Source organism: Pseudonaja textilis, chromosome 13 (assembly GCF_049901715.1).
Source record: "Pseudonaja textilis isolate UNSWEBS1 chromosome 13, rPseTex1.2, whole genome shotgun sequence".
In the NCBI taxonomy this organism is placed as follows: Eukaryota; Metazoa; Chordata; class Lepidosauria; order Squamata; family Elapidae; genus Pseudonaja; species Pseudonaja textilis.
In genome coordinates, this window is record NC_142002.1 from 9,836,800 (window position 1) to 9,942,675 (window position 105,876).

At 42.4% G+C, this 105,876-nt stretch overlaps 3 protein-coding genes and 1 long non-coding RNA gene across 7 annotated transcripts; 1 reads left to right on the forward strand and 3 right to left on the reverse strand.

The window, feature by feature from the left end:
• Nucleotides 1-24,379: 24,379 nt before the first annotated feature.
• On the reverse strand, nucleotides 24,380-36,484 carry MRPL46 (mitochondrial ribosomal protein L46). The gene is made up of 4 exons (XM_026709374.2): nucleotides 36,227-36,484; nucleotides 33,479-33,659; nucleotides 31,470-31,643; nucleotides 24,380-24,818 (listed from the first exon to the last, which is right to left on the reverse strand). Exons 1-4 carry the CDS (start codon nucleotides 36,446-36,448, stop codon nucleotides 24,568-24,570), a joined length of 828 nt encoding a protein of 275 aa, XP_026565159.1. The 5' UTR covers nucleotides 36,449-36,484; the 3' UTR covers nucleotides 24,380-24,567.
• Nucleotides 27,230-29,735, reverse strand: LOC148124722 (uncharacterized). The gene is made up of 3 exons (XR_015745104.1): nucleotides 29,600-29,735; nucleotides 27,407-27,485; nucleotides 27,230-27,318 (listed from the first exon to the last, which is right to left on the reverse strand). It is a non-coding gene; the product is annotated as an uncharacterized LOC148124722 (long non-coding RNA).
• Nucleotides 36,485-38,854: 2,370 nt separating the features above from the next.
• MRPS11 (mitochondrial ribosomal protein S11) lies at nucleotides 38,855-49,472 on the forward strand. Its single transcript, XM_026709373.2, has 6 exons — nucleotides 38,855-39,008; nucleotides 40,210-40,323; nucleotides 42,044-42,142; nucleotides 44,103-44,232; nucleotides 46,876-46,941; nucleotides 49,177-49,472. The coding sequence occupies exons 1-6, from the start codon at nucleotides 38,956-38,958 to the stop codon at nucleotides 49,282-49,284; spliced, it is 570 nt and encodes a 189-aa protein (XP_026565158.1). The 5' UTR covers nucleotides 38,855-38,955; the 3' UTR covers nucleotides 49,285-49,472.
• Nucleotides 49,473-55,675: 6,203 nt separating this feature from the next.
• Nucleotides 55,676-85,131, reverse strand: DET1 (DET1 partner of COP1 E3 ubiquitin ligase). Of its 4 annotated transcripts, none has more exons than XM_087941343.1 (5): nucleotides 85,037-85,131; nucleotides 81,905-83,095; nucleotides 77,155-77,345; nucleotides 72,943-73,134; nucleotides 55,676-56,587 (listed from the first exon to the last, which is right to left on the reverse strand). In XM_087941343.1, the coding sequence occupies exons 2-5, from the start codon at nucleotides 82,985-82,987 to the stop codon at nucleotides 56,530-56,532; spliced, it is 1,524 nt and encodes a 507-aa protein (XP_087797469.1). In that variant the 5' UTR covers nucleotides 82,988-83,095; nucleotides 85,037-85,131; the 3' UTR covers nucleotides 55,676-56,529. The 4 variants fall into 4 exon arrangements, with proteins under 4 accessions (XP_087797469.1, XP_087797470.1, XP_026565151.1 ...); XM_087941344.1 differs by lacking the exon at nucleotides 55,676-56,587 and adding an exon at nucleotides 64,009-64,522; XM_026709366.2 differs by lacking the exon at nucleotides 55,676-56,587 and adding an exon at nucleotides 67,911-68,359.
• Between the last annotated feature and the right edge of the window lie 20,745 nt (nucleotides 85,132-105,876).

Sequence of the window (105,876 nt, forward strand, 5' to 3'; positions counted from 1 at the left end):
TGTTGTGTCTCAGCACCTCTGTCTGATTGTGGGCACATTCCTCCCCCCCCCCCATTTCCAGACTACATTGTTAAAAACACAACTGGATCTCAGTGGCCCAACATACCTTGCAGCTGGAAATTCCTCCAGGAAGCCAAAGTATGTTTGCATTTGCAAATGCTAAAAATATACAAGCAAAGTTCATTGTTGTCATTGTGGAAAAGATTGTAAAGATTGTAAAGATTGTAACAAAGACCACAATGGACCAAGTTTGGTGTGCCTAGGATCAAAATTAAAGTATCACATGGTCCTATAGCAACTCCCTTACTCACACAAGACTTTAAAGCTGCAATGCAAGACAAACTCTGGTTTATTCTATAAATCATTGTTAAGTCATAAGTTTAAAATAACAATGTGTAAAGTCAGCGTAGCTCTCTTAAATGAGGCAGAATATCCTCCCTTGAATATGACTGTTGTATCCGTCATCAGACACCGGATCACATAATGACCAGCTGCCATTTGGGAGCTTAAACAAGAGGAGAAGTAGCCTTTTTCCAATTAACAAATACTGCATTTAATTAAATAAACAGCCTAGATGTTAATATATAGAACACTTATTCTATTCTTATGAATCAATGTATTTTAAAATGTAATTGGAATAATAGAATTAGTAGGGACCTTGGAGGTCTTCTAGTCCAGCCCCCTTCTCAAGCAGGAAATCCTACACCATTTTGGACAAATGGTTGTCCAGTCTCTTCTTAAAAACTTCCCATGTTGGAACACCCACACTTTCTGGAGGCTATACAACTTCTGAACCTAAAACTTATAGTTTTTTTAATTGACTACATATTTCCCTCAAATGCTGTGCTTCTCCTTTATCATTTTATTATTATTTGTGTGCTCTAACCATACGCTAAATAAACAAACCAATAACTCCCTCTCCCATTATCTTACACTGCAATATTGTTGTGAAAACAACATTGGGAAACATTGGGGAATTCCTGGGGGGGGGGGGAAGGTAAACTCCACACACGCCTAAAAAGGCATAAAACAAACCTTAACAGTTGGTTATTTCCAGTTTACTCCTTTGAGTATTGTTGGTTGGCATTTTGCTCATGCTGAAGGACCAAATTCCTCACGGTTTCACACCACTGAGAGATGTCAGTTGGCATTACACGCTAGCAACAATTCCATTTGTCACTTCATCCCCCTCCCCAATATGAGTGCCGGCTTTCCATGCTGAACCCCAACCACCCTTGACAGTTTCAGATTAATATTTATGAGGAAAAGGCGAGTTTACTTACCTTGTTTCGCCTCAGCTTCTTCCAGCAGGCCCAGGGCTGCCACCTTTCCAAAGCCCTAGCAAGCAATCATTTCAAATCTCATTAGTGCTTCGGGAGCAGCTGTTGCTTCCCACCAGGAGCTCAGTCAGACTGGGCAAATCAGCTCCCACCTGCGAATGTCCACTATATACAAAGTCTCCTCCAAAAAGCCTATACAAATACAGGTAGTCTTAGACTCACAACCAAAGCTGAGCCCCACATTTCAGCTGCTAAGTGAGGTGTTTGTTATATGCCCCCATTTTATGACCTTTCTTGGCCTGGTTATTAAGAGAATTGTGGTGGTGGATGAGTGAGCAACAAGGTTGTGAAGTGAATCTGGCTTCCCTGTGGATTTTGCTTGTCCAAAGGTTGCAACAGGGGATCAAAAGGTCACAAAAGGGGACATAAGTAGGTGTCATGCCCCTGTTGGAGTCTGAATCTGAAGAGGAAGGTGAACAGCTGACAGGGAATAGGACTGTGGCTCTGTTGGCTGTGGAGGAAACTGGGGAAGGGCAAAGTCCAGCTGGGCAGAGCAGGGAAGAGGTAGAACAAGGGAGAGTGAGTTCAGAGGAAGACCCAGCCCCCCCCCCCTTTTCATCCTAGGGCACGCAAGGAGGAATAGAAAAGAGAGCATCGTGGGTTGTGTGGGTTATGGGGGAGGAAAGGGCTCTGATTCCCGTCATTAGCCACACCTGGGAAGAGAGTTTAAAAGAGATGCATGCTGAGTGCAGCATCTGCTGGGAACAAACGTGAGTTTATCTTGTGTTGACTTTGCTTATCTGTGTTCCTGGCATCCTCCCGACCATGTTGAGTTATTGCTGTGGACTTACGGCCCTAATGGACCCTGGCATTTCTATTGATCAGTGAGACAGTTGTTAAGTGAATTTTTTCAAGTGAATTTTTTCTCCATTTTAGGACCTTTCTTGACTCATTTTTTAAGTGAGGTCAAAAAGACCTCTGCTGATTACAAACATCCCATTTTAAGAGCTGGGAGTTTATTTTATTTTCATATTACTTGGAAATCCGGGATGAAGCTGACAGAAGAAGGCAGTTCATTTGATTTATGGAGGGGGGCAAAGACTACTGGAGGAAAGCAAGACCTTGTTAGCTTATTAAAGGAGATCCCAAACTATAATATTAATAGGTAGTCCCAAATTGAGCCCCAAATTCCTGTTGCTAAGCAAGATATTCACTATGTGAATTTTGCTCCGTTTTATGTTGTTAAGTGGATCTGGCTTCCCCATTGACTTTGCTTGTCAGAAGGTCACAAAAGGAGAACACATGACCCCGGGACACTGCAACTGTCATAAATATGAGTCAGTTGCCAAGTGACTGAATTTTGATCATGTGGTCATGGGGATGGTGCAACAGTCATAAGCAGGGGTGGGATTCTACCGGTTCTGTCTGGCTCTGTAGAACCGGTAGCTCTGAAGAGCAGCAGACACAGAACCAGTTCTATGCCTGCTGCTGTTTTGGCCCACCTGCCTGCCTGGGCTCTTACCTGACCTTTATTTCCTGCTTTTCCAACCTCAGCTGCCATGCGAGGCACAGCTGCAGTTGAAAAAGCAGGGGGAAAAGTACTTTTTCAAATGCTGCTTCCCTGCACGCAGCGCTGCTCAGCTGTCCAGGCAGCAAGTTGACGAAGATTTATACACGCGCACAGCATGCAGGGAAGCACATTGTAAATCACCGAACCTCGTAAATCACCGAACCGGTAGTTAACCCTGTCAAATCCCACCCCTCATCATCTGTGCGAAAAAGAGTCATGTCACTTTTTTCAGTGACATTGTAACTTGGAATGGTCACTAAATGAACTGTTGTAAGTCAATGACTACCTGTATAGAGAAGTGTATCTTAGAACTGAATGAGCTCGAAGGGACCTTGGAGGTCTTCTAGTGCAGCCCGCTGATAAAGCAGAAGATCCTATACCATTTCAGATAAGTGGCTGTCCAATCTCTTCTTAAAAACCTCCAGTGATGGAGCTCCCACGATTTCTGGAGGCAAAGCTGTTCCACTGGTTAATTGTCCTCACTGTTAGGATGTTTCTCCTTAATTCCTGGTTGCTTCTCTCCTCGATTAGTTTCTAACCTTGTTTGTGTAATAAACTGTAGCCCATTAATTTGCTTTAATTCCACTTTAGGAGGTCATCCCTGTTACAGCCAGAGCAGAAATAAATAATAAATGGGTTCTTCAGCTCACTAAAGTGAGGTGCTCATGAAGTGATCAGTTAGCTTAGAAAGACTCAGATAATTGTGGTGAATCAATCATGGTTTATGCCTTGGAGATTGGAAGAAATCCAAATCACGGCTTTTCCTACAAACTACAATCAAGCACACTAAGTGTTTCAGCAATTAAGCATGCCAAAGCTTACTTAGCATGATGAGGAACACCTAACTACATAATTTTCTAGTATTAAATATTATGGATAATACTTTTGACATGTGCAGTTTAGTCAATTTTATTGCATTCGTCTGAACCTCCCCACAAACACCATGTTAATCTCTTTGAACAAGCCCTTGGTCCAAAAAAAAACTGGACAATGTATGGACTTCTCTGGGCAAAAGACTGAAATTGCAGCATTGGAAAAATAAATGTAGTGTCCTTTTCACCTACTGGATTGGAGACCTGATTGCAATTGTCTCCTATGAACAAATTGCCAATGGACAGAGACTTTGTAGAACAGTATAATGAAATATGGGATTCATTTATAAAGAGTCCTGGAGGTTAAAACGATAGTTGCAGAAATGTATCAGAAATATATTCATTTTGACTAATATTTGCATTAAACATAACGTTGTAACTGTTGGTTGTTATAAGGAGACATCATATGTTTCTCTTTTTGTTATTTTTTTCACTGTTGTTGTTATTGAACGTTGCACATTTTGGAGAGATTCTCAGTCCATCCAGGTCATGGTTGTCCCAAAGGAGCTTTTTTTCCCAAGAGGCAACTGGAATTCCTTGCTTTTCTTTGAAGACATTTTGCTTCTCATCCAAAAAGCTTCTTCAGCTCTGACTGATGACCCCACCATCCAATCAGAGCTGAAGAAGCTTCTTGGATGAGAAGCGGTACCTTTTCAAAAAGAAACAAGAAAGTCTAGTTGTTTCTGTTAGACAATGTAACAGATCGCTATTATTTTTATATTTTGCTCTTTGTTTCCTTTTTTTTCTTTTGGTTCATTGAAAAACAATTAAAATAATAAAATAAAATAAAATCTTCTAAAAATACAACTGGCGACCTGAATCTTCAGATATGTAGAGGAATTCTTTTCAGTTCTCTTCTGTTCAGCCAATAAGCAAATGATTTAATATGATGTATAAAGCTGTTAGGATTATCTCGAGCAGAAAGGAAGCATCTCTCTCTTTGCACAACTGACACCAGGTAATAGATTCACTGTTCGACAGAAGTCCTACACCATTTTATCCTAATCTGTCTTCTACCTGTATATATTTGCAAATAAGCACATGTTTCCAAATACCTATTGGGCCTCACTCTTTCAAAGGAGATGAATATTCATAACGCATTAGAAGACTGGCAATACCTAGAACCATGTGGAAAGGTGGGGAGTGAGGGGAAATGACTGAGAATGAAAGCAGCTTAAAGCAACTTCTAAATGTGTTATTCCTACTCCCACTCCTCTTCAGAGCCATTTGACTTGGGCAGGTTCAAAATTCTAAATAAAGAGACAATTTCCATATGCACTAGCAACTGGCCAAAAGAAGGGGACAAAGAAGCAAATCAGAGCAATTAAAACAGACGGGCTTTAGAAGTCATGCCACTTCTGCACTCACGTACCACAGTGGGCCTGGGGATAAGCCATCTTTTTTAAAAGGCAAAGGAAATTTAGAAAGGAGGCTCAGCTTTGACCCCTAGCTGATTCACATTCTTCTTTTTTATAGAATAAATTGGAGTGGTTTGGTTTGGACCTCTAGCCAAAAAGCCTTATGCTGGCAAATTGCTTGGCACCTCGCCCTTGAAAAAAGGTTAGCTGGCAGCAGTCTGGTTAGAGATGCCAGATAGCAGAGATTACAGGAAATTTCATTTTGGAATAATCCATAAACCTGGCTGGGGGCAACCCTGTTCCATATGCATTATCGTGTAATCCCACAGAAGAGAACATTTCTGAGCCATGAGACTAATTCCCCCTTTCCCCAAAAAAACCTCTGACAAGTTCCTGATAATCCCCTTTTTTGCTGAAAAATACTTACAAGAAGTTAGTAAAGGCAAAAGGGAATGTCTGCCAATACCACAGTTGTGAGGCTGTTTTGTGAGTTGGAGGCTCTGTGGATCCTCGGGTAAAAAGGAATAGGCCACATAAGATTCACCCAACTGTGAGCAGAACTCAGATCCTGGTTATATTGAGTTTTAAGAATGCTTATTAAATAAGCTGCAATTGGTTGGCTCCACATAGCACTCCAAGCCTTGCAAAATAGCTTGTCCCCTTCCTCTCTGTGGCAGCCCCTCAAATATTGCAACCCTGCTATGGGGTATAAATAAATGGGGACAATAGGACAGGGACAGTAGGCACGATGATGCACTTATGCACGCCCCTTACAGACCTCTTAGGAATGGGGTGAGGTCAATAGTGGTTAGTTTGAGGTTAAAGGAGTGGGAGTTAGAAGATGTAACAACAGAGTCAGGTAGTGCATTCCAGGCATTGACCACTCTGTTGCTGAAGTCGTACTTTCTGCAATCCAGTTTGAAGCAGTTTACATTGAATTTGTATCTGTTGTGTGCTCTTGTATTGTTGTGGTTGAAGCTGAAGTAGTCATTGACTGGTAGGACATTGTAGCATTGTAGCTATCCTGTCTCCCCTGGTCTTCACTAGACTAGCCATGCCCAGTTCTTGCAACCATTCATCCATTCATGTTTTAGCCGCCAGTCCCCTAATCATCCTGGTTGCTCTTCTCTGCACTTTTTCTGGAGTCTCAACATCTTTTTATAGTGTGGTGACCAAAACTGAATGCAGTATTCTAGGTGTAATTTTACTAAGGCTTTATAGAGTGGTATTAGTACCTCCCTTGATCTTGATTGCAATTGAGCCATAGCTTTTGAACTACAGTTTAGGAAAAGCCACAATTTGCATAGTGTACAAAACCACTGTGGACCTTTTTCTTCTGGTTCATAAATCCAATGTTCCTTAGCATCAGGTCACATTAACAAAAGGGCTGAAAAGCTAGTAGTTTAAAACCTCCAGTCTAAGTCATATTGGCTAGATCCCATTAGATCCCTTCTGCAGCTGTTGCCTTCTCATAAGGAACCTCTTTCCTTGTCTCTTGTTCAAGAGAAGGATTGTATTTCCATAACATGTTGAACCCAGTCACCAGAATTGTGCAATTATTGAATCCTCAGTTAAATAAACAAGCTGAATTTACACAATACACCAAGGAAACTAATGAGGGTGAATATTTAACAAGTTGTACACATGAAATTGCTAGAGTTTTGACTTCACTAGATTAAATATGATATATGAATGTTGTTTTGTAGGGATGGTGTTTGAGCTTCCAATTATGCTGTGAGCTATATGATTGGAAGTATACATTTTCAAAAGGTGCATCCCTGATTAGCAAATCAGTAGATGGGGAATAAGATTTCTTCAGTTCACTGAAGAAAGAAATGGAAACTCACGCAGGGATTTTGGCCAAAGAATTCCAGATAGATATTCACACTTGAAAATGACAAAATGTAACTCTGAGCACCCTTCCCTCAGTCATAAGGTATCTAACAAGCAGTGAGCAAGCATGAATAACAGTAATGGTTTATGATGTGGCTAGACTTAAGCTGAAAAGATGTCTAGCTGCTGATATCCCCACTGGCAAAATGAAAATTTGATGCAGCAAAGAAATATACACCACTGGAATGTCATGACCATAAACCAAGAAAAAACTTGAGGTTGTCTAAGCATGACTCTCAAGATTGAACACAAACTTTCTGGGATTCAGCAAACTAAAATGGACTAGAATGAATCACTTCATTTTGATGAAAATCAGATATTTTACTATGGACTAGAAAAACAGAAGAAATGAATTAGCCATCACATACAAAAGAATATCAATGTCAGTGCTCAGATGCAATCTCTTCCAAAATTGAACCGATCTTGGTTCAAGTCCAAGATAAGCCCATCAATATTATGATGACCTAAAATATGATTCAGTCCCAATACAACAGTTCTACAGTGACTTGTGGTGCCTTATTGATACAATTAAAAAAAGATGTCAAAGTAATCATAGGCAACTGGAATGCTGAAGTTGGAACATCTGGAACAAGGGGGAAATTTGCTTACAGTGCACAAAATGAAAAAAAGAGGCAAGACTAAAGGAGCTCAGCCAAGAACATTCAATGTTTATAGCAAATGTTTTCTTCCATAGGCCTAGGAGATGGCTGTACACAAGGATGCCATTGGAGGAATACAGGGATGAAATTGAGTATATGAAGGGCAAGTGAAATTGGAGAATTTCTGTTCTGTCATCACAAGCAAAACCTGATGCTCGTTATAGTTCATATCACATAATTGCAAAATTGCTATTTAAATTAAAAGGGGGGGGGAATGAAATCATCAGGCCAACCAGATTGGGCCTCAGGAATATTTCCATGATTAGGCAGTAAAGGTAAATAATAGACATGACGGATTTGATCTCAAAACTTTGTGACAGTCTTTAAAAAGCAAAAGGAGGCATCGTGGCTGTCTGCGGACATATTGAAAATAGCTCAAGAAAGCAAAAGGCAATTTGCCAATGCAAACAACGTTCAAGAGAGAAGCAGGAAGACAAAAATGGATCTAATAAAAAATAAAGAAGGTAAACATCTATCAGAACAAGAACAAAGGTAGGTAGGAACAATACAAAAAGATCCCAAAGAAATAGCACACATAAAAGTTTGATCGGGGAATTAAACCTGAACATCCTGGAAAGAGAAGTGAAGGGGCTCTAGAAAAGATTGCTTCAACAAAGTTGTAGGAATTGATGAAGTAGATACTAGCAAAAGTATTCTTAGTCTTACAGAATGATGCAGATGAAGCATCAGTTTGTTTGTTTTAAATATAGTTTTTTTTTAAATTACAATTGCAAAGGGTAAAAACTAAAGCAAAAAAATAAAAAGGAAGGAAGGAAGGAGGGAGGACCATGCAAGTATGAACAATTTTAGTAACTTACCAACTTTTTAAAAAATACAACAAATGATCTCTTCTTCCCATATCCCATTACTACTTGCAGTTTATAAGCAGGTTTGGAAAGCCCAGAAATGAGCTTAGAGGTGTAGACACTAGCCTCCCACTCGGAAGTTTGAGAGTTCAATCCCAGGCAGTGACATATGTTTCTCTGTCAGGATACAAAGAGAAAATACCTGCTGTGCACTCTGCCTAGGCATCAGGAAAGGCATTCAGCCAGTAAATGCTCAGCTCCATTCAGTTGCCCCAACTCCACCCTGAATAAAGGGATTACAGGGTCATAGAAAGATTAAAAGCCCAGAAATGACTAAGGGATCAGAAGGGAGAGGAGCAAGGACACCTAATAAATGTTGAAAAGGCAAGCTCTAAAAGAGTTTATGGTGCTGGAAAAAATTATTGAGAGAATGATGGACTGTAAAAAGAACTAATCTTTCAAAAGATGTAAAACCAGCCAGCGAATGATAAGCAGCAATAATGAAGTTAAAACTTAGATATTTTAGACACATCATGTGAAGGCAAAAGTAATTGGGGAAGATCCTGATGCTGGAAAAAAATCGAAGGCAATCAAAAAAAGAGACCAACAGAAGATAAAGCAGCTAGATACTGTCACAAACTTGATCTTAAAAGAACTCAAAGAAGCTGCCCCTGATAACAATAGACTAAAAGACAATCCTGACAAAATTTGTCGGGTCAGAAAGTGTTGGAAATGGCTAAGCAACAATGAACACAGATAACTCCAGGCAAAATTTTACTTCCCACCTTAAGTCTACAATGCAGAGTTGGTGAGATAAATACAACATTCTTTTCAATTCTGGAGTCAGCTGTTTTTAATCCCATTCGTTCAAGTTGTCTGTTTTGAATGAATCTTGCCAGATGATATTTTATCATTGTTTTGTTTACCTCAATGACTCTAGGACAGACTTTGGAAAGAAAGTTGATGCCAGATGCTAACACTTGGCTTTCAAATAAATACAATAAGTAAATAAATACATTTTATTTACAAGAATCTTTAAAACTGTATGAGGAATCAGGTAGATAAGTGGGCATCATACTGGAGGTTCCAAGGCTAAAGAGTTAATCACAAGCCTGGCAAAGCTATACAAGATTGCTTGGCCTGTTTAATTCATCATCCCTTCCTTTCCTAGCTCTGTGGCCTGCTTGCTTGCTTTTTATCTGGGCCACCTATTTCACAGCAGTAGATGGTCCAGAGGTTTCCAGTTATTTGTAGCTGAGTTCCTGGAGGAACACGAACAGCAACTCAATCTCGCTTGTTTAAATAGTACAAACAAACAAAGCAGAAGAGATGGAGAACATGCACGTGGTAGACTCCAACCCATTCTTACATCTGTCACATGAGATGCTCAACCTGAATTATTCTTCCGCCGGTTGGGCTGCCTAAATGTAAAACCAATTCACTCAATTGGAGGCTCTTAGTAGATAACAACATGCTGTGTGAATGTGGAGAGACACAGAGGTTGGCCCATCTGCTGATATGTCAGCTACTAACAGAAACATGTACTGATAATGGCTTATTTTTGCTCAATGACAAAACCAAGAAGGTGTCTTCATTCTGGCAGTTTAATGTTTGAGAGGAAGGGATGAAAGGAAGGGAGGGAGAAAGGGAGGGAAGGAGGAGGAAAAGAAGGAAAAGGAGGAAGAGGAGAACTTTGATCACAGATATTTCTGGCTTGGATAATGTACAAGATCCAGGGGTGGGCTTCAAATTTTTTAGCAACGGGTTCTCTGTCCGATTGCTGGGTGGGTGTGGCCATGGCCTAATCAGCCTCCTGCACCATGGTGGGAGGAGGGTGTTTTTGCCCTCCCCAAGCTCCAGAGGCTTTCCTTGAGCCTCCGGGAGGGCAAAAATGCCCACCCCCGGGGGCTCTGGAGGCCAGAAATGGGCCCATCCGAACTTCCAGGAAGCTCATTTTTCACTCTCCCTGAGCCTCCACGTGGGCCCTGCATTTACCTGCATCCAAAATGGGTCATGTGGGGACTCCTGGGAGGGGCAGGGGGGCCACCCAGGAGTGGGATTTGGGGGTTCTCCAAACTGCACAGAATCTTAGCTAGGGGCTCTCCCGAACCCCTGCGAACCCCCAGCAGCCCAGCACTGACAAGATTCATTTCATGGTTGGTTCCCCAAAAGACTGTGATCTATGTAAACCAGCTCTTGGATTCCACAGATGAATTCATAGCACGTCATGTCAATCCAGGAATTGCTCATTATAATAATGGATATGGATTAGTCAATATGAACCATGCAAATTATGGCACAGTGAACAAGTCAGGAGTTCCTTTTAAAAAAAAAGATGACTTAGTGTGTCTCATAGATGAAAGCAGCCCTTATTTATATGCTAACAAATTTATTCCTTTCTGAATTTTTCCCTGGTGTAGAATTACCAGAACTTTATCTTTGTAAAAATAAAAAAAACACAGAGCACACACAATATCACACAGCTTTCTGTTCGTGTCTTGTTTTCCTTCCTTGCAAGTCACCGATGCCCAGGAGCTCACACAAAAGAGCAATTATACAGAGATGGCTCCACAGCCTCTAGATTTCTCTTGGGTGCCATGTGCTTGTACTTGAACAAAAGTAACTTGTCAGGGAAAAGTTGCTTAGTAAGCACTGTGGGAAACTATCCATGTGTTGGTGCTGAAATTAATTTTGGAAAGTGTCCATATTTTACCAGAAAAGCAAGAGGAGTAGAATGAGAAATAGGAAGAAGATAAAATGTAGGGTACTGGCTGGCTGGTTTATACTCCATTATCTAACTGACAGCCAATTGCTGTCTGTCTCATGTCAAATGCTGTAGACACACTAGCTTTGCTATGTGTGGGGTTTTCTAAGCTGGGAAACTTGATAATGGCACACTCGTTTGAGGCATATGCTCTTAATCCAGCAATCATTGAGAATGGGACCAAAACTTGTCTAAACATTTACAATTGGTAGCACTGGTAGTATTTAAGCATTACAGATGAGGTTATGGAGATTGACCAGTTGATTCTTGTCACCACATAGAGGCATAGAGTTGGTGCACATATCTTAGTTATAACCTTCAACAGAACACTGGGTCAAACTCAGGGGCCCTTCTCAAATAAGAGAGAAATGACAATGAATGCAACTAAATTTAAACTAAACTAATTTTAAAATAAAGAGCCATGGTGGCACGGTGGTTAGAAATGCACTACTGCAGGCTACTTCTGCTGACTACCAGCTGCCTGCAATTTGGCCGTTCGCTCCTGATCGGCTCAAGGTTGACTCAGCCTTCCATCTTTTCAAGGTGGGTAAAATGAGGACCCAGATTGTTGGGGGCAAGAGGCTGACTCTGTAAACCACTTAGAGAGGGCTGTAAAGTACTGTGAAGAGGTATAGAAGTCTAAGTGCTATTGCTAAATCTATCAAATAATGGCATAAAATAAAGGTACAATTCAGCTTATTTTTCCTATGGTGATCAATCATTTTATACACCAGCCAACTTAATACAATTTGTTGATCTGCTCTTCTTTGAACTGCACATTTTCCCACCCCTGTATTCACTGCTTTGCTTTGTTTTTCTTTTGTGTAACTGTAGTCTGAGTTGCAAAAACGTTCTTGTTGGCATTCTTCTTTCCTTGTTGGCTTCCAAAACACATGCCAAGGGGATGCTAAAATTTGGAGCTGTCTGAGCTTGACAAGATCAAGTGCTCCTTTCCTTTTCAGAGTTTCAATTCGAGAGACCCAGGCAATGAAATCACAACTTGCAAAAAAATAGCTCTTGCGACAGATGTACATTTAAAAGGCATCCCCAAGGCAAAAAATAGGAATAAAGGAAGAGGAGCGGTATTTTTCATGGAAAAATATCTGGAATGTGGAACTCTCCCCGACAATTGGAACATATGGCCTAGTCTGAAAGATTATATTTGTTTTAAACTATTTTTACATTGCAGTTCGCATGAAAAAAAAATGTTCCCAGGGTGACTGATAAAGATCAATAACAAGACTGTCTTTGTTCTCAGGTGTACAATCCGAAAGAAATGTGACATAAAGAAAAAGAGGAGGAGGAAAAAGTAAATTCAACCGGAACAAGTGGCTTGTTTGAGACTGGCAGTCTTATACATCAAATAAAGCAACCCGTCTGAGTGGAAATCAACCAAAGCAAACCTTGCTGCTTTCACAACAGAATAAGGAGCTCTTGCTTCCTTCTCACTTTCCCACAGATCCCCATAATCATTTTCCCCCAATTTTTCCAGTAAGCTGCCTCTTTCTGTCTAATGACTGAGCTACCTCTGAAGCAGTGGTGGGATTTGAATTTTTTTACTACCGGTTCTGTGGGCGTGGCGGGGGAAGAATACTGTAAAATCTCCATTCCCTCCCCACTCCAGGGAGAAGGTTACTGCAAAATCCCCCTTTCCTCCCCACCCCACTAACCTGCTTTCCAGCTCCGTTCTCCTGTGCAGGGCAACCAAAGATCTAGCCGATCAGCTGGGACTCAGAAGGCAGCGAATAGATGGAGTTGGCAGGGCCAGTCAGAGGTGGTATTTGCCGGTTCTATTCAAAATTTCTGCTACCGGTTCTCCAGAACTGGTCAGAACCTGATGAATACCAGCTCTGCTCTGAAGCATAAGTTAGAGAGCCAGTTTGGTCTAGTGGTTAAGTTGCTGGCCTAGACACTAGGAGACAGTGAATTCTAGTCCCACCTTAGGCATGAAATGAGATGGGTCTCTTTGGCCAATAATCAGGAGAAAGTGAGTCCTACTCCCACTTTAGGCATAAAAGTGGTTGATTTTGGGCCAATCACCAGGAGATGGTGAGTTCCAGTCCTGCCTTAGGCACCAAAGGTATCCTGGAGACTTTGAGCCAATCCCTCTCCCTCAGCCCAACCCATCTCACAGGGTTGTTGTTGTAGGGAAAATAGGAGGAGGAAGGAATATTAGGGACACTCACCACCTTGAATTATTTATAAGCAATAATAAAGGCAGGGTACAAATCAAATAAATAAATAAGATACAACCAGCCATTGGTCAGAGTTCAATTTTAAAATCAGGATTTTACTCTGTTTCCTCCTAAGTGCTTCCAACAACCCCAATCCCAGGATTACTAACAAATCAAGCACAATTTGTTGGGGCGGGGGGGTTAGTGGTTTCTGTTTACTAATTTGGGTCAATGATGGAGATAAAGGATCTATGGCTGTTTGAACCCAAAGCAAGGAAGATGCTTCCGATCCACATGGGTACTTGACAGCGGCTCTTTTAGAGAAACCTCATCTTTTTAGATATGTACTTGCATAGAAAATAACTCTTTAACCCAAATGTGTATTTTCCTGGAACCATACAGCTAATATATCGAGCAGTGCAGTGGCCTAGAGGTGGAGCTCTTGCCTCACAATCAGGAGACTGTGAGTTCAATCCTAGGTAGAGGCAGATATTTCTCTCTCTGGGCACAATGAGAATGTATCTGCTGAACAAAACTCCGCATTGGCAACAGGAAAGGCATCCGGCCAGTAAACATTCAGCTCCATTCAGTTGCCCAGACTCCACCCCACAAGGGATTATGGGGTCATTAAAGAAGATGATGACGATACAGCTACTATATGATCCCAGAAAAAAATGCAGAATCATTAAGGAACTGTTAGTAGCCACAATGATCATGCCTGTCAGCCTTCAAGATCTCTTCTACTGCTATGCATCTTTCTCACTGCTCTGCATCTTTCGGCTGTCATTAGCAACAGGGGGAGGGGGATTGGAAGGGAAGAAAGCTGGAGGTGTTACATTCCTGTGCTGTAAATGAAAAGGAGGAGGGGAAGTATAAAATTCTTGTTCTTAAGTTTCTGTTTCCTTGCTCAACTGTCTTTCTACTGCGCAACTGCTAAATTTTATCAAAATATGTCAAGGTCAATGGACAGAAGCCTCATCACCACCTGCAGATGCCCACATGATCACATTCAGAACTTTTAATTGGAGGAAGATCTTGGACTTTGAGGGGTAGAATCAATTTCACCCCTTTGTATATGTGATCTGAGTGCCTAATTTCTTAGATTCAGAATTCTACCTGTAGCTACCACTTTAAAATTCAGTAAAAGTTTCTTTACCCTAATTTATGGAGTTGAAGTATTTCTTTCTTGGATTTTGAATGGAGCTCGGACTGACTTTGCTAGATTCAGGGTACCTTTCCCATTTCAGACCTAAAGAGCCTAGCATTCCTGGTTGGAGAAATTCAGAGAAGGAAGGCATTTCACAGCATACCTCCACTAATTATTTGGAATTGACAAATCATTGTTGGCAAAAGAAAGCTCTCATGTAACACGTTTAACAAGATAGGGAAGGTTTCAATATGGGTGCAAACTTCAGTAGCACTGGTTTTGGGGACATGGAGGGATTCCCAAAGGGAAGAGGACTGGTAGGGGACTGGAGGTTAAAACACATGAAGAATGGTTGGAGGAATTGGTATGTCTACTTTAATGATAAGAAGGGCAAGAAGCAATGGATGGAAACTAATCAAGGAGGGAAGCAACCTAGAACTAAGGAGAAATTTGTTAACAGTGAGAACAATTTATCAGTGGAACAGCCTGCCTTCATAAGTTGTGGGTGCTCCAACACTGGAGGTTTTTAAGAAGATTGGACAACCGTTTGTCTGAAATGGTATAGGGTTTCCTGCTTGAGCAAGGGGTTGGACTAGAAGACCTCCAAGGTCCCTTCCAACTCTGTTTTCTGTTATTTTTGGCCAGAAATCCAACTCAAGCTTCTTTTTTCTTTTTTCTTTTGCAAAGTGGGATCTGGGCACAAAAGACTATCTTGCAAGTCAATATATCGTTACGCCCACCTCCCGCCAACCAGGAAGCCCATATAGTGTGCTCACACACACTCTGGATAAATGCACCAGAAGAAGTCTTCTTTTATTGAGAAGCAAAGGACAGTGGATGCCCGATCTGGCCTATTAAATGAGAATTATACTTAGTTATTTTTCCGGAGATTTTGCTCCTGGCCTGATAAATATGATGTGTCATTACTTTGATAGATGAAAGTAAGGAAGCACACCCAGCAACAAGGAGATAAATGAAAGGGAGAAAAAGCAGGCAGCAAATCTGAAGCGTATCTGATGTTGGAAAGCCCACAAGCACTTGTCTTCAGAAAGCTAGGATCTCTGCTGGACTCCCACAATTTAATGAAAGGGGGGTGGTGGTCTTATTGAATCTCCAAGGTGGAACATAAGAAGGAGAATGAGCATATTAAGGGCTGGGGTACCATCTCTCTAAATAGCCTGGGAGCAGAAAATTTGAGGAACAACATTCTTCTTTCTCCGTTTGATGAAACCCGATGTGAAGGACTCACTTTCCCCTGTAAAAAAGAAAAGAGATGTGACTCTGGCAGATGATTTTTCAGCATTTCTCCAACAGAGTGTCAAAAATCTGTCACTCTCAAATAAACAGTCCAGCTCCATGGGTAAATTTTACCAGTCAGAATTGGCAGACAAGCTGTCAACTATCCCGTTGGCATGCACAGCAAAAGAAACTCGTGGGGCATTTTTATTACCAGGAGTAAAACTTTACTGACAAATCCATACAGGCCCAGAAGAAGCGAAGCCAGTTGTGAGGTTTTGGAGCAAAGAGCAGCCATAATGAAACCCCCTTTTCCTTCACCAGTCCACCGATCCAGGTTCAGCATATATATTTTTGTGGGAGGGCGGGGTGGGGGGGGGGGACACAATCTGCACCTTTTGAAAATCTTCAGCTTTTCACTTCGGGTTTGCGAGATTTTCTCAGGCTGCAAATGGCTCACATAGATTCCTTTTCTGCCTCCCACCTTCCCACACATTCCAATTATGACCATTCCCCCTCTCTTAGCTTCTTTGTCAAGTTGTGAGCAGAAAGAGGGGCTTTGCAAGTCAACCTCGGTCCAAGCATTATAAGAAGCTCAGCTACCTCCAGGGTCTCTGGATCCTATGCCCATCTGTATAAGGTATAGAGGAACAACTGCTACTACAACCACATCACCGAGAGCTTTTTTTAGGGTGCTAGTTAAGTATTCTAGCAACTGCAGTCCCAATGTAACAGTAGGACATCAGACTGAGGATTCAGGTCCTGGATAGAAAAAAAATTGGCTCTTTAGAATGTGTACCAAAAAAATCCAAAGATTCCTCAGATATTCTGCAGATAATCTCAACAAAAAGAGTTCAGTCAGGTAACATATATTCCACATAATCACATCTGCTAAATATCTAATGGGTACATTTGCACAGTTTGCTAACCTTTTTTTAATAATAATTTTTTATTTTATTTTTACAAACAGTCCATCTTTCATTTAAACAGTGTGTCATCTGGGTACAAATATCTTGTGCAGTAATATTTATAATTACTACAGATTCTTATTGTATTAACAATAACTATAATCTTATTTCAAACTCCTGTACATAACATCTTGTGCAGTTACATTTATAATTACTACAAATTTCTTACCATGTCAACAATAACTACATTTTTATATCAAATTACTATACATAATATATGTTATTGTTATAAGCATCCCCTTCTTAACTCTTTTCACTCTATATTCACATTCTCTTCTATCAGAATTTTTTCACTTTTCCAGTTTTGAGCAAATACTATTCTAGCTGCAGTTAATGCATGAATAATAAGTATGTCTTTTCTTTACTATAGCTTTCAGGTATGCTAATCTTGATTATCTTTAGTTCATTGCACAAATCCAGTCCATTTGATTAGTTTACGATTTAGCATCTCTTACCCATCCTGGGTTGTATAAACAGAGGCATAGAATCACGATCACGTAAAATATTACTACTGCTTTATAAAACCCTACTGAGATCACGCCTGGAATACTGCAACCAATTTTGATCATCATACTACTTAAAAAATGTTGAGACTTTGGAAAAAGGTCAGAGAAGAGCAACTAAGATGATCAAAGGCCTGGAGACTAAAACATATGAAGAATGGCTGCAGGACTTGGGTTTGGCTAGTCTAAAGAAAAGAAGAATTAAAGGTGGCATGATAGCAGTATTCCAGTATTTGAGGGGCTGCCACAAAGAAGAGGGGGTCAAATTATTCTGCAAAGACGAGAGGGCAGGATAAGAAACAATGGATAGAAACTAATCAAAGAGAGAAGAACCTGAAATTAAGGAGAAACTTCCTAACAGTGAGGACAATTAACCAGTGGAACAGCTGGACTCCAGAAATAGTGGGCGCTCCATCGCTGAATGTTTTTAAGAAGAGTCTAAACGCTAGACAATCACATCTGAAATAGTATAAGTTCTCCTGCTTGATCAGGGGGCTGAATTAGAAGACCTCCAAGACCTTCCAGCTCATTCATTCTATAATCTAGCAAATTGATTAGGACAGAAACTAAGTGTCAGGTTTCCAAGTGATGAAATCCATTTTAAAAAGGAAAGCACAAAGTCCATCTTCCAAGACAATTTCTTTTATTTAGGAAAGCATCAAATTGGCAAAGTCCATGGTAATTCCGGATCTGACCCAACCTGGAATTACCCCACAATATTAGAAGTTAGACATAACCCCTAAAGGTCACATTCTCCAATAGAAGTAATTCAACGTTGCTTGATGTCATAAACCTCCACCCCCAGTGCCTAGGCATGGACAGCTCAGGTTCCCACGGGAAGAATGATCACCTAGCCTAAACAACTCTCTCTATCCTTTAGGAATGTGGCAAGCCCGAAACCCTTCCTCCATGACTGCCAAAGAGAAAGTAAGGAAAAGTATATATATTAAGCCTAACTAAAATGGCTACAGATATGTCAATACCGGGCTTGACACTAAGTTAAACATGGTTTGTAAACTGAGTCATGCCCCTTCTCTTTATATTAAACTGCTAAACAGATCAACCTTTCCCCTACTTGATGTTCTTCAAAAGAATTAGAATTTTAAAAACTCGTAGTATTTGGATGCTATTGCTGAATAGCCTAGGATATGGCAGCATGGGCAAGTGATGGCATGCTGAAATAGGTTGCTTTGTCATCATTGATGCAATGGTTCTCAGTTGGCTTCCAAGTGCAAATCAAGATGCTGGTTATTATCCATAAAGCCCTTCACAGCATAGGATGGTTATATGACGGACCGCTTATGTCCAATCCTCATTTCTATCCTTCCAGTAAGTTCAGGAAGAGTGAATGTGCTTCACTATGCTCAATTAATGCCATCTATTGGGACCCAAGAAGATGCTATCATCGTCACAGAATCTCTCCAAAGAGCCATATGGCTCCCACCCTGATGATGTTCTGAAAATATTGAGGTCCCATTGATTTTTCTTTTGTGTCTTATCTATGGTTTTATTTTGGATATACATGGATATTTTATTCCTCCTTTTGGAGAAATCTGGCAGCCTTTGAATTAGATATAGATAGATGATGGATCGATAGATCAATTGACAGATAGATAATATATATTGGGGGTGGGGGTGGGCAGGCAGACAGATGGAATAAGAGACAGACAGAAGGCAGACAATAATCCTGGATGGGGAATTCAAGGAGTTATTGTGTTTGGAGGGCATCAAATTTGGAAAAGGCTAATGTTTCCCATGGATGGATGGATGGATGGATGGATGGATGGATGGATGGATGGATGGACAGACAGAGAGACAAACAGGTAGGTAGGTAGATAGGTATGTAGGTAGAGATAGGTAGATAGGGATAGATAGATAATAGATAGATAGATAGATAGATAGATAGATAGATAGATAGATAGATAGATAGATAGATAGATGTAGGTAGGTGGGCGGGCAGGCGGGTGGGCAAGCACGCAGGCAGGCAGGCAATGGACGGATGGACAACAGATGGACAGACGTTAATCATGGATGGGGAATTCTAAGAATTATTGTGTCTGGAGGGCATTATATTTAGGCTAATGTTCCCATGGATAATTGAAGATCAACCCACCTGGACCAAGCTTTCCACGAACAGAATGGAATGTGAACACTTCTCACAATCCTTTTCAATACGAAAGAGCTCCTTGGCAGCCAACCCTGGTATTCCTCATTAGGCATATTTAATCTGGGAAAGAGATGTTTGAAAGCTTTGAGCATCCCTGACTTGAACGGCTGCGCCATCTGGCCCCCGTGAATGGAATTCCTTTTTCCATTGTTGGCCCCTTTCTGGTCGCAGATGCCAACTCGTAGAAAGGAAAGAAAACAAGCTCCAGTTCTCAGAAATGGCCAGCAGCAACAACAATAAAAACCCCGCCTCATCCAAAAGCCTGCAGGCTTCCGATAGGGAAGAATTTATAACATAAACTTTCTTTTAAAGAGCCTCGGTGGAGAAGGCTGCCAAGAAAATTAGAAGCTCAGTCTCCCACTTCCTTCAATCCTGCAGGAGATTTGAACAAGCCTTGCTTTTTATAAGTAGATAAGGCAAGGGGAGGAAATGCAAGAGATCCAGCTAAAATGTGTCTTGGAAAGCTGGAGAAAAGGCAGACATTTTTGAAACAGAAGGTAAAGCTTTGCAGGCAGCTAAGTACCTAAAACTTGGGTATTAGACATACATAATCCTGAACATAGACAGGTAAAAGTCTCCCTCCCTCCCTTTCTCTTATCTAAATCTATCTAATCTAATCTATCTATCTATCTATCTCTAATCTCTTTCTCTCTACCTACCTATATCTATTTATCTCTCTATATATCTACCTCTATCTCATCTCTCCCTCCCTCTTTCCCTTCCCCCGCCACCTCTCATCCACCCACCCACCCATCCATCTATGCATGCGGTCACCCAGCCTGCTTTCATGCCTAGGGCAAGATTACAATTCACTACCTAGCGCAGTGGGTGCCAACCAGTGGGCCGGGGACCACTGGTGGTCCGCAAGAAGATTTTGGTGGTCCGCAGAGAAATGTCACCCTCAAAGCACCCCCCAAAGCAATTAATCCAGGCTGTGTGGAAACACAAGCCTGCACCGCCCACATGGCCCACGGGAACACAAGGCTTGCGTTGCGAACAACACGAGGTAGTGAGGGGAGCGGGGAGAGGGCAGAGAGGGGAACTTGCCAGGCTTTTTCTTTCTGCTTCTTCTTCTGCTTTTGGAAAGCAGCAAAAGTCTTTCTTTCTCTCCCCCCAAACCCCACCAGAAATGAGTCTTTGGGACCCTGCAAGGCCTCCTGCTCCAAGAGGCTGCGCCAGCAAAGACTCATTTCTGGTGGAGTTTGGGGGACAGAAAGAAAGACTTCTGCTGCTTCTGCTGCTTTCCTTGCATGAAGTCAAAAGTCTCTCTCTCCCTCTCCTCAAGAATGGAACTGGAGAAGGTATCCTGCGATCCCAAATAATGATTGATCGGTAGGAAGACGGGGTGGGGAATTTTCCTGCAGACTTTTTGGGGGGATTTTCCCAGGGTTTCTGGTCTGCAGGATTTAAAATTATGAGTTTAGTAGTCCCCGAGGTCCAAAAGGTTGGCAACCCTTGATCTAGAGATACAGATGTAGAGAGAAATAGAGACAGTCAGAAACCGTGAGTTCTAGTCTCACTGCAGATCTGAAAGCTGGCTAGGTTTCTTTGGACCAGTAGAAGAGGGGCACAAATTGTTCAATCCTCAACAGTCATTTTTATTTTACCTCTCTCCAGATCTGGTAAACCAATTTTGCAGGCCTCACATTCTGCATCAACACTCAACCCAAGCCAGTGGGGGATGCACACAAATAAACTTTGTCAGGCCCTGCCCTTAGCAATAGTCTGCTGCTTTTAACCTCTTTCTCCTCACCCGCCCATCATGAGAGGCTTAGTTATGCGAGACCTTGGGAAACTAATTTATAGTTCTTTGGCTCAGATCCATCCTTACTTCTTTTTATTATTTTTTTCCCCTCCACAGTCTGCAATTGCTCTGCCTGTCCAAGTCTCAGCAGCTGAGCCGAGTCCCTAAGGATTCTCCCAGGGTGTTTTCAGAACACGGGAAGGTTGGAGGGAGCCTCATGCTGTAGAAGTCTATTTTATTTATTGCAACCCTACAGCTTGGCAACAGCAGCCTGGTTTTTACAAAAATAAAAAGCTGACATACTGCACTTTAGACAGCTTGAAGCATGGTGGGATGGGTTAAAGTCCCCCCTCCCCCCTTTTCTTCTTTTAAAATTTGGGAGCACTAGCAAGAGAAACTCCCAAGTGGGTGATCTAATATCTCTGCCAATTACTCCATTATTTTTGGAGTCTCTGCAATGGTACTTAAGTAATTGAAACAGGGATATTTTTATTTGTCTGTGTGTGTCCGAGCTTATGTATTGGTGATGGGAGAAAAAAGGGGCAAAAAAGATCTCTATTGATTACAAATGTCCTATTTTAAGAGCTGGGAGTTTATTTCGTATTGCTTGAAAATCTGAGATAAAGCTGACACTAAAAGGCAGTTTATTTGATTTGTAGGGGGCCAAAGACTACCGGAGGAAGACAAGATATTGTTTCCTGATTAAAGCAGACCCCAAACTATACTACTAATTAAACTACGTATAAACATCTTCTGCTCTGAATCCAATTTAGGAGACTCATCACCTCATCACTTTCTGCACCGCTGTCCAGAGGAACCAATTAGCCTAGAGTTTCAGTATTATTACAACAGGACTTTAGACAACCTTGATTCAGTGGTGGGATTCAAATTTTTTTACTGTTGGTTCTGTGGGCATGGCTTGGTGGGCATGGCGTGGTTTGGTGGTCATGGCAGGGGAAAGATACTGCAAAATCTTCATTCCCTCCCCCACTCCTGGGAGGTTACTGCAAAAATCCCCAATCCCTCCCCACTCCACTAACCTGCTTTCCAGCTCCGTTCTCCTGTGCAGAGCAGCAAAAGGAGACCCAGACGATCAGCTGGGACTCGGGAGGCAGAGGATTGGGGGTGGGGGGTAGTCAGAGGTGGTATTTGCCAGTTCTCCAAATTACTCAAAATTTCTGCTACCGATTCTCCAGAACTGGTCAGAACCTGCTGAATACCACCTCTGCCTTGATTGCATAAATAAACTTGGTCAGGTCTCCCTCTGGTCAGTTCCCGATGGTATCTTCTATCTCAAGACCAGATCTTCTAACTACAGAGATACTTAGAGCTGTAAAGCACTGTGAAGCTGCATATAGTCTTAGTGCTATTACTGTTGCTACTTTATATATATATATATATATATATATATATATATATATATATATATATATATATATATATATATATATATATATATATTTTAAAGTAGCAACAGTAATAGCACTTAAGACTTATATGCAGCTTCACAGTGCTTTACAGCTCTAAGTGGTTCAGAGTCAGCATACTACCTCCAATAATCCAGGTCCTCATTTTACCAACCCTGGAAGGATGGAAGGATGAGTCAACCTTGAGTTGGTCAGGGGTTGAGGGAATTGAACTCCTGGCAATGTGAGCAGAGTTAGCCTGCAATACTGCATTTTAACCATTGAGCAACCATGGCTCTTAGTAGGAACAAAACAGACTACCGTATTTTTCAGAGTATAAGACGCTCCAAAGTATGACACACCTAGCTTTTGGGGAGGAAAACAGGAAAAAAAAATGTGTCTCTGCCTCCCAGCAATTTGCCTCCTTACAGAAAGAGCCTGTTTCAGCTTTAGCACAGCTTGATCAGCATAAGCAGCTGATTGTGGGTTGGATCAGCCTCCTGATGATCAGCTGTTTCAGGCTGCAGGGATTGCCAGCTTATTGCTGCCTCAGCGCACCCCATTTTCAGCCTCCGCATCCTATTTTCAGTCTCCATACGCCCCAGTTTTCAGCCCGTTCCGGGCAGCAGGGATCAGAACGAGTGGAAAATGGGGCACACAGAGGCCAAAAAAGAGTAGGGGCCAGAAGGTGGGCAGGGCTTCATCAACATTCACTGTATGAGATGTACAGACATTTCCACCCACTTTTGGGGATGGAAAAAGTGCATCTTATACTCCGAAAAAATACAATTCTCTCAGGTTACAAGAATGTTATTGAAGTGATTTCTTTGCAAGTCTGCAATATTGATGACAAACCTATCAGAGATTGGCTCCTTCCTAACCAATAAGACCAAACATGCCTCCACTAATGTTCTCAATTCCTAGCTAGAGAAGAGCCAAAACACACCCCACTCCCTTGTAAAGAACAAAACTCAACCTCGAGTTTGCCTTTTGTTCAACCAAGTGGATGCCTTATAGCCACAGTCCGCAATGTGGCAGGGGAGAATGTGACAGACACGCCCATTCTTCCCTTGGCACAATGGTGTATTAGGAAAAGGGAGACAAGGAGAGACAAGTCTCCTCCAATGATCACCCAGCCTTGCTGATGCAAACCCATGTTGTATGCTACTCCCATTGTGGTACAAAACCTGGTTCAAAACAAGAATTGCCCATCTGCCAACAACCTGGCAAGTACAGGATCCAAAAAGACAGAAAACATCCTGAATGAGCATCATTCGATCAAGTGTTATAGTTTACGATTCAGACTCAGTTGTGAAACCAAAGAATTGAGAGTTTTGTTCAAGGTAACAAGGGTGTGTGAATGCAGCAATAGTTTCTTTCACTACTCATTTATGGAGGGAATGGCTTCAAAGGCCACTATGAGCTCCACAAGGGTGCATAAAGCAAATAATACAGCTCTCAATTGAAAACAGGTGGCCTACTATTAAATCCAGCAAATTATGGTGGAAGAAGGCATGCTGCCCATTCCATCTCTCCATCTGCTTGATTATTGCAATCAATCTGCCTCGTGGCATTGCTTGTCCTCTTGACTCACAGCAGCATGTTTTGCGGGCCCTCTTACTTGGTTTTTCTCTTACATCCCCTAGGAAAGGCTGATGTCCCAGTAACAAAGAAGCTGCTTCACTTAGGTGGTACACAGGAGCAGACATCAGACAGGTCATTGGGCTATCCAGAGAAAAGATTTTTATTAGTCCAGTCTTAGTCTGCATTCTTACCTGCTATGCTCCTTGGGCAGTTGTTTGCACTGTGAGGAAATGAAGACACCAGACAGCTTAAACATAGATGTTGCTGTTTCTTGGCACGCTTATATTTAGTATTTATTTTATTATCCTTATCCTGGACCCAATATAGCATCTACACATGCAAAGGACGCATGGTGCCATCTCCACCATCCATGTGAAGTCACTCTACTCTTACTTTCCACACTGATAGTGACAAAAGAGAAACATAGTTGTAGGATTCAGATATCCACTAAGAACCGAAAAACCTGAGAATGATAGGCAGGTTTCAAGTAGTCCCCCAGCTCCCCTTTGCTGACCCACAAGCAGTCCGCTTTCTCCTTGGATGGAAGCTGGGGGCTGCCCTCCAAGAAGGCTTTGAAGAAGAACACTTTCCCTCCAATGTCGGTCTCAGTGCGGATTGCCTTAGGGAACTTGAACTTGTAAAAGCCACAGGGCGCATTTCCTAGGAACTTGGCCTGCGTCTGGATTCCTTGGGAGTTTCAGAAGGTGGAAAGAAAAAGAAAAAGGCAGCAACCTGGTGAGCAACATGAGAACAAATAATGCCATCCTTGTCCCCAGCCCCAACCCCCTCCCCTTTTTTAAAAAACACTTTCCTTCAATTCCAACATGCTTTCTAATATTGACTATAGAGATTCACAATCATCCAGGTCATGGTTGTCCCAAAGGTGTTTTTCCGTCATATTGTTCCATAAACCATGGTTCATGATGTATAACAGCTGGGTTCTCAATTTATTAATGCACAAATAACAAACCGCAAGAATGGAAGGGGCGTTGGTACTTACCTGATACGCCCGTTCTCTTTGAGCTGCGAAGAGCATCCAGTAGTGGGAGGTGCTTCAGTCTCCGCTTCTTAGGCTGAGCTTGAATTGAGGAACGCTCCTCCTCCTCCACATGACATCTCCATAGCGTTCCCCAGTTTTGCAAAGACGAGAGAAACAAATGTTCTCATCCCTACTCTCTAAAAAGGTTCATTGGCCAAAACAAGACCTCACCAGACGGAAAAAAAGGGTGGGGCTGGATGCTCTTCGCAGCTCAAAGAGAACGGGCGTATCAGGTAAGTACCAACGCCCCTTCTCCTATGAGCTGCTCCGAGCATCCAGTAGTGGTACATACCAAAGCTTGGCTTGTCCTACGGGAGGGACTCCGTCTGGTCCGGAATCTCCTCAGGGTCCCTAAGAACCCGTAGCAGAATCCGTCTGCCAAATGAGGCCTCCGCAGAGGCAAACACATCAATTTTATAGTGTCTGATGAAAGGCGATGGGGAAGACCAAGTCGCCACCCGGCAGATTTCAGTTACTGGTGTCTGAGTGGCCCAAGCTGCCGAAGTTGCAGCACTCCTAGTTGAATGAGCAGTTATGCCTCTGGGCACCTGCAGGGCTTGAGACTGATATGACTTAGCTATTGCTGCTCTTATCCAACGGCCTATGGTGGACGGAGACACCTTGTGACCTTGTGTTTTGGGCTGAAAGGAAACAAATAAGGCCTCCAATTTTCTGAAAGGCTCTGTGCGCTTGATGTAGATTCACAGAGCGCGCCTTACATCAAGCGTGTGCCATTGCCTTTCCCTTTCCTGCGAGGGCCTTGGAGAAAAATTTGGAAGGATGAGCTCCTGTGCTCTGTGGAAAACTGAATTGACCTTGGGCATAAAAGTGGGATTAGGATGGAGGACCACTCGATCGGTATGAAAAACGCAGAGATCTTGTCTGACAGACAAGGCTGCGATTTCCGATATGTGACGAGCAGAGGAGATGGCTACAAGGAAAACAACCTTATATGTCAAAAATTGGAGACCTGACTCCCTCAAAGGTTTGAAAGTTTTTTTGGGTGAGAGAAAGAAGGACCTTGTTAAGGTCCCAGGTGGGATAACGGTGCACTGCTGGGGGGCGTAAATTGGTGGCCCCTTGAAGAAAAGCCCATATACGCGGGTAATGAGAGAGTGAACTGAGACCCTCATAGGAAAGAACTGATGTCAGTGCAGCTACCTGTCGTTTCAATGTATTAGGAGACAGCCCCTTGTCAAGTCCCTCCTGAAGAAACTCCAAAATCTGAGCGACAGAAGGTGAAACGGGGTTAATTTGAAACTTGCTACACCATCTACAGAAAATGGACCATGTGGCATTGTAAATTCGAATGGTTGATGGCCGTCTGGCAGCTAGAATAGTGCTAATGACCCTGTTGGAGAGCTTTTCACTCCTCAAAGTGTTCCACTCAACCTCCAGACGGTCAATTGAAACCATTGAGGGTCTGGGTGCAGGAGGGGCCCCTGAGATAGTGAGATCCTGTCTGGTGGAATCCTCCAGGGAGGGGCTACCAAGAGACTTTGAAGGTCCGCAAACCATGGCCTTCTGGGCCAATAAGGTGTCACTAGGAGCAGTTCTGTTTTCTCGTGTAGCAACTTCTGGATGACCCTGGGCACCACTGCTAGTGGTGAGAAGGCATATAAGAGCCCCGTGGGCTGTGGGCAGCGGAGCGCGTTGTAATTCTCTGCCCCTTGGGATGGGTACCTTGAGAAGAATCTCGGGAGCTGAGCATTGAGGGGGAAAGCAAATAGATCCACTTCCGGTTGTCCAAATATCCTTGTTGCCTCTTTGAACAGGGATGGGTGGAGGCGCCACTCTGACTGGTCTATGGTGGCCCTGCTTAACCATTCTGCTTGTGTATTTGATAGGCCTGAAATGTGCTCCACCTTGATGGACAGAAGATTGTTCTCTGCCCAGCGACACAGGCGCTCGGCTTCCCTCATTAATTGTATTGTGTGCCCCCTTGTTTGTTGATGTGCGCTTTGGCTGTCACATTGTCTGTTAGAATGAGAATGTGTTGACCGCGTACCTTGGGAAGGAAGCTGCGAAGGGCCAGGTGCACAGCGCGAAGTTCCAACCAGTTTATACTGCAGGACCGTTCTATTGCGGACCATCTGCCCTGGGATGTGAGTGACTGGATGTGGGCGCCCCATCCAAACAGACTGGCATCTGCAGTGGGAGTGAGCCTTTGAGGCTCCTTGAAGAGGCAGCCTTTGTTGATGACCGGTTTGGCCCACCAGAGAAGGGACATGCGGACCTTGGGAGGTACCCTGACCATGAGTTTGGAGTTGCTTCTGCCGGATCTTTGGTACGGAAGCAGGAACCACTGGAGGGATCTGGTGTGTAGACGGGCCCAGGGAACAATAGAAATGCATATCATTTTTTCCAATAATTTTGACAGATCCAGATGTCACCCTCCTAAGCCGCCTCATCTCCCTAACGGATTTTTGGATACTAAGCAGTCTATCTGAGGACAGATAGACCTTGTCTTCCACTGTATCAATAACTGCCCCTAAATGAGTTATTCGAGTTGAAGGCGATAATTGGCTCTTCTTCCAATTTATCAGAAACCCATGCTCTTGGAGAGATGTTAAAGTGACCTGGGTGTCCCTAACTGCTTGGTGGATAGAGGGAGACAGGATTAAAATGTTGTCCAGATAGCACTGAAGACGAACAGGGATGTTCCTAAGATGGGCAGCTAGCACTGCAAGGACCTTGGTAAAGGTTCTGGGGGCAGAGGCTAATCCAAAGGGAAGGGCCAGGTATTCAAAGTGATAATTATTGTAACAGAACCATAAAAATTTATAGTGGGAAGGCCGAATGGCGATATGTAAATGCGCCTCTGTCAAGTCTATGGACGTGAGCACGTCTCCTTGCCTGATGCCCATCAATATCGATTGGAGGGTATGCATTTTGAATTTGCGATATATCAGGAAATGGTTGAGTCTTTTTAAATCTAAAATCGCTCTCCACCCCCCCGACTGTTTTGGTACAACAAAAAGATAAGAGTAAAAACCCCGTCCTCGTTGTTCGGTCGGTATTGGTTGTATGGCTCTTATGTTTAGGAGATGTTGGATAGCAGAATCCATTAGATTACGCTTAATCAGGTCTCTGGAAGGGGGGCGTGACATAAAGAAATCTGGGGGAGTGGAATGAAACTCGGGAGCAAGTCCAAATCTAATGGTGTCTCTGACCCAAGGGTCAGAGGTAGAGGAGTCCCATCGGTTGGCGAACAACATGAAGCGTCCGCCAAAGGGAAGAGTGTCCCTTGATCTATCTTGGGTGTCAGAAGGGCCTAATTCCTGCTCCCCGAAAGGGTTGTTTGTATTGACTGCCCCTTCTGTTCCTGTCTCCCGAATCGGCTCTATCCTGGGGTTGTCCAGGTCTAAACAAAGGGGGCCTCTGATATCTGGGGGAGAAGGGAGCCTGATAGAAAGGCCGAAAGGAGCCTCTCCGAAAGGGCTGGGGACCTCTGAAGTCTGACCTTCGTGAAAGGGAGGGGAGGAATTTTTTCTTATTGCGGGTCTCCATTAGTAAGGGATCCAGGGAAGGGCCGAACAATTTGTCTCCCACGATGGGGGAGGAGGCGAGCTTGGCTTTATTCTTAAAGTCAGCTTGCCAATGTCTCAGCCAGAGTAAACAACGGGTTGTGACATGTGATGTGATTGCTCTTGTAGAAAACTTAACTGAGTGGTATGTGGCATCAGCCGAAAACTCGGCTGCAGCAGTGAGCTTTGCAATGTCCTGGTGCACCCTGATGTTGGATGTAGGGACGTGTTGCTTCAGCTGGCGCAGCCATCGAATAGATGACCTTGTGAAAAAAGATGCAGCCATAGCCGATCTGATGGCCCATGCGTCCGATTGATGTGCCCTGTGCAAGGCCAGCTCGGCCCGCTTTTCCTCTGACTTTAGAGCCTCCAGCGCATCTGTCGGGGTCAAGGAGGACGCTAAGCCCACTACGGGCTCGTCTACCTCAGGGGTACTCAGTAATTTTGAAAATTCTGGATCCAAATTAAAATATTTTTTGTCATGACCAGATGGGGCTGGGTGTACCACCGCTGAAGCTAGCTGTTTTTGCACCAGATCGGAGAAGATGGGTGGAACCGGGATAACCTTGGCCTCAACAACGGGCTGGTTAAAGATTAGGTCCTCTGGACCTTCCCTTAATGGTGCAGGGTTGTCAGTTGGTGATTGTTTGCTTAGGCCTGAAATGTTCTTGGCCTTGAATAACATTTGAACAGGTGTGGCCTGAATAACCTGCAAAGGCGGGCTGATCAGGGATAAGCCCCTCGTCCTCAGACATTTCCCCTTCTAAGGGGTCTGCCTCTGATAGGGGTTCGCTATACTGTATAGATCCCAAATCAAACTCATCTGCTTCCATGATCTGATCCAGTTCCCCCTCTTCCTCCTCCTCCCGCTCCTGAGTGGGGCTCTCCCTCTGCGAGTATACCTGGACTTGATGTTGATCCGGCCTGGGCAAGGATCTTAATGGCTAGGTCTGGTTGCTTGTTGGGAGTCCAGCTGCGATCCCTTGGCGGATAGCCAGCTCCATCCAGGTTCTTCCTCTTTCTGGAACCTCCTCAATGAGGGAATCCTCTTGGCGGAGGCCAGCAGCTGTTGGGATGAAGGTGGCTTCTGGAGCCCTTCTAGCTGGTGTTCCGGGAGCCTGAGTCTGTTGTCCTTGCAAAGACAAGCTGCGCCTGGATGAGAGGGAAAGATCTGGGGGGTGGGGGGTTGAGCAGAGGTAGAAGGACTGGAGGATAGTGAAGCCTGAGGCACCGTGAGGGCTTCCTTGGTGCGCTTATTAATTTCCTTTTCCAAGGCCTTGTGGCGCCTTAAGGCGTCCCTCTGAGAAGCTTTGGAGGTCTCTTTAGCCTGCTTGTGCAAATGATGAGTCTTGGCTTTAGCCTTCAATGAAGGGCCTTTAGAGGTGTTACCAACTGCCATTTTGATAATTTATATATTATAGCAATAGGCTAGAGAATCAAGCTGAGGCGGTTGGCACGCCCAGGGTCCGATCTGAGGCAAGAACGGTTGCCCTGATAAGTATTTCACGTCCCCCTCCCCTTTTTTACCAATATGTATGTATGTATGTATGTATGTATGTATGTATATAATTGAAACAAATGAATCGTACCTCAGTGATGATATTTTAGTGAATTAAAATATTATACTATCAAGAAGGTAATATGCTATTATGTTTGTAATTCAAATAGTATTGCTGGTACAGCTGTTGTATCTTAGGATGGTATCAATAAGATAACGGACAAACCAATTAGGCAAATTTTGAAGCGCCTAGGGCCCAGTTAGAAGAGGAAAAAAAGAAATGGGGCCTTCAGCAGCCTACCTGCACAGGCGGACACAAGGCCTGGGTGCTTGCTGCTGTGCCGCTGAGAATTAAGCTGTGAGGGTTAGCCAACAAGTCTCAATGAGGAGGAAATAACCTCAAATGCAATCTAGCCAGAAAATTAAATGGCTTTGGGAGTCCAGGCGGGAACCTGCTGCTTTGAGTTCAGAATTCCACTCACAGCACAGAATTACTAGAAACAAAATGGTGCGCAGCCACGAGGTGGCACCCAAAATGGCGTCTGCCAACAGTGGGATAGATCGTGCCTCTCAGCAGCGGTTTCCCGCCAAGCAAAATCAAGCCGAAGCTCTGAGAAACAGAGTCAGCCAAGGGAAGAGAGGGAAAGGCCCTTCTCCCTCGAAACAGCATTCGAAGGGGGGGGGGGGAACAGCGGTACGACTCAAAACTTAAAATAACATAAGCTGCTAACGTAAACGAAATGAAAAAAATGGCAAACGAGGCAGAGGAAAGGGTCAATTTTTCTGGCTTTGGGAGGTAGTGCGAAGCCGCTACTGAGCCTCCCTCACCTTCCTCGAGGGCGCAACTGCACTTCCTCTTAAACTGAGAGACTCACAAACAATATAATTGCGCAGAGGCTAAAGAGAGAGGAATTATCAAACCTGAATAGAGAGCACAATACAATGAAATCCTGAATCTGCCAAGGAGCTATGAAAAGCACTGCCTGTCTCGCACGAGGCTGAGCAAAAACTGGGGAATGCTATGGAGATGTCACGTGGAGGAGGAGGAGCGTTCCTCAATTCAAGCTCAGCCTAAGAAGCGGAGACTGAAGCACCTCCCACTACTGGATGCTCAGAGAAGCTCATAGGAGAATTTACTGCTTCAAAAGCAACAAGCCATAAACACAAATGTATTATTGTTCAGATAGCACTATATACAAGATACTTCTAAGTGAAAGGATAGTTTTCTGTCCCAAAAGCAGAGACGTTTTAAAGAATATAAATATGTCACCGACCTGGAAGGGTAACCAAAACTCGTTCTACTGTGTTTCGTAAAGTCTCTCCTTGTTGCCATTCTGTCTGGGGCAACAGCCATATATCTTCATCTCCAAATTTCTGCTTAACCAAAAGCAGCAAATTCTGGTCCAACTTCCTGTTCAAAGAGGTCCGGTCATTCTTTTGGTCAGCCTCTGGCTCAGAAAGAAATTTAGCATAAGAAGTATTCAGCTACTCAACAATCCAAAGAGGCTACACTAAGAACAAATGACAAGAGAACTTGCCACCAAGAAGACAGATGTAATTTGCAAATGGAACTGACTGCAAAATTCTTTCCTACTTCTGGTGATAGTAAACAGCCATCTATACTCTATTCTTCTTTAGAAAACAGTAATGCAAATAAACGCAATAGCCAATTTCCACCCACTGACTTGGCTTAAAATTGGTTTTGATTTCGCAATGCTCTTGACAAAAGTCACATCTAAGCCACAGCAGCATTGTGAAATCAGCCATTTTTAAGCAGCACAAAATAATAAAATTACAGAAAGTCTCTCCTTCAGTTTAACTTGGCCATTATCTAGATTCAGCCAGGCTTAATCATACCTATTCCTGACAGCTGAAACAGTGAAAGCAGTTTGGTTTTAGCTGGCCTGGAGAATCAGCCAGGCAGATGCTTTACAGAAGCTAGAGACAGCCATTTAGTGGGTTGCCAATGGTAAGTGGGAAATGCCTCCAGGGGAAAAAGCAGAAAAATTATACACAAGTTCATTCTTTCAAATCAGAAAGGACAGCCAGTACCTGATTGTACTTACTGGAAGTAAGGGAAAGAGATTCTTCTGAAGATATTTAATATTTAAAAATGTGAAATTTAAAACCACATATTGCAGTTAATTGCCATGCATATTTTTTCATCCTATTAATATTCAGCATCCTTAATGTTGCTAGCTTGTGGCTAACTGAACTAGTGTAACAAAGGTCATTTGAAATTGATTGGCCTTGGATGGAATTAATCACGTGCTCTTCCACATAAGGAGTCCCAATGTGGATTTTACTCCACTAGTTGTTGCTGATTATAGGGGGCAGTGCTCATCTCCATTTCAAGGCCATTGAGTCAGGGCTGTCTGAAGACATTTCCGTAGTCATGTGGCCAGCATGACCTCACAGAGCGCTGTTACCTTCCCACGGAAATGGTATCTATTTATCTACTTGCATGCTTTTGAACTGCTAGGTGGGCAGGAGCTGGAGCAAGGACAGGAGCTCAGCCCGTTGTGTGACGCTCAGGTCTTGAACCCGGGCTGCCAGCTTTAGAACCAACAAGCCTTAACCACTGAGCTGCTACTCTTCCACATAAGGGGAAAATGAAATGACTTCTTCTAGTGTGAAACTTGAAGCAAGAATGTACACATCATGACCAGATTTTGGTATTTACGTTTGGCAGAATAAACCATAAATCATGTTTTCTCATGATATATGTACATGTGCATATTTTTTCATTATTCTTTGGAAATCATGAGGTCTCTTCTTTTCCTATATATAATCAGTTCCGCTTTGGTCTAGATACTGTTTTTCCTCTCTCACCCCACCTCCCTCCCAATTAACTGAAAGTCACTCTTTTCTGCAAACTGTCTGTGTCCTGCTTTCACCAGCTTTACAAAAGCAAAGAAAAAATATGGGATGAGGCCTCTGTCTTCAGTGCAGGAACTGAGAGCAAAGAATTTCTGAGACTTTCACATAAAAAGAAAGAAACCACCACCTCTCTTTGTAACTTTGCTTTCAGACGACCCAAGAAGTTTCTTACAAAATTCTTAAACCAGAATCTTTGTGTAATTTAAGTTATAGAAATGATGTATTCTGAAATGATAAAAAAAAAACATATAGTAGTCTTTGCAACCTGAGTTGAAAAATGCTGATTTCTCTCTCAGTGGTCTTCTCAAGCATCTAGTTCTCCAAATTCAGTAGAATTCATCTGAATTCAGCTATAACCAAACATATGCAACAAAGTTAGTATGAAAAAAGCATGGATTTGAACCTGTTATCCGTAGGGCAGGTTTGAATTTCTGAAATTTCTGTTCCCAGGCATCTTCAATATCTTGGACCAGGACAATCTTCTCAGGAATATCGTATTTTTCTTTACTCCTTTGACGCAGAAACTCATCCTCTGCAAAACATCTGAGTTCATGGTCTGAATACAAGCTTTTATCTACCTCTATCTAAAAAAGAAAAACAAGTTGCCAAGCTGTAGAAACTAGCTTGCTTTGTACACACACCCTAGAGTAATATTTACAAACCTGGATCAATCCAAAATCAGTCATTCACTTATAATGCAGCCTGTCATGAGATCCTAGTTCAGTAAATCCCAATTAAATGAAGTACTGCTTAGCACTATATAGGCCATTGGTCCATCTAGTTTGAGATTCTGCACAGCAGTAATCATCATGCTTTCATATTTTAAGTCCCACTCGTCACTCATTCAAAAAGCTTATTAGAAGGTCCTTTCTTCAGAGAAATACATGTTTACAGGTATTATTGTATTTTCCAGTCATGGAAAGCTTTAGAACATAATGTTGACAATACTGCTGTAGCTTAGATCAGAGCTTCTTAAACCTTTTGCTCTCAGGACCCCTTTCCACTTTTAAAAACTATGGAGGAACCTAAAAAGTTTACTTTACTTTATTGTCACTGCACCTTGTACAACAAAATGAAACGCTATTTTCAGTGCACATCATGACCATGACCATGAAAGTAAACACAAACACACATAAAAAGGCTTGTTTGTATGGATTATATTTATCAACATTTACCATATCAAAAATTAAACTTGACATATTCACAGACTCCTATAAAAATAACAATATTAAACCTGTTAGGTATCTACCATATTTTTCATGAAAAATTCCTGTATTTTTATCAAATACAAAATAATGAGAAGAGGGACATTGTTTCAAGTTTTTGAAAATATCTTCAATGTCTGACAAATAATTTTGATTTGAGACTCCCAGGGGTTCTTGAACCACACTTTCAGAAACCCTACTTTACAGCAATGAATGACAGCTAATTGGGTTTCAAGCCACATAGGCCTCTGTGGGATCAGCCTCCCCCAATTCCTTCCCCCAAACATCAGTCAGTCAACAAGGATGAAATGCAACATTAACCTGGGAAACGTATATTTGCCTTCATTCGTGATGAAATAATTAATTTGATCTGGGCTCTTAAAGCCAATCCTGTTCCAAATCCCCATATACCAGGAAACGCTCTTACTAAGATGCCCAATTACTTAGCCTCTGCACTGGGGATCCCGCACTCTTGAGCTTCTTCCAGATGGATGAAGGGAAGTGATTTTGGGGTATCACCAGATGCAATGAGCCATTGAGACCCAGTTTGGTGTAGTAGTTAACACATCAGACTAGAAACTTAGTTCTAGTCCTCATTTAGGTCTGAATCTAGCAGGATGACCTTGATTCTGTAACAGCTTTGTTCCCTATGCCGTCTGGTAAACTCTCAAGATTCATTTTTCTAGCCATGTCCATGTATGCATCCCAGCTAGACTGTACTGCTTCTCGGTGTCATATATGAGGGTATATGCATATCTTTGTGCTTATTTATTCTGTCGTGGCTATGTAGTGTATATTGGAGGGGGTGACTGTTTGAGAAGTATATGCAACAAAATTTCATTTTAATGTATGCCGATTAGTGTACACTACCGTATATATTGTGCATGAGCCGTGGTGGCACAGTTGGTTAGAGTGCAGTACTGCAGGCTACTTCTTCTAGCTGCTGGCTGCCTGCAATTTGGCAGTTTGAATCTCACCAATCTCAAAGTTGACTCAGCCTTCCATCCTTCTGAAGTGGGTAAAATGAGGACCCAGATTGTTGGGAGCAAATAGGCTGAGTCTGTAAACCGCTTAGAGAGGGCTGCAAAAGCACTGTGAAGTGGTATATAAGTCTAAGTGCTATTGCTGTTCCAGTTTTGGATCTTGTGTAAATTTCTATTGAATTTAATACATCATGCAAACCAGATTAAGGTTTAATTTAATAATTAGGAAGCATGTAGGTCATGAAGTGTGGGAGACAGTGTAGCATGGGGGTTAAAAAGTTGCATTGGGATTGGAGATCCAGGTTTAGGTTTCAAGACACATGGTGGCCCAGTGGTTAGAATGCAGTACTGCAGGCTACTTCTGCTGGCTGCAGGCAGTTTGGCAGTTCAATCCTTCCCAAGCCTTCCATCCTTCCGAGGTGGGTAAAAGGAGGACCCAGATTTTGGGGGGCAAGAGACTGACTCTATAAACCACTTAGAGAGGCCTGTAAAGCACTGTAAAGTGGTATAGAAGTCTAAGTGCTAGTGCTACATTCAAAGTGACAATAAAGTTATTGTAAGTCCTTTCTAAGTTCTAAGCCAGTCGCTTTCACTCAGCCCTAACAAGAAGGCAATGGCAAGCTCCTTCTGAAATCTCGCCAAGAGATTTCTCCACAGTCACCAGGTGTCAAAACTGCCTCGAAGGTGCCAAAGAAACCCAAAATCGAACCCTTGCTCGAGGCTGCCAGGACCTGCTGGTGGGTCCAGATAGCCACAGAAGGACCCCAAAGCCTCATCGCTTTGGGCCCCATCTTTCCCTCCTTTCTAGGGCGGCTTCTGGAAGGGCAGGGACGGCCCAGTCTCCCGAACAAAGCGGGTCTCTCCCCACCCCTCGAAGGCCTCGTCTCCAAGAAAGCCTCGCAGTTGCTTACCACCCCTCCCACCACCCCACCCCGGGCAGCTCCAGCCCGTGCGGCGCCCCACCTGCTGCGTGAGCTCGGCCATTTCCTCCTCCTCCGGGCTCAGGGGTTGAGCGAGGAGAGGCCTCCGCTGCAAGCAAAGCGCCCCGTACAGTTTCCATCCCGACGCAGCTCCGGGGCTGTCGGAAAACGCCCTCCGGCCGGCGCAAAAACGGCTCCAAGTGCGGACGGAGAGTAGCATCCTGCCGAGGGGAGCCATTTTACCGCCAAAGGCCCACCATGCCATGCGGGGCCGGCCGCTTCCGCCGGGAGCGCGACTTCCGCTTCCGGTAAAACTTCCCTTCCAGGAAAGGGAGCAGTCCGGCCAAGCTGTTGGTGGCTTTGCTCAAAGTATCGTTTCGCTTTAAGGCAGCCGCCAAGGCAGGAAGTCTCCAAACGTGATCACTTTGAGACTTGTGAACTTTAACTCCCAGAATTCCTCAGGAAGTCCACAAATCTCAAAGTGACCACGTTTGGAGATCCCTGCTCCCAGGGTTTCCACCTGATTGACAGGCTGAGAAGTCAAGCTTTCTGGGGTCAGCCAAGACCCCTAGATCCGTGGGGGGGGGGACTCTTCTGGTCCACGTGTTGAGAGAATGGCTGGGACCCCGAACTGCCCTAATGTGCTATGTGCCGAGTCCCAGAGGTGCTTTTCTTTTTCTGGAGGCAACTAGTCTTTCTTGTTTTTTTTTCTTTGAAGATGTTTTGCTTCTCATCCAAAAAGCTTCTTCTGCTCTGACAGGATGGTGGGGAATGGAAGGATTTGTGTTCCTTGCAGACAGCTGGTCATTTGCATCCTTTTAGAGGGTAGTTGAAGCACTTGGAGGTTTATCTGTGTCTTCAGGGTCAACTGAGTTGTGCAAATGGTTCCTGTAGTCTGCGATTTTTCCTCTGGAAATCCCTTCCTACTCCCACCCCATTCAAAGGGTTAGGGGTAGGGTTATATTTTCTGCAAATCTGTGGACTTTTACAGAGGTTTACCTATACAATCTGGGATGAACACCCTTCGAATTGTGTGAGAATAGGAATGGATTTCCAGAGGGAAAAATTGCAGGCTGCAGGAACCATTTTCACTACTCAGGTGACCCTGAGGATACAGATTAACCTCCAAGTGCTTCAATGATCCTCTAAAAGGATGCAAATGACCAGCTGTCTGCAAGGAATATAAATCCTTTCATTCCCCACCATCCTGTCAGAGCTGAAGAAGCTTTTTGGATGAGAAGCAAAACATTTTCAAAGAAAAAGACAAGTCCAGTTGCCTCTTTAAAAAGCACCTTTGGGACAACCATGACCTGGATAACTGAGAATCTCTACAGACTTAGTGCTATGCTAAGCCAAGCTTCATTCAAAATCCAATCCAGGCCTTATCAGGATTGTAGACCTTGCCTGCAAGCGCCGTTCATAAGACTCCAAATGCAGAAGGAAAGCACAATAAAAAGCCTTCCCTTATTCTGTATTAATCATGGCTTAGTGGGACTCATATTCAGCATTCATATATCTTTTGGGTTCTGTAAAAGTAGATAGGCAAGGGTGAAAAAGGACTTTTCTACTATAAAACAATATTCCCCACAAACTACTGGAATTTCCTCTTTGTAAGGGGATTAATTAGACTTTGAATTATTTTTTTGTCACTTTGAATGTACACTAATCTGCATACATGAAAATGAAATTTTGTTGCATGCAGCTCTCAAGAGTCTCCACCTCCAATGTACATTACATAAACATTATAAATTAGTAAAATATTCATATACCATGACAAAATAAACACAGAATCATGCACATACCCCTATATAGTATATGACACAGAGAAACAACAGTCTAATTGAACAAGAGCCAGAAGCGTGGGCTCCTATATTCATCTGGTCATTCCATCAACAATAGAACATAGAATATCAAAGAGTCGGAATGGACCTTGGAGGTCTTCTGGTCCAACCCCCTGCTCGAGCAGGAGACTCCCTTATAGTACCATTGCTCAATTGAGCTGCTTGGGATTCCCTCAAGGCCATTCCCCACAAGAGCCTAAAAAGCAGGGTTGACGGAAGAAAGTACCCAAAGGTACTTTTTTTTTTTATTCCCAAGAGGCAACTTTCTGATTTTTCTTTTTGAAGACTTTATGCTTCTCATCCAAGGAGCTTCTTCAGCTCTGACTGGATTCCATTCCCCACCATCCAGTCAGAGCTGAAGAAGCTTCTTGACTGATTAGTGAAACATCTTCAAAGCAAAATCAGAAAGTCCAGTTGCCTTTTGAAGGAATGGAGGGGGAAACACTTTTGGGACAATCATGATCTGTCAGGGGTCTCCAATCTTGGCCACTTTAAGACTTTGCTGGCTGAGGAATTCTGGGAGTTGAAGTCCACGAGTCTTAAAGTGGCCAAGGTTGCAGACTGTTAGGGATGACCGAGAACCTCCATAGACGATGAATGAAGATGTTTCATACTCGGGAATACATCTCTAAAAAAAAACCAAATCGTACAACGCTTCTCGGCAGCCCTAAACCTGGTTAAACTTCCTCTCCGCCCCGCTTCAATTGTCAGAGAAGCGAAAGGGGAGACCAGCCGCCAGCGCCCGTACGGACGTTCCGCAGCAAGGGCGCGGCCATTGAAGGCTCGCCTATTTCTCCAAGTGGGCGCCGCCATGTTTTTTTTTTTCCGCTCCAGCCACGCATCGCGAGATTTGATCGGCGGCGGAGACTCTGCCCCTTTCCCCTTGGAACGCTCGGAGTCCCGGACCGCGGAGCGGGGCGGGGGAAAGACCATGCAGGCTGTGGTGGCCATCGCCCGGCGGGGGCTGTTGGGTGGCTGCTCGGGGTAAGGTGGGAAAGAAGCGGGTGGTCTCTAGGTCTTCTATGGAATGCAAGGGTCGGGCTCCTGCTTGTCAGCGGAGGAAGGCAGAAATCCAACCGGTCCAGACTTCCTGTTGCATTTCTGCCTCCCTCTGCCCCCCTCCTTAAACCTCCATGCACTGATGACCTTAGGGTCCCAGGTCAATTCAACGAGGATGATATGTGCATTACCTTGACTTGACTTGAATTTCACTTGAATTTGGCTTGAATTTCACTTGAAATTCACCTGAATTTCACTTCAATTTCACTTGAATTTCGCTTGGATTTCACTTGGATTTCACTTGGATTTGGCTTAACTTGAATTTCACTTGAATTTGGCTTGAATTTCACTTGAATTTCGCTTGGATTTCACTTGACTTGAATTTGACTTGAATTTGACTTGACTTGACCCATGGGTTGCAAAGGAGTTGGAGAACTACAGTTCCCATCATTCTGCCTCCCCAGGGCAAACGGTCTTCCCACCCTTTTAACTCCAGGGCGAGGACTGCTTTGGGGGAAGACTTCAGGCAGCCTTTCACAGGCAAAGGTCTGCTACCTACTCTTGACTGCAATCTCCACGCTTCCTGGGAATCCTGGATCCTGTAATCCCAGACCAGTTGCAAGTCTGTGAGGGCTGGCTGATGAGGAATGGAGCTCATTTGCTGCCTCCAAAGAAGAGAAATTGAGAAATCACACCAGACATTAGCCAGGGGGAAAAAAGACAGGGTTTCTCCCTCTCCCTCCCCCCCCCCCGCTCCCCCAAAAAACTTTAAGCATTAAAAAAGGTAATTGACAGGCTACCGCTATATCTGATGGTTTCTTTATTCCTTTTCAGCCCCTTGTTTTATTGGGTGGGCTGACAAAATGTTTGTTGAATTACTGTCATTGAGCTTAATGAAGTAGTTTAACTTTTGTGTTTTTACTGTGGAAACCTTAATTGTATGGGCATCAAGATTGGTCCTAGCTGGAAGAGGAAATCATGGAAGTAAGCAGCCATCCATTAACACTGCCCAGGTAGTTGGGTGTGCTGGAGTCCCACATCTGGAAGGTCAAATGTTGTAAAATTATCCTCTCTGCAGCTGGAAGCAATGGGCCAGCCTTGGCAGTTCATAGGAATTCTGCACTCATTCCTCAATACCCTGTTCTTAAATTTGGATCTCTTTTTTCTTTATTTGCAACTGCTCCAGCATCACCTTTTCTCGGAGTATACAAACAGGCATCCAGAGATTTCAAACGTTAGTGGAAAACTCGGACTCAGCAACAGACAAAGAGCTAGATTCCACACAGTCAAAGGGCTTCAGGTGAGTTAATGTCGCATTTTATGGGATGCAGGTAGCTGCTTATTTCTAGGAAAAATTATGGTGTGCATAATTGCAATAGTGATTGGGCATTTTGTGAATACTGGTATTTTGGAGTGGGGCAGGAAAGAGACAAATTGTGAAATGTAACACTTCAAAACCAGTTCCCACTATTCTGTCAGAGCTGAAGAAGTTTGATGAGAAGTGAAACATCTTCAAAAGAAAAAACACCAGTTGCCTTCGGAAAAAGCACCATTGGGACTTCAAACCAGTATGTGTTTCTCAAAAGTTACATTCTAAGGAATCCTTTAACAAAGATGTCACTTTGTCTCATTGTTTTCTTGCATATTTGCAATTTTTTTTAACCATCAAAAATGTCCAGGAAAGAAACAAGCAGAAAAAAATAGTCATGTTTGCATCAGTTTACATCAAGCATTAGAGAATTTATGAAGGTATATAACAGGGGAGTTAGGTTGCTTCAAGGAATTTTGCCAATGCAGAAACGGAACTCATAATATTTGGTTTTCCAAGTTTTGAAAACATTTAATTTTTCAGAAATTATGAGTTTTGCCATCATAGAATTATAATTCATATTTTGGTTTTTCAAATTTTGAAACATTTAAATTTTTCAGAAATTTACTTAACAATTTTTGCCTGACAGAATTATAATTTATGATCTTTGCCATCATAGAATTATATTTTTTGCCCCTAGTGATCACCTGTTTCTTTATTTTCAGAGCTTTTAGGCTGATCAGTATACACCTCCCAACTTTTAATTGGGGCTAAAACTCTACAGTATATTTAAAAACAACTACTACAGCGTGTTCCAGTGGACCCAAACCTCACAAATAAAAACATGGAACAACATCAAATGAAAAGCCCAAATGCATGATCCAAGAGGCAGTCAAAACAATCCAACCCATCAGCTTAATGGAACAGCCAGGTTTTCACCATCTTTCTAAAAGCCTCAAGAGCTTATTGATTCATATTTTTAATGATTTTGAGTTTGGACGAGAGCTGCATCAAAAGGTTGTCAGTCAAATTTCAGGAGAGGGAAAAGGCACTCCAGTTCCAACATCTTTTTTTTTTAAATCACTCTTTTCCTCCTGAACGCTTTGGGCTAGAATGAGAGACTACGTCTAGTTGTCTTTAGATGTCGTTATATAAATGAAATATACATTGCACTGCGCTATAATGCTCTTTATTTGATGTTAGCTTACTGTACTGTGTGAAACTGATTGGCTTTGAGTTTATGAACAATGGTTTACGGCTTAGTGTGTTCCAGTGCAGGCAAAATGCAGATTCTAGAGGGGAAAATTGAATACTGGTACAATCCTATTGTGTGAGCATCTTTGAACAAATATCATCTTTTAATGACCTCATAATCCCTTGCGGGGTGGAGTCTGGGAAACTGAATGGAGTTGAGTGTTTACTGGCCGGATGCCCTTCCTGTCACCAATGCAGAGCTTTGTTCAGCAGATATGTTATCATTGTGCCCAGAGAGAAATATTTGCCTCTACCTAGGATTGAACTCACAGCCTTCTGGTTGTGAGGCAAGAGCTCCACCTCTAGCCCACTGCACCACTCATCTTTGAACAAATATGCCCATTGATAATCTGATAAAAATAATCCTTACACCTCTTGAATATTGAAGAAGGGGGCGGGGGGATGCCTGGGCTGTTGAACTGGCTGGTGTGGTTACCTTCTCTCTTGTTCTTTTCAGCTATTTCCCTCCAGTGCCGGGAAAAGAAAGCTCCTTGCAGTGGGATGGAAAGAAGTTTGAAGAAATCCCAATAGTTCATATCAAAGCTACCTACAATAAGTAAGTGAGTGGAGGTTCTTTGTGCAGAATAGTTAGCAATAGCACTTAGATTTATATACCGCCCCATAGAGTTTTCTCTGGGCAGTTTACAATGTCAGCATTGTTGCCCCCAACAATCTGGGTCCTTGTTTTACCAACCTCGGGGGTGAGTCAGGATCGAACTGCTGACAGTTGGCAGAATTAGCCTGCAATACTGCATTCTAGCCACTGTGCTCATTTAATTATCTAATGCTACAGGTTTTGTGGGTGGTGATTCAAGGACACTGGTCTTTAATAACCTAAGTTTCTTTCAAGAGCAAACTGCCAGGTGCAAAATGCAAGGTGTATTTATAGTGAAGTGTTTTATAGTATAGTGTTTTATTGTGATGCTACATAATGCCACCCAGAGTTGCCTTGTAGTTAGATAGGCAGATAATAAATTTTATGGGTGGGTGGGTGGATGGATAGAAGATAGATAGCCAGACAGACAGACAACAGGGGATGCCTGCTTGTTTCCCTTCTAACAGAGCAGTCTAGTCTCCAGTTCTTTGCTTCTACCTTTGCCTGATCTAAACCCTCATGTAATTGCATGTAAATGATGACAATAATTTATTCTTGTACCAGGTTGGCTAAAGGCAACCTAAGTATCAGGAAGCTTATTAGAGTAGAGAAATTTCTGGCGACAAAGGTTACCATTAAATTTGCTTTGGGAGTTTGGGCAGAGTTCAAGGTTGTAATTTAAATGGGGCTGGATTTTTATTTGTTTCTTGGGCAGGGCTGTTTTGTAACCTAAGTTAAAGCTCTTGTAGAACTTGGACGGAATGTATGTGGGAAAGACTTGGAGAGAAGATGAAGAGAATCTGCCTAGGGAATGGTCAGATAAGAGATAGCATATTCCGCAGCTGGATGGCGGACAGAGCAAAAAGCTCAGAAATAATCCTCCCTATTTTCCTGGGTGTAAAGGAGATGGCAGGAGATTTGTACTTTCAGACTTGCATTAACTATGCTGCATTAATTAGCTTTACAGTAAAGTACAACCAATCTGATCGTATTTTCTCTCCGTTCCATCTGGTAAGATTGACAGTGCTACAGTCTTCATGTTATTTCCTGTCTTAGAACAGCGAGCACTAAATTGAGTAATTTTCAGTAATAATTCTCAAGGAAACTTCTGAAACTGACAGAGAAAGAATCTCAGTGGCCACAAGTTCACTCCTTTGAGGATTAATTGCATCCTTCCGAATGGTCAAATGTCTAAAGCAGCCTGCTCAAACCTGGTGCCTATCAAAGACATTGGAACTGGAGCTCAGCAAACATATCGACTGGACCTGTTAAAAACTGCACTCTGAGCACATCTGGAGGGCAGTCAGTTGGGAAGAATTATCCTAGTTTTTAGTCCATTTTGGAATAAGCAGTGTGTCTCAAACTGGCAGTGATTCTGTTCATTTTTTTGCATCCTAGTTCACCCATTTGCTGTCTCCATGGGAAGAACGCAAGAGCTGAATTAAAATATTAGGGGTTGTTGTTTTCCAGACAGTTTTTAATGATTTTGAGTTTGGACGAGAGCTGCATCAAAAGGTTGTCAGTCAAATTTCAGGAGAGGGAAAAGGCACTCCACTTCCAACGTCTTTTTTTTTAATTACTCTCTTCCTCCTGAGCGCTTTGGGCTAGAATGAGAGACTACGTCTAGTTGTCTTTAGATGTCATTATGTAAATGAAATATACATTGCACTGCGCTATAATGCTCTTTATTTGATGTTAGCTTACTGTACTGTGTGAAACTGATTGGCTTTGAGTTTATGAACAATGGTTTACAGCTTAGTGTGTTCCAGTGCAGGCAAAATGCAGATTCTAGAGGGGGAAATTGAATACCGGTACAATCCTATTGTGTGAGCATCTTTGAACAAATAGGGCAATCCAGAAGTATCACAAGAATATGGATTTCTAACCAAATGTTGTTCCTATCATCCCATGACACCTGTAGCACTCACATCCAGGTTTTCACAGCTGAGAAAGTCCCTCTGGTCCTACTCACCTGTGGCTACATGGGGTTCAAGAATGCAAAGAAATCGACAGCTCTTGCAGCACAGACAACTGGAATTGCAGCAGGAAATGTAAGTTAACATCCTGTTCTTCGAACCAATCTTTCCCTAAGTTAAATGGGCAAAATGTCAACTCATAAAATATTTATCTGGTCTTTTTAGAGTTGTCAACAGAAACGGTGGTGGGAGCAGTGCAGCAGCTTGCAAAACCAAAACTGCATTCCATAAATGTTTTCAAAGATTGTAACTAGGTGACTGAAGTTTCTGCCGCGCAAAATTCTAACTGGAGAGCATGATTGATGATCCTTGGCTGTGGATGTGTCCTATTGGAGAATATGAATTATGATACACCCAGGGGTAGGGGGAAACCAGGGTCAAGAGTGACAATGAATTGAGTCAGAGTTGGCTACACCCAGGTAGTGCCGGCATGTTAAATCTCAATAAATCCTTTTTAAGTTTTGGAAGTTTGGCTCGAGACTCATGACAAATGGGGGTAACTTCTGGAATCCTGACTTATCAGGCTGACCAGAATTGGCTGAATCAGGCTTCTTAAATCAGCAACTCTTATTTAACTTCCAAGGAATCCTTATTATTGTGATCCTAATATTTGCTTGCTGTTTGAGGCACCCCTTTGAATCATTGTTGGATTCTAAAATCCAATTGCTTATACTTAGATAAGATGATCAGAGAACGATCACAAACAAATGATTATAAATGAACAGAGACCAAGATCAGGGACTGCTTGGTTTTATATACAGTATTAACCCTAGAATCTGAAGGATTTGCCTAGTTTTTGGTTTTATGCAGCAAAAGGACAGAACCTTATTAATCCTAGATTTATTGCATCTTTTAACCTGTACCAAGCAATGGGAAACCCATTTGCAGAGAAACTTTGCTCCTTCTTTAGGGAGTAACTGTGACTCACTTTCTGGTCCTTTCTCAAAAAGAGGGAACAGATGAAGAAAGGGTTAAAACTGTACTTTGGAGAGGAAGTCAAATATTCTAGTCTGACTAATCCACGCTGCTAGATTGAATCCATTGTGGATTCACAGTGGCTAGGTTCACATATGCCCTTAAGCCAGACCTCCCTCCAAAGGGACTTCAGAGGTATGAGTAAGGTGTTTATGCTAAGTTAGTCTTTGTTTAAGTTGGAACAGAGAATTTCATCTTTAAGCAACTACTTTCCTGCTCAAAATTGACAAAACTAGTCAGTTTCACATCTGCTTTTCTTCCTTGCCCTTTGCATACAATGCAAATGCACCAGCAGCCACCAGCCCACTTTGCAAACAGCCCGGTGAATTCTCCACTCTGTGTCTGTTTACTCTCTTGCAATCCCTTCCTCTCCCATCTCTCTCTCTCCTCTGCAAGGGGTGGAGGGGGTGGGGGGGAAACAGGTCATGTACAGGACAATGCACACTGGCCATAATGGCAATTGTGTGACTGACGGACGTTGCTAAATTCATAAATGCAGACATAAGTTGTAAAGTTACTTTTTCAGCCCTGTTGTTAACTTTGAACATCACTGAATAAAGCATTCGTTAATCGAGGACTACCTCTGCAGTCAGATCAATGCAAAGCAGAACAGTATTTGCAAAACACAATCTTGTATTTTATAAGGTGTCAGGTAAATGAAAATATCGTAAATCAAGGACTCCATGGGCCCAGATGGAGGGTCTTTAAATAGCCACTAGATGGCAGTCTTAGCCCAACAGACTTACTGTAACCATTGTCAGGCTTCTCTGGAAATTCCCATTAATCATTTTGGATGTAGGAAACATTTAAAAGAGCTATGGCATGGCAGATACGGAAGGTTTCCAGCTGAGTATTTTAATTTCCCCATTCTAAATGTAGCAAGATTCTTGTGTACTGCAAGCAAGCCATTTCTTCCACAGTGGGTTGAATGTAAATGACTTTTGTAAGTACTCTTGTGTGCGTTTTCAGGTCTGGAAAATGATGGCAAATAGCAGACTTCACCAAATCTCTGGACATGTAGGACTTCAGCACCCAGCATTTCAGCCAAGATAATCAGTGGGTGCTTTGACTGGAAGTCTAGAAGTGAATAGCCAACCCATTTGTGGGAGGTGCTGGTTGATCAAGAGTGATTTTGCTCAGCCACAAATCCAAAAAAGATTCCAGCCTTCCTATTTATACAGGACAGAGATCCTAGATTTCTGCAAAGCACCTTTCATCACTGCTCCCTTTTCCCCCAGTTGCTCCTGTTCCACTAGTTGTTCTACTGGGGGGTTGGGGGAAATGAGCAGTTCCGCTGAAGCTAGGATGACGGTGGCGATGGCGATAAACAGATCACAGAGTATCAAGATCTGAAAATCAGAATTGAAGGATTATTGCCTAAACCGGCTCTGGTGGCCTCTGTGGTTATAAGCACCCTGGGTGCCATACCAAAAATAAAAAAGTCTCAATGCCTAGGGAGGCCAATACCAGCTAAAGAACTGGCAGCTGTGACTTTACACCGCTGTGAGCAATTAGTTTATTAAACTCCGACGCTGCCTGACTCTGAGCAGCTCTGAACAAAGAAAGCACCGTAAAAATCAATAATGTCTTTTGCTCGAAAGAAAATAGCGGTCTTTGTCCCACTGAGTAGAAGCTCCTATTGAGAGGAAAGAGAATATAGGATCTCAGTTGAATGCCGGAGTAGCGGTCATTATACTCTTTGGTTCATTGCATAACGTGCTTCTTCCCTCTCTCCCTGTCTAGAAAGCAGCGAAAAAGGGCGTATATCACGTTCGAGTTGTGGTGAAAGGCCTGGGACCTGGGCGGCTGGTAAGCACTTCCCGTTTCTTTGTAGTCGTTCTCCAAGTGAGAGGGAGTCTTTATTGGCTGAACTCCTGCGTTTATCAAGGGCCACGGTGATGGAGTGAATGTCACTTAAGTGGGAGTATCGTGCCAGGAAGCTGAGAAAATCAACAATTGCATGCCCTGGAAGCTTCTCCTCAATTTCAAACAGCCTTCCCCATCTGCTGTCCTCCAGCTGTGTTTGACCAGAAGCCCAATACTTTCTCAACGATTTGGCATTCTTCGTGCTGGCAGGAGTGATGGAAACCAAAATCCAACTCATTGTTGTGGTCCGCCGGCGACCTGTGGAGCTGGCAGCAGAGTCGGACAGTGGAGAGGACCATGGGCCAGTCCGGGAGTCTGGGGAGGGCTCAGTCGAGGGATCTACATCTGACACAGAGATGGGGCCAGAGCCATTTGAGAGTTATGTGTTGACTTCAGAGCCTCCAGAATCTGACATCAGCGAGGCAGAGGAACGGGGGAAGTCTGTTCCCAGCGCGTGCTTGCGCTGAGCTGCCAGATGGCAAGAACAGTTAAGACAAAAGGGGCGACTCGGGAGTAAGGTTTGGAGATGATTGGCCCCTTCCATAAGACATAAAGGAGGAGCAAAGGGACATGAGCCTCTGCAGGAAGCAACTTTGTTTGTTCTGGTCGGTTTAAAATCTAAAGCTCCATGTTGACTGTGCTCCGTTTGGTCTTGTACAGCTAATTGGTGATTTAGTCATTGGCAGCATTTCAAGGGAGGTAAAGGTGGGTGCTTATCAGCCTCATCCCAAAAGACTGTGGCAGACTTCTGTTGGACTATTCATAAGCTGTTTGGGACTCATTACGGCTGTGAATGCATATAAAAAACAAGGTTTGGGGGAACAGTGTGTGATTGTTACTATCTCAGGAAGCCTTGGTCAGAACACTCATCCAGGGGAATGACCAGGTTGGAGATGGCTGCTGGAGCTAATCTGGCATGGCAGCACCTTGGCTATGATGGCAAAAAGCTAATTGAGGGGGCTGCCAATGGAGCATTTGTCTGCAGCTGCTTAAAGCAGCTACATCTTTTTTCCTCTCCCCGTTTGCACCACTGCTCTCTGCAGTTGCAGTGTCATCCTGGGAGAAGCTATCATTAATGTAAAGACAAGTTGGGTTTATGGAGCTGCCGATGGGTGTAGCAATTCAAACAAAACACACCCCAAATGTTAAAAAGTTACGATATTTATGTAGTTTGCTTACCAAGCACATCTTGTAGGTAGTTAGCTTATTTATTATGTTTATATAGTTAAATAAATAAATAAAAGATATTTATTTAGTTAGCTTTACCAGCACACCAGAACAACTAGACACAAAACAACTAATTCCCACAACTCTGTCAAACTCTGTAACACTAAGACTGTATTACTATTATTCTTCTCATGCTTCTTATTACCTTCCTCCTTCTACTTATGACTACAACCTTATTGCTTGTATCTCTATGATTTATATTGTTTTATTTACTTTCCTGGTATGATTTTGATTGCTTATTTAGTATCCTATGACTATCACTAAGAGTTGTATCTTACGATTCATGATGAAAGTATCTTTTACGTACACTGAGAGCTTATGCAAATTCCTTATGTGTCCAATCACACTTGGCCAATAAAGAATTCTATTCATCTAAATTATATTAAAGTAACCAAAATACCTTTAAACAATCCCCAAGACATGTCACAATTTTTGAGCACCCCTAATGTTTGGAAATTGAAAGTGAAAAATTTTGATATGCCCTAGCCTTAGTGTGTATATATCTCCAGCAACAGCAGCCTTTTGAATCTGAAGCAGATAATGCTAAACTAGATCAACCAATTGTTTCCTAAATATAAGGCAGCCTCCTTTGATTTCTAAATTGTTCCGGGGGGGTGGGGGTGGGGGAGAATAGAGATATGCAAAAGGTAAGATGCTAGATATTTCAGGCATAAAATGGGAGATGCTGAAACTCCAGAACCTCTAATTCTTGGCAAAAAAACAGCCGCAAGTTCTAAACAAGCTCTGTCTCTTGTTTGAAAATCTTGAACTAGCTTCTCACATTTCACAAAGGTATAGAGATGGTAAAGCTAATCTAATATTGTATCCAGCAAAGCAAGATTTAGGGCTTTGTGGGTTATCCAAACTCAAGTAGTTATGGTTTATCTGGGAAACTGTGCTTCAACAGACTGACTTAGCATTCCATGTTGATATCTCTTGTTTCCCTTTCAGGCAGCCATCCAAGGCTTAACCTTAGGGGGGCTGGAGGTGATCTCCATCACGGACAACACGCCAGTACCGCACAACGGCTGCCGCCCTCGGAAAGCACGAAGGCTGTGAGAGGAGTGGAGCAGCAAAGAAAAAGAGAAGAGGTTGTGACCGGATCTCAAATAGTTTATGCAGCCATCTTCAGGCAGCTGTTCCTCTTTCTGCAACTTTCAAAACAGAGACAGGCTTGAGGTTTGCCCCCGTAGGAAGGCAACCCAGAGACTGTATTTATAAAAATATAAAGAAAAAATTGCCTCCTATCTCAGAGGGGCCCTTTGAATTACACTTTGGTTTGGGGCTGTTTTCCACTTCTAACGTTACGGACGGAATCATTTTTTTACCATCATTTTCAACTCAATCCAGGTTGGTTGTGATGAGCAAGTCTTTTTTCCAGTTGCAAAATGGGCCATCTGGAATCTCTTTTCTGTCATCTACAGAATTCCCCACTGTGCCATTTGGGGGTCCAACTCCATGTCTCTTATGAAGAGTTCACAGATCCACTTGCCAGGGGGGAATATTTTATGGCTTATCAGCAAATACAGAGATCTCATCTCTACTAGAATTTCTCTATTTAGTCGGTTAGGAAAAATCAGGGAGTTCAGAGCAGTTCAGTAGGAAGTATGAAAAATAGTTGTCAGTAAGCCAACATTCATGAACATCTTGCATTCTGGACCTTATAACTCAGTGCCTCCCAAATCTCAGTAAATTATTCAAAATTGGGGGAAAGTATTTTTTTCTTTAAGTAAATAAATGAACCCATTACCCAATCAAACCAGGAACATTTAAAGATTGTTACCTGTACTAAAATTTACTCCCAAATCTCCTGCAATCCCTTGAAGATGAAAATTTGTGGAAATACGGGTGGTTATTGGTTGATTTCACATTAAGATCGTTCAGCGATAACATTTTTTATAATGCAGACAGTTCTCAAGTTACGGCCATTTGTTCAGTGACTGTTTGAAATGAAGGGACTTAATGATTGGTTCTTGAATTTCAATAAGACTTTCTGATTAGTGCTTTGGGAAATTAAGGAACAAGGTTGGTAAGCATAGTTCTAGCCAATTTATTCAGGCAGTTTCTTACGATCACAAGAAGGCTGCTTTCATGTCTATGGTGTGTCACAGAGACAGATTTTTTTACCATCAGTGGTGAAATCACAGATGACTGATGACTGGAACATATCAGGAATTATTCTGTGGAAGCATCTATGGGGTGACTTGAAAGAAAGCAGGTTCTTTTATTCTAGGTTCACACAACATACACTGGGGATCCCCAGTGCCTCAGGGAAAGCTGGCAAGAGTTGGCATCATGATAGCCAAGAATACTTCTTGCCTGCTGCCGTTTTATAAAAGTAATGATAGTTCAACTGGCACCACACAGTCGTAAGCTGGTTTATGTACCACAAGGGATCTTGTCCTGTTTCCGCTTAATGCAGAGAACGTGAGCCCAACCAACTGTAGCTCATCCAATAAGCCACAAGTTAAACAAACCACAGAGAAGTGAGGTTCACGGGCTGGGTTTCCCTTGGAAAAACTGATCCAAGATAGTAACTCTGCTGCTTCAGAAGGGTGCTAAGCTTGTTAGCTTTTCTCCTGCAAATCCAACAAAGAGCTGATACAGATTAACACAGTTGGAAGGGACCTTGCAGGTCATCTAATTCAACCCCCTGTACAAGCAGGAGACCCTACACCATTTCTGACAGATGCAGTCCAGTCTCTTCTTGAAAGGTTCCAGGGATGAAGCTCCCTCAACTTCTGAAAGCAAGCTGTTCCATTGATTGATTGCGCTCACTGACAGAAAATTTCTCCTTCTGTCGAGGTTGAATCTCTTCTTGTTCAATTTCCACCTATTATTCCTTGTCTGGCCTTCAGGTGCTTTGGAAAATAGCTTGACCCCTTCCTCCTCTCTGTGGCAGCCCCTCAAATATTGGAAGACTGCTATCATGTCTCCCCTGGTCCTTCTCTTTACTAGACTAGCCAAGTCCAGTTCCTGTAACCATTCTTCATATCTTTTAGTCTCCAGTCCCCTAATCATCCTAGTTGCTGTTCTTGGTTGCATTGGAACATCCCCCAAATTTCTGCTGCAAATTAGCCGTAACCTGGGACAATAAATCAATCATAAACAGCCTGGATATAGAGCATTATCTCTTCCCAACCTGCCAAGATCCACAGGGATGGCTGTTGAGAAGGTTGGCGAATTAGGCCAGTCATCTCGGAAAGCAGCATTTGGAACCAAGACCAAGATGCTTGGAAGTTTTAGCAAGCATGCTTCATTCTTAGTCATGAGTGCTAATGGGTCCTACGTTGTTCCCTTTGGCCCAGCTGTCAGAACTAAAAGAGAGTGTTACGCCTGCCTGCCTCCCTCCCTCCCTTTTGATTCCATTATTCCCCTGATGGGAGGGGCTGTTGGGGGGGGGCTCCTCTGGTTTCTAATGTTGTAATCAACTCTGCTCTTTAAAAGAAAAGGGCACCATAGCAACCAGACAGCTTTCCTTTTTTTCTTTTAACTCCTTCCTGGCTTTGTTATGTCAAAAGGCAGGGTTCTTTTCCTTTCTCTACCTCCCCCCCCCTTTTTTTTTAAAAAAAAATCATCTTTTGCTTCCAACGCGTTAGAATTCGAACCCTTTTTGCCCAGGGCGAGATTTGGATAAATGTTTTTCCCTCGGAGCAAAATTGGGCCAGGGATGGCACGAGAGATCGTGGTCTACAGAGGCTGCTTACGAAAACCTGTACGTACTGGTGGGGAGACAGCCAAGCTAGAGGCGAGAAGCGCACCCTTGCACGTACACACACAATTACGGTGATTATTCCACTAACAATTTGAAATGCACAGTGTGTGGGAAGGCCGGTTAGAGTTCCATTTACCTCTTACAATAAGGGAAACGGGGGAATAATTTTGCAGCTCAGTTAAATTGTCGCAGGTATCATACCCTTCAGTTTTTAATTTGCAGGGTATTTAAAAAAAAAAGCGTGCGAGATTAAATCATCTTGATTGGAGGTAGGCTATTTCCCCCACTCTTCCCACTGTGATTTTTTTTGCTGCATTTTGCTAAGCACCGCTACCAAAAGCGATGGCGATTTCTCCCTTTATTTTGTGGAATGTCGGCCATTGGCCTGGTTGCCTAGGGTGAATAAGAATAACTTAAAATGGAAGAAACCAGTGGTGCGTTTCCAAATAATTTATCACCAATTCGGTGGGTGTGGCTTGATGGGCGCGCTTTGCACACATGCACACACTTTGCACGCACACACCAAACACATACTTTGCACAGGCGTAGAGGCTTTCTGACTCACCTCCTGCAATCCTGCACTTTCCCTGTCACTTCGGCAGCTGACGCACGGCAATCTGCTGTGCTGCGGGAAGCAGCTGCACTTCAAAAGCAGGGAATAAAGGTCGGTATGGGAACCCGGGTGGGCGGGTTGGCCAAACAACAGCTCAGAGATAACCGGTTCGGTTTCGGCTGATCTTTGGCACTACTGGTACACCAGAACCGGGCCAAACCGATAGAATACCACAATCTGAAGGAAACATGGAATCTAGTATAGTGGTCGCCAACCAGTGGGCTGGGGACCATTGGTGGCCCACGAGAAAATGTTGGTGGTCTGCAGAGAAATGTCACCCCCAAAACAATCCAGGCTGTGCGGGAACACAAGGATGCACTGCCCACATGGCCTGCGAGAACACAAGGCTTGCATCGCCTACATTTGAACACCAGGTACAAAGGGGAGGGGGGAAAGGGCGGAGGGGGAGAAACTTGCCCCATTCACCCCACGCGCCTCATATGGCCACCAGGCTGTTTCTTTCTGCTTCTGCTTTTGGCTGTATGCAAGGAAATCTCCAAAAGTCTCTCCCCCCTCACCCCAAACTCTGCCAGAAATGAGTCTTTGGGACCCTGCAAGGCATCCTGCTCCAAGAAGCTGCGCCAACAAAGACTCATTTCTGGCAGAGTTTGAGGGAGAGAAAGAAAGACTTCTGCTGCTTCTGCTGCTTTTCTTGCATGAAGACAAAAGTCTCTCTCTCCAAGAACAGAGCTGGAGACGGTATCCTGCGATCCCAAATAAAGAATGATCGATTGGTAGGAAAACGAGGTGGGGAATTTTCCTGCAGCCACCGTTGGCCAAAATTCATATTAGTGGTCCGCAAGATTTAAAATTATGAGTTTGGTGGTCCCTGAGGTCCAAAAGGTAGGCGATCCCTGATCTAGAAGATATTCTGCTTTCAAGATTGTTGATGTATCTCACTCAGAATCATAGAAGGATGAGGCTGGAAGGGACTTTGGAGGCCTTCTAGTCCAACTACCTGTCCAAAGCAAAGAGACCTGATATCATCACTGGGAAGACGGCTGCCGAATGTTTTCTTGAAAGCCTCCAGCAATGGGGCACCCATAACTCCAGGAGGCAAGTTGTTCCATGGATTAAATAACTTCTCATTGTTAGGAAATTCTTCCAAAGCACTCAACCTAGTAAAGCATACGACGACTTTAGGAGCTGATGCCTTATGGTAGATAACATTAATTTTACCTTTGGGGTATATGTGCCAATAATGTCAGTGTAAGCAACTATTCTGAGCTCTTGATATCATTGGAAAGACCCATGGAATTAGCCCTAGCTGTATGATGAAGGAATTCACACCGCCCAGTCTACATTGTGCCTTTTCTATATTCAGAATTGGGGTGGGGGACTGATTTAGACATTGGTGTGTGTACTTCTTTTGTCCTTTAACACATCTATGGTGAGAGCTGAACCATGGATTATTAAACAACTAAGCATCAGAGACTGGAAGAGCGTTGCTGGATCAGGTCATAAATTCCAGTAGTCTGCACCACGTTGGACAACTGGATGCATTTTGGAAGCTCTCAAAGCTTGGGATGGAAGATGCCATTTTCCACAATTGCTCCTCAGCCAGCAGCATCTACACTCTGTTGCCTATAATTCAGAAGGTAGCAAATAGCTATCAATACGTAGCAGCCATTGGGAGTTTGATCCTACATAGATCCATCCAATGCAGATTGGGTGGTATGTACATTTAAAGTAAGGTAGACTTTGGGGCAGTTGGCCATGGCTCAAACTGTAGGGTAGGTTTGTCACCTTCTGAAATAATTCAAGGCCAATTCATGTATCGTGATAGTTACAATGTGATTCAGCTATTTGGATCGAGCCTGACACGAACTTCAGCCAGTCTAGTTAAGTAAAAAAAAAAAACAAATCAGTAAGTTTTGTTTAAAAAAATAGCTTACACTCTATTGCAGTAATTCTCATTGTTGACTGGGGGATTCTGGGAGTTGAAGACCACATATCTTCAAGATGCCAAGATTAGAAAACACCTGTGTCTACTATTACTTTACTGTTGAGTTCTGTAGTTCTCTCCCCTGTGAGATTTTAAAGTTTTAAGAGGTGCTTGTCCTAGAGATGGTTTGTTTTATTTATTTATATTTCTTATTCCCAAACTGCTCATCTCCCTGGTTCTCCCGTTTTAAATCCACTCCATTATAATAAAATCTGTAAAATTAAGTCTAAAGGCTGTAAAATTAAATCTAAAAACATCTGACTACAAGGAGCATGATTCCCCCACCATCAAACTGGTACAATCTGGTTCCTGTGTTTTCCTGGAAATATGTTTGTTTTGCACTTGAAATCCACCTAGCCTGGAAGCAGTAACTTTTATTTTGCCAGTTGCCCAGTAGGTCATGGAAAGGGAACATCTTGACATGTTTGTTTCTTTGCTCAATCCTGCAGTTCAGCATAACCTTTAGAAGGACTTGAAAACAAACTCCACCAGTCTAAACAAAACACACACACACACACACACACACACACACACACACACCTTCAAAGCAGAATAAATGCTGGACATCTGGCTGATGAAGGGCAAAGGTGAGTTCCAACAACTTTCTTTAACATTTGTGCAAAGCAAAGGCCAATGCAGACAGGCTGAATTGTCATATTTAAGTCATAACATGGTTGATAAGCATAGTTATTCTTGACCAAGCTATGAGAAGCCAGTAGCTTCTTCAATAAATCAGGGCTGATCAAATCATGCTTAGCACAAGAGTAAAAAAAAAAGTTAATTTGGGGTAGGAGGAAGGATCTCGGGAGTTGGAAAAATAATGCAAAATATGCAGGACCAGTATTTTCGGCTGGAAGGCAAAATTTCTTTGTTGCTTAAACGAGCTTAGTGCAGGGAAGATCTCCTGAAGAACCAAAAAACTTTGGTATTGATCTCCTGGAGAACCAGAAGTACCAAATATGTAGAGCAATCCTAATCTCAAGAAATCCATATAAACCAAAGCCTAAACATGCTAATTTTCATGATTTTCTCCCTGAAATATTTTCAAACCAATTCTTTCAGGCCAGTGAGTCACATGCTTATTTGAATACTCTGATTAAACTGTAATTGTTAATGGAAAGGGCCTTTTTAATAGGGGGTACTGAATATGTGGAAAAGGAGGGGAGGACAGTGTTATTGAGAAAGCGAATTTTATTGAACATTCATTGGCAATTGCTCCTGCCTTACTCCTCTTTGGAAGAGGAAAACGTGGTCAATGACACATCAAAGTTCAAAGACATCATTGAAGAGAGGAGTTATTTTTCTAAAGGGTGGGGAAATTGCTAATATCAAAATATAGTCAAGAATAGAAACAATTTAAGTAAAAATAGAACTTATAATTTAAATAGAATTGTCCTTACTTTGCTGAGTCATGCAGAAAGCCTATTTGCCTTTAGCAGCAGCTGGTTGGGTGTGTAGAAAAATAGCTTGGAAAGAGAACAATAACTTCTCCCAGTTCAACAGAATCCCATTTTTGCCTGTGGGGAGGGCTATGGCTTTGCCCTAATTAGCAGCAGGGGGTAGGAATTGTTCTATCCCTTTTTCCTGTGAAATTTTTCTTAGCTAAATCTGTCTAGAATTCTCTGCAGGGCCAATATCATGGAAATGGATTATGTGCCGTCACATTGGTGTTGATTCTTAGTGACCACATAAAAGTTTCCCCTTGACGATCTAGCCTTGACTTGGTCTTTCAAGTCTTCCAGCAGTGCACCCATCACCACCATCACTGAATCCATCCCCCTTGCTTCTGGTTGTCCTCTCCTTCTCTTTCCTCCGTAAAGGTGGCTCGGTGGCTAAATCACTGAGCTTGTCGATCAGAAAGGTTGGCAGTTCGGCAGTTTGGATCCCTAGAGCTGCATAACCGAGTGAGTTCCCGTTACGTGTCCCAGCTTCTGCCAACCTAGCAGTTCAAAAGCATGTAAACAAAATGCAAGTAAAAAAATACGGACCACTTTGGTGGGAAGATAACAGCATTCCATGCGCCCTCGGCATTTAGTCATGCTGGCCACTTGACCATGGAGACGTCTTCAGACAGGTATGGCTCCAAAACCTAAAATAAATTGTTCAGGACAGGAAGCAATTTGAGGTATAGACCATTTCTACTTTGTGTTGCACTTTAGATCCAGCTTGACAACTTTTAAGACTTTGGGACTTTAAGCATAGCAGGTGAGGGGTTCTGGGAGTTGAAATCCACAGGTCTTAATGTTGCCAAGATTGTGGACACTCCGTTTAAGATTGTAAGCTACTCTGCAGCACCAACAGCATAATATAGATGATAAAATTAATAAGACTATTCAGCCTCTTGCAGCCCTAGTCGATTGTTTACTTCTGCAACCATTTCTCCAAAGCTGGTAGAGCTATAGCCCTTAGCATCTCCACATTCCTCAAGTAACATGTGGTACGGCAAAGAAACTCAAGAGCCCACCACTTGTTTGTTTTCTATCTTTCTCCACTCCTTGAAAGACACCCAAGCTTTAATTGGCACTCTGGGAGCTGCCGGGGGCTTTGGTTATCGAACTGCCTAAAAGCATCCAAGAGGTTTGAATATGGTGGAAGAGTTTAGTAATGGACTACAGCACTTCTTTAACTCTCAGAAACCCTGAAGGGGAGAGCAACCCCCTTCCCCGGAGCTAATGTTGCTATGGGTCTCGTGCATTCTTATGATCTATATAATACACTGATCGATGCAGCTTGGTTCAGCTTTTTCTTATTGTGCAACATGCAATAAGTTTACATGGTGCAATAAGATTGTGTGTTTGTTAGTGGGATTCACTGGGTTAGGGATTTTCTTGTCTTCACTATGAGTTGTACTGTGTTAGGGGGGTGCACGAACGGAGGCTCAGCCAATCTCATTGTACACGTTGTACTCTGACAATAAAGGTTTGAACTTGAGTGCTAAGCTCCAATATATGCCATATAGATTATTGTCAGCCTTGTGAGGTAGTCCAGAGAAGAAAGCACACTAACAAGTGTACCTGGAACTTTATTTATGGTTATATCAATCAACCTATGGAACAGATGTTGCCTTTGGAAGTTCTGGGAGCTTCATCCCTGGAAGCTTTCAAGAAGAGACTGGACCAGGAGTGGGATTCCACCTGGTCGGACCGGTTGTTACAATTCTGTGCAGTTCGGAGAACCGGCAAATCGCGCCACTGGCTGGCCCTTCTCCTCCCCTCCCTGCCCACTCACTCCTTACCTGGCATGCAGACCATCCAACTTGCCTGCATTTGGTAAGTTGCTATTTTTCCTTTTTGTTTTCCCCGACCATCAGCTGTTCTGCTGTGCTGGGAGATTTAGATTAACTAGAAAGCAGGGAATGGTTGGATTTCTTGCTTTCTAGCTAACCTAAAAGCAGAGCTGAACCTTCCTTAGGACTGAAGCTTCTATTATTCAGTGCAGACTCAGGTAGCAGATTGCAGAATGGTAGATCTCTGAGTGAATCTGTGATTCTGTGGGCAACGCTGTCTGCCTACCTGCTTTGCCTGGTTTGGAGTAAAAGTTGCTTTTTAATTAAAAAAAAATCTATATTTACATAAATATTTACAATATTTACATATAAGCCATACCCAGCCAGTCACGTGACCACCAAGCCATACCCACAAATTAGGCCACACCCACAGAACCAGTTGTTAAGAAATTTGAATCCCACCCCTGGACTGGACTAATCTATCTGGCAATATATCAGAGCTTAGCGCTTCCCCAGCTACCAAATAAAATCATCTTCTCCCCATTCCAAAATTAAAAACATGAAAAGAACTTAGTTAGCTTATAAGTTCAGGGAGGACCCACCCACCCACCGCCTGCCCCCAATATGGTTAAATATATCTGGTATTTTGAAGACCTGAATAGTATTGAATTGGGCAGACAGGGAATAAATTCTGGTTAAGCTCTGGTTAGCTCATCCATTAGGTGAGACCGAAGGCTGCTTCCTTTTCCCTGCTCCATCTGAATCAGATACCTCTCCAAATTCTACAAAAGGAACACGAAGGCAGGATGCTTCCCAGTTTCTTTTTCCCATCAGCAACTGATAGTCAGCAGAATCATGTCTCTGTGCCTACCCCAAGAATAAAAGAAAAGGAAAAGAGATTTGGGGGCTAAATCTTAAAGATGCACATTATGTTCTTCGTCATCAGCTTGCAAATGTGACTTCCAGATTCTGTACCTTCAGTTTAAGAGGTTTCTGATTCTTTCTTCTGGCACACTGGAGAGCAGGGTCATTTCCCTGAACGAACCAGCCTCCTAGCCATATTCTCACAACGTGCGAATCTAAAATAGGATCGGCTAGTTTGTGACTCAGGGTGTTCTAACGGACCCAAGAAATTGAATTAGTTCAGTAAACCGTAGTTACCCTGTCCTGCAAACACAATCAGTCAAGCATTGCACAAAAGATTACACACATATTGCCACCTGCTAACCTTTGCTGATCAAAAAACAGGAGAGTGGAAAAATACAATAAAATTTAGCAACCTAGCCTGTTGCCTTGGCTTAAGTCGGAGACCTCGCAGCTTAAAGGAATCAACTGTACGTGTGAAGTGCAACCTGGAAAACACTAGTGTTTTGTTTGCTCAAATGTTCACTGCTTAGCTTTAAGTTCATTGCTGGCCCTGTAGTGGCAGATCTCTGGATTAAGAGGAAAAAATATGATTGCAGTCACCAACTTCCCTGGGCAATTTGTCAGAAATGGCTATTTTGCCACTCTTTGTAGGATGGTGTCATGCCCCTGTCGGAGTCTGAATCTGAGGAGGAAGCCGAACAGCTGACAGGGAGTGGGAGTGGGGCTCCATTGACTGTGAGGAGGCTGGGGAAGGGCAAAGTCTGGCTGGGCAGAGCAGGAAAGAGATAGAACAAGGGAGAGGGAGTTCAAAGGAAGACCCAGGCCCACACCCTCTTCTTTCTAGGGCACGCAGGGAGGAACGGAGAAGAGAGCAATGTGGGTTGTGTGGCTTACGGGGGAGGAAAGGGCCCTGATTCCCTTCATTAGCCACAGCTAGGAAGACAGTTTATAAGAAAGGAAGACTGCGTGCGGCAGGCTGCTGGGAGCAAACATGACTTTATCCTGTGTTGTCGTGGCTTATCTGTATTCCTGGCGTCTTCCCGTGTGAGTTTTGCCATGCCTTCAAGTCTAAAATTCTTGCTCCTGCCCTGCCAAACTAATTACTTCAGTTTGGCTTGTTTGGACTTTAAGTGACAGTTTGCGTTGCTCATCTTTTGGACTTAATTTTCTACAGTCAAAGGCTGTTCCTGGGAGTGTTCTTCTCCAGCCAGGATGTAACCTGGACATTGAGGGCAAAGTTGGAGATAATAAAGGGACTCTTATTGCTTATCTGACTGTGTTGCCTTTGTGCCACACCCCAGGTCATCACAGACAGGAACTTCCATTCAGCTCAACTCAACTCAACTCACAGGTTTTGCTGTTGTGGGGAAAATAGAAGGAGGAACCAGTAACTAACTGCCTTGAGTTATTCATAAAAATAACAAAAGGTGAGATAAATAAATAAATAAATAAAAACAAATGCAGGTTGTTCTCAGCTTACGACCACAATGGAGCTCAAAATATCCGTGGCTAAGTAAGACTTTGGTTAAGTAAGTGTTGTCCCATTTTTTGACTTTTCCTGCCATAGTTGTTAAGTGAATCCCTGCAGTTGTTACAGTTAGCAACACAGTTGTTAAGTGAATCTGGCTTCCCCATTGACTGTGCTCGTCAGAAGATTCGCAAAAGGGGATCACATTACAGGAGATAACAGAACATCAAATGGAATTTAAACCCGAACTATTCCTACTGGGAATAATTAAAGGGAAATTTAGCAAGCAAATCCAATACATCATATTGCATATAACAACAGCAGCAAGGATAGTTTTCGTGCAGGGCTGAAAATTAGAAATATATCGTTCAAAGTGGTGTTAATAACAAAAAATATTGGAATGTGCCGAGATGGACAAACTTACAATAGAACTAAAAGGCAAGGAAGAATCAGATTATTATGCGGCATGGGATAAATGGTATAAGTAGACAGAGCATAGGAATAAGGATTAATGTAGAAAAATAAATGTAAATATATGTAATATTGATGACACAATACTGTTAACAATGTAAATAGCGATGTGTAATTTTGGAAGAAGAAAAAAGAACCAAAAGCTTCCATGCTGCCACGTTCCTGTGCCTGGAAAAGTAGGAGCGGGGGAGGGGGATTTTTAGAGTGTTGGTAGTTAGACATAATAGCATTCTTCTTTTCAGTCAAGATCATGTTATTCCTGCACCTGAAGGAGGAGTGGCTGAAGGGATGTCTCAAGTTGGAACAGACAGTGATTGGACCATGTATGGACTGACGGGTGCAGGGGTTGGGTTTTGACTTTTGAATTACTAAGGGAAAACCCAGAACTCTCAGATTCAGGCTTCCTCAGATGTGCCAGTATAACTATTCTAATAAAAGGAAACTTTAAGAAAATGCCTGTCTCAGACTTCTTAAGTGAAGTTGGGCTTTTCTGGAACCCTGACACCAAGCAGAATTTGGTGGGGATTAATAGAAGCAAACAATAAATAAATATTAACTTGTAAGGTCAGCCTCTCAGCCAAGCTGTGTTATTTTTCACTGTTAAAACAAATGAAGCTTCAGCCTCGTCTCCCAAGCTGTGTATTGCAAAACACACCCCTACTTTAGATAATTTGGAACAAGGACAAGAGGTAGGCAGATGTCGGCCGTTTCTCCCTGGAAAAGAAATTGCCGTGTCCAAAGGTACAGATAAGCCCCTCTTCCATTTTTTTCCCCGATGAAGAGCCTGATCTCAAGCTGTTCTTAAGACTTTCCCCATTTAAATGTTTTCCAATTAACTTGGATCGCGGGAAATTTATACATTTTTGCCATCTACCACATCCTCAATGAGCTTTCCATTTGCCAAGCATAATTAGGAGCAAAATCCATCTCTTCAATTTGGCAGAGGGTTGAGGTGGGGGAGCTCCATTAAGTTACACCTCGGAACCAAAAAATCAATTCTTTGGTGATCTAGTTGCTCTTGCCTTGGGATCTTGCAAGTTAATTAATTCAATGTGATGCATGATCTGAAATTCTGGAGGCTGGATACACTCAGCTCAAAATTATATATAGCTCCAGCTCTTGGAACCCCTCCCAAAGTTGTAACTAAATTGTATTTTTTTTTATGTGATAAAAGAGGAAAGTGACTGGATCTGTGAGAAATAAACATATTAGCTGTGTTTGGTTTGGTTTAATTTAAATTTAAATCAATTTGCTCTGGCCTAGAGCGGAGAGCAACTCTTGCCTATCATTCAAGAATTAAATGTGGTCCTTAGCTTCAAAACAGTCGCACCCAATTTGGAATTAAATAAAGGAACAGCACAATTTTTGGCTTTTACTTGGAGTAGGTTACCATGCTTTGTCACAATCCCGTGTCAAACACAAGTTTGCCTTTCAGTTTAAGAGGCTTTACTGTACTGTTCAGGCATGGTATGAGATTAGAGAATAGCCTTGTTCAAATGAAACCTTTGCTCTGATAAGCTATTTTTCATTAATTGTAACAAATGAGGGTTGTTGCAGATCATTAGACCCATATTTGGAAGGTTTGCAGTTGGATAATACGGCTGTTGGTTTTAAAGTGCAGAATGTACAGAATAGCAATAGCACTTAGACTTATATACCGCTGCAAAGTGCTTTACAGCTCTGTCTAAGCGGTTTACAACAATTTTGGGTCCTCATTTTACCCACCTCGCAAGGATGGAAGGCTGGGTCAACCTTGAGCCTGGTGAGATTCGAACTGCCAAATTGCAGGCAGTTGGCAGTCAGCAGAAGTAGCCTGCAGTACTGCACTTGTAACTACTGCGCCACCGTGACTCATGTATGTAGTCCAGGTAGTTCATACATCTTGCTTAATCAAGTCAAGGACAATTTACAACAGTTAACTCAAAGTTATAATGACAATGAAAAAAAGTGACTTACGAGCATTTTTCACACTTATGACCGGGTGTTGCAGCATCCCCATGATCACATAATTTACACTGATACTTGACAACTGACTCATGGTTGCAGCGTCCTTGAGACATACAATCCCCTTTTGCGACCTTCTGACAAGCAACATCAATGAGGAAGCCAGATTCACTTAACCACCATGTGACTAATTTAAGAACTGCAGTGATTCACTTGCCAGAAAAGCTGTAAAATGCAACAAAACTCACTTATTTCTCACTTAGCAACCTAAATGTTGGCTCAATTGCAGCAATAGGTTGAGGACTGCCTGTTCCTGGCTGCTCTTTTTCATGCATGCTAAACTTGGTTAAACTTGGTTCGGTTTCTGGGTCTGTCTGGTGGACCTAATCTAGATGGTTAGTTTATTTGTATTCATTTACTTGGCATATGGCAGAGTGCCAGAGAGTTCCCAACATTTTTACATGGTAGAAGACCTGGCAGCTGAAAATCCCTAGTCCCTTTCTTCTTGGTTAGTTTATGGTTGAATATAATGGGGAAAGCCAAGAAATGAATTCGATCAACAAGTAAATTTTTGGCAAACACTGTGGTGATGTGTACAAGCATCCTTTTTGCAAACAAAGAAAATAGACAAGTAACTTTGGCTGTGTTGTTGTTGTTGCTGTTGTTGTTTTTGCTTTAGTTACCAACATCACCAACACCTCACTTCTGCTGTCTGGACAGCCAATCTGGCAGGGCTTTCTCTTCCAGTTGCCATGGATACTGCAATTGTTAAGAGCTCCATGCCAGCATCGGCACGAGTAAAGAACCCCCGCCCCCGTCTTCTTTCATCCTCTCCCAGCCCACTTCCTAAAAAAGCAACCTGGATGCTACTTTCTGAGTTGCCCTTCTTTTAAAGCATTCAGGGAACACTGAAGAGCCGCTCAATGGGCGGCACAGCTATTGTTCGGACAGGCCCCTGCCAGGTTTGCCTCTTCTTTCATTGTCTTCTGAGTCAGTCTGACAGTTTTCCGGGTGCCCCGAATCATCTTGACTCAGCCCAGGCCTCCTTCTTCAACTTGTGCCAGCTCAATCCACTTCCATGGCTGGCGTTTGAAAAGTCAACCGGAGACTGAAACGGGTGGTCAGTAACAGGGCCAGCGAGAATGTTCCTTACTACCAGCTGAAAGACCTAAGATCTGACTTTTCTCCAGGGGAGAACAAAACTCCATAGCTCTCGAGTCTTGGCAGAAGATGCTTAGAGAGGACTTGAGTAGATCAGAAACTTCATGGCTGACAAGGATAAAACCTCCGACACAATAGTTAATTACACACGGCGGAAGGAAACCAGAGTTTATATAATTATGCTCCATTTGACATTGTGTTCTCCTGATGTTCCAGACTAACAGACACTTGATATCTAATATCTATAACCCTCGATGGCCTTGGAAAGCAGCTGGAATATCAATTTACTAAGGGTCTCTTTCTCTCTCTATGCTACAAATTGTAGATTCCAGATGCCCCAGTTTCCAAACTTTCACCTATAAAGCCTTTCGTGTAAGCCAGGTCCGTTCTTTAATGACAGAAAATTCATGAGACAAATTGCACATCTGAATTAATTATCCCAGATCCTATCAGCATCAGGTTTTAGAACCTTGTTTACATTGTCTACTGGTTTACTGCTTTGATGTAGTAAAAGTTGGCATTCCTCTTCCTTATCACTGCTCCTTGCAAATTCAAGTTGAACAGACACAACAGTTAAGCCTCAGAATTCATTGTCAACAAAAATGCGATTACGGCCAATTTTCAATGAGGGTTTAACAGGCTTATGGATGAGAGAGGTACCTGACTTGAAAGCTGTATCTTTAATCACAGGAAGGCCATGCGAAATGAGAGTGGTAGAAAAGGACTGGCTGTTTTTTCCCATAAAGTTGTAAGTCTTCAGCTGGCAAGAGTGACCAGCTCACTAGACAAGGCTAAAAGAGATTTGAGTAGTTTGTAGTTCATCACGTTGTAGAAAGCCATTCTCTTCAGTGCACAGATGATGTTACTGAGTTTGGATAATGAAATGTCTGCAAGAAAACCACCAAGCTCTGAGTACCAAGGACCCCACAGTTCAATCCTGAGCTACAAATAACCTGCTCTAGTGGTATCAATTCATTATGCCTACAAAACTAATAAGTTCTCTCTTCAAAAAAGCAGACCTTAAGGGACAACCTCCCCTGAGTTTTTATGTGTGACAAACATGTGATGCTGGAAGGTGTGAACAAATAGTTGGACGCTAGTTTTGATCAGGAAACCAGTTATGTTGAGGGAAGAGATAAGCAACTCTTTCTTAATATTACTCTAAAATCAAAGCCAATTCAAGGTCATTTTAAAGAGAAATCTCCCAGAACATCTTTGTATTTAGGGGACAATAAGCACTGATCTGGAACAGTTTTTTTGTTCACCTCATATCTTTCCAAAAGCAGTTGGTTGGACTTTTTAGAAATGCAGCATTCCACCTAACTGCTTGAGTCTTTTCAGCTCTGACCAACAGTAAAAGCAAAATAATAAATAACATGGAGTCAACCGATGAAGGTAAACATATTGATCTAAGCAATCATTTGTCACATTAAATTTCCAATTTACATCTCATGTAAATTGTCATTATCTTTTGTAAAACTATGACAGATAGGTTGGCATACAGCTGACTGGGATTCAACCACTCTTCAGCAAACTACAATCTCGTCCAATTTGCAAACCCAAATGTATTTATATTGATTTCCGTTTAGTGCCTTTTCCCCTCCCTTAACTGCTGCCTTTTGCAGTTGAATTAAATAAAGGCAATTATGTCTTATTTAACCAAACGTGATCTTCAGGAGGTAGCCCCTCACCAACCACGTCTGATACTGAAAAATAGCCAATCAAGATCAACAACTAATTATGGCTTAAATTGGAGATCACCAGGAAATTCCAGGACTCTTCTCAGAACTTGAAGGGGGGGGGGGTGTCTTAGAAGAAGGAACGAATTACTTTTGTAGTGTTGCACTAACGTAAGCATATTTGGGTGGTTCTTAGGAGTAAAAATGAAGGCAAAGGAATCTGTATCTTTACAACAATCTGTGAATAAGCTTCATGCATGTATCTGTGAAGAAGCTTCTGGTTGGTGCATCCAACCAGAATCTGTTTTGACTTGCCTTACCAGATGACTCAACTCAGAAGGCAATTTCAAAACTGGGAAGTTAATACTGATGAAGAAATGTTTGGAGTTGATCCTCTTCAGATGATCTCACAGGAACTTTTCTAGTTTTCATAAGAGTCACAAGCTACCAAAGTCCTCCTTGCACATCCATTCAGCGTTGCTGTTTCCTTTCAAACACAGCAAGACAGAGAAAGGGCACCCAAAGAGCAAATCACACTCTACCTTCATGTTACTTTTATTCTTTGTGTTGCTTTTATTTCCCTGAACTTCTGGGTTCAAAGACAAAAGCCTACCATTTTGAGTATATGAAAATGTCCTCGCAGGTATAAACTTTTGGAAAACTTTGCCTCCTGCTGAGAATTGCCAGGAAGTAGCACTGGCACCGAATTTAAGGAAAGGGAAATGTTAGATACAGATATAAACGGGCCCATTCTTCAACCTGATTGCAAGTTAATCAAAGGCAGGGGAAGAGGACTGTTTTATTTTGTTTCATGTATTTACTTACTAGCTGGATACCCATGCTTCGCTACAAAACTATGTGGTGAGGCTTAGTTTTGGGGGAGGAAAATAAGGGGGGGTGGGGAATTCTGCCTCTGCCTAGCAGCATACATCAGTATTCATCTGGCTAGCATCCTGTCAGTGTGTGAGAGTTGAGAAACTGAAGTAGTATTTGCTGTGTGAGCAAGGAGACAGCAAGGTGCTTGGGCCCGGCTTAGCTCAACTGTTCTGTACTAAACCTGGTTGCTGCTATGAAACTAAAACTGTAACTCCTCTCCTCTGCTTGTGTTTTGCATTTGGAACAGATTTCTTTTTCAGATGGGGAGAGGGAGTAGAACTCCTTAGCATCAGAGCCAGAGGTGGTATTCAGCAGGTTCTGACCAGTTCTGGAGAACCAGTAGTGGAAATTTTGAGTAGTTCGGAGAACCGGCAAATACCACTTCTGACTGGAGATTTTACAGTATCCTTCCACTGCCACACCCACCAACTGATAGTAAAAAAATTTGAATCCCACCACTGACTTCAGAGCGTGTTAATAATGATGTACGAAATACTAATGCTCTGATGGTCATTTCAAAAAATCCTTTCTTAGTGAGCACCTAGAAGCCAAGAGGAACATATGTGCCAAATTTCAAGTTTGTAGGCTTTACAGTTCTGGAGATTTTGTGATTGATGCGTGAGTGGACTTTTGCTTGTATGTATGTATGTATGTATGTATGTATGTATGTATGTATGTATGTACTGATGGATTGATTTGGCTTGATTTCTATAGCAGCCCATTTCAGCAAACGATTCTGAGAGGCTCACAATTTGTAACCAAGGATTTTCAAGCAGGCTAGGGGGCTACATTTGAGCTGCAGCAACCCAAACTAACCATGTCCTCATTTAAAGCCTATGTGAATCAAAGAGGCACGTAACGCAACTACATGATATTGTAGGACACTCCACTGGAATGATCAGTTAGTAGCAAAACAGAACCTTAACACTCCACATAGGCCGTCCTGGACCCTGAGACCTGGACGATGGGCATGCTTAGGTTGGCAGGAAGGTTTTCATAGAAGAGAACTTGGGCAGCACAAAACCTTTTATGGGTTATAATCTAACCTAGAGAGACAGAGATGGGGAATTAATGGCTAAGATTCCTCTAAAGTGTTTCTATGAGAGTATTTTATCCCATTCTCTTCCCTGCCTGTATAAAAGCAGGCACCATATTCCTATCCCCCCCTAAGGAACCAATCAACCTTCTTGAAATATGGCAGTGATAGGACTTTTATCCCTCTGTTCCAAGAGAGAGGAAAATAAGAAACGCCTTGCTACAAAATGGGTTTCCTGTGCAAGGAGTGCCAGGCCCAAGCCCTCTTCATCCTAGGGCACACAGGCGAATGGGTTGGGAGCAAATCGTGAATTTATCTGGCATTGTCAAGACTTATCTGTGTTCCTGGTGTCTTCCCAACTGTGTGTGTTTTTCTGGCCTTTCAAGTCTGCAATTCCTTCTCCTGCCCTGTCAAGTGTGGTTCGTTTGGATTTTTAGTTACAGTTTGTATGTACTTTGTTTTCAGACTGAATTTTCTCCACTTAAAGGCTCTTTCTGGGAGACTTTTTTCTACAGCCCTGGACACTGAGGACAAAGTTGGAGATGATAAAGGGACTCTTCTTGCTTATTTAACTGTGTTGCCTTTGTCCCACGCCGGTCATCACACCCCCACCGAACCACCCCTCCCACTAAATAGAAGTAGTACTAGTAGGTGTAGCAATAAGTCAAGTATCAGAGCAGAGAACTTTACAAAATAATCTGTTTGGCTTGTGCTGAATGACAGAAGAATGGCTAGCACCTGGGGGGGGGGGAATTCGAGATAGTTATGGATCCATCAACACCATCATTCCTGTGAGATTCAAACACCGCAGGACTGAAACAGCATCACTCCAAACAAGCTTAGTGTTTTGGTTTTTTTCAGCCTGACTTTGGCTCCGGGATATCCGTGAAAAAAAAACAAAAAACAAAATGTCTCTATTCAGTGTCCACAGTAGAGCAAAACACTATGTGCAGCTGTGCCTCATATGGAAGTTTACGACGTATTCCGCGTTAGTCCGCTGCACGGAGATAGCAAAGGGCTCAAAAGGGTGGAAGGTAAATGCCACCAGGCGCCGGACAGTATGATTGATGGGTCGACCTAGAAGTCCTGCTTGGATTTCAAACTTCAGCAGACCAGAATCTCGGGCATAAAATCTGTGAATGGGAGAAGAGAGAGACAGAGAGGGAGGGAGGGAGACGGAGACAGAGGGAGAGAAGGGGGAGGGAAGGAAAGGGAGGGAGAGAGAGAAAAGACAGAGAGAGAGAGAGAAAGAGAGGGGAAGGAGGGAGGGAGGGGGAGAGAGATGGGGGAAAGGAGGGGAGGAGGGAGGGAAAGGGAGGGGAGGAGACAGGGACAGGGAGGGAGGGAGGGAAAGAAAGAAAGAGAGGGAGGGAGGGAGGAGGAGAGAAAGAGAGAATGCTGGATGTCTAGTCTTTGGGCACATAGAACTAAATAAACATCAATCTCCCATAATTCAGTAAACAAAGAAAGACCACATGCTATTTTGACCAAAGCAAAGGCAAAAAACAGGAAAGGAGACATTAGAACGCCTCTATTAAAAAGAGGTTTCAATAAAAACAAACTTTGCCTTTTACCGAACGAGCTAGCGGTGGGATTGATGTACATTATTATCAATTGTTTCTCAGATCCTGCCTTTCCTAGAGCAGCTCAAGGCAGCCTATTGAAAACTCCCCTCCTCCAGTAAAAAGGATTGTGAGCGATGTTGGGCTATAAGAGAAAAATTGAAAAGGCAAGTGAAGCAGAGAACCTCAGTGCCAAAGAAACTGTGCACTCTCCAGCTCAGTCCTACACAAATCAAGTCTGCACCCGGATGCTGTCAAACCTTGGATTCCGACGGCAGATATTCAGCTAGAACCCTTGCAGGAGATACTGGGATGAGAAAAACGCCATGAGGACTTGGGCTTTTAAAAAACACAGCTTGGTAAAACTGAGATAACAGAGACAGACTGATAGATAACAGAGGTAATTGTCCCTTCTTTTTTGCAGGTGAGTATTTTCATAGGGTCCTCCTCTCTGCTCGAATCTTTCATGTGCCTCCCCTTCCCTCAAAATATACACACCATTCATATACATGCATTCAGAGTGGGAAAGAGGATGCTCTCAGGATAAGTAGAACACGCTCCGCTTTTCACAATAATGGCCTGTTGCATTCATCAGATTCTTTCTAAATAGTCATTATTGATATTCTGCTCCTAAAAGCCCTTCCCCGCTCCGGGCTGGCCTGACAATTAAGAGAATACCCACCCACCCAAAAAAGAAGGAAACAAGCAACAATTTGGGTAGCCTGACTTTCTAAATGGCTCCCTTCTCTCCAGGAAGTGGAGCTGGTAGGCGAAGGGGAGAGGGGGGTGGGGGGAAACAGGAAGGGGAGCAAACTTCATTCTGTGAGTTTCTGCCTTTGCCATTCTAATTCAGGGCAATTTGCCATACTCAAGAAAAGTGCTCTGTAATCTCCAAGATACGCTCTGTCTTGTATTTTCCCCTCCCCCACATCTATTTTTTGAAAAGTGCTCTGCAATCAGAGGCCATTTGCACTGCTTTGCACGCAGCGGTGAAATTAAGATCCCGAAATGCAAGATGCGTGCCAATAAGAACAGTAATGGAGAGCACTTCTCTCCGGGGGCCAATTGTTATAGCAGTGGAAAGCTTACCTGCCACACTGTTGGGCTTCTAAAACGCTCCTCCCCTAAAGGCTTACGGTGACATTTTTCAGTCTGCTTAAGTCTTGGGGCCCTTCAACTGTCAACAGAAGGCTTTCTTGCCAGAGGTAGGTATTCAGCAGGTTCTGACCAGTTCTGGAGAACCGGTAGCGGAAATTTTGAGTAGTTCGGAGAACCGGCCAATCCCAGCTCTGACTGGCCCCACCCCCATCTCTTCTCTGCCTCCCACTGAGTCCCAGCTGATCGGCTGGGTCTCCTTTTGTTGCCCTGCACAGGAGAACGGAGCTGGAAAGCAGGTTAGTGGGATGGGGAGGGAATGGGGATTTTGCAGTATTCCTCCCCTGCCACGCCCACTAAGCCATGTCCACAGAACCGGTAGTAAAAATAATTGAATCCCACCATTGTTTCTTGCTCATCCTAATGGCCCAGGCTAGAGGACAGCTAAGAAGTCTCCTGGCTTAAGGTGGGTGAGGAGCGGGTGGCGAAAGACCTGTCATCTTCCATCCAATTCAGCATGAAATGTGCTATTTTAGCAGCTGGCGGGTGGTGGGCAAAAGGGGAAGAAGAACTCAAAAGTAAGCCAAGCCTGGCACACAAAGGCAGAGGCAAGGCTCCACATTCTTGGGGGTGGAGAACTGTGCTGGAACTCAGGCATGCCAATAAGGAAAGATCCAAAGGAGACCTCCGAAGCAGCTCATTAGTTGGGTGGCACAAGGGAGCTCGCTGAAGGGTGAGAACTGGCATTTGAGCAGTTGAGGAGGAGCAGACAGAACTGGGACTAGAAGATGGGGGAATGGGCTTCAATCGGGTAGGACAAACAACAACAAGAAGTAAGCAGTGGGGTGCCACAAGGTTCTGTCATAGGCCCAGTACTCTTCAATATCTTCATTAATGACTTAGATGAGGGAATAGAAGGGGAACTTACCAAATTTGCAGATGATACTCAACTGGCAGGAATAGCTAACACCCAAGAAGATAGGCTCAAGATCCAGATGGATCTTGACAGACTAGAACACTGAATCATATCTAACAAAATGAAATTCAACGTAGAGAAAAGTAAAGTCCTACACTTAGGCAAGTAAAAACCAAAAGTACCCATATAGACTGGGTGAAACCAGGCTCAATAGCAGTAACTGTGAGAGGGATCTTGGAGTCTTAGTGGACAACCAGCTAAATATGAGCCAGCAGCGTGCAGCAGCAGCCAAAAAAAAACTGCATCCAGTTTTGGTCACCACATTATAAAAAAGATGTTGAGACTCGAGAAAAAGTGCAGAGAAGAGCAACCAGGATGATGAGGGGACCGGAGGCTAAAACATACGAAGAAAGGTTGCAGGAACTGGGCATGGCTAGTCTAGTGAAGAGAAGGACCAGGGAGACATGATAGTGGTCTTCCAATATTTGAGGGGCTGCCTCAGAGAGGGGGTGGTCAAGCTATTTTCTAAAGCACCTGTAGGCCAGACAAGGAATAATGGATGGAAACTGAACAAGGAGAGATTTAACCTGGAAATAAGGAGAAACTTTCTGACAGTGAGTACAATCAACGAATGGAACAGCTTTTGCCCTCGGAAGTTGTGGGAGCGCCATCACTTGAGACATTCAAGAAGAGATTGGACTGCCATTTGTCAGAAATGGTGTAGGGTCTCCTGCTTGAGCGGGGGGTTGAACTAGATGACCTACAAGGTCCCTTCCAACTCTGATTATCGGTTATCTGTTATCAACTGCTCTTGTTGAAAGCAGGTCGGAAGTGAAGGCTCTTGGCCTTCTAGACCCCTGGTCTTGGCATCATTGGGGACTTCAACACCCAGAATTCCTCATTCAGCCATGCTGGCTGAGGAATTCTGGGAGTTGAAGTCCACAAGTCTTCAAGTTGCCACGGTTGGAGATCCCTGCTCTAGATGCTAGGTAAAGGTAAAGGTTCCCCTCGCACATACGTGCTAATCATTTCTGGCTCTAGGGAGCAGTGCTCATCTCTGTTACAAAGCTGAAGAGCCAGTGCTGTCTGAAGACGTCTCCGTGGTCATGTGGCCGGCATGACTAAATGCCAAAGGTGCACAGAACACTGTTACCTTCCCACCAAAGTGGTCCCTATTTTTCTACTTGCATTTTTTACTTTCTTTCGAACTGCTAGGTTGGCAGAAGCTAGGACAAGGAACGGGAGCTCATCCCATTAAGCAGCGCTAGCGATTCGAACCGCCAAACTGCCAACCTTTCTGATTGACAAGCTCAGCGTCGTAGCCACTGAGCCACCGTGTCCCTCTAGATGCTACTGAGAGACAAAGCAGAGGTTCATCCCCCTCAGTTCTTGAAACTGGCCTGCTTGCTAAGCAGACACTAGAAAACGCAAGCATCTACAAGCTCGGATTTCTTTTCAGCCTTTCCAAAACGTAGGAGCAAACCTGAGCTTTCTGCTTTCATAGCTGCTGAAGCCCATGGCCGAGAACATCTACAGAACTGCCACATGATCACCTATAAGGACCTTTCCAAAGCATCAAAGACACCAGTGAGGAAAACAAGCAGCGATGTGAAATTAAAAACGGAGGTCATTCATACGTATCGAGGGTATGATTGGAAGGTAGCGTGGATGAAGCTCAACAAAAGCTACATGAGCCATGGTGGCACAGTGGCTAGAATGCAGGACTACTTCTGCTCACTGCCGGCCGCCTGCAATTTGGCAGATCGAATCTCACCGGGCTCAAGGTTGACTCAGCCTTCCATCCTTCTGTGTAAAATGAGCACTCAGATTGATGGGGCCAAGAGGCTGACTCCGTAAACTGCTTAGAGAGGGCTGTAAAGCAATGTGAAGGGCTATAGTCTAAGGGCTATTGTATTAAACGAATTTCTCACTTAGCAACGTAAATTTTGGGCTCAATGGTGATGGTAAGTTAAGGGCTACGTGTAGCCTATGGCGGATCAAACCGAGGACCCTATTAACTGCCCGATGAATGAGACATAACATACTCTTATGATTACCTGCTTCCTGGCTAACTGGGATGCAAACTACATGCAACGGCTTGCTCTTTCTAATGCGATCGTGGAAATCGAGGCATGGTGCATACCTGATTGGGTGGTCACCACACGTTTTGGGACGTTCCATGACCGAAACCCACTTGTCATCATAGCTGAAGAGAGAGAGGTCAAGGTAAGGGCTGCCACTGTATGATTGTGCGCTGATTGGAAGTTGACCCAGGAGCCGGCGCACGGCCTCTGTGTGTCCCCCGTACTTTGCGTTGACAATGGTGTCCTTGAAACTGAAGCAGAGAAGGTGAAGGCTACAGAGCTGAAAGAAACGACGTAACAAAACACCTCTCCTTCCTTCCACCCACCTGATAGTGTACGTTAGCTTTGGGGAAATCAGGCAAACAAGAATCCTGAGTTCATAAAAGGACTGGAGTTTAGCTGTGGCCAATCTTTGGTATCTCTTTTGAGAAAAATACGTTGGGGAAGAAGGAGTTTGACGAACTTCTGACTAAGACCTTGAATCTGAAGTCACTGAATAAGATTAGAGGAAATAATGGCATCATTCAGAGGCTCAGATTAGACAGACAGGTTCAAATTCCACAAAGCTATGGAAATTCAAACTTGTCTATTCTGGGGGCTTGTTTTGAGATTAAAATGTAAGCAAGAGGAACATGTAATTAAGCTCCTTCATAGCAATTAAGACACAAATGAAACAGCTATATAGCTATGAAGACAGATAACCAGATAAATAGTTCTCAAGTAGTGAATCACCTGTACTTGAAGAGAAATTGAGCAGCCTAATCATTTTTAGATTGCATTTCCAACAACAACAAAATCTAACAGAGATTCCTTAGCAGCTCATTACAGGCTTTTCTGTCAGAAAATCAGTAGTGGCATAAAGAAACCTATCAAAAAATTACTTAGCAATTTCTATAGATCAGCCTTCATTCAATGGACGATGTGTGGAGGGACAAGGATAAAGTCAAAGCCAGCAGACAGTTGGGTCAAGGGAACACTAGCAGAAAAAAATAATCAGAAAGAACTAACCAGATACTGAGCCGATAAAATGGAAGAGGGAACCAGATGCTGAACTAAAGAAACCAAGAGATAAAAAAGGTAATTCATTTGAAGCATGAAATATCTTTCTCTTCAAGAAAAACATAAATTAATAATTTAGAGACAACCAAATCACCTTGCACTATTAAAAGGTCATTTTCATTCAATCTCTTGCATTAAAGCAAAATACCAGAACGAGAACAGCTTTATACCATTCAATGGGAAAAATCTCAGATCTCTTTAAAGTTCGTATTCGTACATGTTAAACCTAAAACTTCTGGCCCTTCCAGGAATGTTGAATCTGTGCAAAAAGTCTTTTATTTGAAAGGCCAAGTGCTGGTTTCTAGGAAATAAGTCCAGAAGTAAACCTGTATGACTATTCTAAGAAATGAACTCTTTAAACGGCAAAATATGACAGACATCACAATGGGGTGACAAGGATTAGAAATGCTTGCCTTTAAATTATGTTTTGTCGAAGAATAACATGAAAACCAAAAGGTTTTATGGCTACAGATCTCCTGATATTAAAGGATAAGATGGAAACCCATCCTCATTCTTGAATTATGTAAAGGGCAGGAGGGAAATGTAAATGGAAGGAAGCAGTGTGTCCTTTTAAGTTGTTGAAAACAATAATCTACAGTATGCAAGATAAAGTGATTGCTTGCTTTGAAGTTAGGAAACAGGGACAGCTCCGTGTTGTCTTTACCAAGGTGAATTCTAGGAAAGATTATTCTGTTCCTTACAGTTCAGATAACCCTAATCCCTCAATTTCATCACCGACTAGATGAGAAACCCTATCTTACAAAGGGAGGAACACCTGAAAAACAGATTCAGAAGCCTTCCATGAAGTCCATTTATGTACTGGGCTTCAACATTCGTCAGGCATAGCCAGCACAAATACTGATACTATGGGAGCTGTAGTCCAAAATATCTGGAGACCGCTGGAGGAAAATATGGGTGTATTTTTTTTTTAATTAAGGCATCAGAAGCATCAGATGTATGGGTATTCCTTGACTTACAGCCACAACTGACCCTAAAGAGCTGAAGAGCGAAATGTTTGTTAAGGGAGTTTTGCCCCATTTTGCGACCTTTCTCACCCCAGTTGTTAAGTGAATCATTGCGGTTAAGTTAGCAACATGGTTGTTAAGTCAGAGTATATTAATGAACTGGAATAGAGCTTGGTAACAAGGTCAGCCGATGAATAGGCACAACAACTAAGTCAGCCAATGAGGACTGTTTTTGGAAACTGAAACTAGAAGTAGCCTAGGCTGGAAACTGAAACTAAAAGTAGCCTAGGCGTGGTTCTATATTAAGCTCTGCAACTCTGCAGCTATGTTGAGCTGAGTCTGTCTATTGAAGATGAAACTAACTTGCTTGCTTGCTGAAGACAGGAGCTCTGCTCTGAACTTGCAACATGTTTCTGTTTGAGTTTGCTCCATGTTGGAGAAATCTACAACTGGTTTGTAAAATCTACTTATGTTTATAAAGATGTTAAATGAAGCATCAGCCATCTGTGTTTATTTTTCTGGCGCTGAATTATCGCTGCAAAACTCTCAATAGAATCACATGACTGACCCCAGGATACTGCAGCTGTTATAGCAATAGCACTTAGACTTATATACTGCTTTATAGTGCTTTACAGCCCTCTCTAAGCAGTTTACAGAGTCAACATATTGCCTCCAACAATTTGGGTCCTCATTTTACCCACCTTGGAAGGATGAAAGGCTGAGTCAACCTTGAGCCTGGTGGGATTTGAACTGCCAAATTGTAGGCAGCTGGCTGCAGAAGTAGCTTGCAGTACTGCACTCTGACCACTGTGCCACAGAGGCTCCTATAAGTTATAAGTGCATGCCAGTTGCCAAGCATCCAAATTTTGATCACAGGTCCATGGGGATGCTGGAATCCTCCTAAGTGTGAAGAGGGGTCGTAACTCACTTTTTTCAGCACTGTTGTAATTTTGAACGGTCACTCAATGAACTGTTGTAAGTTGAGTACTATCTGTATCTCGCTGCGCAGCTCCTGGAGTCCCTTCCAACTTACAATGGGTGAGAATAAGATGCATGGCAAGACTGAAAAAAATCTATCAGGTAAATTGTAAAACAAGAATATGATGGAGAGCTAAGAAAACAGCCTTATGGATCCAATGAATCAATCTATAGAGCTCTCACTCCAGGCATAAATTACCAGCCTCCTGTTATCCTGCTTTGGAAATGTTGTGCAAAGCTCTCTGGAAAAGGCTCTAATGCTGGGAAAGGTAGAAGGAAAGCAAAAGAGAGGATGGATGGATGGGATCAGTTAAAAGTGGCCATAGGGCCACTGTTGGAAGGTCTGGAAGATTAGGGACAAATTGCCAGGGAGAAAAATAAAAAAGCCAAATTCTTCCCTTTCCTATTAGAAAAATGCAGCCCCTGCCTGTCCCGTAGCTAGTGTTGTGGCCTGTTAGCCGCCGTCCCTTCCAGCAGCCAAATCAGAGGAGGAGGCGGCGGCATGGGTCAGCATCAAGGCAAGCTGAGAGCTTCAGGTTCTGCCCCTCAGATGGAAGTCAACAGCCGCCAGGTCTGGAGGTGGCCGATGAAGAAGAGGGGGGACTGCTGGGTCCAGTGCCTGACACGTGGATGCACAGAAGGCAGAAGAGAGCAGAGCAGTGGAAATCTATGGGCCGGTCCTTGGGACAGAAGAGCCACTGCTACTAAGCGAAGCCCCACCTTAGCTCTGGGAATAAAAGTCAGGGGATGGAGATGAATAGGTGTGGCAGACAACTAACTATTCATCTCTCTGCCAGACAAACTTGTTAGCCTGCAGTGAGAGAGTCAGGGCTGCTGGCATTCCTAATAAAGGAATCTTTTGTGTTCACATCGGAGGGTTTGTTGTGTTTGGGGAGGTGGGTCAGAACAGCTGCCCTTCCCTTTCCCAAAAGTCTTAAATATAACAAACTAACAGAGTTGGAAGGGACCCGGGAGGTCTTCTAGTCCAACCTGCTGCTCAAGCAGGAGACTCTATACCACTTCAGACCAGTAGTTGTCCAATAAAGTAAATAATAAATGAGATTTGCCTACCAAAAGCCTGGGCCACCCTTCCTGCTGTGTGTGTGTGTGTGTGTGTGTGTGTGTGTGTGTGTGTGTGTGTGTGTGTACAATTCCAATTCATTTGGGGAGCTGAACCTGAGGTTTTCAGCTTTAGCCCCTTCAACCTTGCTGCTTTTGTTGACCCTGGGGAGCAGGGGGTGGGGGGTTAACAGAAGGCATGAGGCTCACCGGCGCTGGATCTGCCTGGCAAAATTGTTGCTTGAGGCCGAGCAAGGGAACTGAACGGCCTCGCTGTGGAGGGTGGCGTTGCGGAAGAGGTCGCAGAAGTTCTCAAAGAGTTCCAGCAGCTCGTCTGATGTGTTTTCAAAGACAGCAATCACCTCGGTAGTCACCATATTATACACTACGAAAAATGAAGGCTGGAAGAAGGAAGGAAGAAATTGAGGCCAGTTGGGTAGAAGTCCGGCGAGCAAGCCAACTCCCACCCAACGCACAGCAACCCAAAAAGAAAGCCTCATTTTGTGGAAGAATTCTGCCTTTTGTCATTAATTCCTTGCATTTTCCTTTTCTTCTGAAAGCAGAGCCGATTTGACTGGGTTATTAGCCACAGTCAAATCGTTTATGAAGCTAGGTGAAATTCCTCCAATGCTTTCTTTCGTTTTGTTTGTTTTGAACTGGACACTCAACAGTCCACTTCTTTCTCTGCCAAGGGTGATTTTGCTTTTCTTCTCAGAGAAGCAGATTTAATTTTAGTTCCTGCTGGGAAATGGGTTTTTTTCCCCTTAATTTCCCCCTCCCCCCTCACTCAGGTGTGAGCTGGCAGCTGATTATTCCCTCGGTATAAGCAGAAAGGTGAGAGTTGTAGGACTTATTTGGGAAGGGGTTGGGTGGGGGGCAGTAATTTCCTTTGGCTGTCTTAATATTTCTAACCCGCCGAGATGAGTCTTTGAAATGGCATTGTGCTGTGCTGCTGCCTGTAAACACTGCACTGTTTAGGATCTCCTGCTGGTTTGGAAAAGAAAGGATGAGTGCCATTAACTATTTCTTTTGAATTACTGGTGTTCTTATCTAAGAATGTTGAAAAGGTATGTTTTGATTTTACAGAGTCTCCTGAGCAGCGGTAAAGAATTTGTCCCTTAGAAAATAAGATTGCAGATGAATCCAAAAAGCTTGATGTATTCCTGCAGCTCTACAGACTTGTAAGTTAGGTTTTTGGAGCATTGCATCTTGAGAATCTTTTTTTATTCTTAAAAAAAAAAAGCTACAGTTTATATTGTTGCGAATGTTAAAAGTGCTTATAAAATCATAAGAAAAATTAAAGCTCAGTTGATCCCTGGCAATGAACCAATTTCTGTACAGGTAGTCCTTGATTTATGACTACAACTGAGCCCAAAATTTCTGTTGCTCAGTAAGACATTTGTTAAGTGAATTTTGCCCCACTTTGTGACCTTTCTTGCCACCACTGTTAAGTGAATCACTGCCACTGTTAAGTTAGTAACATGCTAAGGGAATCTGGCTTCCCCACTGACTTTACTACTCAGAAGGTGGCAAAAGGGCATGAGCCCTGGGAGACTGCAAACTGTGATAAATATGAGTCAAATGCCAAGCATCCAAATTCTAATCATGTGACCAGGGGGATGCTGCAATGGTCGTAAGTATGAAAAACGGTTGTAAGTCACTTTTTTCAGTGTCGTCGCAACTTCAAACAGTCACTAAACAAGCGTTAACACAAAATTTAACACAATTCTTCCACACAGACTAGTGTCTAAACTTCTGGACCTTGAGCTTTCTAATTCAATCTACCTTTGGATTATGGATTTCCTGTCTGGCCACTCACAGAGGGTCAGATTAGGTAATCATACCTCTTCAGCCCTTATTCTTAACACTGGTACACCACAGGGTTGCGTGTTGAGTCCCTTATTCTATACTCTTTATGTGCATGACTGCATTTCCACTCATGCTAGTAATACTATTGCTAAATTTGCAGATGATAAACAGTTGTGGAACTCATCTCCAGGGGGATGAGTCTGCCTACCGAGATGAGGTGGACTGGTTACTTTTGTGATGTGGAGACAATAACTTGGTCCTCAACACCAATAAGACCAAGGAGCTTATAGTGGACTATAGAAGGAACAGATCAGACATCCAGCCCTTGCTTATCAATGGAGACCGAGTGGAGCAAGTGGCCAGTTTTAAGTTTCTGGGTGTTACCATAAAAGAGGACCTGATCTGGGGGGCCCACATTGCAGCCCTGGTCAAAAGGGCCCAGCAGAGATTATTCTACCTGAGACTTCTCAGGAAACAACAGCTGAAGGAAAAACTGCTGGTGACCTTCTACCGCTGCACCATAGAGAGTATCTTAACTTAGTGCACCTCTGTATGGTTTGCCAATTGCACAGTGGCAGATAGGACAGCACTCCAGAGGGTTAACGTCATTGCCCAGAAGATCATGGGTTGCCCTCTCCCCTTTGGAAGAGCTTTGTAGCTCCTGCCACCTAAAGAAAGTTCAAAACATTCTTGAAGATCCATCTCATCCTGGAAACCCTTTTTTTGAACTATTACCATCTGGCAGACGGTACAGAATAATAAAAACAAGGACAAATAGGCTGGAAAACAGTTTCTATCCCAGGGCAGTAGCTCTTTTGAATTCTACTGTATAGTGCAGTGATGGTTCGGTGTTGCAGGTTTTCGGTTCAATGTATGGAGTGCGAAGGATGTGTGTTTTGTTTATTTTCATGGTCATGATGTGCAGTGAAGATGGTGTTTGATTTTGTTGTACAAGGTGCAATGACAATAAATTAAAGTAAACTAAACTAAACTGAGGTAAGTCGAGAGCTACCTGTATTAAATCTCTCTATTCATCTCAGCTAAAATCATTTTTTGCTAAAAGTATTGCGGGGCCAGGAAAAGCAGGGAAATCCTAGAACCGTGATGGCGAACCTATGGCACGTGTGCCAGAGGTGGCACGCAGAGCCCTCTCTGTTGGCAGATGAGCTCTGCTGTGCGTGCACCTCCTGCCTGCCAGCTGGTCTTCAAATCTCTGCTGAGCATGTGCAGGAGATGGTGTGCATGCAGGGGGCACATGCGCATTGCATTTTGGGGATGTGTGCATGCGCGAATTGGGCACTCAGTGCCGAAAAGGTTAGCCATCACTGTCCTAGAAGCATAATCTGGCTGTCTGAATAGTCCGAATGGATGCTGTCATATATCTGTGGCAATAATCATTGCTTGAAATATGGAGGCAACCACGTTCCACATGCTTCCAATCATGAGAGATGTGCTTAGGCCTTCCACTGAGCTGCCATGAGCAACTGAAAAAACACTGCACCTTGGATACACAACATCTGGAAAACCTCACACTTTTTAAAGTCTCCATCAAGAAAAAGGCCAATACTTTGAGAGGTATCAGCTCCAAGTCACTGTCTTTTGAGCCCATCTTATACACCCAAATGAAGGAGAATGCTGAAGAACCAAGAAGCAACCTATCAGGAGTGAAAGGCCAGGTCCACACGTGATGGTCCAATTAAACTGATATACTGCTACTCATGCATGTGCACAGGAATCTTCTCTCAAAAGAACAATTGGCATCTGGAGTTAGATAAAGATCAATGGAATTCAAAGGGAGTTAGATTTAGACCACTTGTGGTGACGTAGGGATTCTAAACTGATCCCTCTTTTAACTCCACCCCATGTTCTGCCACTCCTTCTCCTACAAACACACACACACAAAAGACTGTACAGCTTTTCACTGAAGAGTGCAATCAGACATACTGTGTCATACGGCAACTGTATAAAGGCCCATTTCTCTGATTACTCAAATTTCTTTTGTTCCTTTAAGACCATCCTTTCTTGTTCTACAAATAACTTTCTCCTATTAACCTACCTCCTTGCCAACATTTACTCAGATTATGTTCCTCCATCATTTCTTTAAAACTGGGGTTAATTTATCAATTTCCTCCCCCTGCCCCCATTTGATTTTCAGGTTCCTTCTGCATTCTTGCAATCATCTTACGGAGCCCTCAGGAAGTCTGTCCTATCAATCAGCACAGGTTTTCTTTCTTTAGAGGACTAAAATGTATAAGTCCTTTGGGGGAACATTGTTTGCTTTGGTCCCAGCAGCACACATAGGCATGGTAAGAAGATCTCCTGGCAAATTACATCTCTTCCTCCATCTAAAAGGTATGAAAAGTGAAGATAAACAACCAAAGCAGAATTTCAGGAATCTAAACTATATTAGACTCAGGGTTGTTGTTGTTTTTCTCTGAACAACCAACTTTTCCAGTAATGAGATCCGAGCTTGACTGATTAGGAAAAGGATTTTGTACTCATAATAGATACTTCAGTAAAAAAGTTAACCCTAAAAAAGGCAAAATCTGCTAGGAATCATGTGGAAGATAATGAAAGTAAAACAATCAATATAGTAATATGTACCTGTGTTGGAATATAACTGAAAGTAAAACACTTTATACTAGTTTCTATGCGTGTGTGATGTGCAAAACCCTATTTTAAATAATGCATATAGTTCTGTTCAACCCATTTTAAAGAGAAATGGTAAAGCAGAAAAAGTGCAAAATAAAACAGTGAACAGGCTAAATTAGTTTCCTTTGAAATAAGATTACAGATTGGAGAGATTTTTAGACAAATATACAGTCTGGTAGGAAAACAATATATACATGCAGAAATGTGGCTAGAGTGTTGTTTTTTTTAAATTTGTAGTCATTCATTTAAGCTAAATGTGGAGAGATTCAGAATCAATAATTATAATTATTCTATAGACAAACACTATAGAATTTTGCTGCTATCAAATGAGGCAGTGATGGTTTTAAAAGGAAATTGGATAGAACAGTGGAAGGCTGGACTAAGTTTCAGAGTTCTTTGTTTATAGTGTCATCTCTGCATACCGTTGAATCAGATGGACTCATACAACATACATACAACCAGACAAAATCCAAATACCACAAAATTACTATATTTCTACCTGTGAAGGATCCGTCACTCGTAAAGTGACTACATCCTCGCTTGTGTATTTGATGAAGAGGTGACTCTCATCTAACAGTTGCATCTTCCACATGCGAAGCTGCCTCAGCTGGTCAAAATACTGAAAGAACCTCCTTTTAGCCATAGCGCTCCCATCCTGTTCTGCCCTTCGCCACAAATAGACTAGTAGCCTGTGTTTCAGAGAATTGATGAATGGTTCTTTGTACGGGTTGGCCATTCCTGTCTGTGAATCCCGCTGGACCTCTGGATAAACGGCCGAGAGCATGAGAAGATCATCCTCGTAACAAAAGCGCCCTATAGTTCGTACGTCAATGAAGGTACCTTCAGCAGTGACCTGAAAGACATGAATAGTTTGCTGCTGCACGGAGAGAATAGCCAAGATATTCTTATACAGATAGAGTCCTTGGTTGTGGGATAAGATGACTTTGTCACATTTGAATGTCCGGGTGTCACACAACCTACCCGTGTGTAGGTCTATAATGTGCAAAGAATAATCTTCCAAGGGAGACCTGGGATTAGGAGTCACCGATTCACTGTTGCGGTAAACCTCAAAAAAGGGTGGATGGGGCTCCTCAGGCAAATAGGCAGCAGAACCAACAATGACATATCGACAATCGTCTGTAAACAAGCTACATTCGCGGTTCAAGTGCTCACCATTGGAGGCCACATTGGTAATATGAAGGAGGACAAAAAACCGTTCAAAGAGACGCCCGCGGATGTTGATGGACCTCTGGTCATTGCCATTAGCCAAGATCTCTCCGTCATAACCTTGGAGTAGATCTTCTGCTGCCTGACATCCCTGATATTCATAAATCTCCAAAGAAGTCTGATCTGAGGAGAAAGCAATGAAGTATCTCCCATCAGGGGAAAATTTTCGTAAAAAGCAGGGTGGCTTCTCAACGTTGACCACAGTAAAATTGGGGAAAATGTTTTGATGAAAAATGCGGACTTGGTGCCAATGTGTCCCAATTTTGCCAGAGGTGATCCTTCGACGTTCTAAACGATAGATTACATTCTGGTTCTGGATCCGACGAGGTTTGATGGTTGGGTTGTCATGTTCCATCCTAATTTCTTCAAACAGAGAATGTCCCAGGAATACTGGGCTCCGAGAGAGCCACAGGGCAAATCATGTTGTCAAATAATGGAACATTTGGAGGCAGTGGTAATAAAACTGGAGAGAAGGAGGATATTCAAGGAAAGAGATATCAGTCTTAATTTTTTTAAGCTGCCACACTCATACATACAAAAAAAATGCTAATTTTTAAGCTGCCACAAGATTCTCCAATTTTCTGTAGTTTTCCACGATTACTATCAGAAGAACTTTCCTAAAATATCATACTTATAAAGAAACACAATTTAAGAATTTGTTTTCCAAATGAAATCAGCTAATATTTAATGTAAATTAGAAACTGCTGAGAAGAGCTAATGACTAAAATTGGAAGCCCATCCCTCTTTTGGGGTATTCCATTCCACTTGAAGTGGCAATGAGGTAATCAAGCAGGCCAGAATATTAGAAAGAGCAGCTCAAACTTCTGACTCAATCTTTTATGAAATATGATCTAATCTGACACAAATAAGAATGAGAGGGTTTCGATAGTAGCAATCCCTCTGCAATAGCATGGATCTTTGTTTCAAGAGTGCTTTTTCTTGTATTTGTTTTTTCTTTGCAACTAAGTGAAGTAGATTGGACTGAATAGAATCTGAATACACATTGGAATCCAAGCTCAACCATTCTATCTAGTATTTCTGAATTTGGGGTAAAATGCAGTATGCCTCAGCTGACTTGAAGCTGAATATTATTAGTCTGTTTCTTCTTCTTTTCTTTTCCACCTTTCTTAAGCACATGCAAAACCATCACAACTCAGTGGTGGAATGCATATTTTATATTTGGAACATTTCAAATATCTAGATACAGGGGGACAAAAAAAACTTGCCTCTGAAAGTCTGTTTTAAGTCAGGGCAAATCATATGGAGCTGATCTGGCGTAAGAGAGTTTCTTAGGCAAGTAGGTAAGTAAAACCAATGAAACAAGATGCAGGTTCAAGTCCACCCTCAGGAATAGAAACTCACTGGGTGACTTGGGGCCAGTTATTCTTTCTTAGCACAACTTTACTCACAGAATAATTGTTGCAGGGAAAACTGAGGAGGGAGCATTATATGTGCCGTTTTAACCTCCCAAAAGCAAGGCAAGATCTAAGTCTGATAAAAGGCATTCTTGAATTCATTGCATTCAAAGATCTACACTCCTCACCTAATGTATTTTTCCCCGTTGTAAGCTGCTCACCTCGAAGGGCAAGATGGGTGGCAAATACATCTATTCCTTTAATTTGTATTCCACCTTTATTATTTCTGCAAGTAACTGAAGGCGGCAAACATATCCAAATAACAAATACATTTAATAATAAAAAACAAAATAATAATCAGCCAGCACTTTCTGCAATAAGTCAACCCATCTAAGTGGAAAGAAGGCCATTTAGAGAGGTCGCCACCTATCAAGGTGGGCAGCTGCACTAACAAAGAACTAAGGGAATTTTCCCCTAACTTTTCTCCTAACTTGAGAGAAATATACATGCCATTTATGGGTCTGAGAAATCAAGCATCATAAAAGCCTTTGGGGTCGTGGCATCCTTCCGTTATCTTAGAGAGGGGCTGTTAAAACACTGCAAAGCGGTATATAAGCCTAAGTGCTATTGCTATCTTAATGATTATGAAGATATTTCAACGGTTTTGTTTTACATTTTTTTTTTGAAAAAAAAAATTCTAAATTATTTGGGGCTTTTTTAATGTTTTATGATAATTGGTTAAATTGCACACCTCCCAAGAGAACCTCCAACGAGAGAGATGGGCGATTAAGAAGTTTGATACAGAAGGAAATAAATAAATTTTTGGCTCGCAAGAGGCTGCCATTGGCTTCAATCGACCTTCCCCCTCCCCCGGTTTATGTTCTTAAGGGAGAGCCCAAAGAGGCGACTGAAACCCCTGAAAGAGACAGGAGCAGCAGCCCTTGGGCGACAGCGAACCACGCCGTGGAGAAGCGCGATTCCCCCTTCCCACGCACGGGACTAGCCCTTCCACGCGTGTCCCCGGAGAGTGCGGCAAGGGAAGAGCCCACCTCGATGCTTCCCGCTCCAACTCGCTCCTGATGGGGCGAACTTCCACCGCTCACACGACAGCGCTGGCGGTCGCCATCTTTCCGCCAGAGGAGGCGGGCCTAACCTCACCAACGAGTCCCGCCGCAGCTGACTGGCCCGCCTCACTCTGAAGCCCGAAATTCGCACAGAGGCCATAGAGTAAAGAGAGAGGGGGATGCTAGAGTGATCACTCCGCGATATGTCTTACTCCACTTCCGTCTCTTCTGCCGCCGGGCAGCGTCTCCTGGCGCCTGGAGGGCGCGACGCGCGTTGGGTCCCTCTATCTCGCCTTCTGCGTCGCTGTTATGGCAACCGCATCTTCGTTGAAATTGGCGCCTTGGCAACCTGCTTCTTAGGAAGGAAGAGCGCTCCTGGTATCTAAAGAGCCGCCCTCTCCTCTAGAAGGCACCTTAGTGGCTGAAGATGGGCCTCATGATCTGCTTTATGGCAATAGACAAACCAACAGATGTGGTCCCTAGGATAACCACTCCAAGGGAGACCTTCCCCACTCCAACCTTTGAAGTATGGGGAGAATAAAGACAGGCCCCTTGAGGTTGCCATGCCAACCACTCTCATCAGTTGGATGCCTTGCCACCACAGCTGCTACCTAGCAGGATACCATGACAACCTAATGCATCACGACCACATCTCATACATACATGAACATATACACACCAGCCTAGTATCCTCTACATGTTACACCTGCCAAGTAGTGAGTAGTTGCTATGCAGACTAGAAATATTGAGTGTGGAGACATAAGGTAAAAAATGGCAACATGTAAGCAGATTGTGATGGAAAGATAGGAACCATACTACAACAGGACATGTTGCCAACTTGGACTTTGAAGCTTTTGAGGACTATGATATATGATTCCCAGCTTAATGACCAGAAAATATTTTTGTTACTTTTTATCATCCATGCTCCTTTCCTATTGTAATCAATGCTGTCTAATGGTCTAGTTTCATGTTTTCTTCATGTAAACTGAAGAACTTACTATGAACGCAATTCAACTACTATCACTGCAGTACATTAACCTCTTTAGAAAACCCCAAGTTAATGCATCAAGAAAGTATTAAGAGATGAATGGGACTTAGTTGGGATTGCAATTTAAATACAGCAATATCTCATTAATGTGCTGCTCACAATGTTATCAGCTTTCATATGTTTTATCTCAAAACATGTAATTTATTTTGGGCAACTCCCCACCCCCCAAAAAAGTCCACCAAACTAATTTTAGGATCATGATTCAGATTTTTTGAAACCATTCCCTTGAACACCCAAAGTATCTGAAGTTACATGAAAAAGAAAGGCAAAAGTTAAAAAAAAAACCTTTGCTCTCTGATCTGTCAATGAAACAGATCAAATTTTGTTTTGGCTTAGTGTTTGGAAAATATGTTTTCATGTGAAGTTAGCGGAATCAATATCCCTGCTGTGTATTGACTGCTAGAATCCAATTGCAAAACATCAGGGTTCTCTTACATTGATCACAAGTGACTTAAATCAAAGTCTTCCATTTTTCAATATTATGAAACAAAACAATTGAACTGGGTTTATATTACAGGTATTACAGATAGCAAACTAGCAATTTTTAGATCCAGCTTGCTCTCTCAGATTCTGCTCATTCATGTCATTTAATTCTCCAACCACAAGTGTTTTAAAAGATCAATGGATGGCCTATTTACACTTGACTTGAGATTTTCTATACCTATATTTATCCAAACATACAAATGGCTCATTAGTAAGTGCATAACTGCCAGTCTCTAAAGAAGATAAGTGTGGTCAGAAATACAGCAGATAAAGAAAAAAAAACTTTCTTGTCTATGGACACCAACAATATAGAATATTCAGGAACAGTAGAGAAAACATTATTGATTCTCCCAGACTTTAGAAATTATGTATTGTTTGAATTATATGTTTGATTATATTCAGTGTTTTATACTGATTCTATCCAAAATAAAAAAAATAAAAAAGCAAGGTGAAATTAATACCCAATAAAAAAACATCTGAATGCTATTGTTTTATAGTTCTTTAGTTCCATGGCCACCTTTCTTTGCCCTGAATTTTTATCTTGACTATGTAACACCTGTTAATTTACAGATGGTTCTTTGAAGTGGATTGGGCTGAGAGAATGATGGGCCCAAAGCCACCAACCAATTTTCATGCCTAAAGTGAGATTAGAACTCACGGTCCTGATTTCAAGGCCAGCACTTTGACCCTTACAATTCAACTGGCTCTCAGTTATACCTGAAAAAGCTATAAAACTGCACATGTTCAAAGTTGTAGCTTCTACACCAAACTGGATTGCTAACTGAAATATCTAATGTACCATGAAGTTCTAGGAGGGAGGAAAGAGAATGGAAAGCAAGATAGTTGAGTAGCAAGAGGGTAGGAGGAAAGGCGATGGGGAACTATTTATGGATGCCGGCAGCTTTGCTTCATTCCTTTCTCTCCTCTTTTATTCAAGTACTGCTCAGCCAAGGACATTGGAATAATTTTTCAAGATGAGCCCATCTAGTCACAGTTGACCTCACTTGTTTACTTCTAACTTGCTCTAAACTACAAAATAAGGATCCTTGGTTTAAAGCATGCCTCCCACCCCTTTGCCAGAGCAGGATGTGTTGATGAGAGTGGAAGATTAATTTTTTTTAAAAAAAAAACCTACTACTGTAAGGGTCCAGTTTAAGAGAAAAATAGCCGATTGCAAATCTTCCTCACTTTTTCTTCTTCAAGAGAGGTTGTTGGGGGGGGGGGGGAGGAGAAGACAGAGAGAGAAACAGCTCTCTAATAAATTATGATACCTGAAAGAAATACAAGAGATGTGGAGGTGGCAAGATTTCTTTAAGCAAATTGGGTGGGTGAAGGCCATGGAGGAAAAGGTCAAGCCTCATAAATTCTGGGCAAATTTTATCTCTCTCTCCTCAGCAGGTAGGGGTGGAGGCAGGGAAGACAAAGCAGCTCCCAGCATGCTTTTGTCATTATTCTCAAGGTTTTTGCAAGATTTTTATTTGACTGCCCCTTCCCTTCAGAATAAGCCAGGCCGAGGTAGGATCCCACAAAAATGACCATGTAAGTCTAGAGGACAAAGAGATCCCACTGGATTAAGACAAGGTTTCTGAGCCAGAAGAAAATAAGGCAATGTGAAGATTTGATTCAACATAATTTACCAACCTGCTTGACTTCCTGAATTGGATCATTGATTTGGATGATGAAACTGTTGAATCAAATTAGAAGCATCCAGATGGCTCCAGCCATTTGATGTCTTCTGTTTGTGTGAAGAAAGGTTCTCCATCAAATCCAAATAAGATCTGCTGAATTCAACCATCCATTTTGGAACTCCAAATCAAATCAATGACTGACCTGAATCAAATCAATTTATCCAATCAGATCTGAACTGATCTTCACACCCATAATAAAAAGGCCAAACAGTGAATATGGAGCACAAAAAAAAAAGGAGAGAAGGAAACAAATTAAGAAATACCAGCTGGATTTTATCCAGGCCTTGAGGAAACACCAAAAATGATGCAATCATCATTCAGAGGACATCAGCTTTTAATGATAATAGATATAAATGCAAGACCAACCCTATCATTGGTCAGATGGTAGCAGGTCAGATGGTAGTCAGGAGGCATGTTTTGGAAACTGATACCAATATGCCAAAGGAGAGATAGCTGTGAACTTTATAGTTCGTTATGTTCCCATTGAACTACAGGGCTGTTTCTGGGATTGCAAAGACACTGTTCCAACATAATTATCAAACAAAGATTAAATTGTTGACTTTTATATTACGGAAAGTGAGGGGAGGCACTTTGTCTATCAAAGGCAGGATATTTTAGCCTAGACCTATTTTAGTATCATAGAAAGAGAGTCCAAGGCTAGTGAACTGCTTTATTATTATTACTGCATTTTTATAACCAAGGAAAAGGAGAGGCATCTGTAGGTTTTTCTGGCAATTTCAAGAAGATGCTTACTTGTGGTTAACTTGAGCTATCGTTTACTCAAATTCATGGTTACACATAATATAGTGACTCATTGGGTTCCCTGTGTTGAAGGACTAAAAATTGTGACAACTTCATATTATTATAGGGAAATCAAAGGTGTAAGGGTTCCTATTTATGGAAGTTCTAATTCAGGGAATCATGGTTTAGGAGCGCCCTGACAGAAACGTTCAAGCTAATCTTGGTTCCAAGTTAGCATCCATTATTAGTTTAGAAAACTTCCCTTTGAGCAGTTTCTGATATCAATATATGAATAGCATCCTCCAATAGCTTGTAAAATGGATTCTTTGTTTGGATACAATAAAGTGTAGCTGCCTGTTGACACATTTCATTCCCAGTTTTCTATCATTAAAACAAAGCAAGTAAAGGATATCTCCTCTCAAGGACAGAGTTAAGCACAAAAGATCCAACTTAATTCCACCTCATCACGTCAAACAACACATGGTCAAATGGTCTTGGACTTTAAAGTGATGATGGCACAATGCCCTTCACTAGAGCAGGTAAAGCTTTCTCAGTTGAATGCAAGCACAATGCATTAAACTTGGCTAGTGTTCCTCTTAAACTTCATTTATATCCATAATTGTTATGTTTTGGGGTATTTTGTATTTAGAACATTGTACAGATCTAGCCCAATGCATTAGTTTATGGTTGCATGTGAGTTAGCTCTATGAATCAGATTAAATATGTTTTTTAAATGTAAACAAAGAAAAAATCCTAGGCTGGCAGAAAATTAAATTATGTAGGGCTTGATGACCTTCAAAAAAACAGAGTTTCTTTTGCCCTCTTTCCTCTGCCCCCCCTCCCCCCCAGTCTCTAACACAGAAGAGCAGAAGCTCTGAGATTAGAACACACTCTCAGGGCAAAAATTCACAATGCCTACTTTCCCTTCAGTTTACGGATTGATATTAAATAGCATTCCCGTAGCCTTTGCACCTAGGTCCTGTGTTGATTAAATGGCAGTTAAAAAGTCCAAGCAATTCCAAATACCGCAATTTACAGACTGCACAATCCTACTTACCTATCTACTAAAAGTTCCCTGCACAATTTTCCTGGCACACATGCCTTTGTGTCAGAGGGTTCAGTAACAAACATCAGCGTTTGAGCCTTGTGGGACACTGGCAGTTGAATGGCTTCCAATTCATACAATCTCAAGCCCCCTAAATTGTGTTTGGCTAGTTCATTTCTGTTGGCAAATATCCCTCAAGTCAATAGCATTGGTGGGGGAATTAGGAAGAGATAAGTGCTGTTGTTAGAACAGGTGCAAGGAACAAATGAGCTGCGGGGCAACACAGGGGATAAATCTGCCACAGAAGAGTATCAGTGCCAACCCCATGGCAACCAGATAATTCAGCTCCCCGATCCATTGCTTTCTTTGCAGATTTCCTCTCTCAGTTATAGCTAACCTGCATTGCGAGCCCACTGGTTGTTTGCGTTGTTCCCAGGTGAGCAGAATCTGAGGGCTGTGCTTCTATTGTTGAAGCCAACTTCAATCGTTTCCAAGAACAGTTCCAAGAACTGGCTTCAGTTCATTGTTGTTTGTGTTTAAAGAAAGATTGTACTTCTTGACTTCAGGTCCTTCTTTCAGAAAGGCAATGAGCCTTCCAATCCCCATTGTCAACAACTAATGCTTCCCCAGTGGGAATCAGGAGGATTATGGTGCAGGATGAGGGTTGGACAAATCCGGTTTGCAGAAATTTTGAAGATAACTTTTCTGCTTTGGTACATCTGGTTCCCTCCCCCTTGCAGCGAAACCATTTTAACTCCGTATGCCATTAAACAACATTGGTAAAGAAGATGCCTTGAAACAATCGTACCAGTACACTTAGTCACAAATTTGTTATTTGTTGATTTCTCATTCTCAGAGATCCACAACCATCAATAAGACCAAGTCCCTGCTTATAGGAATGCTGCTGAAAAAAGCATGATACTAAAGGAAAGAGGGAGAGGAAGGGAGGGGAGGGGAGGGAAGAGGAGAGGGAGAGGAGGGGGAAGGGGAAAGGGAAGAGCCAGAAGTTGGTCTTGTCTTATCCTAACCAACAGGAATAAGTTATGATGGGTACCAATTCATAGGATATTCATCATAAAACACAGCAGGTTGACTATTGTGTTCCCAGGCACTATAAGAAAAGCAGTAGACAATGGGAGAAAAATTACTTCAGGAATAACTCCAAAGAATGACTTCAGTAGATGTTTTCCCACTGTTCAATATTGTACAGATAAAATACTTACTCCCCACCACTATCCAAAATGAACTTCACATTTCCTTGTTCCATCAGAATAGTTTTTGATGGGCCCTCTCTCCATTTGCTTCCATTCCAGGGCCCAATAAAGGAGCAATCTTTTGAAGATGACACTCAGATGATGGGATCCACATAATAATTTCCATGATGTCACATTATTCATCAATGTCCTTTTAACGATGCATGGCGCATTCAAGGGATATTAAATTGTGGAAGCTTTCATCATAATTTCTTGAGGGCGAGACCTTTTCAGTTCTAGAACTTTTGTCTAGAGATCTTTTCTCTAACCCTACAAGAAATCAGCTCTCTACAGTCCCAGCTTTGGACCTGTATTTCTCTTGTGGAATGGCAGTTGACTAGAGCTGCTTGGAGAAGCATAATTTAGGGGACAATGCCAAAATTTGTTTGTACATTTGAGATGTGTTTGAAAGCAAGACAAAAGATCTTTGAATCAAGCTTTATTCCTGATGAGTGCGGAGTGAATGAAGGCAAATTTACATGTCCCAGCATAAGGTTGCAGGATCCAATCATTCTACTAGAGAGAAGTTCCCTGAGGATGGGCTCCAGCACAAGCCCAAAACCTCTGGTTCTGGTGATTGACCCAGACTGGATCCTACAACTTCCTACAACTTTTCTTAGTAATTTGTTTTTCAACTCTAGCCTGCAGTTCTTCCAGACTATGCCTCATCCACCAGAGCTTTTAGCTCTCCCGCTACTCCTCTTCTCCCCTTTGCCTTATGTTCGGAAGGGATGGCAGTAATAGAGGGGTTGAGTGAAAAGGAAAAAGGAGTCAAGAGGGCTGGAGCAAAAAGACTGTCCATCTTTCACTTCAGTTCCTCGTCTCCAAACCCCTCTTCCCTCCTTTGAAAAGATAAATATTAGGAGTCTCTTCAGATCCATTTGTTGGCTACTGGCCGGTTCTTTTTTCCCCTAAGCTAAGTGCCTTGTTATGCATCCCCAGCACAAGATACGTAGGCACTTGAAGCTACTTCAGAAGTAGAGGACATGCAAGAGACGTGGAGGTGGGTGGAAGGAAGATGGGGAGGGAGATGGCTGCTGAACAATACTAGGATTTGATTTCCCCCCAACCCTTTTAATTGACTACTAGAGTAGAACTGGACAGCCTGCTCCATTTAGCAAGAAAAATACATCACGTAGCGCTGGTCCCTAGTTCTGAAAGGAAAAGTAGCCATTCTATCCAAGGTTCTGCCTATCGGTATTAATGGAATCATATCCATAAGAAGCAGACTTCGGAAAAATCAGTTGCTAAGCAGGGGAAACAGCAGGGATGAGATTTCATTTTCCTGTCACCATTTGTGGGGGAAGGGAGCTTTCTGAAGGCATCTCGTTGGCCACAGCGGGAAACAAAATTCATCTTCATTTATTTATTATTTGTACAAATAACTCAAGGTAGAAGACATATCCAACATACCTTCCTTCTCCTATTTTCCGCACAACAACCACCTGGGGTAAGAGAGGGATTGGCCCAAAGTCACCCAGCCAGCTTTTATGCCCAAGACAGGACTTGAACTCGTGTTCTTTGCTTTCTAGCCTGATGCCTAATGCCTTTCAGTTTTGATGAACTGCAGCTCTTGTTTATCCCCCCATATGGTTATTGCATTGACTTTGGGAGGAAAAAATCATTAACGTTCTTCAGATGGTTATTTGTATCTCTAATTCTGCAGCTCTGAGAGGTATCCTTTGGCCTCATTTTATAATTATCATACACAGAAGCATAGGAGCCCTCAGCCCTCAGACGCTATATTGGGACTCAGAAGTTTTTCTCAAAGCACCTCCTGATTTAGTGGAAAACAATTGAATGTGAGCTGTATATCTTTCTTGGGATGGTGGTGGAAAGAAGTAGAAATAACCTATATACGTTGCATCACTGATGGGCTTAAAATATGTATTTTGTGTTATTTAAATGCAAAAAAAGGAACTGGGACATTTTCAAAAAGCAAAGATAAATGAATTGTGTCCACGAATTCCTTAAACACCATAATTAGCAGAATAAGCAAGCAAATAAATATAAGCACATTGGGAATATAAATGTTATTTTCCTTTCTCGCTCACTCATTAGCTGATTTAGTTTGTTTTCTGTTTACTAAAAACAAGCCATCCAATATTGGAGAAGAAGAAAATAAATAAATAAGCAAACTCTTTACAATTTTCAGAGAGTGGGTGGATGAACGCAAACATAGATGAATACAACTCCCAGCACGCATGTGTGCACACACAGACATAAGCCACTCAAATCATCTGCTGTATTCTAAACATTAAAGATTCTAAGAAGAGGCAGCAACAAAAAATAAGTTTCTAAAACAGCTAAATACCAGCTGGAGGCCAAAATGAAAAAGTGCTTTAGTTTTTCTTTATTTTATTTCTATCCCGCAGTTTCAGATGCAGATAATTTTGAAAGAAGCAGGTTTTCTGATGTGTGTATGTGAGAGAGAGGGCGGGGGAGGGTGGGAGGGAGGGAGGAGGAGAGGCTGGCCAGCCCAAGGTCACCCAACCAGCTTCTGAGAGAGGCACTAGAATTCATGGTCTCCCAGTTTCTAGTCCAGCACCTAATCTACTGCACCAATAGGCTCTCAGATTTATTTCCCCAGATATCATTTCCATTGTACATGTGGGAAAGGCAGATAAATCTATAATTTCACTGAAAAGAATTTAATCTGTTTGCATTCTCTTTCATTTGATGAAAGAGAAAGTGTGTGCAACATTTCAATTCAAATTAAATTTCTCTATTATTTCATTTGAAAGAGCGCATGCAAGAAAAAAAAATTTAATGGATAAGATGTGGGACTTTGCACTTAGACTATAAGGTGACAAAGGTATGTGTGATTAACCTTTCCTTTCCTGCACAGTCCTTTCTCCGGTGGCTTCTATATAGGCAGGTATCAAGAGGGGTGTTCTCACGTTATTTTTTAATATGAGTTTTATGGTGGGTTTTAAAGATTTCTAACAATTACAACAGTAACGGTGGCTATGCCCTTCACCACTAAAGGAAGCTTATAAACATCATCAAGAGAAGTTTGGAACAAATTCTCAAAAGTTTTTTAACAGGGCAACCTGGTCTACCTAAATTTGGGATGGAGCATACTACTTCCACTCCATCTCATATCTGGGTAGGCCAGGTTGCCCTGACAAAAAATGCTTAATCTCTCCCTTGGTATAGCTGGCAAAGCCAGGAGAGCCCGTGGCTTGGAGGTTAATATATCTATCTAATATATAAGTAGCCCAGGTTCAAATCCCAGAAGGGTATGGCTAGCTGACGAGAGCTAAATAGTTTGAAATAAGTCTATACCAGTCTCCCTTTATTTCTTTGTCAGTAAAATATAAATTTAACACAAGAAATTCTCAAATACCTTGAGAACCAAGTAGAAAAACTTAGAAAACCAACGAAGGAGATTTCATTGCAACATTAGAGTAGAATCAGGGTGGGCTGCTGGGGATTCACAGGGGTTTGGGAGAGCCCCTAGCTAAGATCCTGTGCAGTTCAGACAAATGCCACTCCTGGCTGGCCCCACCCACCCCTCCCCTCCCAGGAGTCCCCATGCAGCTCATTTTGGATGCAGGTAAGTGCAGGGCATGTGCAGAGGCTTGGGGACTTACAACTTACAGAGAGCCTCCGACCCTGGAAAAGCCATTTTTGTCCTCCAGAGGCTCGAGGAAAACCTCCCCAACCCTACCGTGGTGCAGGAGGTCGGCTAGGCCACACCTACCATGGCCACACCCACCTAGCAACCAGGCAGAGAACCCTTTGCTAAAATTTTTGTAGCCCGTCCCTGAGTAGAATCTGTAGAAAGCAAGAGAGACAATACTCCCAATAAATAAAACAACCTAACCCACCAGTCAGAAGGGGAAAGCAGGCCATTTTGATCGTGACCTTTCTAATCTGTTGTTCCTGTATGCCACCATGGCCGTGAAAAATGAGACAGTGACAATTTTGAAGCAGAAGATCTCCAGGTTCCTTCCGGATTAGTCAGCCAGGTGCCCAAGGCAAACCAATCCAGCCATGAGACAAATGGCATCCAGCCGTTACAGATACATTTGTTGGCATTATGCAGCCAATAAAAGGGCAACGATGGAGATAGAGGGAAGAGGCCATCAACCTCTGTGTCTTTGCTGAGGCTCCGGGGGGAAGCACTTTTCTTCACACAAGGCCAGCAATGAAATTAGAGGTAATTGTGTGGGCCCAAAGATTCAATAAAACCCAAGGAAGATGTCAGGTGAGAGAAAGGGGTTTGCGTAGCCATTTCTGTAAATGGAACAGATGTTCCCAGCTCGTGCCAATAATCAGTTACTGATGACGCTGTTAAACAAACAGCACCGTTCCTGCCTCAGGTGCTCCAGAGCTGATAGAGGACATCTGTTAGCCCCACCTTTGAACTTTTCTGCCTGGTGTGGAAGGGGCACCTTTTCTGCTTCTCTGGCTTGGCTTGGGATTTGGTGAGGCTTGACACCATTAAATAAAGCTCAAACAGCCTAAGAGAAACTGACAGGAAAGGGTGAGACAAATGGAGAAGGCGGCATAAGTGGAGAAGGACCAGGGGAGACATGATAGCAGGGTTCCAATACTTGAGGGGCTGCCACAGAGAGGAGTGGGTCAAGCTATTGTCTAAAACACCTGTAGGCCAGACAAGGAATAATGATGGAAACTGAACAAGGAGCGATTCAACCTAGAAATAAGGAGAAATTTTCTGACAGTGAGAACAATCAACCCATGGAACAGAAATTGCCTTCAGAAGTTGTGGGAGCTTCATCTGGAGGCTTTCAAGAAGAGACTGGGCTGCCATCTGTCAGAAATGGTGTAGGGTCTCCTCCTTGGGTTGAGGGTTGGACTAGATGACCTACAAGACCCTTTCAACTCTGTTAATCTGAATCTTTCTGACAACAATTGGGTTGAGGAACAGTCCAGAATGATCTGCACTCAGAACCAGAAATGGTGGGCTTTCCTGATCTCTTTCTGTACTTCTAGGAGATATGAAATTGCCCCAAATTGAAAGAAATCTTCCATGTGATGACACAAAATAGAAGGCCTAAAATAGAAGTGAAGTGAAGTAATAAGGACTATGTCAATAGATGACACTAGAGGAGAAATGAAAGCCATCATGGTGTAGAAATTAAAGTCTCAGAACCAAGTCCAACTTCCATATGGAAACTCACTGGAATGACCTTGCTGTCAGTCACCCCCTTGCAGTCCAGCCTAAGAAGGCAGTAAGCCTTCTTAAGCTGTCAGAAAAGCCCCATAGAAGTTACTTGGATCTCTTGAAGAAAAGGCAGGTATATATATCTTTTAGATGTAAGCCCCCCTGCAGTCTTGAGATTTGGTTGGCTTATAAATGATAAACAACTAAACAATAAATAAAAATGTATATATAGCAGAGGAAGAGTCTACGGCTGGATGAGGGAGGCCCTTGTTATTACTTCATGCAAATTTAACCTACGTTTTAGAGCATTCTTTGAGCAGATATTTCAGTCCTCTGAGTGGAATCATATTGCCTCATTTGCTGTCGAAGAGAAAGAAAGAAGAAAGAAAGAAAGAAAGAAAGAAAGAAAGAAAGAAAGGAAGGAAGGAAGGAAGGAAGGAAGGAAGGAAGGAAGGAAGGAAGGAAGGAAGGGGAGGGGGAGGGGGAGGAGGAGGAGGAGGAGGAGGAAGTAGAGAAGGAAGAGGAAGAAGAATCCGAAGTCTACTCCTGTACAGTGTATATTCCTGTATTTTTCTATCTGTGCTACAGCTGCCATATATAGAGTATGTGGATAGCTCTGACAAAAGCGTAAGGATAACGTACAACAAGATTAGTGATGGCTACAAGTCAGAGCCATAGAAGAAGCCAATAGCAGCAGAATCATCTAGTTGACGACTGTGAGAATCTGAATGCTTGACCAAACATTTTTTACATTCTTAACTCTGCAGCTAGTTGTACCACACCCACACATGTTTATTTATCCATCTTTGACATGGAAACAATTGGAGTCTAAATGTTCCTTTTTAGAAGCAAGAATTTGTTCTTGTAAGGTGAGCTGTCGAGTCACGTATTACAAATTTGTTTCCCAAAACGTTCTTTACTGATGTGTGAATCAGTGCTCTGAGTGGGGCTGTTGATTTGGCTCCTGCAGGATATGCATGTGACTGGATTTTTCAGACTGCTGGAAATGATGATTGTTGACTCAGACATAGTCAAGTTCCCACAATCCACTAGGCCATAAATGGTGATTTAGAAACCAAAGGGCTGCATTCAGGATCAAACTAACTTTTGCTGAAATTGTGACTTGTGAATTCAACTTTTCTCTCTTCTCCCCCCCTCTATGTTTCTTTAGCTATTGATGGAACTGAAAAGGACCAATTAATACCTTTAAAACATCCAACTTTTTTTTTCAAGGTGGGAAGACAAATTAAAACATCCAGGAGAAAGGGCTGAGCAACTGGACTCAACTATTGTATTGACTGCCAATCTTCTCTTCGCAAGGAAAAGCACACCTAATTTCCTCTTCCCCAATAAGACCTGATTTCCAGTTTCCAGCTCATCCTGTGAATGTGCACTTCTGTGTGTGTGTGTGTGTGTGTGTGTGTGTGTGTGTGTTTGTATGATAAATAGGAGCAGATACTATTTATTGTGCAGTGCTGTTATTACTAAATCAAATTCCATTTGCTTTAGCCATCGGCTATAACAAAATGTTGGATGAAAAAAGATATGGCAGAATAAAAATGGGATGGAAGAGAAAGGTTAAATGATATAAGATTCCAAAATGAATAACAGCCAAATGAAGCAGATGGCAATGCAACATACTAGGTGCAAAATATGTAAATTGTCCTCTCTCATGCACCCCCACTCCATCATAATAGAAAGAATCCAACATTTGCACCCAGTAAAGCAATAACTTTGATTGATGATGGATTGAATTTTGTATTAATTCAGACAGAGGAAAACATTCTGACAAATCATAGATGATAGACAAGAAACAACTCTTCTTAAAAATATCATGCTAGGCATGACAGAGGTGGGGAATTAATTTCCTAGACTTTGTGGATGTCATCAGAAATAATGATCAAAGAACTAATGGATTAATAAATGAACAAAGAAAAATGGTGGCAATATGGAAACTGAGCTAGAATTATGCCGTTAGATTAGAACATGGAAAGCATCAGGGTAACTGATAAAGAATAGCAAGAGATGGTTTTGATGAAACTTTGATTTGATCCAATGTGGCAGCCAACTATATGTCTTAGTTAATTACCTCTTTGGGAATTTGAAATCATAATTAGCCATTTTTTATTCAGTCATGGTTTATGGTATGGACTACAGTTGGCTTTTTTCACAAAATAAACTATTAATCATAGTGGACAAATCATAATGGCTGAACTCCTGCTCCATATGAATCCAAAACTGAGAATAAAATAAAATAAAACTGAGAATTATGGAGGGTTTAGGCATACTATTTCTGCTTAGCTATCTTGGTTTGCTTTATGGAATTCCATGTATCCAGCCAGTTATATTCAGCAAATCATATGAAGACTATCTTGGCTTATAATTTCAGACTGGCAGACAAGTGGCTGAGGAAGTTCTCCAATAGATGTAAGAAACAACGTGCCCGATTGAATCAAGTCAACATTTTTTTAAAGTCCATCATCTAGCTATTAATACCATATCATTAGAATTGGTAAACTAAATATGATTGAAATGCCAAAAGAACAGAGGTGGCCATTTGATTCATGCTTAAATGTATGCCAAAGAGCATTCTGACCATTTGCAATAGCAGTAATTATTATCCATCCAGAGAGACTCTTGTCATGGGGCTCAGCTGAGAGCTGAAAAAAAACTAATCTCCATCAGCCCTGTTGAGAAAGCATCTCCTTACACTACCAACTCAAATTGTTTCACAGTAATTTCCTCTCTGCCGGGAAGCCCAAAGACTGTAAATTCTTAGCATATTCCATGAATTACATTTCCGAGGACGCTTGGCTGGAGAAAGCAGAACCGTAAAGGTTAGACCGGTTTGCAGGAAGCAAGTGTCCAACCTTTGGGCTTTTGAAAAAAATATTATTTTCCATTCCAGATCTTGATGTTTTGTCATCTGCCCACAGTCTATTGCATAGACATTAAAAGGCACTGGGCAAGAGTGACTTCAGAAAAACCAAAGCTTGTGACTACCCATGCAGAGAAAAATAGAAATTTTGCTGAGATTTCTCTGGGATGTAATTTGTGGAAACATCATCAAGTAGTTGAGATAACTTCCTTTTGGGAAGAAATATTTTTCTGGGGGATGGGGGAGGGGATTGCCTGCACCTCAAAAATCAATTTCTTAAAATGAGGCTTACAAAATGAGAAATTACATTTCTAGGAGGAATGCAACTCCAAATAACCAGAAGGAGCATGCAACAATCTACTAAATAATTTAAGGTTCTTCTCTCACACAGCTCTTTCTTTCTTTCTTTCTTTCTTTCTTTCTTTCTTTCTTTCTTTCTTTCTTTCTTTCTTCTTCCTTCCTTCCTTCCTTCCTTCCTTCCTTCCTCCTTTTCCTCCTCTTCCTCCATGCATTATGATAATGCTGGAATCAGACTGCAAAACAGAGGACCCATGGAAGGAAGGAAGGAAGGAAAGAGGGAGGGAGGGAAGGAGGGTAATGTACTTGGTAATGTGGGCATGGAACAATGAAGTGTAAAAAGAGCAAAGTGAGAAAACCAGAACAAAAAGAATGATACTTTTGCCCTGTATGCAGTAGAAGCTTCCAATGTTCAGTTCCTGTTCAACAATTGCAGACAGTACCCAACAAAGAGTCTTTGATCAGAATTGATCAAATTGAGTGTTAGGCTCCAAATCTTCAAACAGCTACCATTAACACTCTCCAGGAAAGGAGCAGTTCTCGATTCAAGAGGAGAAACAATTCCTTCTCACCAGAGGAAAGCTATCTTGGAACTTTCCAAGGTGCTGAACCTCCCCCCTTCTCACACATATACACACCCTTGATCCTCATAACAAAATGGGACTCCAAAAAGTACTTTTTAAAATGAAATAAATGTCTTCAGGGATCACCATTCAATTAAATTAATCCTAAATCTGCATTTGTCCAGATAGGAGAATAAGGTGGTGAGATGGGGAGATAAAATAGAGGAAGAATACTTTTGGTTGCTGTCTGGTGGAAACTAAGATTTCAAAAAATAAACCTCTCCAAAATTTCAAATGAGGGTTAGATTTGGTTCATAAATGAAGCAATTTGTTTCATTTGGGCCTCTGATGTGTAAGTCATCATTTATGGCTTATGTTATATGTGAACACAAAGCCAATTTTGACTTGTTCAATAAATAATGGTAAAATAATTTATGACTTCGAGAAAACTTTAAAGTCTGTCAATATGTAAATACCCAAACCAGACATATATATGGCTCTTAACTTTTAGCCTTTCATAATGCATTTTTCTAATAAAAAGATTTACTGATCAGTTAACTAAGCTATGCTTTTTATTGTTCCATTATTGAATGGAATGATTCATTCTTTGGTTCTTGTGAATTCTAAGAAGCTATCTTCCACTGTATGATCCTTTTAATCAAGAATTGCCTACAGTGATTGACCAAGGATGTTCTGAATTTCAGGCTGGAATTTTTATAAACCTTCTAAAGATTCCAGGAACTAAAACATGGACTTTCTACATGGAAAATTGGAATTCCACAATTAATCGATTATATCTTCATTGTTATGGTTGTTGCTTAATGCAACAATTTTATTTTCTTATAATTAGATTTATATACTTTGTGCAGTATAGTTTTACACATCACCATTATGCCAATAGAGGTTTCTTCAAGCACTGCGCAGCTCCTGGCAACCAAATCATGAACATGTTTTTTTTTTAATGAGTGATCTCCAACTCACTGGCAATTTGGTTGTATGTAGACACAGAGTCTTAAAGTTCCACTCTAAGTAATTCAGCTCATAATTATGAAAGGTCCATCTGCCCCTTGTTGAGATACAAGTAGATTTTTTTTTTAAAAAAAGCACTTATGTGAGCTCAGGGACAAAAGACTTCCCAAATTCAAATACCAAACGATGGAGCAATGCAGTTGGCTGAAGGTCTGAGAGGGCATTAGCCTCTAACTGATTCATCAGAGGACTGCACACTGAGAACAACTCAACGGCTAAAGATAATGCGTACAATGCATATCCTTGGCAATCAGTGCATCCTAGGAGAGCAATTTGCACCTATTCCTTGGCATTTACCACTGTAGTCTAACAGTGTGTGTTTTGACCTATAAAGTTCTACACGACTTGAAGGCTGCCTCAAAATGGAACACAATTTTCAAGGCTTCTCTTAACAGAATAACAAAGTAACCGAGTTGGAAGGGACCTTGGAGGTGTTCTAGTCCAACTCCTTGCTCAAGCAGGAGACCCTATACCATTCTGGACAAATTGTTCTTCAAGTTCTTCTTAAAAACCTCCAGTGTCAGAGCACCCACAATTTCTCGAGTAAGTGTAGTAGCAATTGAGATCCTGTAGAAGGCACACGCAGCATACTGCTGTGCCTAATACCTATATGGGCCTCTTTGCTGTTTGCCTAATCTCACTCCCTGTCCCGGGCTGGTAAGTCCCGGACTGGTACAATGATCTCACCTGTTAAGATCATCACTATTCTTAAGGATTGGGAGGGGATTCACCAATCCTAACGCTGTATCTATGAGGGGATGCACCAATCCTGATGCTGTATTATGTTGCTTTTTGCTCCTTGTACAAAATCATATAAAAAAGAATAAATGCTGCCTAGGCAGTCAGACATCTTTGCACACTGAAATGACTGGTTATTGAACTCCCTCAGTAAGTTATTCCACTCTAACTGTCAGAAATTTCTCCTTAGTTCTAGGTTGCTTTTCTCATTGATTAGTTTCCATCCATTGCTTCTTGTCCTGCCTTCAGATGACTTGAAGAATAGGTGGATCCCCTCTTTTTTTGTGGTAGCCCCTTAGTTATTGGAACTCTGTTATTATGTCACCCTTTGTCTTTCTTTTCATTAAACTTAGCATACCCAATTCCTGCAATTTTTCTTCCTATGTTTTAGCCTCCAGTCCCCTACTCATCCTTGTTGCTCTACCCTGAACTCTTTCTAAAGTTTCAACATCTTTTTTATATCATGACAACCACAACTGGATGCAATATTCCAAACGTGGTCTTACCCAGGAATTATAAAGTGTTTCCTTGCTAGAGGGAAGCTTCTGGAATTCAGTTTCTATTTTCTTAAACCTTCCCTGCTTGCTGTTCATGAGATGTGTTAACACGAGAAGTCTCAAAATCCCAAGACATTTGAAGAGAGCTAAATAAGGTCACTAAGATCTCCAAGGTCCTTAAACTCCTGCGTTTCAATAGTGGTCAAGCCAAGATAAAAAAAAAATTTTCCTCTACCATTTATATTAAAAATTACAATCTCATAATTTTTCCATGGTTTGTGGGGAACACATGCAACTTTAGGGCTTTAGGCCCATCTCAGCCTTAATAAATTTTCATTCTCATGTCACTATTAAATATGAAATACTAAAGAACCGAAGGAAGGCAACATGCTTGTTCATGAATCTTCTAAGTGTGTTTGTTTGGACACTAGCCTTAATTTTCTTTACTATGGTTAATTTTATGATTTTATACTTACAGCGTGTTAAGAGTGTCTGCAGGGGGTCAAGAAGTCCAACTAGGTTGGGTGCAACCATGTAACTGAAACTACCATTTTAAAAATGCCCTTTGTGCAATGCATGTATAAAGGGACTGTGCTCGGGCATAGCAGTGGATATGATTGTCAACTTGTAAAGCATTCCTATGTCTGTTTTAAGTTGCCATAAATGGGGGGGGGGGAGGAAATCTGAAGGAACAGTGTGGCAGTTTAAAACCAGAAGTACATTCCAACACTTATCTTACAAAGATTGTAGCTAAGGTACTGGATCCTCTGCCCTTGAAAATCCTTAATTGGAGAACATGATTGATGACACCCAGCCCATGAATGTGCTTCATTAGAGATTCTGATTTATGAGACACCCAGGGGGGAGGGGGGAAACAGGGTCACAGGTGACTGTAAATTATGTATGCCAGAGTTGGCATCATACAAGTTAATGCTGGACATGTTGCTGCTAATAAATCTTTTGGTTTCTTTTGAAGCTTGGCTCGAGGCTCATGGTTTAATTAGGGCAATTGCCAGAATCCTGACAATGATCACCACTGCCATCTTAACACTTTTGAATTCCTCCGTGCATTCTCCTGCATGATGTCTAAATGTATAAATTGTCAAATGCGGGGAAAATCAGAAGATCCAGGCAGTTCAAATGAGTATAAAGATTTATTGCGAGCTTAAGATCACTACAAGAATCTGACCAGTTAAGGGAAATTAGCAGGATTTAAGAAAGCCATTAAAGGTGGGCTGTGCTTAGATCTCTTCTGGGTGTGCAAGGTCTCATGACTGATGACACATTTGACCCCTCCCTCGGTCTTAGCCTGATCATCTCCTACATAAATTTCAGATTAATTATTCCAGTAGCAAATCTCATGAAGAAATGGAAATAATTGCTCCTACTTGATCCGAGTGTAAATTGAGCGATATTAATGGCAGCAAACATGAATTTAAATGAACATAAGTCTGCAGAAAAAAAAAAGTGCGCGTGTGAGCTAGTCCAAAGTAAGCTGGGTTCTTTAGTCTCAAATATAGTCCTTTAGAGCACAGCCCTGGACCTTGTTTACTCATTAGGCTTATTTCCTTTCTTCTACGAGATGAAGATTGCATATATGGCACTTCTTCCTCCAATTTTCCCCACAAAAAGAATCCTTTGGATGGACCTCCGAGTCATCCAATGATTTGAAGGAGGATTTGAACCTGACTCCCCTCCATGCTAGTCCAAAACATGTCACCCCTGCATGAAATTTTATTATTTTCCTTTTTAAAATTAGATTTCTGCAAATAGTTTTTAAAAGGATGGTGATTGACTCTAGAGAGATTGTTAGACTAAGCTAAGGCAAGCTGGTAGGTTAATGAGAATGTATGTCATCATCTTAACACTATTTTGCACAGCTCATAAACCGTTGTGAGTGATTTATCTGAGCTTAGGCTATGTTGCCTAGCCCTAGAGCAGGAAGCCTACATATCCAGTCAGTATTAACTGGAATTTGAAATCAACACCCTAAACTTATTTCAAAATCCACTTAATGCTAACTGGAAATGGGCACTTTCTTGCTTTAGGCAACAGGTTAACTGAAGTTAAACTACAGTACTAAGGGTGCTTTCTTTGTTGTCAGATTAGCTAGAACTTATAATTCAGCAACATCAAAAAGGTTGCATGTTCCCTACCCAACCTAGAACAAACAAAGAATTTTTAGCCTCTATTCCCATGAACTCTGAGACTCCTTAAATTAGCAGGACACTTTCAGTTGAATTCACCCATAATTGGAAATTGTAGCTTGTTTAAATATGGACTGTGGGTAAAATTACAGTGGCCTAGTTTGTATGTAACACTAGAGCTAACACCAGAGTTGAACTCTACAAAATTCTTATGACTACTGGATGGCAGCAAAAAAATATGAAAAATTGTGACTCTTTACAGTCACTTGGTGGTCATCCGGATTTTTGGTAAGAACCATTGTATTCCTATTTGCGTTCATTGTCAAGTTGCTGGTCTCTATCTTGCCTCTAACCCCACTCCTCTGATTTTCCTTCCCAGTAATGGGTAACAAAGTTTAACAGATTTTGCCAAGCTAGTGGGCTATCAGTGGGCTGTATCAGAATATGACTGCAATTCCACTCCAACAAAGAATAAGTTAAGAGTGTTTCTTTCACGACAAGATGAAAACAATGTCAGAAGACGGAGAGGAAATTTGCAGAATCTTTGTGCCATGATAAGGTACCACTCAGTATACAGAACCTAGCAGGAGGTGGGATGGAGATTAAACAGGCCTGAATCACGAGTCTAAGTTTATAGCCAATATTCTTCAAAGCTTTGAAATACATTCGGGTGGGTTTGTGCATAATTATAGGAGGAAGGATCCAATTAGCACTCTAGACAGTCTGTTTCACACAAAAGGACAACACAGTTTGATGTTGGCCATTCTGTAGGAACCTACCCATTACAGTTCAAAAAATATAATCCATAGTTTAGAATTTTGGGCAAACCCAGCCATTTGTAATTCATTCAATGCATCTCACTGAAGAAAGCTGTTGCTTAGAACAACATTGAAACCCAGTATATAACTTTAGGGTGATCTTGCACTTTTCCACTTTTCCTATTTTTTTTGTGGGTGGGGGGGAAGAGATCCATTAAAACCTATTAATTTGCTGCACATTAATATGTCTTTTCAACACAGCCCCTTCTTTCTCTAGGAGAACCCAAGAGAGCTTTGCTGAGCAGCTTCAAAATGGCTGGAGTGCAGGCATTAACAATTGCGTTGCCATGGTTGCATCTTTGGGAGGGGGCTTTTGTTCTGAAGTGGATCCCTCTCTCTCTCCTCACACACACATGCACACACGTTGCAGCCACCCCGCCCTCTTCAGCATGACGTCATGTGTGTCCGCCTTGGTGATGGAGGCCACCTGTGGGTTGAGCGAGGCTTTAAAGAGACAGGCTCCAGC

Excerpts from the sequence above, each read along its gene's own strand:
- MRPL46 (XM_026709374.2), bottom strand. The coding sequence starts at position 36,448 with ATGGCATGGTGGGCCTTTGGCGGTAAAATGGCTCCCCTCGGCAGGATG. Across the intron at positions 33,660-36,226 it reads TGGCCGAGCTCACGCAGCAG|ATAGAGGTAGATAAAAGCTT; the intron begins GTGGGGCGCCGC and ends TTTCTTTTTTAG. Across the intron at positions 31,644-33,478 it reads ACCTGCCCTACGGATAACAG|AGGCTGACCAAAAGAATGAC; the intron begins GTTCAAATCCAT and ends TTTCTGAGCCAG.
- MRPS11 (XM_026709373.2), top strand. The coding sequence starts at position 38,956 with ATGCAGGCTGTGGTGGCCATCGCCCGGCGGGGGCTGTTGGGTGGCTGC. Across the intron at positions 39,009-40,209 it reads CTGTTGGGTGGCTGCTCGGG|CATCACCTTTTCTCGGAGTA; the intron begins GTAAGGTGGGAA and ends CAACTGCTCCAG. Across the intron at positions 40,324-42,043 it reads ACACAGTCAAAGGGCTTCAG|CTATTTCCCTCCAGTGCCGG; the intron begins GTGAGTTAATGT and ends TGTTCTTTTCAG.
- DET1 (XM_026709366.2), bottom strand. The coding sequence starts at position 82,987 with ATGGAACATGACAACCCAACCATCAAACCTCGTCGGATCCAGAACCAG. Across the intron at positions 77,346-81,904 it reads GAGTGACGGATCCTTCACAG|CCTTCATTTTTCGTAGTGTA; the intron begins GTAGAAATATAG and ends TCCTTCTTCCAG. Across the intron at positions 73,135-77,154 it reads GCCAGGCAGATCCAGCGCCG|TTTCAAGGACACCATTGTCA; the intron begins GTGAGCCTCATG and ends TCTCTGCTTCAG.